Source organism: Thunnus thynnus, chromosome 1 (assembly GCF_963924715.1).
Source record: "Thunnus thynnus chromosome 1, fThuThy2.1, whole genome shotgun sequence".
In the NCBI taxonomy this organism is placed as follows: Eukaryota; Metazoa; Chordata; class Actinopteri; order Scombriformes; family Scombridae; genus Thunnus; species Thunnus thynnus.
The window spans coordinates 7,970,069-8,114,247 of record NC_089517.1 but is presented as its reverse complement, the minus strand read 5'-3'; the positions used below and the strand labels follow the sequence as shown (position 1 = coordinate 8,114,247).

The following is a 144,179-nucleotide window of genomic DNA, read 5'->3' as shown; positions in this document are numbered from 1 at the left end:
TTTTATTCAGTATGTCTCTATAAAAACAGAGAACTGAGGCTCTTCAATGCCACTCTGTGAGAGAACAAGTGCACTTTACACAGTGGCTAGCCAGGTGTGCTGAGGTGGGAAGTATGCAGGATTTAGACTTATCTCTCAAGCTGTTTTTTTATCATTCTTCACCTTACTATCTCTGTCACCTGTCATGTGTTCGACAGAGAGCAACACAATGAATGCCTTTGAGGAGAGACTGTCCGAAAGTGTGCGCTGTTATCCCCATTTATCACATTTTTCCCAAGGCTTTTCAACTCCTTTGAGATACTTTTGTACAAAGTACTTTGTTTGAAGCATACTGAACTCTTTGCTGTTTGGAGCAGATAAATGAAGCTTAGCGAAAGTCCAATCAGGAAGATTATCTTCATGCTTCCTCTGTATTATATCCTGTTCCCACTTCCAATTCAATCAGCTGACAGAGGGCATATACTCTTTCAGTTAAACCAATCATCTTGTTGCTGTCTCGTTGCTGTCAAACACTCTGCTGCTGCTGTCAGCTGTCATTTCAGTGTCAGATCGATGCAACCCTCCTGCACCTCCAGTTTTCATCATATCCAGCACCCACGGGTCCTTCCGCTGAGCTCATCACATTTCTACTCACTATCCAAATCTTCAGCCTTTGCTCTCACCTCTTCACCACCACTACCAGTGTCGAGACTCCATCGGGGGGATATTCCTGCACAGTGCATGACATGACTACCCTCTTAAATTGATAATTGACAACTGTGCACACGGTGTCAAATAAATTTAACTCAGTTACTCTGTGAGACTCTCTTTTAATTGAGTCTCTCCTGACTGAACTGACTTCAGCTGTTGTGTCTGAATCATACTGCACCACGAGATGGACAGCGGGGAAGGGCATTATGCTGTGGGAGTTCTTTGATAAGTTTCTGTGGAAATCGCTGTCAAGACTTTTTTTTTTTTGTAAATGACAAGAACCCAAGCTATATCTCACTCCTCTGTGCAGAAGCAAACAAGAAACTTTTCACCGCCAACTTTTAAGTCTAGACAGGGTTATTCAAGAGCATGGCTGGAGCACTTCGAGGTTTGTATTGTTATGATAAAATAATAGAGTGCAAGAGGAAAAAGAAAAAATGAAACAAAATTCCCTGTAGTTAATTTAAATATTAGCATGCTGCATTGCTGGAGTGTGCATTATTGTAATTTTTAATGAAATGTAGACTTTACATCATCTTTCAACACCATGCAGCATCGTTGGTTTTCTCATTGCAATTGCATAAGCTGGTTTATATAGTTAATATAGGATAAGGTTAAACATGTTTTGAATACCATGGCGCAAATGCATTTTTTTTCAAATATACATATAATTGATATTGTACTGTATATACATGAACAATATATGTCCATGCATGGATCTCTGTAGGAACCACACACAAAGAAAGCAGGTGTAAGGCAGCCAGAAAGTTGTCTGGAGAGTTGTAAATAGAAACTCATGAAATATGGATGGTCTGGATTGTAGATGAGGAACAAGCAACACCAGGTGCCATTAATTTGTTCTGACGAAACTATCAATAGTAATAACAGCAGCTGCATAAACTACTCCCCTCAGCTGCCTGCAGTATCCCTGTGATCTCAGAGAAGAGATTAATCTGTTTAAAAAAAAAAAAGTAGGACAGGAAACATGATTTTTGATTTTTGTCCCTTAAAAAAGAGAAAGTGTATTCAGGGTATATACTGCAAGAAAAGAAAAGACATTTTTTCCTATTGTAAATGTATTTGACAAATTATATGTACGGTAGAAATAATGTGGATATGGGACATAGGAGACAGTGGGGTGAAATAAGAATTTGTAAAGTGACGTGATGACATAAATATCTCCATATAACATCTTTTATATTTCAGGATGCGGTGTACAAGCATCAGATTATATCAAAAATAAATTATTTTGGAAATAGGACTTGTCAAAAAAGTGCTTTATTAGTGCAACCTGCCTCAGAGAAGTTGGTAGATTGTTTGTTTTCTTACCCATTTTCTTTTAATATTTGAACCACTTTCTAACAGTGTTTTGTCCATATTGTAAATTTAATTGATTGCCACTTCATCCTCACAATCATGTTTAATAAATCCTGTTTTTTCTGTCCAATAACATCTGCTGACATTTCAGACCAAGCCATTCCACTTCCCATCAGTTGTCTTCATTGTGTTCCCACCTTTGCCAATCACCTGATCCTCCACCTGCCTACACACCTGCCCCTCATTACCCCACTATCACCAGAGTGTGAAATCCTCCCTTGTAGTCAGTCATTTGCCAGGTTTTCTATTGTGACTCTAACAGTAATGTTCCACCTCTTTGTTTTGTGCATCTGCCTCTCTGCGCAATTGATTTTGACCTCTCTTTTTTTTTTGTCTGGCCGCTTGCCTGCCTAATCCTGTTTGGTATTGTTTGACTCTGTTGACCTACCTGTTGCCAAACTGTTCTGCCTACTGACAAATTACACTCTGTTTTTACTTACCTACTTGTTGAGTCTGTTTGTGGGTTACAGTCCATTTTATCTCAAAAACTGAGTTTTGGCTTTGCAAAATTGATGGCTTTACTGAAGACAAACATGTTTTGATACATGACAAAGATTACAATGGATGATAAGTACAATGCAAATAGTGAGCCAATAATTGATTATGATAACAAATTGTGTGTGTTATTTCTAAGTCCTGACATTTATGTTGTTTTCCTTATTTCTTTTTTTCTTAGATTTTAAGTATTCTTCTCTTTCGCAGAAGAAGACAAAATGGTGGCACCTGTGCAAAGTGAGATCCTTTGTGCAATTAAAAATGAATGCAACACAGACTTGTTATGTGGGGGAGGGTTTCAATAGTCAAAGCATCTCAAACCAAACAATAACAAAAAGATAAATATAGTATAATTAGGCTATTATTCCCTGTACTTATTGATGCATCCAATGAGCCACAGTTTTATAACCTTGCAGTTTTGCATAGTTTTAAAATAGCATGTGCAATCAAAAGATAATTGTGAGCCTCTGGTGTTAATAAATCACCATCAATTTCCATATTTACCCCCCCTCAACTTTATGTCCCAGCCTTGAAACATACATATATGCATACACATTATTACAGCATGGATGTGATACACAAGAAGGCAATGGAAAAAAAAAAAAAAAAAAGGCTTCTTTTTTTTTTTTTTTTTCCTTTTTAGAAACTCAGTTCTGGATAGAAATTGTGCATGTGTTATGATCAGTAAAAGTGGACCCAAACGCAGACACAGACAATGGAATTAAGTAAAAAAGGGGGTTTATTGTAGGAATAAAGGGGAATAAGGACGGCAGACAAGGCAGCAGGTAGAGAGGTGATGGCAGATGGCAGAGTTGAGGGAGTGAGTGTGGTTGGCTGAGGATTAGCTCGGGGTTTAGTAAGCAAATAGGCGAGGCAGAGTACAGGTAATGCAAACAACATAAGGAATAACTCTGAATATGCTATTGCAGAGCAGCTGAGAGCGAGAAACTACCACTGTAGTCGAAACAACAACCTGGCGATGAGTGGATGGAGGACCAGAGTAGATATACTGTTGAGTTGTTGAATGAACAGCAATCAGGAGAGAGCCGGAGAGTGCCAAGGAAGGAAGCCATGCCCACACCACACACACACGGGAAAACAGGAGACACAGGGGAAAAGGGAAACACATGGCTATATCCCAAGCCATTCTGAGGGCCATCTCAAGTCTCTTATTTCTGCTCCGAGGAGCAAGGATCAAGGAGCGAGGAGGGATCTCTGAGGAGCCATAAGCAAGGATAGACGAGAGCAGCCTTCACGAAGTCTTTTATTCCCTAGTGGATATCAGCTACTGACTGGACGCTGCAGCTTATCAGACTGATCTGATACTTCACAACATCACCGCAGTTTCATACCGAAGTGGAGACAGATTACAGATTAAACTCAAGCGTATCACTCCCAAGTTTTAATATTTTGTTTTCTGATTCACCATCTAATTAAAAATCTGTGTTAATTGTCAATCTGATCAACAAAAGTACCATAAACTTTCTTCATTTATCAGAAAGATTTTTCCTTTCATGATCTGTTTTTTTCCCCTATTAACTGTTGTGGATAAAATTACAGTCAGGGAGAGTCTGTCAGCAAGAAACACAGTTTTAACATTTATATTTTACATAATTTGTCATCATACCCATTCAGTCACAACTGAGGCTGAAAATTCCAGTTTAATATGAGTCACATAATTTCAATTTTCCCTGAAACATTCAGCCAAATAAATAATTTCCAGTGTTCAAAAGACACTAATCATATTCTGGGTTATTAAATAATGAATTCACAATCAAAATATCAATAAATACAGACTCAAATATTAATAAATAATATGAACGCATTCTGCCAGTAGAAATGGTTCCTGTGGCTGAGCAGGACACAGTACACAGTATAAATACAGAATGCAGGTTTTTTATTTATGTGCAGGTGTTTGTTGAACAGGTAATAGGCTACAGAGAGAAAACGCTGCTGCTCTGGCAGTGATAACTGTGCACCTTTATTAGTATTAGCACAGTGCACATGTGTGCAGACACAAACTCCATCGAAAGTAGCTACAGCTGTTAAAGCCGACTGATAGCTGATCCAGTGAGCAGCTGCCGTCGTCATCAGAAACAGACGTCACGTCACATGACGCTTCAGAGGAAACAAGGTCTCATTTCTCTAAAAAACATTTCTTCATTTCTGCTCTCTTTGCATCTCTCCGTGCATCCGCAGTGGGAGGGACTAAGACATAAGGAAAAGACGCAAGTGAAGGAAACATGGATACAATTTAAGAGACTTGAGATGTACTCATGGAAACACAAGGGAAGTAACTGGAGGCACGGTCAGGGCCGTGACAGCATGGTTCTTATCCTACTTTGAAATGTCACTTTCAGTTGAAACAAGACACATAGATGAATATAGCCAGAATTACACACAAGGAGTTGTTGCACAATAAGGTTCATAAACACTCAATATATCTGCTGTTGACACACACATTAACAGGAAGCAGCTTATTTTTCACACCTGCAAATTAACATAGAAAGCATAACATCATTCTTCGGCTGATCTCATTAACACCCTCACAGGCACGTACTTCCCAGAATTCACTCTGAGGAAACAGAGTATCGCTTGCACAAGGGTTCGTCAAGGTTATGAAGCCATCTTGAGCATGTACTATATCTCTGATCAGTTACTGTACTGGCTTTGTATAAATTTTGTAACAGTTTAGTAAGCAAATAGGCGAGGCAGAGTACAGGTAATGCAAACAACATAAGGAATAACTCTGAATATGCTATTGCAGAGCAGCTGAGAGCGAGAAACTACCACTGTAGTCGAAACAACAACCTGGCGATGAGTGGATGGAGGACCAGAGTAGATATACTGTTGAGTTGTTGAATGAACAGCAATCAGGAGAGAGCCGGAGAGTGCCAAGGAAGGAAGCCATGCCCACACCACACACACACGGGAAAACAGGAGACACAGGGGAAAAGGGAAACACATGGCTATATCCCAAGCCATTCTGAGGGCCATCTCAAGTCTCTTATTTCTGCTCCGAGGAGCAAGGATCAAGGAGCGAGGAGGGATCTCTGAGGAGCCATAAGCAAGGATAGACGAGAGCAGCCTTCACGAAGTCTTTTATTCCCTAGTGGATATCAGCTACTGACTGGACGCTGCAGCTTATCAGACTGATCTGATACTTCACAACATCACCGCAGTTTCATACCGAAGTGGAGACAGATTACAGATTAAACTCAAGCGTATCACTCCCAAGTTTTAATATTTTGTTTTCTGATTCACCATCTAATTAAAAATCTGTGTTAATTGTCAATCTGATCAACAAAAGTACCATAAACTTTCTTCATTTATCAGAAAGATTTTTCCTTTCATGATCTGTTTTTTTCCCCTATTAACTGTTGTGGATAAAATTACAGTCAGGGAGAGTCTGTCAGCAAGAAACACAGTTTTAACATTTATATTTTACATAATTTGTCATCATACCCATTCAGTCACAACTGAGGCTGAAAATTCCAGTTTAATATGAGTCACATAATTTCAATTTTCCCTGAAACATTCAGCCAAATAAATAATTTCCAGTGTTCAAAAGACACTAATCATATTCTGGGTTATTAAATAATGAATTCACAATCAAAATATCAATAAATACAGACTCAAATATTAATAAATAATATGAACGCATTCTGCCAGTAGAAATGGTTCCTGTGGCTGAGCAGGACACAGTACACAGTATAAATACAGAATGCAGGTTTTTTATTTATGTGCAGGTGTTTGTTGAACAGGTAATAGGCTACAGAGAGAAAACGCTGCTGCTCTGGCAGTGATAACTGTGCACCTTTATTAGTATTAGCACAGTGCACATGTGTGCAGACACAAACTCCATCGAAAGTAGCTACAGCTGTTAAAGCCGACTGATAGCTGATCCAGTGAGCAGCTGCCGTCGTCATCAGAAACAGACGTCACGTCACATGACGCTTCAGAGGAAACAAGGTCTCATTTCTCTAAAAAACATTTCTTCATTTCTGCTCTCTTTGCATCTCTCCGTGCATCCGCAGTGGGAGGGACTAAGACATAAGGAAAAGACGCAAGTGAAGGAAACATGGATACAATTTAAGAGACTTGAGATGTACTCATGGAAACACAAGGGAAGTAACTGGAGGCACGGTCAGGGCCGTGACAGCATGGTTCTTATCCTACTTTGAAATGTCACTTTCAGTTGAAACAAGACACATAGATGAATATAGCCAGAATTACACACAAGGAGTTGTTGCACAATAAGGTTCATAAACACTCAATATATCTGCTGTTGACACACACATTAACAGGAAGCAGCTTATTTTTCACACCTGCAAATTAACATAGAAAGCATAACATCATTCTTCGGCTGATCTCATTAACACCCTCACAGGCACGTACTTCCCAGAATTCACTCTGAGGAAACAGAGTATCGCTTGCACAAGGGTTCGTCAAGGTTATGAAGCCATCTTGAGCATGTACTATATCTCTGATCAGTTACTGTACTGGCTTTGTATAAATTTTGTAACAGCCCTGTCTTGTCTCAGCAGTTGCACACACTCCACTACAATCCATCTTCATGCTTCTGTCACACCGACAAGACTGCCTGTGCCTCATTTTGCATTATAATTTATCTTTCACCCTCTCTGCTATTCACAAATCTATACAACTCTTTTCGAAACCCATGGATATCACTGACACTGTATTTAATAAAAGTCAATTCCAATATCAAGAAGAAAACACTAAAAGCAGAGTAATACTCGCTAGGGTCTAATAAACTGAATATTAAAATAAAATGGCAATCTTCAATCTACCTCCAATCTTGATGTCATGGTTTACAATATGGACTTGACAGCCTAAGTCACTATAAATTCCCCATCTGTTTCCAGTATAAGGCTTAGTGGGGTGTTCCACAAAGCTACAGTACCCTAGCAAATTGGCAGAAGCTGACAGTTCACTTCTCCACTTTCCCTCATTGTTCCCCTCAAATCCCGGTTTGGATTTGAAAATGTGTGCTTGTGTGTGTGTGGCATGGCCACGCTCAGCAGGCACTAGATGGTGAGAAAGATGACATCGCGGGTGGAAATCAAAACCAATTACAGGTTTGGAGCATTGGTTTAAAGGGGTTTTACAGGTGGCAGGAGCAAGTAGGGGAAAAAGACGGCAGAAAAGGAGGCTGGATTGAGGGAGCGAGAGAGGATGTAGATGGCAGAGGAAGGAGTGAGCTCCTAGAAGCGCCTGTGAAAATCAGTGGCCCCCTGGGAGACCAGCTGAGCTCAATTACCAGGAGAATACAGTTGCAAAGGGAAGCTGAAAGGATACAGCATCGATCTGTCACACATTGACAGCAGGGGAGAGAGCACAGGCAGAGAGGGTGGGGTGGGCGGCAGACGAGAAACAGAGTGAGAAAAAGAGATGAAACTGGAAGAGGGAGCAAGCTAGAATAAATAGTGAGGTAAAGAAAGGTAGGCATGAGTGAGAAAAACAAATTCTGCTGTTAAAGGTGGATTATACCACCTTTTGTATGTGTGTAGTACAGTACAGTTTGTCTTTGCCAACATTTCTCTGTAAAGTGAATCATCATCATTATGGATAAGTATGTACAGTCTAGAGTAACAACTAAAAAGCAGGTTTCTTATGCTCCATTTCAAACAAGACCTGGGATAGCACTCAGGGAGAACACATCGGAGGATTACATTGTGTTGATAGGGTTTATCTGAAGAAGGTACCAGCTGCAATCTCCTGATTTTGATTTGATCTCTTTGTCTTTTCTTTGACTCACATAACATGTGTTATGGGAGTAGCAGGAGGTGGACCCAAATGCAGAACACAGCAGGTACTCGAGAATAACTCTTTACTCCAAAAAAAAAAAAAAAAATACAGCTTGCGAAGCAGAACAAAACTGAACAAGACTGAGCAGGCAGAACAAAGGATCCCACAATGATTGAACTGAAAAACCAGGGCTTAAAAACTAACTGAACTAACGACGAGATGAGGTGCAGGTGGAGAGATGGGCGGAGAAGCTCAGGAGAGGGGAGTGAGGTGACGAAACAGGAGAACAGACAGAGAGCCGGTGCACACAGGGAGCAGGGCAAGGGCTTACGAGACTGATACGGGGCAGGGCTAACGAGGTTAGATGCAGGGCAGGTGTAGAGGGATAAACGAGCTGAAGAGGAGTGCAGGAACACAGAAGGGAAACATAGACCAAACAGAAAACAAAAACCCAGAAAACACAATCCTCTTAAGACTGAGTAAGCTGTGTGAGAACAGACTGAAATAAAAACAAAGTCAGACTAATAAAGGCGACTTAATATCATGCCAGATAGTCTTTTAGAGAAACGGCTTGAATCAGCCTTTTGCAACACAGTCTTAACATAACAGGGAGAAAAGGCTGAGGTCTCTGGTGGAACAGAGGAGAAAAGCAACCAAGGGACACATACTGTGACAGAAAACTTAACGGGCTCAATAACCATAAAGAAGAACTGGAATAAAACAAACACACTGAGTGAACACAGGAACCCAGAGGAACAAAAACACAAAGAGTCTAAAATCCATGAGTCCATGACAACATGTTTGGGTGCCCGGGTGAAACCTTTTAGGCTCAACTCAAGCAGTTCTTTAAACCGTCAGTTAAACAGTTATTAAAACCAATTTACAAACTTCTGATTCCCACATTCTTACTTTTCATTGATAGCCAAGTTTGTAATTGACACTGGGAAATTGTAATATCAATAGTTTAATTGTTTTTTTAACATTTTTCAAGGTTTTCTTTTTATGTGTTTCAAAACTAAAGGTAATTATCATTACTCCTGTCTATTAAAAGTAATACAGAATTTCAATTGATGCCAGCAAAACTGTCCTACAGCACAGCAATAACACACTTCAAAGCAAAAAGCTTGTGGTTTTTTTTCCCTTTGAGCATCTTATGTAAATTATTTATTAAAGCATAACACTGCTAATTATGAAATGTACAGCCTATTTTCCTATTTATCATGCCAATTAATCTTACCATCTCACATGCTCCCACACTGCTCTGTGGGCTTGCATCTCTCCACAATCCTGCAGCACCAAATGGGCGAGTGACAGAAAAACATAAATGTAAATCATCTTTCTCATGAACTTGTAACATCGTTCAAGCACAGTAGATGCTTGAACGATGGCGAGAACAGCCACTAACAAACCTACGCCCCCTTACATTTTGTCAAAGGCTACATGTCACCGCCCCCAATATGAAGGACCTCCCTAAAGACTTTGGATTGATTCTGCAGGATGTAATTCTCTAATTGTTTCCACCTAGTTTTAACAACGATTTTAACAGTCTCTATGAGCAAAGTGTTTAGAGACTGACCTGTGAGTCTACTTTGGAGCTGCTTCTGCAGAGTCCTCAGACTTGCTGATGTGGCTGTGGAAGCAAGGATGCAGCACTGTAGAATTCCTGGACTTACCCACCCTTGAAGGATTATTAGAGCATTCTTAATTATTGAATCGGACATTTGAGTAGAATTTGCCATATTCAGAGTAAAGTGGGGTAACCTTTTAGATAAAACAGTGGGATGCTGGGGGGAAACACAACACATGACATTTACACAATAGTCCTCTCTTTGTAACATTTTACTTCTTACCCTTATTATACATCATTTATGACCCTTTCTGTTGCTGAATTACTGTTGCTTTAAGGTAGAAAACCTGCATAACTCACTGTGTGTGTGTGTGTGTGTGTGTGTGTGTGTGTGTGTGTGTGTGTGTGTGTGTGTGGGTTTACTCACCGTGCAAATAAACACATCCTAATAAAACTGGCTCTTGAAAAAATATCTGCTGTTGAAATAGTTTGGTGAGATGGAGCTGTACAGTATGTGTATATGTATATATTTATATAAATAAAAAGATAAATGTACTGTAAAAGCTATATGCAACCTCTATAACTGAATAGTGTGTTGATAATATTTTTAAACATAGGAAGAGGAGAAAATAGAGATCAATGTAATGTAAGTGCAGGCAAAAATATGAAACAGAGATTTTTTTATGAATTATGTAAAAGTTAAGCTAGATCTGAGCCAATCCATTAAAATACAAAAAGGATGGAGCGGCAAGGCATGAGGACACCGCAGGCAACAGATCTGAAAACACAAATGCAGGTAAGGATTGCAAGAAACATTGGAATAAACATCAACTACATGCAAGCCTGTTAGTCATGACTACTGTGCACCACTTGAATCCATGCAGCACTGAGTAGAAACAAGACCCAGTAATAGACTGATTATGCAACATCAGAGTCTTAGCTTGGATCACAGGAGTTACGATGATTACATCACTTTGGTTTAAAATCTATTTTGCTTAACTGAGCTGTGCTAAACAGGAATTCTGTCTTTACTCATCAATACTTTCATTCCAGAGAGTTTTAAAACAAATCTTAATAAGCCCTGAAAAGTGTTTTTGAATTCTCTATCATGGGTCAAAATAAACAAAATCTTCCTGTATGGCGAACAAATCAGTTTCTTCTATGCAGATTTGATGAAAATATCCTGAATATCTCTGTTCAGCCTATGCTGGACTCTTGCTGATGAATCAGAATGTCATGAGTTTACTTCAAGCCCCGAGCGAGAAAACGGCTGCTCGCCAATACTGATCTACAGCTGCCTGATTCACTGCTGCTTTGCTTCTCCACAATGGCCTCCGAGATGTTGGATGCATGTGACTTGCATCCTGCATTCACCTGAGCGTGAATAATCTTTTTAAAGAAAGCCTTATTTTTTTTTGTCTGAATTGACTCCTGCTAATGGAGACAGTGTCAAGGACATGTGAATGTTACGTGTTGACAATAACAAGAACCCAAAGACATCTCCCAACGTGCTCAGCTGTCTTTTCTGTTCTTGAGCATTAGAGAGGCCATAGAAATTACACAATGTGCAAAAGAAATTAATTTTTGCTATTTTAAAATGAATAGAGGCATTGTAGCTGCAGGTGTTGGCTCAGGCTCATTTTCAGATGCAATTATTAGATTGGATCAGGAGGGTACGTGAGTAATCAGTTGTGGATAATCAGTTTTCATAGGGTTATGATAGCACCCACTGTCTCAGCGGGCTAAAGCAGCAGACATCCAAATGACTGGTGTGTTTGAGGAGGAGACAGTCACACTTGATTGGTGACTGATCCCCTGCAGCACATTTTTCTGGCTCTAATGGAGTTGTCTTTTATGCAGGAAATTGTGAAAATCATGTTTTTCAAGGCTTTTAAAGTTATAGAAATTCAGTCGAAGGATCAGTACTATATGATACAATATTCAAAACAGAGAACTGCTCTGAGTTTAAACAACCAAGATTAATGCTCAGAGTGCTGTGATGGTCAGGTCATTTTTGGAGCACAGTTGTTGGGTCACTGTTGGCTCCAGGAAATAAAAACCTCACTTGCTGCTAATATTGCTGTTCACTTAGTATTACATAAGCCCCTACTCCACCTGAGCAGCGGCCTGTAGGTTCTGACTCTAAATCCCTCTAGAGGGGAAGGTATCAACGTCACTCCCCAATCTCTGCTGTGCTAAGCTCAGTGTTGTGGACAGTGTCAGGTACAGAAGGTATGCCGTATGCCAGTACTTTCAAAATATGTATTTTAGAAGAATCATGTCCACTACCCAAACATGATTATCTACAAAATATACAATGTACTGGACTTCAACACTAGTCTCCTTATACTTATGAATACCATGAATTCTCTTACATGACCGATGACCACAATTTTTACCCACATTAACTAAGTACTTTTAGTTGCCTGAACTTAACCATATAGGTTGCTGATCAGATGCCTGATTTATTTACCACTTCCAGTGTGGTGCAGCTATTGGATATCAAAAAAAATAACTATAAATCCTCATCCATATCACCTATGTGATAATGTTAGTGTATGGATAGTTGTTGGCTAGCTAGCTAACCTGCCCTTGTTTTAAACTTTAAACATCTAAAGTGCACAAGATATTTTCAGACTGGCATTTTTTTTTTTTTTTTGGCCATCATTGGCAGTGCTCTACATAGGCACCAGTTTGATCAGGTAATACTAATTCTCAACAACTATGTGATTATTTTAAGTTTGACATCTTAGTGTTACCTTTGATTCTACCCTGTTTTGATCAGATCACATCAAAGAAATCACCAAGACATCCGTGTTCCACTTACCAAACATACTGTAGCTAAAATCTGGTCTTTTCTGTCCTTGGCTGACACAAATCAATGCCTTTGTTGTAACATTTTGTTTTCAGACCTGCCACATGCCAGGGCTAAAATTCTTCAAGTGGTTCAGGATGCTGCAGCTAGAATTTTAACTAAAACTAGAAAGAAAAGAAAAGAAAACTTTGATCATATTACACCAATTTTCCCTTCTTAGCTCACTATCCACATTAGCTCAGACTTTAAGGTGCTTCTGATGACATACATGTCATCTCCTTCATATCTGTCTGATCTCCTTCGACTAATATTCCATCCTGTGTTCTCCACTGTCAGAATACAAAGTTCCTGTCTGTTCTCAGAGTTAAAAAGAGGTCACCAGGCCCCCCTTTCTCTGGAATAATCTCCCTGACAGTCAGACAGTCTCTTCAGTCCTTTTAAATCTAAGCTTATAACTCTTCTTTTCTCTTTAAGTATCAATTATTTGTTTATTATTTGATAACTTCAGGCCCTTGCACCTGTTACCATTATCCATCTGGTGAGCTGGTCTCAGTCCAAGCCTGTCCCACCAACAAAAATACTGTTAACTTCCTGATAACAACTGCATCTCTCTAACCCTCTGTTTCTTGTCCCACAAGCATATGGACATCCAAACTACGTCTCTCTCTTTCTCTCGTCTTCTCCCTTTTCCATTGTAGATTTTTGTATAAAGGAGAGCCAAAAAGCAGTTGTATTTGGTTAAAGGGGATGTATCATGCACATTTACAGGTCTATATTTTAATTCTGGGGCTCTACTGGAATATCTTTACATGATTTACAGTTCTAATAACTCTATTTACCTTATACAGGCTCTTTATGCAGCCCCTCAGTTCAGCCTCTGTCTGAAACAGGCTGTTTATGTCTATCAAAGCCCTCCTCTCCTGATGAGTCCACTCTGTTTTGATTGGTTAGCCATAAGCTGTTAAATAAATAGTTCTAATCACTTCTTTCTCTCATTCTTTACTCAAAACTGAAACTTCTCAAATACATCCTTACATGTTTGAGCCCGAATCCGATCTGAAATATACAAGTGGACAACATGAACAACCCGTTGACCAACCTTAGCAACAAAGGCTACGGAAGGAACGGCCATTTGCAGGCATGCACAAACAATCTAATGTCATCATTAGAAGCATTTGGAGCAGGCTGAAGCCCTGGCTTTTGACTTTCAGGGGGCATTTTTACATATGTTCACCTCAAGGTTTGAACTTTTGAGCATGTTAAACATTAACATTATTTTAACAGTATGAAAATAACTAAATCACAAAAAGCACGATATGTCCCCTTTAGTCCCCTTTTAGTCCCCTTGTATGTACAGTACTGTGCAAAAGTTTTAGGCACTAAAAGTAAAATGAGGATGCTTTCAAAAATAATGCCATGAATGGTTTTTATTTGTCAATTAACCTCATGAAAAGTTCAGTAAACAGAAGAAACCTAAATTAAATCAATATTTGGTGTGAGCACACTTTGCTTTTAAAACAGCACCGGTTCTCCTCGGTACACTTTAACACAGTTTTTCACGGTAACTTGCAGGTAGGTTGTTGTAACCATCTTGGAGGGAGAGATGTTCTTCTGTGGATTTATTATTTAGGCCATCTCAGGTGCTTTTTCATGTAATCCCAAATTGACTCCATGATGTTGAGATCTGTGGGGGCCCTACCATACCATCTGTTGCAGGACTCATCACTCTTCTTGTTGCTGAAAATAGCTCTTTATGACTCTAGCTGTATGCTTGGGGTCATTGTTATGTCATGAATAAATTTGGGACCAATCAGACACTTCCCTGATGGTATTGCATTACGGATAAAAATCTAAACATCTAAAGTGCCTAAAACTTTTCCACAGTACTGTATGTCTCTTGCCAGTTTGCTATTTCCTGTAAAATATAATACAGCAGCCTACAAAATATACCCATTTTGTGAAGCTTATGATCAGTATGACTCAGACTTCATCAGAGAGGTGTCTCTTGTTCATTTTACGAGCCTCATTACAAACCTTATTACTCTCATACATATACAATCTTCTTCTCTGAGTACTCAGAGCTAATTCTTTCTCTTTTTACTTTTATCAGTAAAAATACAAAAGAAGCCCGTAAAAATTGCCTTTTTGATTTGAGAAGAGAAGTACCATCCACACAGGGTAAGATGCTCCCAGGTGTGTAAACGTATTGACTCTTGTGGCTTCTGCAGCTCTCTGCTCTTCATCAGAAACTGCTTGGTATCTCGCAATGAGTCATGAAGATTAACTGGCCTCTCACGGACATTGATTCACACTGGTATTCATTTGCCTTCCGTGTGGTGATGATGAGCCGCGAGCTTGAAATATTGTGTGGATATTCATTTACTGATATGCCTTGAGGGAAACTTTGAATGTGTGGACTTCACTTTTGTTGTGGGCTCTGTATTCAGTTCAGCACTTTGTTAGGATCGGGATGTGCTTGTTTTTATTCTGCTGACTTATCAGAGTTTGACAATGACCCTGACTGGCTATGAAAACAGGCAGGTCAGATTCAAAGATACTGTGATTTTCTACGTACAATTTATTTCAGTGTCACAAGGTTGACATCCCTCTCACTCCACCATTTTTCTGGAGAACATCCAGCGTGCTTGTTATTTTTCATACCTCTGCTGAAGCAACTGCGGCACTTCAAGCAAAGATGTGTATATTTTTATGTTAATTTTCTAAGGTGCATGTATATTTCATAACCAAATGTTTCAATATTAACAAAAATAGTCAAAAAGATTATTTAAAAATGTCCCCTACTGACAGCAGCAGCTGGGCACTAATTAAGAGGACAAATAGGGCTTTTAACTTCATTGCTCATTAAAGGGCTAATCTATGCTTATTAAAATTACATTTTAGTTGTAGAACATATTTGTGCATATTTGTAATTTATGCACATCCACACACAGCCACACACTAGAAAATATATCTTTCCACAACTACACTACTCAATATCTCATCTAGATACAGATATTACAGGGAATTTGGCCTTCAACTTTCAAATCTGACATCATGACACGCCCATCTCCAAGCACAGACATCCTCAATAGTTCTGATCATCTTGAAGTTTAATATAGCAAAAGCATAAGTGCCAGTGACAATCCAGTCTGGCTTTCATTATCATGTCCCCAGGACAGAAGTGATTATGCGTGGAAGTAATATGACATCCTCAAAAAGGCTGTAAGACTTTGAGGAACAGCATGTGTTCATGCATGAATGGAACAGATGAAATGTAAAATACTACAATAGAATCCAAGCTTTTGTTGACGATGAAGCCAGCAATAAATGGGAGGAAGTACAGTACATTTATCACAATACTTAAATATCCTGAATACTGCAGGAAAATTATTTTGATTGCAACAGAGGAAGTCTGCCTGTGCAGTGCACAAAGTGTGATCTTATGAGTGCACAAGCCAGCACTTATGCTTATAATGAGTGTGCATATTTTCATGTGTGCAATGCTTAGTCACAAAGTGTGTCTGTGTGTGTCACATCTCTGTGGGCCCCCGGAGACATCAGGTGATGTTTCGGGTGTGTGGAGCGCTAGATGATACAGCTGCTAGCTACGTGTCTTGTCCCCGGATAGACTCCTGAATAATTTAATGTACCAATCACTCAAACCCAGAATACTTCATCAACAATTCATCTAATGTCTGAAGAACTGCCCAGCTGCATTGTTCTCTCCCTATTCAAAAACAGAAACATGCTGGGTTCAGAAAAATGCAAGGGATTGTATGTTGCTGAATATCATACATGGATTTATTCCAGAAAAATATCTCCAACCTCAATCTTAAACATACAATTTTGACTTTAGATTTTTGATTAATTAATCCAACATTTACATATCCTCATTCTTACTTGGACTGATCAAAAAAGTCAAAACATATAGTCTTTTTAATTCTTTAGTGATTTTCCTACAGTTGACACTAACTTTACTTATCAAAAGACATCTGTTCAAAGTCACAATACAGCTATAAATAATTTAGTATTTATGACTTCTACACTCTGCTGACACACTGCTCAGACTATGCCTCCTGTGAAGACAATATGTAATGTCACATCCATGTATCTCCCCACACCTCTTTGGTCAGTGCTACCAAGCACAATTACTAATCAGCTAATTCATTGCAGTTCCCCTACACACTTATTTTGTGGTGCACACACAACTTGTCTGGTTCTATTGGACATACAGGCAGGTTCCAAAGGGTTAAATTTGATCTTCTTCACTACAACCTTCCTTTAATATATCTGCACAAATTTGCACATGAATTATGTTTTATTAATGTACCTGCATTAAAATCACCCTCACCGTTTGCATGAACTGTGATTGAACCAGTGTACAATCAGCCACATAGCATATCATATCTCCTCCTGTTGATTGTGCATCCATACACATACAGTAAGGTAAAGTGCACCTCATTGACTATGTTTACATGCACACTAATATTCCAATATTATGATGACAATATTCCGAATTTTGATATGGGCATATTCCATTTGGATATTCTGAATCAGGCCTTATTCTGAATGTAGCATTTTCTGATTAAGAAGTGGGAAATGTTGATATTATTCAGGTTTTAGGAGCATTCTTTGGACATGAATACAGCGCATTCAGAATATGCATCTCAATTGGGGTATTTATCACAATTTGAGACATACAGACTCTTGCTTGTTTACCGTAAGCTCTGTGTGTTGCAAACAAACCAACTAACCAACAATTTGCGAGGCTGGGATAGAGATGTATGACGGGCTGGTTGTGTAACGCACCCCTGCACAGGCAAAATGACATATGATGGAGCAGGAAAGCAGACAGAGAAGAGGAATGAGAGGAGAGTAGAGAGCTGTTCAGTGTGGGCTGGAAAAACAGAGCGTGCCTTCTTCACGACGGGGACGGAGGATACTGGTTATTATCCTGACATGCAGCTATGGACTGACGGTGACGACTTGGTGTGATGCACCAAAAACACTCAGTAGTGTGTAAACATCATGGGACAGCCTAGGTACTGGATGTGCCTATAACTATAAATTTATAATATCATTCATATTAATATCACTTATAAATATCAGGCAGCAGCTCACTAATGTTTTTCACCTCACTGGTTTACTTCACTGCCTACGGAGATCTTGTGATTCCCGTTCCCACTGGAGCAGAGGGAAACCCTGAAAACCCACTGCATGTAAATGGGAATATTAGTGGAATATTCATTTTCATTAGCCATGTAAACAGCTTAGTAGGAGTATTGTCTTTTTTGGAATAAGGGCAAAATCTGGAATATTTAGTGGAAGCAAGGTGCACCTCAGATGACAGGCAAAATGTGCTTCCAGGCCAGACATCTGTAAATATGGATTACTTTCACACGATTATGAGTATCACTTGAAAGTCAGTAGACAGCTTTTCAGACACATTTTTAGTCAACTGATACAGTGAGGCTGACAGACAACTATCTATATACTGTGTCTCACAGCCTTTTACTATAGGTCACTGAGCAGCTCCACACTGGTAATGAGTTAATACAGTGTAAACAATTGCCTGTGGAAGTGGGGTTGGGTGAAAAAATGGATTCACATAAGAATCTTGATTCATATTTCCTATGATTCTGAATCGATTCAAAAATGTCAAAAATCAGTTTTATAAATGTTGATAACGTGTTGTTGATGGAATAAAAAAGGCAGAACTCAACTGTGAGGGCACTGTAGCACCCAAACAGTCTACAACATGTACATACTAGAGTTATCTTGCAGTTCATCTTCAAAAAAGGCAGCGGTTGCAAGCATTTATTGATTTACTGACCAATAATTACCTTTGCGAGATGAACACGAAGCATATTGTGAACTTTCTACGCCGTCACTCAGAGACTAACGTTAGCAGAGCAGAGCAGCAAAGTCCAAGACCGGTTGACCAACACACACTGCAGCAACGTAAACAACTTAAACCAACTCTGAGGTGAAGAAAATAACTTGGTGCTCAGTCTGTTTCACATCAAAAGCCCCACGCCCACTCCATGTCTTGCAAAACAATGGCTTTCCTCAGAGCTAACGGTGCAGCAGAGAGGCTGCTCTCCACTGCTGGAGACATGACATTAATAACAACACAGCAGAGCACTCTGCCTCCCCCTCATCTTGCTATTCGCATACAGGCAGAAGACTGTAAGATTCTTTCAAATTAATTAATCCGTTAATTAATGCAGTTCATTTTTTAAAATAAAAAGGCTGTGGACCATTAATCTTAATTGCTAGTCATATTTCATATTGTATTTCAGTGAACTAAGGACACCGCTGAATGGTTTGACACAGTACACTGGAGCAAGAGACTGAAAATAGTTCCCCCTTTTCTATTCATTCACTCCATTCATTCGGACACCCAAGAATCAGAATCAAATTGTGGTATTCCCAAAGATTCACACCCCTATGTGGAAGTTTGGTTTTTAGCCACATCAGTAGTTCTATGAAGGGAAATGTTGGTCTGTCAGTCCACCACTTTGGTCCATACTGAAATATCTCAACAGCTGCTGGATGGATTGCCACGATATTTTGTACAGACTTTTTTGTAATCCCCCGAATTTTCCTCCAGCACCATGAGGTTCACATTTCTGGTTTTAAATGAAATGTCTCAGAAACTATTGGATGGATTGCCATAAAACGTGGATGAACTGTATGATCCCTTAGGTGTTTCTAGCACTATAATCAAGTAAAAAAAGTTTGGTTTATGATCAAATACCTGTGTGCTTTAGTTCAGTGCTAACTAGCAGATGTTTGCATACTAACGATGCTTAACATTGTATCCATTATACTTTCCATCAGCACGTTGGCATGGACATTGTGATTATGTTAGCATGCTGATGTTTGCATTTAGCTCAAGGTCCACTGTGCCTATACAGCCTCACAATGCTGCTAGCATGGCTGTAGACTCTTAGTCTTGATTTCTCTCGAGATTTTGAACTGAAGCTCTTCTCCATAAATGTTTGTCAGTCTTATAGTTAATGATTTTTTAAAAATTTATAATGCAAAAATTAAGATGCAGCTGATGACCCTATTTTCAATTATGAATGGGGGGACTAACACAATGAAGAAAAAGGTTAAATTTACAAATTTACACTATCATATAGCATTGAAGTTAGTAAAAAAGGGCCATGGATCATTAATGTGATGATTTATCAAAGCCATTCTGTAATGACTCCAAAGAGAACATTTTTTAAAAGATATTTCACAATCATTTAAAATGAACGATTTTGATATGTCATGTTTTTCTTCATTTATCTCCCTTTCCAATTGTTGAACTGTACCACAGTTAGACACACAACACATACTGTATATTCCACAGTAGTAAGAGATAAGATCTGTATCAGTTATTGTTTAGGTTTAGGTTTTCCAAAGTCAAAAGCAGGTGCAATGAAAAAGCCATTTTCATCTTTGTATGTGATAACACAAGCCCTCTAGCCTCTCTACTCCTTGTTACCTTTTTATCCTCCTTACCGTAGTTCCTTCTGGTCCAATTTCACATGGCAGTAATTACAAAAACAGAATGCTTTTGGAGGCTTTAAGCTTCTGGACAGTGACAGATAAGAGAGAGTTCTGGGCTGCATAATGGTCAGGATTAACCTCCCTTACACCCTAACTTTCCCTTAAATAAAGCAAGGCAGCTGACAGGAATATAATGACTTCCATTGAACAGAAGATCACAAAAATCACTCAGTATGGATATTAAATCACACAAATAGTCTTTTTTCAAACCTAAATGACCCAAAGTCAGATTTCATTTACTCTGCTTGGTAAATAAAATGCAGTTTATGAACAGTCCTACAGTCCACAAGAGAGAAGCCAACATAGCCTAGGGAGATTATTATTGAGTCTCACCAGGTACAAAATAGTAGTTTCTCATTCTTTACTCAAAATGGCTACTTCTAAAATATGTTCAAGCCTGAATCTGATCTGAAATATGTGAGTGGACAAAGCAAACAACCCATTTAACAATGTTAGCAACAACCTTAGCAAGAAAGACTAAGGAGCGGATAGCCGTTTGTGGGCAAAAAATCTGACGTCAGTTCGATGGGTAAGTAGAGATAAAATTACAAACACAGCATTCACTGCAGGATGAAGTCCTTGATTTTGACTTGCAGGCAGCATTTTCACATAACTGCACCTCATGTTTCGGAACTTTGACAATACTTAACATAGACATCTGACATCATAACAGTATATAAATGACAGAAAACCACAACAAGCATGTTATGTCCCCTATTTTTCCATTGTGAAATAAAATGTGTCTTTTTTGGTAGACTACTGTATGTGGTAACAAACTTCATGAAAATTGCTAAAACCTCCATGTAACATGTGCAACTGTTGTGGGGGACATAATAAAACAAAAAAAATCTGACCCGGTGGAAACCACTGAGGAAGTGCAGTTGAGAGTGAAATCAATAAATCAATGTTCACACATGCACACAGGTCACTGCTGATAATAATACTGGAAAGACACTAACCATTCGTCCCTATTTCCCCCAGGCTTTTTAAGTGGATTTCACTGTGGAGTCGAATGGTCAGTATTTCCAGGGAACAGAAGCAGGACTGTGTCTGTGACCTTGATCATTAACCCAGACTGCTTCTAGAGACACAGGACATGATTTATAGATAACCACCATGAGTACACACACACACAAACACACACATACTGTACATACACATATACACACACAAGTGCCCTTCCTGTCTGCTTAGCCATGTGGTCGATATTCACTGGTGCATGTCATTGTGTCTGGGGAAGGTGGGGTAAAGGGCAAAACCTCCCTCCCTTGTGTGTAGTTTGTGCCCATTTTAACTGCGGATGAAAACAGGCAACACACCACAGAGGGTTTAACGGGGACAATAACTGATGTACAGTGTGTGACTTTGTGTGTGTTCATAGCTTTCCCCAAAATGCCTGTGATAAACTTTAGCTTGGACCATATAATTTCCCACTAGGCTAACAGTATCTTGTTTGTCTTGACATGGTTGTCTTGTCTCGGGTTAAACTGGCAATGCCTAACCCAATTTAAAACCCATTCATAACCACTATTTGAAAAAAGTTACTTATTCTAGATCATTGAGTATGCATTGTTTTTAGAAAAACTATCAGTAATTTAAATACAGTCCTTGTTGAATGTAGTCTGCTAAAGTCAGTCAGCCAGTAGTCTTATTTGGTAGTTTTCCCCATCATCCCCATCAGTACTAATACTGTAACAATGTACTTACCAAGATAATAGCTGAGCTATTAACACGAGCATCCATTATTTTGGGTTGTAATTTATTGCACTGAACAAGTAAGAAATAATAAGAAGAAGATTGGCAGAGCAACAGACTGCGAGATGTACCACATTTTTTGGTTTGCATTATTCAAACATTTATTGGAATAAAGGCTGGAATAAATTGCTTGCTGATGAAATGTTACGTGATTTTGAAAATGGCTACCCAACACAACTGGGAAATTTAGATTAACTACCAACGTCCACACATATAGCGATGCTAGCAGTCAGCTCATCATACAGGTTTTTAGCTTGCTTGACAGCAGCTAGTCACATCAGTTACAAACAATTCCAATGGTGACCAAGAGTCAGGGCTAAAAAGTAAATAAATAAAACATTTATTCATAAATACATTTTCAAAATGTAGTTAGCTAGTTAGCTAACAAGCAATCCCAAACTAATAAAATCTAATAAAAATGATGCAACAATTCTTCAAACATAATTTTGAGAAATTTATTCCTGCAGTCTTTTTGAGCTGAGTTGCTAATCATGGGTCACGGGCTAGTCATACCAATCATAGGTGCTAGATAGGTATTAAAGAAAGAGCTACGTTGTCTATGATATCTTTGTTCTACATTACTGACTCCAGGGCTTCAGTGAAAGCAGACTCCAGTCGGATGCCGCAATGCCTTTAATCCTCTTTAACTGCACCCTGCTTCTCTCACCAAAGAGAAACTAGCAGCAGAAAATATTTTTCTCTACTCCGCAGCCCATCAACAAAGGCTTACATTTGGATCACAGCTTTGTGCAATTTACTCATGGAGAGCGTGAATTAGCGAGATAGAGAGACAGAGAGTAAGAGAAAAAATAACACATCAACAGCTGGTCACAAAAAAACAGGGCCGTATGGCGACACTTAATGTTGTAGTATTTTTAAATCCAAACAAGGGAAAATCCTCTTTAAGAAGCCTTTGCTAACCCAAGTGACCAACTGCTGACAGATCTCACCACAGGCTGAAAAACAGTAGATTCATGCCATTCACATTACACAGTGATCTACCATAAAGTTGCACTAAATGTATTGTATTTGCTGCTAGATATTGTTGCATTGTGTTGTCGCAAAAGTTGAGCTACGTTCAGTGTTTTTGCTGAATGACCTTGTTTGGTTTTTTGGGGGGGGTTTTTGCCAGTTAGCATCCCTGCTGCATCAACAAAGTGGCTTTATTGAAATTCATTTTTTCACATAGCACTATAGTAATATAGTCTAACCATGGCCTAACGGAATTAAAGAGTCCGGCTTGCTCTCACAACTAACTGAACCTTATCTCAAATGGGATACATCAGCTGATGCCCATGTCTTGTGACATTGTTGTGCGTGAAGAACTCAAAAATGCATTTCCAGTGGATGCAACAAAATTAGTACTGGATCGCTGATGAGATGATGGAAAAAAGTTGCATGACAGAAAAACACATCTGAAATGCCAACAGTACGGACAGTGTATAAATGGGTTGTATGTGACTGCCACAAGATTTAAGAGTTACTTTCCCTTCACAATTCTTGTAAAAACACATGGCCCTACATTTTCACGTACTGATCTTGATTTTTTTTTGTTGTTGTTGTTGTTTCCAGCAAACTCTCAGAGAATCATTTTGAAGGTTTGAGCTCACTGCTACATTTTCAGATCTAAGATTTACCTCAAGGAGTCAAGGAGGTTATGTTTCTACCCTTTTAATTAGTCTCCATCTGTCAATATGATATCTTCAAAACATTTGAATGTTTTTCATTGACATTTGGCAGATATGTAAGATTTGGAGTAAGAAACAATTCATTAAAGATTGGCGTTAATCAAGGATTTCTGCTATTAGATAAAAAATATATACCACTATGACTGACTAACACAGATAAAGACATGTCTTAATCCTGAGGGGCTGTTTCAGAGGAAGAAATCAATTTAAGTGAAATATAAGAAATGGAAATGCTGTCTTCAAGTATAACAGCATGTTGGGTATTGTTCAGCACTGGCCGATGTTTCTGCTCCAGTGCTTTTTAGTTTGATTTGTCTCTCTGTAGCCTCCTCCACGTTACCTATGGGTGTTCTTCCTGCTTTAGCTCAGCAGTGCTGCTGGGATCAAACTCTATAAATGATTCAGTATTTCCTATAGCTCTCAACCCAAACCTTGCCTTTTATCCCCACCTGGTACAAAAACAAGCACATGAACACACACCAACACACTCAGCAACACTCCAAAATAACTCCAGTAGCCAGAAATATTAATTTAGGTGGGCCTGTAGAATACAATATGTGCAAGAACCAAAGTGATCTGTAGATCATCAGTTTTTTTACTCTTATTCTAAGATCTCATTAAACATTATTCAGAGTATTAGCAGACTATACATTGTATCAATAGCAGGCTACTGGTTTTGTTTACTGTTGCTGATACTTTCAAGAGATAAGGTGGCAGAGGTGAGCTGCAACATCATGTCTTTATTTAATGCTGCAATGATTTCCTTCATAACATTATAGCACAACCAGTGCATAAAAGCAATGTTAAACCTGAAGTTGTTGCGACTACAATTGTTTTACTAACTCATTGAACATCTGCAGCACTGAACATGCAACTACAGCACCTCAGAAAGTCTAAGCTACTTTCACAGTGCCACTACATGGCAAAAAAACTGACAGCATGCCACTCACATAAATCAAGTAAGCATCATGTATCAAACAATAAAGCAAAGTGTGACATTAACAAAGTTCAGCTTCATTTATAAGCTATCATTACATTCATAATCCCTCAGCCGAAAAAAACACCAGCAGGTCCCAATTCAAAAATAATCACATTAGTAAGACTTACATGTGTCAGCAAACTAGAGGCAATGTAAGCCTCATACTTGGGGCATCTTAAACCTGAAACATTTGCACACAATTAAAATGCTGATGGTAATAATCTGAAAAAGGAAAAAAGGAAAAAACATCACACATCAGTCTGCTTATATCAAACGTATCATCAAATATTTTAGTAAAGTTTAATCAAACATTTGGTGAAGAAGAAATTTGTAGTACAAATTAGCCTACAGTAAGATGTTTAATATACTTCAGGTCTGTTCCTTTGCCTCCTCTGCCTCCCTCCATCTTTGTCCTGAGCTTTTATAAGCTTTCCCCCCTCTTCATCTATCTATCTAGGTAGTTTATGTAGGCCTTTAGGTTTTTAAAATATAAATGAAAATTGGTTCAGGGATGGTTGTAACAAGGTGTTATAACCGTCCCAGTATCATCAGCCATGTTTTCACCTCATGTGAAGTAGCTTGACTGCTAGTTTAACACATGTCAGTCATTTCTATTTTTAGCTTACAAAACTGTGATTCAAGACAGTATCCAAAAAATACATCTGATAGAAAAGTTAAATTTTTGCCTCAAAAAAACACTGTTGCTGATAACTTTCTCTGGGAGTTTCAAATGTGGCTCCTTTTTTGTAAGCAAGAAGACAAATCTAACTGAGCCCATGCAAAGTGAGTGTAATCACTGTAGGTTGTTTCTGATTGGAGGAATTCAAGGTGTTACAACTGTCCGTGGTCTCCCCTACCCAGAAGTCCTACTTGAGTAAAAGTAAAGATAGTTAGATAAAGATAGATAGATAGATAGATAGATAGATGCAACTAAACTCAGGAAGAATAAAATCTTAACTCATCCATGATGGCTTTGACTTTTAAGTCACAAAGTCCAGTTCGGCGTTGCTCCCCTTTTGCAACTTTTGATTCACCTCCTGAGAGAGTGGGACTTTATGAGATTTACTTAAGAATTAATGAACATGCTTTACAAGTTTTAAACTTTCTTGGCCTGACTGGTCAGGTGCCGCACACACTAGTGACCCTCAAGTTGCTCTGGATCTGTGTTTCTATGTCGAACATGCCCAGCAGCAGAACCCTGCCGGGTGGCAGCCTTGTTGGCTGCCCTCCACACATTTAATAGTTTTCAGACACCAACAGAGGTCTATGGCACAGAGGAATAAGATACATCAGACTTACGCACACAGTATCTGTAAGTAGGATGCATTCATTGTTGTTTTTTTCACATAGAAAGTTATGTGTTGATAATAATGCTGGTCTAAATGTCAGGACTAGATGCCACCAGGAACACGAGTCACCCAACCAACCTTAGGGTAAACCATTGATAAACTAGGCATAGTTAACAACAAGCAAAAAGCAGTAGGAACATAAGCTGGAATGTTAAGAGAACTAGCCAGCACTCAAGTACAATATTAATTTAAAGATTTTACATTACTTTTGGATAAATTCCAAGTGCATGACATCTTTGGCATAGTGCAGTTTGAAATTGTAGTAGCTTGCAAAGAATGCAGCCAAACCATAGGTGAAGTCCTGAGGTCCCATGAACACTTGACTTTCAATAGACGTCATCCAAGTAGAGGTCTGCAAGCCCGTCAGGTCCCAGTGGGTCCAGACGAGGAGAGTCGATTCAGGCTGGGCTTGGGCCAATTTTTTTTTATAGATTTGGCTCGGGTTGGACTTGGGCTCATTTAACTTCTCTCCTTTCATTGTGCCCATATACATGCAGAGCACACATAGGACACTGCATGAAATATTGTTATATTGATTACATTATAAATATTATACATAATCTACGCACGTAGGCATGTGTGCATTACACGTGACCATGCAGAGCATCAGGGTGAAGTTGGAGCATTGTTCTTCAGTTTCTGTGAATCTTCTCTGTAATGGACAGTCGGTATTAATATTTGTGGGCATAATTGTTGGTGGTGGCACTAGTAGTTATGTTTGAGGCATATAATAAGTTTACTTCAAAAGTTTGATTCAATAAAGATGCTATGATTTATGCTGGGTGTGCCAGCTTGAGATTTAGATGGCACAGGCACACCCGTGGCTACACAGGCACTCCATTCACTATTTAGAAGGTATCAACAGTGCTCAGGCGATTGTTAAAAAAAGAAAAAGAAAACTGTCCTAAAATGAAAGTGGCTGTAAAGCAAAAATGTGCAGTCAATTTTATAATCTTGGATTTTTGGGACATTTTAAACAGTAATTTCACCCAAATGCTTTCAGTGCCTAAACATAATCATAAAAAAAGTTTAATAATGCTGTTGTTATTACCAGCTGATATTGTACTGCAAGATTGGATATTTTGACAGAAAAAAAAATGTAATTTCAGTCAAATGTTCTGTATCATCATTTTTGGAAGTTGCCAAATATTGTCTCTTAATTTTGTCAAGACAACATTTTGTCATTATTGTTGAGAGAAAAGGTAATTTGGACAACATTATGTTTGCTGCCAAATGTATTTTTCATTGCAATTAAGCAGTAAATAAATGTAATTTCTAGGAGGCAGGGTTGCAAAGTCTGTTGGCCACTCTGAGTACCCGTGATATTGCTTTTTTTGTAATTGAAGAACAGAGATGAAAATGGGGAACACAAAGGGTAAAATATACCAAAGTTAGAGTATTTTTAAAATTTATCTGCTAAAATTCCTAAACAAAATCTAGAAAATATATAACAATGGAGAAAAGGAAAAAAATGATTTTGGTGACACCATGACCCTTCCTCCTCTGCCTTTTTTTATTTTTTAATTGAACATGTCTCCCTGATCAATTACTCATATGGAAACAAACCATTCTGTGCACATTTATTCTCCCTTGAGGAAGAAACTCATTGATTTCTGAGACCTCATGACCTTTCTCCTACCATCGGGCCAGAATTTGACTATCCTGATATAACTATTCTGTCATATACCCAGACAATATTGACAGTGAATCTAATGACTAATGGGGGAGATTATTAGGCCATGACGAATGTCTACACTCTACCGAGTGCTTTTATGTATAAGCCTATAATTTATACAGTCAAATATTCTGTTTTTTTAAACAAGAAAAGGTAGAAAATGTCATATTTGTATGTTGAATTACACAAGCTATCTCAAGAGAACATAAGTCTCCATAAAGTCTGCAGTTTATTAAGTAAATTGTTCAATGTCACCCATTCTGACGGCTGTTCATTGCGCATGAGAAATGGGGATGTGATAGAATGAGGGAAGGACCAAGGGACCTCTGTTGTGAAACCAGCAAGAAAATTCATCTGTCCTGTCCTTGGGATACTTTAGCTTGATGTGTGTGTGTGGTGTGTGTGTATGTCACTAAGAAATGAATAAGGAAGCAATAGGACCATATGTTGACAGCGCTGGTCGGAGAGAAATTAAAAATCAATGTGTCCTCCTATCACCCCCAAGCTATTCTTCTCTTTCATCACAACCAGTGCTGACCATTGACCTCCACAGACTTTTCATCATTAGATGGGGGAAGAAAAAAGTCCCACGAAACACTGTATCGACCTTGATGTTTTTTTTCACTAGTGTAGTGACGGTTCAAAACATTCCTGTTCGGAATTATTTCTCAAGAACCGCATATTTATGTATCAGCTGACAAATGTATCGACTGAAATGATAAGGAATTAATAAATTAAATAGTTTTAATCCAGACAGAAACTTCACCAGTGAGACTAAACTATGGTTGAACCATAGAAGCAGTTTACAGCCTTCCATTGGTTGATTCTGCTGTCAATCAAACGTGTCTTCGCTCCTATTGGCTAGTTAAACTGCTTCTGCCTTATTTTCTCCTGTGTATGCATGCTCTTTTTCAGGCAGTTTAACTGAGTGGGGTGCATGCCTTCGTCCCACTTAGCAAGTTAGAGCCCAGAAGCACTGATGATGATTGACATTGATGTCTGTCAATTAAGAAAAACCTCTGCCACAATACTTTGCTTTTGTTGTTTCATAGAAAAGCTTTTCTCTCTCATTTCATTGCCTCTGTTTCTCTGTAACAAAACTAATTTCCATACTTTCTGTTGTTGATGTACGTACTTTATGTTCACACTCTGAATTCTCTCACCTCTCTATAACACCGACAAACAGGAACTTGCCAAGGATGTTAGAGGAGCAGGGGCTCAAATTCATAAAAAGGTGATTTTTGCAATTATTTAACCTTTAAGTGATGTTCAGGTCAAACTGACCCATTTCAAATTTTTACTAAAAGGAAAATGATACAAGGACACAGTTTTTCAACCTGAAACGTCATGGCCTTGGCTTTCTGTGAAGAATATTCAAAAATTCTAAATTTTGAGTACACATGCTACAATCCCCCACACATTTAAGTCCTTCATACGATGTTCGGGTCAATTAGACCTGCATACACACAGTGACACACAGATACACAGAAACATGCACACACACACACACCCTTTCTCTCGCTCACTCACTCACACACACACACGCATACACAGAGATAGAGAGAGAGATGTACATACACATACACCTGCTACATTGTTACGATCCAAGCACAGACAAGCCGTCTGCTCCCGCTTTCCCATCTCTTTACCCTCTGTAGAGTGGGAACCTGCACAATGTTATTCCAAAACATTCTACTACTCTACCCCTCACATCTGCACATCATGGGAGAGACAAGACAGATAAATAACTCTACATCAAAGTGTAAAGGTCACTTCAACTACAATCCTCCACCAGCAATGTGTCCTCTTCTCTGTAGAGGACCTTGGAGCTAATATTTGAAGAAAGTGAGACACATAGCGAAGTGGAAGAGAAGGATGTTTCAGAATATGAGGGTAATGTAGAAATATGTTCTGCACATGAATGTGAGTTTGAAGATGAAGCATCAGAAGGAGCCCTACAGCCAGCAGCTGGAGGAGCCCCACACCACACACGTGTCCAAGAATGGCCAGATTGAATGGTCTTCATCCCCATTGAAAGAGCCCCCCCACACAGCTGCTAACATAATAAGGATGATATCGAGGCCTACATGCCTATTTTGGGATCCTTATCCTTGCATGTCAAGAAGGGAGTCGACTGAGAGTCAGTGGGATGCTGAAACAGAGAGAGCGATTTTTAGAACCACAATGTCTCTGGAGAGCTTCCATATATTCTCAAGGGTCATCAGGTTCGATGACCAGGAATCAAGACCTGCTAGACAACAAAGGGACAAGTTGGCAGCAATTGGCACTGTGTGGGAAAAGTGGGTGGAGTGGCTTCCACTTCTTTACAACCCTGGGCCCAATGTGACTGTGGATGAACAAACCACCCTCCAAACCGGCAAGATACATAATCAAAATCTGGACTGTATGTGAGGTATGTTTCATCTTATGCATGGAACTTGCAAATCTATACAGGGAAGTCAGAGGGAGGAGCCCCTGAGAGAAACTAAAGGACACGGGTGGTGCTGGAAATGTTGCAGGGGGAAATGTCAGTGGCCTCAACATCACCTGTGATAATTTTTTCACATCGTACAGCCAGGGACAGGAACTTCTCAAAAGAAAGCTGACAATGGTTGGAACAATCAGAAAAAATAAGATGTCAGCTCCCACGTCAGCTTCTAACTGTAAAGAACAGGTCAGTCCACTCCTCTGACCTTGTGTTTATGGCCAACACTGTCTCATGTTGATGGAGCCAATAAAGAAAATGAAGTGACTGAAACAATCAAAGTTTGGTCCCTGGGTTGGTTCAAACGCTGCTACATGACAGTTAATTAATGATACATGCAAAGACATGAAGTGTATTTTTGTAAATTCTCCTCGAATGTTAACCAGCTCAACTCTTACCTAGTCCTCTGATTGACATCCGCACTTACAGAAGCTCTGCTTAATACTGCTGACAAAGATGCACTTCCTCTGATTGCCTCTGTCACCTCCATATTCGTCTCTTACCACCTCTCCATAGAAGGCATAATGGCTTCAATAATAATAAGTAGATGCTGATACTATATTGCTATGATACTATTACTATGTGACAACAAATTAGTTTAATATAATACACATAGATATGGCAAAAAATATGATCATGATCATTTTTTCCATATTGATCAATATCAACATTTATCACGATATATATAATTTGATAATGCTGCCAGTTTGAAGAGCATTCTGATAATGACTGAAGCCTGAAGAAACCAATAGTTTAACATAAAAAATAGAATAACAAAATTAAACATTTAAAACAATTAAACAACAACAACAACTTTGCAAACATGCTTTATCGGCCTAGCAAAACAATACAAGTTAATTTGCCTTGTAACTTTAAATAATGTAAATAAAACTGAAAGCTGTGACTACTATCTCTCGCCTCCAACTAGTCCAGAAGGCAGCAGCTACACTTGTAACTGGTTTTAACAGACAACATCACATCACCCCAATCCTGGCTTCTCTCCATTGGCTCCCTGTTCGTTTTAGAATTAATTTTAAGATTTTACTGATCACTTTTAAAGCACGTCTGGGTCTGGCCCCAAGCTACATAACAGATATGTTGACCCCGTACGAGCCAGCCCGCAGCCTTAGATCCTCAGTCGGGGCCCTTCTGGCTGTTCCAAAGTCGAGGCTTAAATCTAAAGGTAGGTGACCGTGCTTTTGCCATCAGGGCCCCTCGGCTTTGGAACGACCTGCCTGAGGAGGCTCGCAGAATCAGTGACTTCTTTTAAATCACTTCTTAAAACCCATTTTTGTAGACTTGCTTTTATTTAATGTTGTCTTTCGAGCATCTTTGTACTGTCTTTTAATCTTTTTTATCATCTCTCTATTGTTTTTCTATTGTTTGTTTGTTTATTTGTTTTTTGTGTTGTGTCTTTGCTTTGCATTGTACTACTTTTGCTTTGTCTGCCAAAACACTTTGTAAACTGTGTTTTTAAAGGTGCTATATAAATAAAAATTATTATTATTATTATTATTATTATCACATCAATTTCCTTTGGCTATCTCTCGGTTTTAGAGGTAAAATCTGAGTAAAAAGTGCAACATTGTAAACCAATCATTTTGCTACATCTTTATTTATACAGTAGGGTCCAAAAGTCTGAGACCACTTTCCCATTCACTTGAATGAGACTCTACTGTATATATTTATATATATATATATATATATACACACATCTTCATTTATCTTACTATGTTACTTTCTGTGCTAAGTTCACATATCACTAGATTCGCTCGTTTTCTTTATGAAACCACGCTAGTGTTATGGGTAACTAGCCTTTCATTGCTACTCTGTTTACTTAGCTTTGTGCTTAGCCTAGCTTAGTAGTTAGCTTTGTGAATCCACAGTCAAAGCAGCCTCGTTAAAACGATGATGTATGATGACTGTTCTGCAGTTGCGGACAGAATGTATCTACTAGCAAGACGTGTCTGTGAGTGAGAGTAGCTTTTTTGGCTAGGGTTACTTTGGAGGTGAGGGGCCCTCCAGCTGTAATCCTGCTAATGTTAGCAATAGAGTAGCCTCATCAGCAGAGTTTGTCCCTCTTCGCCAGCCTGGGTTCACTGTTTACCCGGGGACAGACTCTGACATAGAGGCTAATCCGAGGGTGCTGCAGTGTCATCATATCGCTTTCTTGCCCCTTGATTCCTCTTATTTTTTTCCTCTATTCCAGACAACATCCACATTCTTCACCGGTAGCTCAAACAATGCTTTGTGGTAGGAAATGGGTGTGTACTTTGATATGTAAGCCAAAAACTGCAGACTGACTGGCTGTTGTTGCATTTATTTCTGCTTTAGATCTATCTATACCAAGTAAAAAATGTCCTAAGTTTATCATCAATAATAGTCGCCCTGAACATTGGTTCTGTGCTATTGAGTTCCGTCAACTAAAGTCATTTTACCTTGTTATAAATTATTAACACTAACATGAACTAATATAAATTCTCTGTCAGCTACACTCAGAAACAAGATGAGGTAATGTTGTGTCACGCTGGATATAGCAGGAATAACAGGAATTTATTTATTAAAAAAACACCCTAGTAAAGGGGCACTTTCTCTCTAGGAGGCCAAACGTGCAGGTGCTCAAGCCCCCTTTGAGGTCTCTCTATGCATGTGCCTACTGAAAAACACTAATATACAAACAGTTATCTATGTTTTCTCAGTTTTCCGAGAAAAACAGAATGAATGACAGATAGTAGTGAGGTTGTTGAAGGTGTTCTAAATGGGTGAGTGTTTAAATGCTGTATATAGTACCTTAATGGCTGAATACAAATTTTATACAAATGCAAGGCTTTTAGAAATAAAGGATTTCAGTATGTGGTTGGAGAACATCCGAGGATAATACTTCCATTCTGTGGATGTCAGCTCTCAGAGTGAAGCATATACGCTTCATATGAAAAGCCTCTCAAAATTTACGAATACACCTCCCAAACAGCAGTGACCCTGACCAAATTCAAACTTACCTTCGCTGCCCCTTGAAATGAAAGGAGGGCAAAAAGGAGAGTGCAAGATCCTTCTTCACCAAATAAAGATATGAATCAGATGCTCCAGGTTAGAGGTGTATAAAAGGTGGCTGAAAGACATACACTTTACAACAGTACAGCATATCTGCTGCGTTGTCTCTGCTTACTCTTTTAGACCCAAACCTTAAAACATAATTCATCTCACAATCTAATGATATGAAGTTATGAAACTCAAGAAAAGAAGTTATGATTGACTCATGAACATTACATAGTGCTGTTATCATATTTAAAAGATAAGGTTGGCAATTTTCTATATTATATCTCACATGCAGACCCAAACCAACTGACAAGTAATGTATGTATATCCAAAGCCTGATATATCTTATTCCTCTGTGCCATAGACCTCCATTGTTGTCCACATACTATTAAAACCACATCAGTGAGTTTACCTTTGTACTGGGTGACATGTTCCTTGTCCCAGAAGTGTTTGGGCAATTAGTTTGTTTAGAAACAGCACCAAAGAATAATAACGGTAATCACGTTTTCAGTCTCTGGAGAGAAGTTCCATGTTAGGCAGAAATTATGTTCATATACAACTAAATTCTGACAGAAAATTAATTTTGCTAGAAACATAATGCTTGCTGAATTACGTTTTCACTCAAAGTAATGAGAAAATGTTGTTAATTAACGTATTTAGCACATATTTGTATAAATACTTAACATACCTGTATGAGTAAAATGTTCAGAGACAACATAGTTTTTGTTTTGTTTTTTCCACTGAAATATTCAACCTTGCAGTACGATATCCACAATTTTATGGTTAAGTTTAGGCACTGGCAGCACTTGGCTAAGGTTAGATAAAGATCATGGTCTTGGTTTAATACAGAAAAAAGTCTGCAGTGAATTGAAGCATAACATGTTTGTTAACATTTAAATGAAATAATGATTTTTCACTAACCTTAACCAAAGTGCTTTTGTTGCCTAAACCTAACCACACGCCTTCCACCTTGACCTCCTCCCTCCTAATTCAGAGTGATATATAAATGAAGCGGTTCAGTCATGGACAAAATGTTGCTAACACAACGTAATTGGGAAAAAAATTATCACTGTCATTAGAAATTCTTCTAGGCCAAAGAACATGTCACCCAGTGCAGCACTGTGGCTCACTGACATGTTTTTAATAGCTTTTGGACAACAATGGAGGTCTATGGCACAGCGGAATAAGATATATATGGCCTTGGATACGTACACAGCACTTTACATTTCACAATGCATTGTTGGTTTGGCTCTGCGCATGAGATTTGTTGACAATAACCAGGACCATGAGCAAGGGTGAAATAAGCATAATAGGTCCTCTTTAAGACACCAACCCCCTGGTTCTAATAGTTCATTTATGTCTGAACTCAGTGATTTTTTATTCTCTATCATTAGGTTGGACAGAGTTATTATGGTCAGTGATTTTAATATTCATGTAGATAACGTTTCTTATAGTTCTGCTGCTGATTTTCTTAATGTCACTGAGTCTTTTAAATTTATTCAACATGTTTCTGGTCCTACACACATTAGGTTACTCTTGGTTTAAATATTGATTCTATTTGCTGCAAGGAGCTGTATGTTACTGACCATGAATTTGTTTTGTTCAACCTGTGTTTTAAATCAGGTTCTCTGCACAGTAAACATGTAAATTGCTATCGCATCTTAAATCGCCTCTCAGCTGAGAAGTGTTCTGCAGCTTTTGACCCAAACACAGCATTGTCTTCTCAAGCTGTTGTTGTTTGTCTCTTCCACTCCTTTAATACACATTTCTCACACGTCCCTCTGTCAATTCATTTCCCTGGTTAAATGACAATATCCGTTGTTTCCAGTGTAAATGTCAGGGGGTAGAGCGACTGTAGAAGCTCCATGTTCACCGTCTCTATTACAAAGACCTTTCAACTGATTTTAACAACATGGTTAAGGATGCGAGGGCTTCTCACTTTGCTAATTTCCTCCAGTAAATGTAGCTCTGAAGTCCTGTTTGACACCATCATCAACATTGTCACTCCTGCACCTCCTGATGCGCCTGTCTTTTCAAATAAGTATTGCAGTAATTTTCTCTCTTTTTTGTGGATAAGATTAGAGATGTCAGGGCTAGCATTATCCCCTCTTCTACTCCCTTTTCTGCTTATCCAACTTGGCCGTCAATTTTGGACTGCTTCTCTCCTATTTCCACCTCATTGATCTGGTGGGCAGTATGAAAACTTCCTCCAGGCCTGTTGATATTTTACCAACTTCCGTGCTTAAAAATGTACTTTGGTCTATTGGCCCATGCCTGGTCTCTATTATAAATAGCTCGCTGCAATCTGGTTGTGTCCCAGTTTGTTTTAAACATGCAGTTGTTCAGCCTCTTCTGAAAAAAAAAATCCTTGATCCATCCCTTCCCAAAAAAAATATAGGCATATATCTAAGCTGCCTTTTATCTCAAACATTTTAGAGAAAGTTGTTGCCAAACAGCTCGACTGCACACAACATTTTAGATAAATTCCAATCTGGTTTCCATCAGAAATATTCCACTGAAACAACTGTTTTCAGAGTCTCCAGTGACATAATGATGTGGATGAATGCTCTGTTTTGGTGCTGCTGGATCTTAGCACAGCTTTTGATACTGTAGATCACATCATCCTAACTGAAAGGCTTAGGCAGTGGGTGGGTGTCTCTGGGAGTGCCTTAGACTGGTTCTCCTCCTATCTCTCGGATAGGAGTTTTTCTGTGTCGCTTGGTCCCTACATATCTGAAACTGCTGCTCTTTCCTGTGGTATGCCTCAGGTTTCTGTCTTGGGTCCTATATTATTTGCTTTGCATATGCTCCCCTTAAGTCATATTATCAGCAAATTTAAAGGTTTTTCATATCATTGTTACACTGATGATATTCAGCTGTTTGTCTCTTTTAAGCCTGATGAGAGTGACAAACTGTCTGTTTTACACAATTGTCTGACTGCCATTAAGGACTGGATGGCCAACAACTTTTTACAGCTAAATGCAAATGTGACTGAGGTCCTTATCACTGCTTCAGATAGCGTAGCTTCCAAGATGCTCATTGTTTTGAGTCCCTTTCTTCACTTCTTCACTACTGCAATTTCCTTTTTACCTGCCTCAGCATGTCATCCCTGGACGTCTACAAATGGTCTAGATTACTGCTGCAAGGCTGTTGACCAGGTGCAGCAGGATGACTCACATCATACCCATCTTATCTTCTTTATATTGGCTTCCCTTCAAGTTCAGAATTAATGCTAAGGTTCTTGTTTTCTGCTTCATCTTTATATCACCAGTAGGTCACTTAGATGTTCTGACCAGGGCTTACTGGTTGTCTCTTGCTTTCAACTGAAAACAAAAGGTGATTGTGCCTTTGAAGTTGTGGCTCTGGCACTGTTGAAAGCTATTCCCATAGACATACAATCTGCAGTCTCTCTTGACGCCTTTAAAAAGCAGCTGGAAACTCAATTATTCAAATTGGCCTTTGCCTTGCCTTGTACTGTCTAGTGTTTGTAATTTTGTGTGTTTTTTAAGGTCTTTTGTTGCTTATGTTTTATTGTTTTTTTCTCTTTTTTTACTGTTTTCATGGCCTTATTTTTAGCAATTTTACAACTGTGAAGCACTTTGTGACCTTGCTCTGTGAAAGGTGCTATACTAAATAAACTTTACTTAATTACTTACTTTCAAAAAGAAAAATCACAAACCTTATCTATCCACCTTATCCTTATCCAGCCTTTAAGTATTATTTTAGCTCAAACATGGTTTCATGTATATGATACATATAGGGAATAATGAGAGTGAATTGCTCAACATGACATATTGAAGGATAATTACAGCACACTATTTATCATCTGAGACTCAGGAAGAGAAAGAAAGGAGTTTCTTCCTATATTGACCGAAGGTAACAGATGGAGGAGGTAACACAAGCAAGTACAGAAGCTGTTATAAAATATGAGTAATAGATGCATAAGGCGTGATTTATGGTGTGTTGGTGTTGCTTTTGATGTGATCTTTTGTCCCCACCCAGTGGACATTGATGCTCGATGCAGACGAAAAAGCACGAAGATATTGGACAGCATATTGATTTAGATTTGTGATCACAGCCAAGAATAACATTATGCAAAAAGTCATTTACACGTTTAACTGAGTCTTTGGAAATCACTGTTTATCATGGACATGCTGCATGCTTTCAGCATTTTAATTTTGTCAAAATGTTTGTATTTGTTTGTTTGTGTTTGCAAGAAATTATTTTCCAGCACATTACCAGCATACAAAAAAACAATCATATTCGAGATGTTTGTGATGTAATCACATTTACTCATACAGCGGTGCATTTGGAAAGCGCATGTTCTGCTGAAAAAATAAATGTTTTGGTTACAGTTAATTTTAGATTTCCATTTCCATTTGGTGCATAGGATTTTCTGATGTTCTGAAAAGGAAGGAAACAAAATGTCAACCTTTTTTGTTAGTGAAATGTCTCCAATTTCATAATAAACACGATCGCAGTTAATTATAACATGTGACATAGATTTGGTATTGTGTGTGATATGCATAGGCTGATCAATTTGGTGCAAGTGGAAGGAGGATGTGAATAATAGACTAATATCTACTTTCATGGTTTAATATGCAGACAAAATGGCACCTTCTGTATTTTTCTGAAAAACAGCATATCAGCACTGGTAACTAAAAGCAGTAACTGGCACATAAGCAGTGTGTGTTGCCACAATGCAGTGAGCCAGCACTGGTATGTCTTACTGTATACCTCAGCAGGTGTAACTTGTAAACTAAATCTGTCATGACAGATTGCGCTACAGAATATGAAAATGAATTTGTTACTGATTGAACCTTAAGATGCTTCTGTTACACATCTGTTTGGCTTTATGATAATAGGCCCTACTAGAGAACAGCAATTTATAAAGCAATATGTCTCAAAATTAATGACAGTTGACTCTAGTAATTTGTTGTTAAATCACCTGAGAATAATGAAAAACTGAATTGCCCTGATTTAATGTAAGTTGAACTTTATGTGAGAAGCAAACAAATGCATATACTTTTATGAGGGAATGCTACTGATGCTGATGAGTATTTCACAGAATGACCATCCACTCCAATGCAATTTAAATTATACATTTCAATATTTAAATTGGTGACTCCCTGGACTCTTGTGTTATGAAGAAATGGATATGGTGTGTTAATTTATGGATACAGGTAGTTATCCTAATAGCCTGCATACCTTATTACACATACAGTCGACTGTCCAAAACAAAAGCTCCAACAGTGAATCAATGCTACCATCTAGTGCATATGATCTGACATGACATGGTCAAATGTACACTATTTCTGAAGAGATTTAATATTGTGAAATATAAAGTTTTTAATCATCCAGTGATATTTATGACCCTCACATTAGAATAGAATAAACTCTCAGTTGGCATTTAAGCACACACAATAAATGAAGGCTAAACAGGCAAAAACATTCAAATTTTGAAGTGACTTTTATGAACATTACATAGATAATTTGGGTTTGTGTATATAATGAGAAGCATAATTGATGTAAGAAATGATAAAAAATAAATGAAAAAAGGAGCTTTAAATACATAGTCCATCTGGTGCTTGTCCTTATTATAGACAACACATTGCTTTTAATGCTGTAGCTTAGCTTGTACACCTGTACAGCAGCATCATTAAATGTAAACTGATTAAGTTAATTTTAAAAATGATGTATCAATGAATATCTCCCAAATTTTAGAGCAATACTGGCTTTAGTAACTGTAATATAATTCCTACATTTGAAATGTAAACTTACACTGGTCATTACAGAAAAAAATGATCACATAGTTGTAGTTATATAACCACCAAATGCTCATAATATGAAGATTAGTAAAAGGAAGGCTGATGTCTAAAATTAGGATTCTGACAATCAGTCTTTCAGGCCCTAAATGTTATACTCCAGTGTACCTAAATCAAAATATATACCATATGCTGTATATTTAAAAAATGAAAACACAGTCAAAGTAGAGTAGACGTGAAGATGAAGTGCGCACAAGCTTTTACAGTAAAGACAGTCCCTCATTTTGTATCTTGGCATTTTCAGTCTTTTTTTTCATTTTCTTACAGCACATGTTCATAAAAATCAATACAAAGAATAGGACCCAATTGCATAGCAGTTAATCTCCTTGTAATGAACTTAGGAGAAGTTATTGCAACTATGTTGGTGTTTGTCTAAAGAACTTGTGCAGCAAAAGGACATTAAGATAAAGTTTACATGTCATGTAATGGTTAAATGTGACTATATGCTATCTCTCAATGGACAGACATATGAGACTAGCAGAAGAAGTTGAGGTCAAGCCCCTGTGAGGAGAATCTATCCTCGAGAGACTAATCTCATTAGGCTTGTTTGACTCCTTCAGGTTACGACCCCCAACAAACCATAAACCTCAAGAACCATATAATTGACCTTAATGGTTGTGACTTTTTTACTCTGAAGATTTTAATCTTTCTTTTCTTTCATATTTTAGAAAACAGTTTTACACTAATTGAAGACATCACATTTTCATTTGTCCAAAATCAGGTTCATTTCAATAAGCACTGTATTTTCGTATTTGTAAATGAATTAACAGCACTATCAAATCCACACATTTCTACATTTTAATTGTTGTTCCATAATAAATTCTGGTGTAATGTAATAGTGTTATGCAATTCTGTTGAATCTGGGACATACATTTCCTGCCTGTTTTATTCTAAGATTGTCTCCGCAATTTAACTGAATCTAAATCAAAATTTGTGGAAATATGCATGCATTATTACACAATATAACACTGTTATTAAATACCAATCTTGTTTTATTTCATCAAGATGTCTTTTTTTATTTCTTGGCTACATTGAAATAGAATAACCCATGATCCCTGTCATTAAATCCTCTTAGAGACGCACTGATTAAAACCTTCTCTAAACTTGGCCATGATGAAGTTGCTAATTTTAGAGCCATCCTTGTATCAATTTAAGACCACAGGTAGTTTGTCCTGCTTTTTGCTGTGTTTGCTGAAAGGCTGTCATGTAATTTCTTTCAGTAAAACTAATTTCAAATTTGAAAGAATAAGACCTTATACAAAGTAATACATACTGTATAGAATGAGTATTTCTGGTGACTGTAAAACTCAATGACAAGTCATTACTCAACACATAATACTATAATAAACACTGAAAAACAGAAGTAAGGAAGTGTTGTCGTTGACTTGCATGTCTGACTGGGATGACTCAGGCAGAATATGAAGAGTTTTCTCCAGTCATTTTGAATGCAGTTATACATATCATATACTGTATCATATAAATCTTTGCCCAGACTGAGAATGGGAGCAGTCTAAATTGGAAGAAGAAAAATGTAGAACACAAATTTTCTCAATATAGCCTAGTACCGAAACTATTGTTGCTGGCTACACTCGGAGTATACAGTGGATTCAGAAATTATTCAGACCCTTTCATGTCCTCCTCACTTTATTGTGTTGTTGTAAATTTAATTTTAGATGGATAACATTGCAATTTTTGCCCAACAATCCACACTCAATAACCCATAATGATAAAATGAAAACATGTTTTTAGATTTTTTTTTTGTAAATTTATGAAAAAAAAATAAAAACTGAAAACTCTCAGAAGTGTTCAGACCCTTAATTCACTACTTTGTAGAGGTAGAAATTACAATTGTAAATAATGCAGTTTTATCCATTTAAATCTACAACACAAAGTGTGCAAAAAGTAAAAGGGTCTGAATATTTTCTGAAACCTCTGTATATTTGGGTATCTGTATTTGTGTATGTTAATGGATTTAATCATTCTTATTCTCCAAAGATGTTGAAACTATCATGTCTGTGACATGAGTCAGTTGAGATACAGAGGGTGTTCTCAGGTAGTTTGTAGTTATATCACTGCCAAACGTTCATAATATGAAGATTAGTTTGGTACATAATGCCTGAAATTAGGATCATAACAATCTATATGTCAGAATATAAATGTTATACTCCAGTGTACCTCAATCAAAATATATACTGTATATTTTAAAAAATGAAAACACAGAAAAAGTAGAGTAGACGTGTCAACCTGATTAAACTTTGTCAGATTATTACGTTAATCAATCTATCAATCATTCGATCAATTAAACTTTATTTGTATAGCACCTTTTCATACAGGTTAGTGCCATTCGAAGTGCTTCATAGATGACTGACAAGCCGATAATAAGACAGAGCAAATGTAAACATTAAAACAATTTGTGACTAATGCACATGAGAAGTGAAAGTTACAAAGAATGTAATAAAACCAATAAAATAGATTAAGAATAATAAACATGATCTATTCTAGATCCTCATTTTTACACTGTCTATTTACATGGAATAAACTTTAATAGGGATACAATGTTTCAGTCCTTAAACCTAATGAAGTTTAATGCAAGTAAAAGAACAGTGTGTAGGAATCCTCTCTTCTCTTGCCTATGGACATTTCCTCCTACACACCTGTCTACAAGAAACTGAAGGTGTGCACAAGCCTTTACAGTAAAGATAGTCCCTCATTTTGTATCTTGGCATTTTCCGTTTGTTTTTTTTCTTCTCTCACAGCATAAAACTCAATACAAATAATAGGAAGCAATTGCATAGCAGTTAATCTCCTTGTAATGAACTTCGGAGAAGTTATTGCAACTATGTTGGTGTTTGTCTAAAGAACTTGTGCAGCAGAAGGACATCAAGATAAAGTTTACATGTCATATAATGGTTAAATGTGACTATGTGCTATCTCTCAATGGACAGACATATGAAAGTAGCAGAAGAAGAAGTGGATGTCAGGGCCTTGTAAGGACAATCTCTCCATCGAGAGACTAATCTCATTAGGCTTGTTTGACTCCTTCAGGTTAAACATAATGTAGAACGACCCCCAACAAACCATAAAGCCTAAGAACCATATAATGGACCTTAATGGTTGTGACTTTTTTACCCTGAAGATTTTAATCTTTCTTTTCTTTCATATTTTAGAAAACAGTTTTATACTAATTAAAGACATCACATTTTCATTTGTCCAAAATCAGGTTCATTTCAATAAGCACTGTATTTTTGTATTTGCAAATGAATAACACTTTGTTATCAGCCCTTTATCCAAATCCATACATTTCCACATTTTGATTGTTGTTCCATAATAAATTCTGGTGTAATGTAATGGTGTTATGCAATTCTGTTGAATCTGGGACATACATTTCCAGCCTGTTATATTCCGCAATTTAACTGAATCTAAATCAAAATTTATGGAAATATGCATGCATTATTACACCATATAACACTGTTAATTCCAATCTTGTTTTATTTCATCAAGATGTCTTTTTTTTATTCCTTGGCTACATTGAAATAGAATAACCCATGACCCCTGTCATTAAATCCTCTTAGAGACTCACTGATTAAAACCTTCTCTAAACTTGGCCATGATGAAGTTGCTAGTTTTAGTTCCATCCTTGTATCAATTTAAGACCACAGGTAGTTTGTCCTGCTTTTTGCTGTGTTTGCTGAAAGGCTGTATTTATGATAACTGTAAAACTTAATGACAAGTCCTTACTCAACACATAATACTATAAGAAACACTAAAAAACAGAAGTGAGGAAGTGTTGCCATTGGCTTGCATGTCCTACTGGGATGATCAAGCAGGATATGAAAAGTCTTCTCCACTCATTTTGAATATATTTTCATGTCATCATACATGTAGGATTAATAAACTTGGTAGCAGTAAAGGTCTTGCAAAAACTGCAAATAGGCAACAGGATGCATCAGCATGGAGGAAAGCCACAAATTAACCCTCTAGGATTAAAGAGCAGGCCTCTGCTTATTTATACTGTACAAGTTCACTTGCCAAATTCATTACCAGATCTTAAGTGATTCCTGACGTCAACGGCAGCGTCAAAGCGTAAAAGTCGTGGCCCTTTGGCAGATAGAACTCAGCCAGAGCAGAATAAATGATGCCATCTTCAGTGAAAGTGTATCATCAGTGGAGACTTTCATATATTTTTAAATTCTCAAATTTTACCACTAATCAGACAACCTTTAAAAAGTCAGTAGGAAAAGAAAGCAGCAGTCAGGATTGGGTAGGGGAAAGATGCACCAATATGCATGTGTTGTGAGCCACACAATTCAGAAGTCAACCAGAAGGAGAAAGCACTGTTTCGGCATACAGTGCGTGCTGAGTGAGCAAATGTCAGTGGAATGAATGGGTGCCTAAGGAACATATATGCATTTATACATATAAAATACTGTATTGTATAATTCCTTGTTAATCAATAATAATTTTCTCAATATGACCTTTTGCCATTGCAATTTTTGCCCATTAGTCTACACGCAATAACCCATAATGACAAAGTGAAAACATGGGGGGGGGGGTTTATAAATTTTTGTAAATTTTAAAAATCAGAAACTGAAAACTCTCATTCAAATAAGTATTCAGACCCCTAATTCTATTTAGAAGTAGAAGACATTTTATTCTTCAAAAATTGCAATTGTAAATAGTGCAATTTTATCCATTTAAACCTACAACACAAAGTGTGCAAAAAATGAAGGAGTCTGAATACTTTCTAAATCCGCTGTATATTTGGCTATCTATATTTGCGCATGTTAACAGATTTAATCTTTCTTATTCTCCAAAGATGTTGTAACTATTATGTCTGAGACAAGAGTCAGTTGAGGTTCAGAGGGTATTCTCAGGTAGGTGCAGATCCTTAAATGTACTTACACCCAGCCGCTAAAGTCTGTTTCTGCTCCACTTTGATAAGCAGTCTGTAGCCGACCAATGACATTGCAAAAAGCTCTGCAGATCAAGCCTGACAGAGCGAGCCACTTAATGAGATTAACAAAAGGAAAAGTAACCAGGTTCTTTAAGGTTAAAGTACTGCAGAATGCACTGAACAATCAAATGCAAAAAGGAGCAGTAGGGTGTTGCCACAGTACAAGCTATTGTTTATTTGCCTAAAATTGTACATAGGTAGCTGGCTACCTACCATCATCAGCCTTATTCTGCATGGCCGTACTACCAAAGAAGAACAAAGCAACAAAATGTTTACAAATACAGTTTTATACAATATGATGCAATTTTAAATATGCTACAAACAGCATTCTGCAGCAGTGGACCTTCTTTCTTGCAATAATCTTAGTAACCTCTAATCGCCACTGAGGAATTTCAATGTGGATCACACTGTTAATGCAGAGCTGACTAACCAATGAAAGGAATTCCAAATTTTAGATCTGGGATTATTGAATAGATGATTGGCAGGGCACATCTGTCCTGTGGGCAAGAAGTCAACAGTTTAACAGTATTTCCCAATGTAAAAGAACTACTCATTTATGTCATTTGATTGGTTCGAGGGCTTGTTCTTTATCCTTTGTGTAACTACATAAGGTAGCACAGAACATATGGAGTACAACAAATTTCTGGGAGAACACTTTAACACTTTTCTATATGTATATATGAGTATGTATCCATATATGTGAAGTCCTCTCATTGCTTTGAATACATGGCCATTAAACCAGATCACAGACCCAAACAACCTTTGACCCTTCAAAATCTCCAAAGCCAGTCACCCACAGAGACTGGCTGGCACCAACTTTAATCCTACATTGAACTCTGATGCCGTTTGCAGTCAGACCAAAGAGAATAAAGGACTGACAACCCATGAACATTTTGTCCAAGGACATTTAATGTAGTTTATTATTATGTGTGTGTATATAACAATATGTGTTTGCTTTAGTCAGATTTTTATTCACTGCCTTTAAGCTACAAAGTGTACCCGTAAAATAATTCCATTATCTTTGATAACACTAATATTTAGTACCACTCTGCTTGTTTCACTCCCAATACGATAAAGCTATTATCAAAAATGCAAAATTAAAATAATGCAATTGTTTTAAGACTAACAAATCTGATTAAAAGAGTGACAGTTTACAGGAGCTGAAACCACCTGTCCCAGAACTCCACAGTCCCTGTGATTGGCCAGCATGCATCTTCTGGGCAGGCAGACTAAAACTTTAAAATAATCTTGTATCCAAGAAACCAGGCTTTTGCGTTTTCCCTGCTTTTTTCATTGGCTTTTTGTCAAGCCGGTGGAATGCTTGCTCTTTGCTAGTCTGAAGATCTGATTCAAAATAACAGGAAGTAAAACCTCAAAATCTAGTCATGAGTTAAGAATTAAAACTAGAAGAGAAACCAGGATCTGTCTTCCAATGGGAACTTTTCAAATCTGGACCAGACAACTTACTCATCATTACAAGATCCTTACTCCAGCTTCTCATCCCAATACATGTGCTGAGCAAAACGTCTTACCGTGTGATATACGGGCATACATTGATACATTACTTCCTGCCCCCACTGTTGTTTTGTTTTTTTTGTTTTTCTTTAATGTGAGTAAAACCAATTTAGTTCATTTTTGGGTATCAGCACCCACATTCACCAAAAAACAAAACAGTAATTTAAAGTATTAAGGCTGTTAGCCATACTTAGTCGGTCAATGGACACTACAGTTATAAACTGAAAGTGTCTGCTCTTTGACTGTCTGCAGCAGCAGAGTCACAGCACAGAGTAGCTGAGTGAGATGTCTGTCCTCCCTCCTGCTCTCTGCTGTAAACACACATAGCTGTTAGCGAGCAGCTGCTCTCATGTCTCTTCGGGTCTCTGTGCTTGTTTTCGGTAGAAACAAGCAAGACATGGGAACTTGACTTGGGTCTTCAGGAGTTGTAGCATATAGCTAAAATAATAGCCTAAACTGTACACACAGCACTGCTCACAGCTATACTGCTTCATACTTCATACTCTCTGCTCTGGTCGCTGCAGCCTCACCGTCACACACGCTCTGAGCTATTTCTTAAAGGAGCTATACTACAGTTCAGAAAACATCTTAAAATACATTTTCTTTAAAAGTCCCCAATGCTTAGGCCTGGCGGGGGGTCAAGTCAGGCCTGGTGGGCCGCCGGTCTTGCTATACACTGGCAGAAACCCTGTACATCTATATAGACCTCTTAGTCGAATACAATACCATACGTATCCTGAGATCCTCAGGCAGAGGTCTTTTATCTGTTCCCAAGGCACGGCTGAAAACTAGAGGTGACATAGCACTCACAGTTAGAGCCCCGAAGCTATGGAAGGAGCTGCCTGAGGAAATCAGGTCAACAGAATCAGTGACCTCTTTTATATCTCTTCTTAAAACATACTTTTATCGGAGAGCTTTTCCTGATTTTATTTGATATTTATTGACTGCCCTTTTGCTGGTGACACTGTTATTGGTTTTATTTGTTTTATTTTCTTATTTGTCTATCGGAAATTGTTTTTTATGATCTGCTTGTTTTGAAGTTGTTGCACTTTGTAATGCAGGTTTAGAAAAGTGATCTATAAATAAAGATGATGATAATGATTGCATCTTCATAGCTTTGGATAGTAAAATTATGCAGCAACCAACAAGTAATTATCAACTATTCTCAAAAAGTTCTTGGATACTCTCATGGTTAATTTGATACACTGAGGGATCCCCTCAATCCATGCCTCCAACAGGATTTGTCTCCCCAGCCTATCCGCGTAGCTAATGCAATCTAATTAAAAGAGATTGATATACCAATTTCAAATTAGCATGACTTAGAGCTTAGGCTCTTAGCTTCTTTTTTTTCTGTGCAGAAAAACAACACTGAGACTGATTAAGAACAACAATAGACTTGGACAACACCTATGTGGCCGATAAATGTACGGACAAGAGGTTGTGTCTGTAATGGAGCTCCAAAACTAAACTAAACTTTCTGGTAAAAATTCTTTTAGGGAAAGCTGTATTACCCTGTACCAAAATGTGTTGATCAAATAACAGCACTTATAGTAAAGTATACAGCAAAAAAATGCAACAAAAAAGCATATTTTCATAATTTTCATCTCTTTTGTACAAAATCAGATCATTGATGCAGCAGGTTTGTCAAACCTCAGTTTGCTGATCAATAAATAAATGATTATATATGCTGCATTAGAAAACAGCATGACATACTTATGACTAATTAATGTTTTTTTTTCATTTTAGTAATGGATCAGATGATTATATGTAATGTGAAAGGGATTGAGGGTGACGAATCATCACCCAGCTCTGCCATTTTTCAGAGCTTTTAAGCCTCTTGTGTCTCCTTGTTTTGGTTTTCTGGCATGCAAACTCAACTCACACCAACCCTGTTTTCAGCAGCAGCAGGCAGCTGTTTTCAACAAAAAGCTCAGATTAAACCTCTTATCACTACCTAAAGGCAGACATAGAGAACATAGAGAAGCATTTAGCAGCTAAAGAGCAAAATGGTTTTTTCAGGTGTTGATGAAGACCACAACAGCTAAATAAATGTTGCACTTACATTCATCATTTAGACTGAAACACGACTCTCAACCAATGCTTATGTTGCTCCATGCATGATGAATGTACTGTTTGCTAACTTTAAAAACTTTAAGGTGATAATATACAGATGTATTTTCAGCCTGCTGCCCCCAAGCTCCTAAAAATGTCAATGAATGCAGCTTTAATACTCAACAAATCAACAGAACCACTCATATATTTAAACATTTTACCGATGTGTTGAACATTTGAGTTCAAACTCAAGTTTATTTGTATTGCACGATATCATACAAAAGCAATTAAAAGTGCTTTACAGAACAATAGAAAAGCAGAAATAAGTTATAGCATAAATAAAGACAGCATGCATGCATACATGCACCCACACACACACACACACGAACACCCACACATGCACAAAACTAATAAAAATGTATTCAGTTTATTTTCAAAAGAAAATAGTGTTGGTGCAAACCTCAGTTCAACAGGCAAGATGTTCCAAGCTTTAGTTTCATAGACACTGTTGACATACATCACATTCAAGTCACCCCCTGCCCAAATTGGGCATTGAGGGCCCTATTTTAACAATATAAGCACACGGTCTGAAGCACATGGCGCCAGTGCAGTTAGGGTGTCTCCAAATCCACTTTTGCTAGTTTAACAGCGGAAAAAATGGTTGCAGCACCAGGCGCATGGTTCAAAGGGGTTGTTCAAGTCTCTTAATTAATAATGGGTGTGTTTTGGGCATAACATGCAATAAACCAATCAGAGCATCATCTTCCATTCCCTTTAAAAGCCTGGTGTGCTTGCACCTTGGTGGATTGCTATCATAGTGGCGTATTTGCCAAGTAGTAAGAAGGAACGCTTCTATGCAGAGGAAACGGATCTGGTCGTGCACAAAGTGAAAGCGCACGATCCAATACGAGCACACTGGCCCCTGCTGCTCCTGGACCCTCCTGTGGCCAGTCCCAGACCATTAGTTTAAGATCCTGTTCATTAATTTGTTGCAAAGGTTTATTTTTTAATTATAGCTTTGGTTTCTTTAAAATCGTTTTGTTCAGTCATGGAGTAACAGGTAAAATCAGCAGGGTTTTAATTGCTGAAAATATGGAAACCTGATCACTGTAATCTCAAAAATGTTAAAGAGCATTTGTTAAATACAGCAATGCGCCAGCAATGAGCCTGACCACACCTCATTTTAAGACCAACACGCCCATGGGTGCTCAGATGGGCATTCAGATGGGCATTCAGATGGGCATTCAGATGAGCGCTCAGATGGGCATTCAGATGGGCGCAAGTGCATCTGCTATTTAAACAACATGGGCACTGGATGGGAAAATGACAACTGCATCAGTCTAAAACTAGCAAGGACACTCGCATTGTGCTTGGTGCCACTTTGCACCGGGTGTAAGATAGGGCCCATAGTCTTACGTATGTATCGTCTTTCATAACTTCATAATTCATCACTATAGTGCTTTTTTATCATCAGTGTCAATATGCTGTATGCCACACTATTGGAATTCACCTACATTTACAGTTAGTATGTTGGAATCATGTCTCCTTCTCCCACCTATGAGTCTGGCCTAGACCTACATATAGCTGCAAATCTAATTAACTCAGAGAGAGGAAACCCCACTAACGTAATACCATAGTAATCCTGAGGCCGCACTAATCACCTGTCTCATACGTAAACTGCAGCTCTGGAATTCCACAGAGTTATAAAACACACCTAAGATCTTGAGATGCCTATTTCAAGTCTGGCCACTCCATCGTGGACCATACACCCAAAGGCTGCAGGACTATGAACTGCTAAATTAAAAGCCAGCCATGGGACAGGCACAGCAAACAGAGAACACGGAGGAGATTGATATCAAAGCGCTTCAGGATATGTATAAAAAATTTGTCATTGAGTGCCCGAGTGGACTACTTTTTCTGCATGAGTTCAAGCGCTTCTTTGGTGTAGACCCAACAGGCGAAGCATCTGATTATGCAGAAAACATGTTTCGAGCTTTCGACAAAAATGGGGTGAGAGAATTGAAGTTGTTACAGTCTTGGATATTGTGTGTCTTTACGAAAATGTGAAAATGTGACCTAATTGTTCTCATTCAACCTACCTTTCAGGACAATACAATTGATTTCCTTGAGTTTGTGGCAGCATTGAATCTTGTTTTTCGGGGAGACCTGGAACATAAACTGCGCTGGTCGTTCAAGGTGTACGACAAAGACAATAATGGCTATGTGGACAAGAATGAGCTACGGTCAATAATTGATGTAAGTCTGTGATCTATATGTCAATTGCAAAGAAATGTCTTGTGTGTATTGGATGCAACTAAAATATTGCACTTGACAAGGGAAATTTCTTAAGTTCCCCGTTTATAGAACAACATATTTTCAGGTCCAAACATAAGCCTCAAGTGACAGCAGCGAAATGTGTCTTTATGATAACAACGTCATGTCCTTCCTTTGTCTCGCTCCTATATTTCCTGTCACTTTCTAAAATGCAAATAAAATAATCCTTACAAATCCAACAAACAAAGGTAGAGAGTTTACAGTAGCCGAGTAAATTGTTGAGTTTCGGTGAAAAATAAAAATGGGCCTTTCTCACATCAAACATTTGTATGTGTCATACTAGGAAAAACACTGCTATTACTAATAACAGAACATAACAATGGCTCTGTTCTTGTCAAGAGTCTCAGTAAGCCGTGACAGTGTGAAAGTGTGTCAGCACAAATGCTTTAACCCTGAAACCAAGGGTTAGGATTAAATGGAATTCATCCATCATTAATTTTATTATTGACACCTGTGCTCTTTTCTGAAAAATCCGATAGGTCTGATATGAATCTAGTTTAATCAAATCAAACTGATGCAGTTGTTATTCAGTCTTGAATAAATGCATCCTAATCTTACAGTGTTTTATTCACACCCTTATAAACCACATATATTTTTTGAGTTCTCAGGCTAAAGACCATCTATGAAAAATAATTCTCTATAAGGATGAAATGTCCATAAAAGCTGTGGGCTAGTCTGTGATCCTCAATGCGTCCAACAATAAGTACAACCAAAGAATTAAAGACAACTTCGGTTTCAATGGACAGCGATTATACAGAATTTATTCACTGGTTGCTACATCAATGAAAGCTAGTTACAGTACAGGTGTGACAGCAAATTTGAAACGTGTGTATTATGGTAGAGTATGGTATTTATTTAAACCATGATATCTCAGATTCAAGTCGAACCAAAATTATCTGACTGAGATAAAAGCGATGTATTCAAACATGGGCCTCAGGAAAGAATGAGCTGTATTCATTTTCCCAGTACCCATTCATTTTAGTGTATGTTGATTATTGGCACAATAAAACAAGTATATTCCAGGTTCATATTTGAAATGGATAAATCCATATATGAGACACAGATATTAATCCAAAGTGATCATAATAAAGGAAAAATGTTCTGTTGTCCATTTAATTATTAAATGTATCACCACTGAATCTAACAGTTTTTTATGTATTATTTGAAGAGGTGGTTGATACAGTATGCAGTATGCAAGATCTTTTTATTTTATTTTATTTTTTTGTTTGATGGACATTTATTTATTTTTGACTTGAATAACTACAAAGACGCTGGACTCCTGAGTTTAATGTTTTGAAACCAAATGTCAAATGATGTATCACAGAAGTTTATTATCATTTTCATTTATTATCATTTTCATTTTTGTGAACGTTGTTTTGTTGTTGTCTTTGTTTTGCAACTGTTTTTGCATGTGGTGCTTGTATCTATTGTATATATCCCTGCGTGTGTGTGTGTGTTACATGTGTATTTAAGTGTAATTAAAAAGAAGGGGTGATATGACATAACTGGATTATTAATATTAAATACAACTTTTCTTCCTTTGTCTCCATTTAGAGCATCTATCGGATAAAGAAAGGCTCGAAGACAGATATGAGTGATTCAGAGCTTACAGTAGATGAGGCTGTGGAGCGATTATTGCAGGCTGTTGATAGTGATGGAGATGGTAAGTGTTTAGTCACATGTCACATTTACAATGCACTGAAACAGTAGACAGAAGGAATAATACGTTACTGCTGCAGAGAATATTAATCCTACTTTCACTTTTTTTTCGTTCCACAGGTCAGATTAGCATGGAGGAGTTCCTCAGAGGGGCTCAGCAGGACCCCTGGGTGCTCAGCATGTTGAAGTTGGACATGAATCCTGCTGCATGGGTGATAGAGCAGAGGAGAAGAAGTGCACACTTCTGAAATGAAAGCACTGTAGGCCTTTCACATGTGAACAAAGGAAGAACAATCACAGATAAAATACACCCTTTAAAGTGTACATTTTACAGCTAAAATGAGGATTCATTCTGAACAACAAGTCAACACGCATTGCTGTATTCAGAAACTGTGAAAATTTTTGTTTAATCAAAAGTGGCTGTCATTTGGCTTTTAGCAAAGGCACAATACCGTAGCACTTTGAATTTAAATTTCTAGAGTGCTTTTCTGGGTTCTTAAAGATATGATTCATAAGTTAAATTGATCATAGAAAAACAACACATTGAAAGCAGCATATGTCACTATATATAACATATAAAAAACATATAGCATAGAAAACAAGACACTTAAAACATACATCATTAATCACAAATTAAAAGCAGCTCTGAAAAGGTGAGTTTTGATCGGTGATTTGAACATGGACAGATCGGTGCAGTCTCGGGTGTGTTTAGGGAGTGAGATCTAGAGGGAGGGGGCAGCTATGGATAAGACTCTGTCGCCTGAGGTCCAGTGCTTGTTCCTGAGTGATGGAGACAGGAGATTGGCATCAGAGGAGCGAAGGCTGTGAGAGGGAATGTGGTGGTGGAGCAGATTGGTAATGTAGGAGGGGGCCTGACTATGGAGGGCTTTACGAGTGAGGACTTTGAATTGGATCCGTTGTAGGACAGGGAGCCATTGGTGGTTCGGGAGGACAGGGGTGTGATGTGGTCACAGGAGCGGGAGCGGGTGAGCAGCCGATCAGCAGAGTTCTGGATGTACTGGAGTTTATTTAGTACTTTGGATGATGTGCCATAAAGAATTGCAGTAGTCAATTCTGGATGTGATGAAGGTATGGATCAAAGTTTCGGGAGCAGAGAAGGAGCTCTAACAAACAATATAAATGCACAGACAAACAAGTGCATATACAGTATTTTGCTTGTCAATTCAAGTAAAAGCCTTCTTGTTATTAAGTGCTAATATGTAAGTGAATTATTATAATGTCACTTTCTCTGTTATTTTGCTTTTTTTACTGTTTAAAATTGTGCTTTGTTTGCTTTATTTTTATGTAAATAATAACATTACTCTGAGACAATCGTATCCTTATAGCGCATACAGAACAGACAGAAGTAAAGCCTATAATGTGATGTAATATTGTTTTACCTGATCACATTACTGTTATCAAAGGAAGTTTCAACACCATTGAATTCATGTTCAATAAAAAAACATCACTCATTGTTTTGCACAGCTTCCCAGCTGTACGTGTGTTCTCTGACATTGACCTAAAATGAACCTTTTTATTAGAGGTGTTCCACATCATGTTCCCATTGAACCACGTGAGGTAGAGAGACTATCTTCTACTTTATCACAATTAACTTGTTGTCAGTCAGTAACATAATCCCCATCAGTCACACCCATAAACCCTTCAGATTTACAGAGTTAATCTCTGCACAGTTACCTGAGCATTACTACAGTACAGTCATACTGTGGAGTCCTTAGCCAGGCTCTCTGACTCCATCTAAAGGCAAACTTACCGTCAAGTCATAGTTGAGTCAGCATTTAAATATCCCTTCAAGACATGTATTAAGATATATATGAATACTCTGCTTAGGAGAACAATGTGTGTCTTATATGGTTTTAGAACACAAAAAAGTATAATAACCATTTTAATATCCTTAAAATGGCTTCTACTCCTTCTCCCTCATTAAAAATTGAGAATCTGTGAATATGGACATTTAATTCATTTCAAAAGTTTAACTGCTGAACACAAAATTTCTCCTACTTCATTGAAAAGTTCATTCTTAGTGTATGTGCAGTGGAGGCTTCAAGTTGCCACATCACACTTGTATAAGTTGAATACTGGACCACGGTTGGCTTCCAAACTAGTTGTGATGTCACAAATACCCCTAAAAATATGATTTCCTATGAGGACAGAGAAACTCTCCACTTTCAGCAGAGTAATGTGGGAACAGCCTTCAAGTGTCAAACTCTGCACATACAGTACAACATTCTTCACAGTGAAGCTCAGACAAAGGAACAAGAAGAACTAAACATAAATAGATCCAAATATACATGGAGCCAAGGTATTACATAGATTTACTGAAAATAGACTAATTCATTATGAATTGGGTTGCAGAGTGATTATATTCTGAGCTAGAAAGAAAAAAAGAAACAAGTTAAGGTTAAGCACTTAATAAAACATACCATTGTGATACCAAAGACCTGACCTATGCAGGCTTAGTGAACATCTGATCAAATTTGAAGAAAGTTGTTAAAATATTTATCCAGGGATGAAGGTGAATTAAATCAATATCCATTAGACTAGTGACCTGACATCTTAAACAGCTTTGGAATAATTTACCTATTTGGATCTATGTTTTACTGTTTGTGCATCCACATACAGGAAAAAGATGTTATATTCCTTGTAGTCACTCTAATGAGTTATCGCTTTACAAAGTAATAGTTTAAAGTGCACTATTAACCCTAGGTCACTAAAGGGATACTTTAAAGTGGACTATCGACCCCAGGTCACTAAAGGTTCAAGATGGGATGATGCATGTGGATTATGGCTTTAAAGTCAGCTTGCTGAAGCCCTTCAGTTAAAAATAAGCCTCTTGGTTGAAGTCAGGCATCACATGAATCAGTTATTACCCTCGACACAGTTCTTAACATCTGAGCTGATGAAGACACCTTCAGCGGCAGCCATGAAGTGGACACTGAACTATTCATTACAGGCGGTGCAGGCAGCCTCATGTTTATTTATTTACTGAAGGATCTTTATGTACTTATTTATCATAAAAATAAAAAGTTTGAGTTTTTTCTATCACTGAAGAGGTGGAGTCAAGTCAGTCTATATGTGTATGTTACATGCGTGTGTAAGTATAATAAAAGAAAGTGGGCTTATATGACACCATTTACTGGATTATTAATATGAAATACAACATTTCTTCCTTTGTCTCCATTCAGAGCCACACATTTACAATGTACTGAAATCATTTTGAGTGCCACAGTAGACAGAAGGAATAATGTGTTACTGCTGCAGAGAATATTAATCTTACCTTGACTATTTTTGTTCCACAGGTCATATTAGCATGGAGGAGTTCCTTAGAGGGGCTCAGCAGGACCCCTGGGTGCTCAGCATGTTGAATTTGGACATGAATCCTGCTGCATGTGTGCTGGAGCAGAAGAGAAGAAGTGCACACTTCTGAAGTGAAAGCACTGTAGGCCTTTCACATGTGAACAAAGTAATAACAATCATGGCTAAAATATACCCTTTTAAGTGTACATTTTACAGCTAAAATCAGGATTCATTTTGGATACTTTGTCAACATGCATTGCTATATTCAGAGACTGTGAAAAATTTTGTTTAATCAAAAGTGGCCATCATTTGGCTTTTAGCAAAGGCACAATATCGTAGCACTTTAAATCTCAGCAAGAACTCTAACAAACAGTATTAATGCACAGAAAATATATGATTATTATAACTTCTTTTTATATGGGGTTTAATTATATTCTCTTTAGAGCAGTTATTTTAAATTTTTATCTATTGTTATTTGAAACAAGTGCATATACAGTATATTGCCTGTTAACTCAAGTCAAAGCCTTCTTGATATTAAGTGTCAATTTGTAAGTGAATGGTTATGTTTTCTTTTCTATTGTTTTGCTTTTCTTTTTTTTTACTATTTTAAATTTTTATTTGTTTGCTTTGTTTTTATGTAAATAATAGCATTACTCTGACACTATTGTAACCTTTTGACGCATACTGAACAGAGAGAAATAAAGCGAAAAATGTGATGTAATATTGTTTTACCTGATTACATTACTGTTATCAAAGGAAGTTTCATTTCAACACCAGTAAATTCAGATTCAATAAAAAAGCATGAGTCATTGTTTTGCACAGCTTCCCAGCTGCACACGTGTTCTAATATCTTTTTCTTCTACTGACATGGACCTAAAATGCACTTCTTTGTTATTATTAAGTGTTCTGCATCATGTTCCCATAGAACCACGTGAGGTAGAGAGACTATCTTCTACTGTATCACAATTAACTTGTTGTCAGTTAGTAACACAATCCCCATCAGTCACACCCATAAACCCTTCAGATTTACAGAGTTAATCTCTGCACAGTTACCTGAGCATTACTACAGTACAGTCATACTGTGGAGTCCTTAGCAAGGCTCACTGACTCCATCTAAAGGCAAACTTACCGTCAAGTCATACTTGAGTCAGCATTTAAATATCCCTTCAAGACATGTATTAAGATATATATGGATACTCTGCTTAGGAGAACAATGTGTGTCTTATATGGTTTTAGCACACAAAAAAGTATAATAACCACTCTAAAATCCTTAAAATGCCTTCTACTCTCTAATGTCTCCTACTTCATTGAAAAGTTCATTCTTAGTGTATGTGTAGTAGAGGCTTCAAGTTTCCACATCACACTTGTATAAGTTGAATTCTGGACCACGACTGGCTTCCAAACTAGTTATGATGTCACAAATACTGCTCATAGGCCCACCCCTAAAAATGCGATTTTCTATGAGGACAGAGAAACTTTCCACTTTCAGCAGAGTAATGTTGAAACAGTACAACATCCTGCACATTGCAGCTCAGACATAGGAACAAGAAGAAAAACATTTTTGAGTAGAGGGGGAATGTAGACTTTTGTGTGATCTGAACACAAATATCTCCAAATATACACAGAGCCAAGATATTACATAGAATTACTGAAATTTCATTATGAATTGAGTTGCATTAAGTAATTATATTCTGAGCTAGAAAGAAAGAAAGAAGTTAACGTTAAGCACTTAATAAAACATACCATTGCAATATGAAAGACCTGACCTTTAAAGGCTTAGTGAACATCTGATAAAATTTGAAGAAAAATGTTAAAATATTTATTCAGGGATGAAGGTGAATGAAATCAATATCCATTAGACTAGTGACCTGACATCTTTAACAGCTTTAACGAAAAATACGTCATAATCGCTGTAGTCACTCTAATGACATCTCTTTACAAAGTAATAGTTTAAAGTGTATTATTGACCCAAGGTCACTAAAGTAATAGTTAAAGGGAGACTATTGACCCTAGGTCACTAAAGGTTCAAGATGGGATGAAGCATGTGGATTATGGTTTTAAAGTCAGCTTGCTGAGACCTTCAGCTAAAAATAAGCCTCTTGGCTGAGGTCAGGCATCACATGAATCAGTTATTACACTTTCTGGACACCTGAGCTACTGACGACACCTTCAGTGGCAGCCATGAAGTGGATACTGAACTATTCATTACAAGCAGTGCAGGCAGCCTCATGTATATTTATTTACTGAAGTATCTTTATTTCTTTATTTATCATAAAAAGAAGAAGTTTAAGTTTTCTATCTTTGCAGAGGCGGAATTTAGATTCAGCATGGGTCAAGCACAGCACAGTCAGACACAGGAAGAAGAACTGGAGTTAAACAGCATCCAGGACCTCTACAAGTCATTCATCGTGGAGTGCCCAAGTGGGTCTTTGTACCTGCATGAGTTCAAGAGGATGTTCGGAGTGCAGAATGGTACACCTGAAGCACAGTACATGGACATCATCTTCCGAGCATTTGACATGAATCACGTGAGTCTCTAAGTAAAATGTTTCAGTCTTCATTCAGTGAAATATAAGCAACACTAATTTGATAGCTGATTTTGTGTTCTTGAAGATATTTAGAAACATCTGTCTTCACATGCATAGGTCTTAGTCATGATGTCTTACCTTATTTCAGGACAACACAATGGATTTTATGGAGTATGTGGCTGCGCTGCATCTTGTTCTGCGAGGAAAACTTGAGGATAAACTGCGGTGGTCTTTCAAGGTGTTTGACAATGACAACAACGGCCGGCTAGACAGAGAAGAACTAAGGAAGATTGTAAAGGTACAAAGTCTTGACTTCATAAAATCTCCCAGCCCTCTGTAATTAAAACAAATGTTTGCCTTGAGATTCTACTTTTTTATTATCTTGTCTATCCAACTGAAATAATAAATCTATAGAGAAAATCATAATGACAAATATAACACAAGGTTGCTAAAGGGAGCCACTAAACTACCAGTATGGACCACGTCTTATATAATCTGGACACAGTGGCCATCTGCTTCCAGTTCCCTGATGACCTTCAGCTCCACTCAATCAGTAACCTGCAACACTGAAAAACAACACAACAAATGCAAGCCCTCACAAAGGCCCTGGAGATGCCACATACTAAAAACCACACAATTTGTCAACAGCATTATTATCAGAACAAGATGAGAAACAGTCTAATTGCTGGATTTGTCCTTCAGATAATCTACAAGATAAAGAAAGGTTCTGAAGAAAGTGGCATAGGGAACCTCACTTCTGAGCAGGTGTGTGATCGTATCTTTCAAGAGGTCGATGTGAACAGTGATGGTGAGTTGCCTGCATATTTGAAATGAACTTGTCTCAAACACACAGATTCACTTGAGATCATTGATAATTCAACTGAAATCCATAACTTTTCTGTTTGGGCTGCAGGTCAGATTACCCTGGAAGAGTTTATTGAGGGGGTTCAAAGAAACGCCTGGTTGGAAAACTTCCTGCGTCTTGATGTCAATCCAAGTGGATGGGTCCATAAATACTTGTGTGACAGGAAACTCATAGTCCCCAAAGATTCCTGAAAGAGGTCAATATATTCAGACCCACTTGCCAAATGGAAAGGAACTTCAATTCCTTCAATACTTATGGGAAAAAACATAAATCCTCCCACCAGCAGTTTTTGAGGAGTCTCCTCTTGCCTTGGAATGTTTTCATTTCAGTACCATGTAAAGCCTACGTAATGGTGACTATAAGTTATTTTGTTTAAACCCTCTTGTAATACTGTAAATAGGCACACATAGAATTCTAATAACATGACCAAATCTTTTTAAATAATATTTATTAGGAAGTAGACATTACATTAAGAGAATATCACTTCATTTGTGGCCTCATATTGCTTTGAAATACATGTTGATATTGTTCTCAACCTTTTAAAATATATTTTAAATAAATGTGCAATGGTGCTGGATTGCTGTCTTATACAATGGAATATGGTATTTTCCTGAAGCTAAAATGGTAAACTAATATTCGATTAGTGTGTCTCACATGGAAGCAAGATGAAAAAAAAGCTGAACAAGCATCATCAACATACAGTATTAATATGTACTAAACTTAATAATCAGACTATTTGCAATATACACACCTTGTTTGAGGATATATGAAACACAAGGGGAGACAGTGGCTGATGACATGTGACAAAGATTCCTGACCGTATCCAACTAGGAACGTCAATATGTGTCTGTCTGAACAAGTGCTTTTAGCAGAAAGGCTGTTGTAGTAACATGACCATATTGAGAAGATACAACTGTAAAGATACAACTTTTGATTTAAATATCACCATATATCTGTAATTTTATCTAAACCCACACAAACAAAAAGAGCAAGGAAATCAGTGGCAAATTTAATGTACATCACAACATTATAGTTTTATTAGCAGCCCCAATGTGTAGAAAATGTAAAGAATGACTGTGGAAGAAGGAGTGAGTGGGCTGAAGGATTCAAGTCAAGTCAAGTCAATTTTATTTGTATAGCCCAGTATCACAAATCACAAATTTGCCTCAGGGGGCCTTACAATATGTACAGCAATACAACGCCATCTATCCTTAAAGCCTCGATTCGAAGACAAAACATGGAAGGACTGCAGCATTTGTTTTCCTACAAGCAATAAATAAAAATGAGCAAAAAATGGCTGAAATTATTTGAAAAGCTTTCTTTAATAAGGTTTGAAGAAAATGATGACATAGATTAAGATATAGGAAATTTGGTATGAAACAATGAATGATTAAGATACTGAAAAAAAAGATGCCACAAGGTTACATTTACAATGTGTTTAGAAGTAAAAGCTGTGAAGAAATTTAAACATAGGTGAAGAGAAGGGGGAGATGAAGTAATCACATCAAGCCACTAGATGGAGCAACTGCTGTTTTCTGTTTTTTGGAAAGATTGTAAAGGACCACTGGACCAGTGTGTTTTGCAAGTTTTAGCTCCTTCACAACAATTCATATACCTTTTTCAAATTTTAAATATGTGTCTTCTTTAGACTTAAGTATTTTTGAACTGCCTGCTGCATGGGTGACACAGAGTTCCTCCCTCACAGGCCAAGGAAGCAGAACACACCCAAAACAGACAAATAGGAACATCCTCATTTCAAACTTGCAGCATGCAGAGCCAGTCATTTAATCCTGTAGTAAATTTAAAAACATGTGTTAGTGCTACTGACTGTATTACCAGTAAGATCAATATTGCACACCACTGGCATGCAGACTGTCTGAGGTGAGGTAGTAAAAATGCAAAATGACCCACTGTGTAAACAGAGGGGTATTTGGGTCACTGAATTAGGGCAAATAAAAGCGTAAGGCATATCCAGGGTGAATCAAGAGAAAGATGAAGAATTCACATCAAAAAGAAAGTACCATTACCTGCAATGACCTCATTGCATAAATAGTTCCTTTCTATGTTGCAAAGTTAATAAGACAGGTACACATGCCCCAAGCCTTCATTCAGGGCTGAAGAGGTGACAACTTTTATCACCACCTTTTACAAGTGGAGGTTCTATTTGTTTGCTTTCAGCCATTATGACCCAGTGGCAAACAGTGATACAGCAAAAAAAAAATCTCTTGCAGACTTAAAAGCAATTTCCCTGTAGGCCACCATCATCCATTATAAAAGAATCAACTATGAAATTGTTGACAAGATACCTCGAACTGCATACATTTTTTAGATAGTTTATTTCAGCAACACTCTCAGTCATAAAATGCAGCACTGGTGTCAATACACGATGTTGAGGAGTGTTGTGTTTGATGTTTGAAAGCACATTTAGAGTACAATTTTGGTAAATTCAGTCTGAAAGCAGCTGAGTGAGTGGAGAGCTAATCTGATGGATGGATCCGTGGGTGGTTGGATGAAATAAATAATCTGATGAATGACAGTAAGATGGTAATTTCACTTCCCTATGCCTATGAGGATAACTAGTTGTGTGTACAGCCCTCTCTGCTCACTTCCTGAGGAAATCACCCACAAGAAAGCTGGTTCAAAAACAGCTGAAGAAAATATCTGAAGAAATGGCCTCTGTAGATAGTAAGCAACCCATCATTTTCTTTAAATATTGTTAGCAGTCTGTGATTACTGTTGAGAATGTTGACTTAGCTGTCTGTGGTACAGAAATATTAAGATGAGAGATTTCTTAATGGGGGCACTGTTCCATATTTTTTGCATAACATTATCTTGCTCAAGGTGAGGAACGCCCAGTGAAGTGTTATATCTTGAAAACATTATTTCCTGAAAACAATACTAAAGCTTAACAAGTAACAGATAGACTTACTTCAAATACCAAAACAAATACCATTTGTGTTGTTGTAAATAAGAGGTGGTGTCCCACCAAAATGCTCTCTGCCTCTCTTCAATATTCTGTTTTAATTTGCAAGACACGTTTATTTCTCCTCAAGATTATGTGTTCGGAATGAACATGTGGAAATTATAAATCACTTTGATGATTCAAATTGTTTTGTTCAAATCGTAATCTCTGACTATATTATTTGCTAAACTAAGAGATTGCATCACCACCCTGATAACACCCTGATGTTACTGTTGCTTCTGTTCAGTAGTAAGTTCAGCCTGTTGCTGGTGCAACATAGTTATCACAACAAGATTGTTTCTATGACTTTTGGGTCTTTCAGTAAGCTTTTAACCAGGAAGTTACAACGCACCGTACGTAGCAACTGGGCTAACGTTGGTGCTTTTACTGCTGATTTTATCTGAGACAGTGATGATTCAGAATAGTCAATTAAATTTCAAGATCATTATAACATTCTCCAGGTTTATCGTCTTTGTTTTCTGTGCACATGTTTTCAACCCATTGACCTCCCCAACAGTCTTTGTTATTTCTGAGTTTTTTTTTATTTTGTTTTGGGTTTTTGGGGGGTAAGCAAAAAATGCTTCACTAGATTGTAGATTACTGAAAAGGAAAACACAATTATAGCCCAAGCTGACCAATTGCGGAGTGTAGGAGAATTTCTTAAGCATTGAAGTTCTCTGAAAAATTAAAACACAGAGTGATGAATCTCTCTCTCCTTACTCTTACATGCCAGCATTGAGAAGGGCACACAGCCGTTCTCCAGAACAATCAAACAGTCTCAGCTTAAATACAGTATGTCCTAGTAGGAATTTGACAGAGAGAGGGTAATAAAGTAATAAAAAATTAAAGAAACACAGTCGTAAAATAATAAAACACCTAGCCATACCAATGAACACTGCTAAACTCCTGATGACCTCCTAACAAGAGTCCTTCAGCTGTCTACCAAAATTAAGGCACATGCTTTGACACACTAAATACCTTACAGGAGTTACATTTTTGAGGGGGCAAACGTAATCTCCAGCTCAACCTCAATCCTGGAGAATGGACTGATGTAGAAAGAGTTGGTACTGGGGTTAATCTGCAAAGTTTATCCAGACAACTCGGTAAACTTGCTTTTTTGAAACAGTGCTGCAGATGTTAAATGTGATATTACTGTGCCTGTAAACATTCTCATTTGTAACACAGGAAACAGTTGGCAGGAATGGGACCTGTCAGGACAGAAACTGAAGTCCATTCCTAAGGATTGTCTAACATATGCAACAAAAGTGGACCTACAGAGGAACAAACTGAAACGGGTCATTGGCATCTCTAGACTCACCCACCTTACTGAGCTTAATCTCTCCAGGAACAAGATAATGGAGTTTTCTCAGGAAATGCAAAACCTGCATAAATTAGAGAGACTTTACATGAACCAGAACAATATCAGATCTATTCCAGAGGGAATCTTTCCTCATCTAAGGAGGCTAAAGTTCCTAAAACTCAGCACCAATCGCTTGGCCAAGCTTCCCTCAGATATTAACCAGTGCACCAGTATCACTTCCCTGGACCTTTCCAAGAACTGCCTGCAAAATATCCAACCACTAGTTGGTCTCCAAAAATTGAAGGAGCTTTTGGTTAAAAAAAACCAATTGACCGAGCTTCCGTCCCAGCTCTTCCAGAACAGGAGCTGTGAGCTGACAGTGTTCAAGGCCACAGGCAACCCGCTGAGGTACCCCCCAGAGGAGGTCTGTGATGGAGGGGTCATGGACATCCAGAGCTACTTCCTTCAAATGGAGGAGAACCCAAACACACACAGTGCCTGGACAGTCAAGACCATGTTTCTGGGTTCCTCCATGGCAGGGAAGTCCACACTCTGCCGCAGCCTGAGGGAGGGGAAGCCCGTTGCAGTAGCAGTGGAGGACCGAACTGAGGGAATCGAGATCAGTCAACTGTACACCCAGGAAGTCCGTTTCCTTTTCTGGGACTTCGCAGGGCAGGAGGAGTACTACCTGACACACCATGTCTTCATCACACCGCGAGCCCTTGTCATCCTTACTATTGATTTAGCCAGGTGAGAAAGTGTAATAGTCTTGATTAATCACCTTTTAAGGCAGTAGTTCCTAAAATGTTTGGTTTTTATAATAATTATAATTATAAGTATTACTATGAGAGATGGAATGTTTACATCGACAGAATTAAATATTTGCAAAAATACAAATATTTACCTCAACCACTTGCAGAGACAGGGCGCTCACTGGACATCCTGGATGTTGTAGTGCCATAGGGCAATTTCTTCTTGTATTAAAAACTTATCAGTTTTTTAAAAGATCTCATTGTTAATGAGAGGGATGTGTTGTACTATATGCAACAGCTTCAGTTTGAAAGCTATTCTGCAGCTTTTAGAACTGATTTGGTCAGACAGCAGTGGTTCAAAAGGTTATACAGAATGATGCATTTTTTATATCACTTTACTGTAAGAAACCACTGAGTTGTCAAAACTAATAATGGGGACTGTCAGGACACCAGGAAATTTTGATACAGGAATAATGGACACAGGTTTAGCTTACGGTTAAAACTCTACTCCACCTATTCTCCGCTATGCCATACTGTTCTCTTGACATGGTCACCGTATAATTGCCTAAATTGGCACCTATGTCAGCATGTTTCCATTCACATACAGTATTCAGAACATGCTAACATTAGCATTTAGCTCAAAGCACTGTTGTGACAAGCACAGCCTCACAGAGCCACTTGCATGGCTGTAGCTAACAAAAACAAAGACTACTGGGTACGATTTTGAAATGAGCCCATGATAAAAAATGTTTTGATTTTCAATCAGCTACAACATTGAAGACCCGCATTCCTTCAAAGACCAACTGTGGTTCTGGATAAACAACATACAGTTGCGTGTGCCTGATTCAATGGTCCTGCTGGTGGGAACACACTGCGACCAGTGCCGCGACCAGGAGGAGGTGATGGAGAAAAAGAAAGACATTGAGGAGAAGGTCAAAAACATGCTGGCAAACAGGAAGATTGTTTTAAAATACCAGAAGAAAAATCTGGAGGAAAACACAGACTCTTCTCTCTTTACAGACCAGATGGATGAGCTGGATTGCCTACTGGGATACAATTTAAAGGTACTGATAGTTGATGGGAGGATGTTACTATTTTAATGGTCTTATTTTGGTTTAATATTATTTTTTGTCCTTATGAGGCTTTCCTCTAAATTTGTCTTTTAAGCATCTGTACAGTTCGACTCATGTATTTACTTGAAAGTTTCTGTTTTTTTATATGAAGCACAAGTTTCTACAGTTTTTACATGTACAATATCCTGTGTAAATACAATGTTAATTTTTTAAAATTAATTACAACCTTTCACAGCTGCCCTAATCTTTTGTTCAGGTTCTGGATCTCGTAACTCTCGACTGCCAAAGGACTGAGGATATTGCCAAACTCAGAAGTCATATTCTGATGTGCATTCAATCAGAGAGTGTGCTTCTCTGTGCTGAGAGCATCTTACCGAAAAGTTATGAAGAAGTGGAGCAAGCCATCCTTACACTTGTTGCACAACAAGAAATTCCCCAACACGGTAAGTCAATTTTAAAGTCCAAGTACTGTACACTTTATCATTAGTATTATAGAAAATTTATGTGAAAAATATTTTATGTCTCTCTATGTAAAGCAAGGAATATCTGTCTGTCTGTCTATGTATGTTTGTATGTTTGTCCTTCGCATATATCAAGAACCGTTCATCCGATCTACTTCACACGCAACACGTTTAATCACAGCAGGGCGGGGCTTCTGGGCTCTGACTTGAGTTCACACTAGGTGGGTGTACTGCTGAGGACCAAGGAAGTGCAGTGTCGAGTGTGAAGTTGTTTGGACACGTTTAATAAACTTTGATTAAACAAGCAAACAGTGAGCTGCTCAGCTCTGTGTCTGAGTGCAGCAGGGGATGTTGGTTATAAACACATCACAGCAGGGCAGGGCTCTGGGCTCTGACTTTTTGAGCAGGACAAAGGCATGCTGCCCGTTTAGTTAAGCTGCCCAAGAGTGAAGAACAAGTGCACACAGGAGAAAAAAGGCAGAGGAAGTAAAACTAGCCAATAGGAGCTCAGACACATTTGATTGGCAGCAGAATCAACCACTGGAAGGCCATAAACTGCTTCTACAGTTCAACCTCAGTTTAGTCTCACTGGTGAAGTTTCTGTCTGGATTAAAACCATTTAATTTATTAATTCCCTGTTATTTTAATTGATATGTTTGTCAATTGATGAGAAATAATAAGTTATCGGCCTGTTCTGATCAGGTACGTTTTGAACGGGTACTAAACAAGTTTTTTAAATTTAAATTTCTTAATTGAAATTTGTTCCTTTTTTGATATCAGGTATTATTCTACTTGAAGAACTGAGTGATTTAATTCTGAACCATGTTAAAATGAGCCAAGAGAGTCTCCACTCCATCTTGCGATCCCTCTTGCGATATCTGCACCGGATTGGGGTGATCATTTGGTATGAAGACATCGATGTACTAAGAGACAGAGTCTTTATCCAGCCTTCTTTTCTCATCTCAATGTTCAAGGTTAGTAGTTGCGTTTCATTTCTAACAGGGAAATTATCTCTCTATATAAAGCAAGGAATCTCTCTGTATGTATGTATGTATGTTTGTCCATATCACTTTGTATGTATGTTAAAGACATGGTGCAGGATGTCCCAGGTTTTGAATGGGCACTAAAGTTCATCCGATCAACTTCAGCTCAACTCAAAATTGTCGTCTACTGATAGCCTGCATGTGAGGCATTTAGGGAGCATCCGTAAATTATAGCATCTACCTATAGTCTGCGTGAGAGGCGTTTAGGGGACGGGCACTGTTCTCTGTAGGTATTGAGAAATCAGCCTGTTCTAAACAGGCATGTTTTGAACGGGCACTGCACTGGTACCCACATAATTTATGGACCCTTAAGATACACCACTTCTTGTAAATTAACCTGTAACTAAAGGAAAAAATTCTAACCAGCTTCCTTGGAAATATATGAAGCCATCTGGGACACATGATTATCAGTGCTTCCCTTAATTCCTGATCAGTTTTGTTTCTGCTGATTGGAAAATGTTAAACATTACCACAATTGATTATTTTCTCAACTTTTCCTCCCAGCTCAACAAGATGAAAGGAAATATGAGAATTGACAAATTTACAAAGAAAATTAACATTAAATTAATGGCTTGGGTTATCTGAACTGTGCCACTGATCCAGGTCATAATCACTACTGCTACTAGATGGCCCCTGTCGCTCAAACATGACTATATGCTGTTTTTTGGCGACCCACATTGCGACTCATCTTGTCATTTGCCCTCCACATGGCCAACAGTAGAATTAGTAGAGAAAAGGACTGCAGTGCAGTGTTGGTGGTCAATATTTTTTATTCCTTGCATGTTTACATTGAAATTGTATCTGCCTCAGATAACCAATACCCCCTGCAAATGTGGATAAGGCACTGACAGGTGACTGTTCTACAACCTCTGACCTAGGTGTTGAATGGGTTTTCCAGAGTCTATATGCAAAACCACCTTAGCTTGCTTGGGAAAACCAAAAATCAGCCTGGCTTCTTTAATCACCACCTGCCGTTGTATCAACGTATTTCAGGCCTATTATGTCAGGAATGCCTGACAGCCAGATAGGAATGGAAATGTGTATATGTAATAGGTGTTGGGAGAATGGAGCTACTCCAAGGTGACCCTTTAATGGACTATCTCTGGAGAAGGCCCACACATGACTCACAAACCTTTATATAACTCCCCCTGTCTCCTCCTGTTAACACAGAGCATTGTGAGACATGACTTGGTGCAGCAGCTGGAGGGGGTCTCCAGAGACCTCCTCATGCAGGAGGGGGCTCTGGTGAAACAGAAGTTCACCTGGGTGCATGACTTGAGGTACAGAGGCATCCTGCAGAATGCAGCCATGCGGATCTTGGTGCGCAGAGAGATAGAGAAACTGGTTGTGGATGATGATGACCTGGTCAGAGAGGTGGTGGGAACCAAGAAGGAGGAAGGCATAATACTCACCCTACTGCAGCATTTTGAGGTGTGCCTCCCCACTCTTGTCGGAAGCCCCCTGAACCCCCAAGCATCAGATTTCATCCCTGGTGAGAAGCAGTGGGAGTCAGCCTGGGAAGAAAAGAGAGACCCAGATGGAGCCTGTCTCTTCCCCATCTACCTCAAGGACAACATTACAGTGTGCCATAAGTGGGGTGAGGACAAGCAAGATGACCTCAGTGTCCACGTGTACTTCCTTCCTGAGATTCCTCATGGCTTCTTCCACAGGTAGCATAGCTTGGAACATGTTTCATCATTTTAAATTTGTCTATGAAATACAGTAGTTTCTGATCCAAATGAAACATTTAAGTTCATCACTTCATGAATAATATATTCATAACCAAACATTGATTTTTTTGTAAAAATCTGCCTTTTTTTGTATTTTGTTGTATTGTTGCATTTGCTAGCTAGCAGTTTTCTTCTTCTCTGCATTTTGCTGCCACATTGCTACATTTCTTGGTACTTTTTTCACTACTAACTGACAATCAGTTGCGGTTTGCAAGAATGTGAATCCTTGTGCGTGTACGTTTACCTTGTGAGGTTACTGGTTTCTCAAGTTCACAAGATCACAAGATCATGTGAGAATCCACCCTCTCAGGTTTTAGTTATGTGCTTGTGGCCAAACCACCATTGGTTCAGACTAATCAGCATCCTAGAACTACTGGCAGCTATGGGCGTGGTTTAGGTGTGACACAGTGAGAAGTGATAGACAACAACATGTTTCCTACATCTCAGATGGTTCTGTGTAACAAACCATCTGGTGCGTTTTTACAAAATAAACTGACTTGTTCTGCACTTACCATGTTATCCCTGTACACTCTAAAATCTGGACATACAGCCTGAAAATGTCTCAATTTTTGTTTTGACAAACAATTGAAATTAGTTTTTGAATACTTTTGTCACAAATAAACTTCCATAAGTTACCTTTATGTACTGTGTCTAACCACCAGAGTAATCATCAAGACGTGCTTCCTGTACCCGACTCACTGGGTGGGGAGAGAGCAGTGTGTCCTCTGCTGCGGAAACAGACTGGCTCTGGTGCGACAGAAGATTGAAGATGGAGATCCGTTCATAGAGATACGCTGCAGGAGACCTGACAAGCATAATGGTAAAATCTATAATCACCCTTTCATAACAAGACTGCACTGCAACAACACAGACAGCTGTTTTCTTTCCTCAGAGTTTCGGCAGTTGTGGGATCTGATCTTGGCAGTGATGTCCAAGCTGTTTGTGTTGTCCAGGCAGTGGCCAGGACTGACCCAGCAGGTGCACACACCCTGTCCAGAAAAAGGCTGTCCACACTACTTCACCTGGAGAGACTGGCAGGAGCTCAGCAACGCTGACTTCTATAACCTGTAAGTGATGCATGGGTTAGGGAGGGCCCTGTTTGTGCTTCTAATGTATTATTATTACTTCTACATCACAAAATATTCTGTCCACTGATCTCAGTAATTAGAACAATATTTGTAACTATTTACATTCAGTTACTTTGATTTTCTTTCTCATGCTTTTTCATATCTATATAGATTTTTTTTCATCCTTATAAATACTTTACATTATTACTGATGTTTTATTCACCTACATTTGTGAGAAATATATTATTCACAGCACCCACCCAGTTACAGTATCAATCAGCAGTGGAGCAATCAGCCCCACACTGAGCTGATTACTCCACTCCAGTAGAATTGCTTGTCTGAATCAAAAGTGGTTTGGCTGACTTAATGGTAATACTCAGCACCGGACTGACTTGTGCCTCAAGCAAAGATGACATGATCCCACCTTTCATATTTTGTCTTTTTTTGTCTTTTTTAAACAGTGTGAAGGAAGAGAAATTAGTTTGCCAGGGAGGCCACACACGACGGACGGAGCTGATTTTTCCAAAAGGTAAAATTAATGTCTACATATAATGAAAGATAAAGGGCAAAATAACAATTATGTTTACATTGAGTTTAATTTCTAATCAATCAAAAATGTGTTTTGCTTCCAGTTCCTCTTTTGTAATTAGGAGTTTGATGAAAATTACATCAAAAGAGAGAAACACAGCATCGACCACGTGAAAGTGACTGACTTCATATGTTCACCGTTGACCACTGAGATGTCACATCAACAACCAGACCATTCTGGAAATGCAACTGATTAAAATCTAGTTCTTCAAAGGAATATTATAGTTTTATCATGGTGTTAATTTTGTGATTTTGGCTGTCATTGGCTATGACAACATTATGACAAGTTTGAAAAGTTAACATTTGGTAAAGATGCTTATTTACTTTCTTGCAGAGAGATGAGAAGATTGATACTTCTTTATGCAACTGTAAATATAAAGAAAGATTGGAAACAGGGAGAAACAGCTATCCTGGCTCTTTCCAAAAAGTAACACAATACACCTGCCACCACCTCTAAATCTCACTAAGTAACACATTGTATGTCGTCTGATGAATCTGTACAAAAACTGAAGTGTAAAAATGTCAAATCCCCATTTTAGACTCCAGGAAGTTACTGGTCCCAACCGTACAGCTTAAGCATACAGATATGAGAGTGGTATCAATCAACTCATCTAACTCACAGCAAGAAAGTGAAAAAACATATTGCACTTTAAATTGCTGAGATCTGAGCATATGGCAACATCACTACATCAGAGTCCAATGGTCAGCATCATGAGGTGTCAGATGGTCATACAGCCTGTGTAAAAACACCACAAAAAAAAACATGTATGCATGACTGTAAGTCAGACAGTTTAAAGTTAAATCAGAATGTATCTCTGCAAAATCCAATGGGTGTTTACAGGAGGCAGTTTGGGTAACAAATAGCATTTGTGTTTATTTTCTAAATATACTTCATTCAGTTCATATAATTGGGTTAAACAGAGTCCACTGATCTGATCACTGGACTCTGTTAGCGATGTGGCTGCAATCCAAGATCTCAGTAATTAAGTGTTTGAGCAATATGTCAACATAACTGGTTATGTACATAATGAAAATGAGACCCAGATGGTAAAAAAACAAGACTGTTCTCTTAACATCAGCTTTTTGTCAATATGCTTGTGTTGTCATAACATACAGATGAACATTAGTGTAGTGTGTAGTGATTTTCAGCACAGCAAACTGGTACTGGAACAGTAATTACACTATATATGCAAACAACAAAGATGAATTGCAGACACGAATCAACTCAGTTGCAGTTAAATTTGATTTAGTTAATTGATTTTGTTGGCTCACAAGTTTTTCTAATGTATATTATATTATGGCATTGGTTGACTTGGTCTTTTAATTGTACATTGGTTACTATTTGTTTATCTGTACAGTCACAAGCAACACATTTAGCAGCACTGCTGATAAATGCAGAAGTTAAAATGCTTCTCTCTTTCAGTTCTGCTTTATGACATTTACTGTACACCTTCTTGCGTCAACACTATAAAAATATACTGCAAAGCCATGTTGCTTTTTTAAATCATTGCTGTATTTTTTATAATTTGCCAATCTTTCAAACGCTTAAAATTATGTTGGTGGTAAGATAAAACAAATCAACTGTATTAAAAGTTCATGTGACAGTTTTTTTGTTTTGCTTAGTTTTGTGTTTTTTAGGTGTCACAGAAAATGCTGCTTATATTTTATTGCACTGATTATCATTAAAATTGTATTATGATGACTGTTTGTACCAAGTTTTGTCCCAATACATCTAATCCATGTTGAGATATTCCAATGGATAACTGAAAACTTTGCGGGTGGTGTTGCAGAAAGTCAGGGGATTGACAGTCATTTGAATTCATGAATGCCAAAATGTCTTGGCAGTTCATCCAATATTTGGACCAATTGACATTGCCATCCCTAAGCATAGCTAAAAATCATTAGCCATTTGCTGAGAATCTCTTTCATTGGTCTGCAGATCACAAATCTTATCAATACTTCAAAAGTTTTTTCTGAAATTCTAACTGTCCACTGAAACTGTCTTACAAAGTTTACTGTCAAAAACATTGTCCTGAAAGGCCTAAAGTTGGCACTGAAAATATGTGAAGCAGTAGTGTGTTTGTACCTATTCGTTTTTGAGTTACACTTTTCTACATGAATGTGTAAGTTATAGATACCTGGATATATTTACAGTTTACATGTTGCAGTGCAGGTTTTGAATGTGATGCTTTAGGAAGTTTGGGAGTGAATCCATAAGAAAAAAATGTAAGAAAGAAAGGGAACCGATGGAGTCAAAAAGGGGGAACTGAGGAAAAGAAAGGTGGAAGGACAGGGGAGGTGTAGAATAGAGGAAAAAAGGAGAGATTAGAAGGTATACATATGCAGGCGTTCTCTGTACATCATTGCCCTCTGCTGGCTTCTCTGTGACATGACCTCTTAGTGGTCAGTTTTGGGGTATGTCAACACACTGTCTCTGATGTGACTGTTTTTTTGCTTGTTTTATTTTATCATGTAAAGACAAATCTAATATCTTTCATTCTCAACACTACAAGGGATTAATAGGCTACAGTTGGTATATAGACCTGCAGGAGAAATCTCAGCAGAACCAGATTTCATAAATATAGCCTACTGAATTAGCTATTTCAAGTGAGTCCAGACCAGAAGAGAAATAAGGTGATGTACAGCAGCTTGTATCTACCACCGTGTTTTTCATCCTCTGCCTCTAGTTCTCAGCCCTCTCCTCTCTGTGGGAGCTCCTGCTGCCTTCAAGGTCTTCTCGTAAACTTCAAACTCAGAAACTATACAGTACAATGTGTTAGTATGTGTTTTCAAGTTGTTTTAGTCACAATAAATGACAAGATGGATGCAGTAACAAAGCAGTTTTCATGATGGAGGATGCCTTTTGATTGTTCTTTGGTTTGTCAAATGAAGCGGTGACTGCAATAGTTGAATGTTTAATGATGAAATAAAGACTTAAAACTACCAACTAGGCCAACAACAGGTTTCCTACAAAATGAAAAATAAAAAAAAAACATACAACTGTAGGCCTAGGAAAGACCTTCTTTTAGAGCCTAATGCCATGTTAAATTTGTACTAACTGTATAAACATTTTTGTCTGATACACAAATTACGGCAGAAAAGTGGCACAGTCTGTGTGTTATCTGTTTGACACCCCCAAAATCATATTGCTAATGTCAATGTCATTATTTGACATCAGATTTGTGACTTCTCATTGGATATGGTACATGATATGTGTTTTTTACATATTGTAAAATAGAAGTTAAAGAAAAATATTTTGTGATTCTGATTTTACGACTTGCATCTAATAGCTTCTCTTACTTGTATAGCTGGTTATCATTTCTACTTGTTGATTTTTATTACCAATTTAGAAATTGCTGAAATCCGTTGCTACAAAATGAGTCCATTAGGGTTGCAAAACCCTAGAGTGATGGTCAGCTCAATTCAATTCAAACAACTTTATTCATCCCCAGTGGGGCAATTTAAAAGTATTCACAGCAGAGCACACACAAGTACACACATCTCAACAAAACACACAGGATAGAATGACACAGTGAATAGTTAAAATACTAAAAACAGTCAAAGAAAAAGTATATAGGTCAGTCATCGACCAAGAAATGTGAAGGAATATTTATTGGAAGGCTATGTATAATATTTTCAGGCACCATAAACATTGGTCCTGCTGCTACATCAGTGGTCATCAGTTGGCTCAGCACCACACACATTTAGATCTAGATGTCTGGCCCCTACAGTACCCATGAATCCTACTAACTCATTAGACAACGACATAATTAACCTTAAAAAAGAGAGAGACAGAGAGAATACTACAATATAAAATGTATCAAGAAAAACTACAACATATTCAGCATTGATATGAGATAGATACTCTACACATCTAAACTCTTAGTCAGGCTGAAAAAGGGTCAGCTATAGCACCCAACACCTGGGGGTCTTTGGTGGTGGAAATTATGGCTTGGAATTAAAATGTCAGGCATACCTGGCTACTCCCTGTGATTTTAATGTCAGGACTATTTAAATATTATACATACAGTATAAGTGAAAACACAACTGAACAACCAAGCGGGTAGTTCCGAGTCTGAACAAGGAACCTATAAATAGTTTCCTATAAATAGGTTCCTATTGGTTCCCATTGGTATCATCACAGTAAACCATAAACTGTAAATGCACCGTGCTAACAAAGCTACCAGTTAGCTTTCCACCCTCTTGTCCAAATATGGTCACTTCTCATCACTTCTGGCTCTAAAAATCCAAGATGGCGATGGTCAAAATGCCAAATTCGAGGCTTTAAAACACGAGTCAACGTCCATTATTTTTATACAGTCAATGGTAAGAACACATTTTTTTACATAACTTCAAAGTTACCAATATTCATTGAACAGTTTAGCTGAGTTTCCATTTTTCCCACAGCCCGCGAAGGCAGCACCCTATCGCAGCATCGCCGGACCTCTCAGGTGTCTGCCGGGCTGCTGCACAGGAGCCAATGGAGGAATGAAAACGGAGCTGCATGGCGGACCGAGAGAAGAGGAAAACCAGCCCACCGCCTGGCCGCAATATACAGGTGAACTCCCCGGCCAGCTTCAGGTAAGAGTCCCGGTGGAGGAAGCCTGGGGAGGGGGGTCCGAGCTGCCTGCCTGCCTGTCTGCGGGACTGGAAGCTGTCAATGAGCGATGAGCCAGCGCGGCTCTGCAGAGCTGAAGGTGCTGATGCTGGCTGTGTCGGAGCTGCTGCCGCTGCGTTTGGCCCCGCTCAGCTTTGCGGATTAAAGTCGGAATGTGTTGTTGAGTCCTATGTTTTTTGTTTGGGCGTGTCTCTGCTCCCAGAGGACCGAGGAAAGCTGTGTGCTCCATGCACCCACTAGAACCATACACTTAAAATATGTCGTCAACCAAATCTGCTCCAGCCAAAAATCTATGCAAAAACTCAGCAGCTTTATTATTCCCAGTTTCAGATAATGAGCTTTTATTGGCCTTTTAGGCTATCTGGCATTTTTTCTGCTTTGCTTTTACTGAAGTCTTTGGTAGGTTTCCCCCCACAACAGCTTCATGATAAGTTTGTTTTATTGCTGTGTGTCCCTCTAGTGACTTACTGCGTGTTTTGATTTTTAATAGTTGGCTGGCGTGTCCTATCACTGTATTATCTATTACTATTCTAATGTGTATGCAGGATTAATTAGTGAGTTTTCAGCAACCTTATGACAGCTGCTTCATTATTGTCACCGTTTTGCTTTCTCTCTCATATTTTGTTTGGATTTTGGAGTTTAGCAGGAGTATTTTTAATTAGTTTGAAACATATCATAGCCAAACCCACAGGCTTGTAAACAAACGAAAATAAATGGGGATAAGCTTTCTATAGCTATTTCTATTTTATGTTAATGTTGTTAGTTTTAAGAATAATGATTGCATATCTTTGTAAAAATGGAATGGTTTTGATTGTATTAATTAGTAGCTAAAGCCTCAAATATAATTAATCACAATAACAAAGGTAATTTCAAATAATTACCAGTTGAGTATTTACTCTTTTTGTCTGTTTCATCTTTGTAATTTGAATCTCTTGGTTGTTGAGCTGTTGGCCAGACTGAAGAGGCAGTACAAAGAATCACATCTTGGTTTGTAGGAACAGGACGTTTTATTGTACAGAAACAATTGATTTGGTTAATCGATAATGAAAATCATGTTGCAGAGCTACAGAAAACTCAAGGTGATCAGAGGTTATTCAACCTGCAACACAGTTCAAATCAACATGTTGGAGGGATCAGCTGGATGGTTTTGTCATGCTTTTATACTGTCAGTGTGTCACACACACACACACACACACACACACACACACACACACACACAAACAAACAGACATACATACACTCAGAGGTCCTTACAATGTTGCCTGAGGAGAAGCTGTGATTCTTCAGTGGCATTGCTGAATGAATGGAGGCCTATGATCGATATTCCCCAGTGAGACAGTGCCATCTCACACACACACACACACACAGACACACACACACACACACACATACACACACACACACACACACACACACACACACACACACACACAGACACAAACAGTCTGTCCCTGTCTCATTAGCTGAGCCTGCAAACAGGCAGATCCACAGCCATCTTTCTTCAGAATTTCATCATAGTGACACTGGAGTTCTTTCACTGGTATTTGATCTGTCTGACAGAGAAACATATAAATGAAGCGCCTCATACGGGGGAGGGAAGAGTATTGATTAATATTTCAGATTTGTAGTACACCAGAGAAGGGAAACCACATAACCGGCAGCCCTGAAGTTGGCCCGGTCCCAGTGCAGCCATATGTTGGCATGTTTTCCTCTGTCACCTTCCCTGCCTCCACACACGGTGGTCGAATTCTGTGTCTCTCTCCAATCTGCTGCCGTTAAAGTCGATCTGCTGCCATAATGTGCAGCTCTCGCGTGCATATATTCAGTTACTGAGATAACATACAGGAGGAGCAGTTCACGCTCAAATTTAGATTCAGTCCACAGTTTCCGCAGCATTTCACTGTGACCTCATTTTGAGGTCACTAAAATTTTCATGACTCTTGTGAAGAGTTACCAAGTTGTCATTTGAGTTTGGGTACAAGATATCATTGCTTTCAACAGTCTGGATGTTACTGCAAGTAGATTTTACAGAAAGGATCATAGATTTCAAATAGTTAAATCTAGTTCAATCATAGACTTCTAATATATTTTTACAACCAAGAAATGTATTAATATTTAATATTTCTGCTTATCAAGCAACCCCTGGTGATGTTCCATGGTTGGAAACTCTGATTTAGTCTTCTTCTTGATCTTCTTACACAGTGAGTTTGCTCTTGTAGCTCCATACTCCGTTCTCAATATACAACCTTAAAAGGCAGAAAATAAATAGAGGCAAGAGCTCTGATGGTTCAAAAATAAAAATGAAAAATCAACATGGCTGCTGATTTTCTCTGCCCTCTTTTCTCTGATCTGTCTGGGCTCCGTTTTTTATATCTTGCCCTAAAAAAAATGACATACCATAGCCCAAATATGACACTGTTCAGTGATTAAAACACTTGAATCATGTTGCTGAAATGTGCATATTTTAGCAGTGATGTTCTGAGCTAAATTAAGTGTCTTTAAAGCTCAGTCATCTCTGATCACTTGGTCGCTGAATCCTTTACTCCCTGTTAAAACACTGAAACCTTTCAGTATTGATCAGGACACCCTTTCTGTATGATTTTCCGTATAAGTGTTTTAGTTCAGTACTGTAATTTTAGTCACTGTTTGTTTAGTGGCTCTACTGATCTTCACTGGAGCTGAGCATGACAGATAAAGACTTACTTTTCATATTTGGGTGAACTGTACCTTTAAATGCTCCCACACTGCATTAATCATCTATAGCACAAGAGGGCGTAGCAGGAGATTCTTTCACATTAGGACAGTATATCTGTGTGTGTGTGTGTGTGTGTGTGTGTGTGTGTGTGTGTGTGTGTGTGTGTGTGTGTGTGTATGTATATCTGTAATGCAGCATCTATGGAAAACCTGACTCTAAGCTTCAAAATGTCCTTTTTATTCAAGGTCAAAGACACTAAATCCTTGTTTTTGAGCTTTTTGAGCTACCAACATGCAGCCATATGGTCATACAACACAGACTCGGCAACTGGCCAGAACCTATGTATGTTATTGTTGTTGTTTTTAAGAATAAGTATTGCATATTTGTGTAAAAATTTAATTGTTTTGATTATATTAATTAGTAGCTAAAGCCACAAATATAATTAATCACAGTAATCTGTCCATTACATCTAATAATTACCAGTTGAGTATTTACTCTTTTTGTCCGTTTCATGTTTATAATTTGAATCTCTTGGTTGTTGAACTGTTGGCCAGACTGAAGAGGCAGTATAAAGAATCACATCAGGGTTTGTACGAACAGGACGTTTTATTGTACAGAAACAATTAATAATCAGTTGCATAAAAACATAATTAATCGGTTAATCTATAATGAAAGTCATGTTGCAGAGCTATAGATAACCCAAGTTCATCAGTTAGGTGATCAGTCAGAGGTTATTCAACCTGCAGCACAGTTCAAATGAACATGTTGGAGGGATTAGCTGGATGAGGTATTAGCTGCATGGTTTTGTCATGCTTTTATGCTCTCAGTGTGACACAAACACACACACACACACCAGAGGAGCTTCACACATTTCCCCCATGTGACATCACACATCAGGACAAAATGCTATCAACTATCAAGACACTGGCTAAGTGTTCTGTATTTTTAAGAGAAATGGTTTTAATCTTGAGAGCAAAAAGTAAAGACCAGAGGCGGGAGGATGACAGAGAGAGGGAGATGTAGGAATCCCAGGATTGTTTGTGTGTGTGTGTGTGTGTGTGTGTATGTGTGTAATGCAGCATGTATGGAGCAACAAGACAGTGTAGGATTGCAGTCCATGCTGTGGTGCATTATGGGAAGAAATAGAGAACTCATGTCTGATGGCATCAGGGATATGAAACCGGAGATCCCTCTTGAGGTAAAACCAATCTCTCTCGTATGCAGTTCAATATTTTTCTTTTTAAAATTACAGTTATGGTTAAGCTTGAGAGCCTTTTACAGATAAATGCAAAGAGCAAATGAATAGATGGATGAATTCTGTTGTTTGTTTGTGTGTTCAGTTTCTTCTTTTGTTTTGTTCATATTACTTTAAGTGATTTGATCACCGCATGCCAAGACATCATTGATTTTCTGAATTGATTTGATTGTACAATAGCAGCTGATTAAACTGAAATGTAACGTTTACATCAGCAGCAAATGGTGTAACTCATTTAACAGAGTGATTTTTTCGATGATGGTAGGCATATTTATTGTGTTAGTTTGTCACATCCTCATGCATCTTTGCTATCTTAACATCAAGCACTGCAAAGGAAATAAGACTTGAGACTTTATTGTGTCATCCTCGCTGTTTATTGTAGGTGTGTGTGATTTACTGCCCTCTTTCTCATAACCTATAGCTAAAAGCTAAAACACTAATACTGCCCACATGAGAAGCAGGGAGTATGTTTAATTGTCCCTCAATATTTTTTAAATGGTCTCCTGACAAAAGCCAATAATTGCCCCTTGAGTTATTACATTATCCTGCAGTCTCGAGGTGGGAGGAGAGTGAAATGTTAGAGAGATGTGAGAGATGATATTTTGAATATAGACTGCAATTAGAATTATGAACGAATTATGTCATTATGTTCGGATAATGAATCAGAAATATTAAGCAAATGTTTAAAAATGTATAGATCACTAAATTATCAAACTAAAAGCACGTAAATGTCCATGATCCCCCCCTCCCTCTCTCCCTCCCTTGCTCCTTTGCTCCCTCGCTCATTAATTCATTGACATACCTCTTTTCCTCTTTTCTTTTATCCTTTTACTGTAGCTTCCAAACTGATGTTACACTGCTGACAAGATCTGCTCAGGCAGATGGATTCACAGGGTGTGGGATGTGAAAGGGATGCGTGTGTGTGTGTGTGTGAGAGAGAGAGAGAGAGAGAGAGAGAGAGAGAGAGAGAGAGAGAGAGAGAGGAGACAAGGGAGGTTAAGCACATTTTGAAGTGTCAGTTTCTCCTTTCCTTGATTCACTGCATCTGTCTTTCATGGACTTTGATGTTTTCTCGGAAAAAAATAAATGATTTCAGGTGTTTTCAACAGGATTATGTCTTTTATCCTCAGAGAGAGAGAGAGGGAGAGAGGGGGGAATTTAAATTGAGCTGATTTGAATTTCACTCACAGTAGAAGCTGACAGAGTGGACTGAGTGCAATTGCTCTGGTTGCAGTTCGCCTCCCACTGATCATTTACTGCTGTCGTTCAATTTTGCTGAATTGGCAATCTCTCTCTCTCTCTCCTCTCTCGCTCTCTCTCTCTCTCTCTCTGCCTCTCAGTTAATTAATTCTCAAACAGTGGCCTCATTTACCAGGTCTGCATCTGAAACAGATAGAGACAACTCCTTTATTACAAATTTTCCATTTTTAGTAAGATGTTCTCCTGTTTTCTGATCCGCTCTTGTTTTAATGTGCTGTTGATGCTAAGACGAGCTGAAATTTGAATTCTCCTCGCATTTTTTGCAAGGAAATTATGATGACATTATTTATTTTCCCAATTTTTCAAAGACAATAAAATTGTTGGACATATTTTTGGAAAGGGCACTTGAGCCCTCAAAGTGGGCGTTTCCCATGGCTGACAACAGAGAGCTGGCGATGTTAGATGTGCCGTCAATTTCATGGATTGTTTTTTCAATCAGTGTGAAGCTCCTGTCACCCTTCCTGCAGATGTTTCACATTAAAAGCCCACCAGGAAAAAGAGGAATTATACCTTTTGAGCTGCTAGAAGTCTTTTAATGTGAAACACCTGCACAGGAAGTGTTGAGTTGCTTAACATACATAGCTTAACATCAAATCCAAAAAAAAAAAAAAAACTGGAAATATTTGTGGGATAAGAACAGTGTTTCTGTCAAGAGAAACCAAAAGCTGTACGATGTGGAGTTTGACATTACTGATGGAATTAACGCTGTGGAAAACTACATTATCCTGAATTTATAAAAGACAATATGTACATAGGAAGTGTTTCATTTGCATTAACAGAAAACAGAGCAGAAATTAAAAGAGGAACTGATCAGACAGTATGAATAAAGGCTTGATTAGTCAAGAGTCAAATATCTCACTTTCCAATTGTATATTTCATTAGAACAACATTTTAAAAACACAATGGGATTTGTGATTCATATTTTTTTTTCTAACTAAAAGATGAATGAACTCATTACTTCAGCTCATATATGTTGAACCGCCTGATGCCATGAATTCATCTTGTTGCCTCGACCCACATGGCTGTTACGGGGTTAATTGGCCTCTGCTGACGAGCTGAACAGGGATTAAATGTCTCACACGCATGCACACACATGCACGCACACACAGTCCTGGGATTCCTATATCTTCCTCTCCTCTCATCCCCTCCTGCCTCTCTTGCAGACCTGCCAACTCTCCTGTTTTTACTGAGCTTCTCCCGTATTCCCCCCCACACCTCTCCCGCTGTGCTCCTGTTTTGTTGTTTCTCCCGGGAAACTCCTTTAATTTGCATGCCCCTCAACCTTATTATGAATAATCGTCATACACATGGATCCATAAGTTTTGTATGCTTGTCTGACGTTACCGGAGTCGCCAGATTGTCTATGAAACACACAATCGCACACACAATTTCAAAACCATCTGTCACCACAGGGGCGTGTGCACAGCTGCTCCGCGTAGGCAGTCTTTCCTCCTGTCTTCTGTCCTCCCTCCCTCTGCTGCCGGTGTGATTCACTGCCTGCAGGTACTGCTGGTAGAGAGGAGGGGCTGGTTTGTCTCAGCCAGCAGCTGAGTTTACAAGAATTTGGCAAATTTTAAGATATGTGGCAAATAAACAGTTAGCCTACATACAAACAACTCGCGGGTTATTAGCATAACCAGTGTGCTGTGGTTGCGTAAAACATACCGGCGGTGGATGGGACACTGTGGGCAAAGCAGCTGAAAATATTGCTTTTCTACATGTTTATGCTTGTAGAATAGACACACACACACTCAGACACACACACACCGAAACACTAAAGAAAAACCCAAATGTTGGCAGGTTTGCTCATGTCTTTATTTTTTGCTCTCAAGATTAAAACCCATTCTCTCAACATACAGAACACTTAACCATTGTCTTGATAGTTGATAGCATTTTGCTCTGATGTGTGATGTCATGTGGGGGAAATGTGTGTGTGTGTGTGTGTGTGTGTGTGTGCGAGCTCCATAGGTTCTGGCCAGTTGCCGAGGCGTGCTGTATGGCCATATGGCTGCGTGTTGGTAGCTCAGAGTGTAGAAAAACAAGGATATAGTGACTTTGACCTTTGATAAAAAAAGGATATTTTGAAGCTTGGAGTGAGGTTTTCCAAAGCACAACTACAGCAGTGTTAAGTTGTGATGGATGCTAATACTGCATGGCTGAGGGAAATGCTTTTTACTTTTCAGCTGTAGTAAGTGATTTCCTGCCACTAGGGGGCTGAGAAACATCAAAACAAGTAGAAAGGCACATACCCTGATATATGATCACGGTTGCCTATTACACATCCAGCAGACACAGAGCAACATTATCATCACATTACAGTCATGTTTCACAAGTTTCACTCTTTTGTTAGCTTTTTTTTTTGGTTTCCACCAAATATTGAAAATAATATCGTGCTCTTTAGCTGATAGATATTCTACAACCAGCTAGTTGCTAACATTGTTTGCCCGCCATTTTGTAGTGTACATTGGGTTTATCAGAACTCGTTTGCAGAAAACAACTGTCTGCTGCTGGAAGACAAATACCTAAAAGATGTTAAAATGCTTCAAAGAACTGAGGGGAACACCATGCTGAGTTCGGTGATAATTCTCTATGGGTTCATCATCACAAGCAACCTCTTTTACACTTTGTAGTTTTATCCGTTTTTAATTTACAGAAGCAAAGTTGCAGTGAGATACACCACTTTGCTTCTTGTTTATTGAAGACTTTGGTGGCTAAAAATAGCCAGTCACTCTGCTTTACAATATTACTGCGTATGTACAGTACACATGCTCGGGCCTAAGGTTCTGGCAGGAGGTTATAAGGTCAGTGGCATTTACAGGGTTAATGGGCTGCACACTTCACTGCGCGTCTGCTCTTTTCCACTCACACATTGATTTTGGGAGGAAGCTTAACCACCTGCCAAAACAAGAAAAAACCAGCACAGGTTATAGAACAATTCTGGTTTTCATAGGTTTGGCCATCATTTCTTTTGATAATAGTTCTCAGCTACTGAAGTCAGTTGCAGTGTGTGACAGTGAGGAAACATGACGCTCAGAGTCAGACAATCATACAGGTTGTAAACCCCGTGGTTAGGCATATGTATTTGCTAGATAAAAAGAAGGTGAATGGTCAAATTATTGGCCAAATTGGCCGTCGCAAAAATCTGTCACAATTTACAGGCTCCTGCTGATCATCTTTGACCCGCTGCAATTACCGTAGCTGTGCACATATAATTTTCCTTCATAATAACTGAGTATTACCAACATTTTTCAAATAAACTGATTTAGATAATCTGGATTGTTGCCATGATTACAACCTGTCTGATGTCTGACTGTTTTTTGCTCCGTCAGACATGTTTTTATCAGTGTCGCCTTGCTCCCAAATCCTTCTCGGTAGTGTAATTTGGTAAATACAGTGTTATCATAACTGATAGGAATGATGGTCCAAACTACAAACATAACACCCAAGTTGTAATAAACCAGAAATCTCCTTGAAGAGGATAGATGGACACAGAGACAAAGAGAAGTGAAAAATTAGAGGGAGTCTTACATGATCAATGGGCCTCATGAATAATTGAGCACAACTGTGTTTTGCAGAGAGAGAGAGTGAGAGAGAGTGAGGAGTGTCCTCTTGTGCTGATGTTTCTCTTGTTTGAGCTTTCTGTGGCATTGGATGTTATGCTAACAGCAGCATTTTTCCTGCAGTGGCATAGTAAACCTGATAGAGTAAACATCTAAGGGAGAGAGAGAAAGAGGAGTAGATTATATAACGCTACTCTTCTCTGGCAGCCTCAGCTTCTCTGCTTTAAATAATTCCCCCTCTGTCTCTCTCCTCTCCGGATGAGCGGTAGCAGCAGGGCTCTGAATCGGACGCCTCTCCCATCGACCCGGACGAGCTGCACCCCTCCTCCCTCTCCTCCGGCTCCCTTCTTGCTCGCTCCTCCCTCTCTTCCTCCCTCCCTCCTTCACTTTCTAACCTCCTTGCTCCTGCTCCTCCTCCATCGGCTTTGGATGCCCTCCTCACTTACAGTATGGACTCGGGAGGGGAAGGAGGAGAGGGTTGGATGGAGGACCAGTGGGAGAAATGGTAGGGCATCTCTCTCATTCTTCTCTGTGTGTGTTTTTTACCGGCATGCAGCAACATGGCTGTGTGTGTGACCTTGTGTGTAATAACTGCTAACATGCTTTCTTCCTTGCGATATGTCGTCTTCTTGCATCTTAAAGCTCAAGGCAGGCATGTCCTTGAAGGAGAGAGGATGCATGTGGTTTTGTGTGGGTTTGCATCTAAGAAGAGAGGTAGAGCGTGCAGCAGAGGATGCTGGTTTATGTTGACCAAAAATGGGACCAGAGAAGCCACAGAGGAGAATACACATCACACTTATGTTGGTGTATGTGTATGCTATAACACCAATGCCATTACAGGAAAAGCACTGTAGGGATGGATTTGTGTTTCCAGAGTTTGTTTTCACACAGCGACTGATGAAGGGGGGGGTTATCTGGATGGAAAGCATCGGACAGGACCGTCCTGGTCCAGGACAGGTCCTGTCCTTGCAAGAGGGCGAAGCTGATGAATGACCCTCACTGTGCAGCCTTGTAGTCCCTCAGCAGGAGCATAAACGTGTGAAATACTGGGGAAAGATGGGGGAAGAAGACAGGCAAGGGTATATGTGTCTGCTATGAAGACTAGCCTAAATGCTGGGTTTAAATGTCTATGTTGTGTGAGGTGATTGATTAGTAACAGCACAACACTGTAACATGGGAAGAGGTGAGTGTAAATATCCATAGTTGGTTGGATAACATGCCTGTCCTGCTTCCACTGATACGTCAGCAGATATTGCAATAAATAAAATAAATCAGATTTGTAGCATTAGTTTTTTTTCATGATATTTTATTGTTGTTTATTTTACTAATTGGGGATTTGGACACGTAATCAGCAGCTCATTTGCATTTTTTCCACATTTTTCACTTCACTTTCTATCACTGGAAGCATTTTTCTGATCTTTCCTCATCACGACACGACCTTTTTTCCACTGTAAATTGCAAGGAAAAGTTGTTTTTGTTTTTGCTGCAAGAAATATAAAAACTTTAGGGACATAAAATCCTGGTGAAAATCTGGTTAAGCTCATCTGCTTTTGGTAATATTGGTATTTTCACTGAATATAGTATCTGTAAAAAAAAAAGGAAAACGATGACCGTTATCTATATGTGACCTTGCATGCTACTTGTGAACTACAGTCAGCTTTGCATGCAAGAAATAGGTAAATACAGTGCTGTTGGTATCAGGGTTATAGCTCGAGCCAGATAAAGACTAATGAGCAGGTCGGGCCCATCATGGCCTGCACGGGAGGTCATGCTGTCCTTCATTAACACAAGCAGAGATGCATGGTGAGGTGGCACAAACACACACTCATCCCCCATTGTCAGAGTAATGCAGGCGTTTATCCCAAATCCTCATTGAGACAAATTGGAACATCCGCCCTGCAGTGTCATTGCCCTCTGATGTCATTTCACAACACGAACTATGGACGTAGTGTCTGTGATCTCAGATTTCTGAAGGTATGTTGTCCAGCTATAAAATCTGAATTTAGGCAGCAGAGTGTAGCTGAGAAAAAATGACAATGACCCAAGACACCTGTCAGTCGAGGCAAATAGTCAACTCTCAGACTTACCCTTCTTTAAGCCTTTATACCATCATTGTATCAGAGTTTAATCAGCGATGCCTCTTTAAAACACACAGTGTCTACCTGAACAGGACTTTACATAATCACAGAATCACAGAGCCCAATTTAAAATCTGACTTATTGTAATTAATACTGGGGTAGTGGGAGAAAGATCATACATTCAGAGAATGGGATTAAAATCACTGAATAGCACATAAAATATTAAAATCACCCCTGTAGAGAACTCAAGGCTTAAGACACATTAGAAGTGAAGTGAGCTAATGGTACTTCAACATCTTTTGGAAAAGAATTTTTGAGAGACATTGGGGATTTCTCTAGATGACTTAGATTTAGTCTGGGGTTTTATTTTGGAGCTGGCACTGAACAGAGAAACTAAATCCCAAGTTGCATCTGTAGTGGCCTCAACATTCAGCTATCATAGTCTCCTCCTGCTCCTCCTAATGCATGCTGCGTTATGAGTCACTTAGAAGAGCGTAAACCTTTGCCAAACTGTAATCTATAGTAGTGGTTTATGTTGTCTTACTTACATATCGTATGTGTGTAAATAGAAAATGAGACATTAGTTTCCATGTTGGACCTATTTACTGAGCAACAACAGCTGAGCAGAGTAGCAGAGTCATGTCTTCTTAAGTTGCCAGTTTGTACTCTGCTGATTCAAGGATGTTATGGACTTTTGGAGACCAAAGCTTGCTTTAATTTTTTATGGTTATCTTTGGGCAACTTCAAAACACTTGTTAAGGATCATGATCTAGGTTAATTATTGAAAAAGTCAACACTGACTTCAAATGAGGAGGGATGCTTTGAGTTTTTCATTATAGACTAAAACCATATTTCCCTAACCTTAGCCAAGTGTTTAATAGCCGAAACCTAACAACACATGGCACACAGGATGCAAATCTTTGTCAAACCTTCTCCCTATGGCTTTTGTGCTGTGTAAGAACATCACACTTGGATCACAATGGATTTGAAGAAAAAGTCGTCAGTGAACTTAATCTAAGCAGCGACTAAGCTTCCTCCAAATTTGATGAAGAAATATAGAAATATGTTTTCAGACTTCTTGACGTCTGAAAACATAATCTGCTCTGAACTTGTCCAGCAGAGTCAAAAACAATATTAGGAGTCATTATGCTGATGTGACAACAACCTGTTAGCTGAACCGTCCAGGTACCCAGATGGTCTTTAGGTTCCTGTGAGGTAACTGTGCCAAAGTGATGATGTCAGTGTCAGCCTGTTGTTACTACGGTCTCATACGGTCACATATGATACGTCTCATTTTCAGTGATGACACAGTAGATGTGTCACAGGGATCTCTGACCCGGACAGCGCAGCCAGTCTGCTGAGTCAGCCTGCATTGATTGCTGAGTGTGTTGTGAGAGTGTGTTGTGAGATGATGGGTATATGTAGTACACGAATACAATCCCAGAGGAAACTAATATGGATATTTATGGTTCTGGGTGTTCCAGTTTATTGATAGGCCATGTAATGTTTATTCAGCAAAATCAGGACGTGATCAAATCTCAAATTATATTTTGGAGGTCTTCACACTTCAGCTGATTTCAGACCTGAGGATGTTTTCCATCAGCGTTTGGAACTTTTGGGGAGGTACGGACACTGTTGACACTTTCAAACTCGGTTGTGGTCCACAAAATCATCTGTGCCACCTCAAAATGTAGGTCTGGTGCTTTTTACCCCTGAGTCAAAATCAGATGTGAAAATCAAATCACTCCATACACTTGAAACTGGAATAATGTGATTATTTTAAGTGTTACATACAGTATGAATACAACATGTATCAGTGAAGCAACAGCATTCTGATATTGAGAGAAATATCTAAAGTTCTCAGATATATTGCATTTCACAGGTGTGATGAAGATTGATACTGTGTTGCCATTGATACATGATACACAATAGATCCATGATTTTTATGGATTCTCATGTGTGAAAACAAACGCAGTAATAAACCCCTCTGTAAAACAGTCAAAAAAAAAAATTAACCTAAGGTGTTTTGACATTTACACAGAAGGTATTAGAACGATTTAACACAGCGTGGGACTGCTAAAAAATGTTTAAAACCTGCATTTGATCCACAGCTATAGTGTAGGCTTAGTAGCTCAGTCGAGTGTTGCAGGCGGGAAGCAGGCCAGGTGACATGTCCTTTGTCCTGTCGTCTCCTACAGGCCAGCAGGTGTCTGTATGGATGAGAGTGAGATCTGAAGGATGGGACACAAAAAAAAAAAAAAAAAAGATTTGTTCATGATATTGAGTTTGCATGTTTCAGATTCTTACAAATTAACATGTCTTTTGAGACTGTATGGGGGCTTGTTCTATAGTAATGGCATTTTCCCCATTAAAAATGAATTAAATAAACATCATTTTTAATAGCAATTAATATTAAACAGGTGTTTGCTATGTTATGGACATTAGCTAAGTAAGTCATCTTTCATTTTGTGCACATATTGCTATGTCATTAACATTTAATGCTCTGTTATGGTGCTGTCAAGAACTAAATGTGTCTACCTTTGTGGGAACTAAAAGAAAACTTAAAACAAATAACTTCTGGTATCATGAGCCTGTAATCATTTACATAAATTGAAAACAAATTATCACATACACAGGAAATATGTGATTGGAGCTTTTCACACAGCAACTGTGATGTAACTGTGCAGCTTATTTGATGTGAGCATGCTCGACACCATGTGCCCCGCATGCTACCCCGAGCCTTGATGTGTGACAATGTAATTTACTCTGTATCCTACACTCTGTTGGTTTTCTCTAGTGTCTGCCTCCCTCCTTACCCACAATTCACTGCAGCAAAGGGGTCACCCTGTCCTGTCCCTGTTCAGGTGGTTTATCTCCTGGCACATAATTTTCTCCTCCCACACCCTCCCTCCATTCATTTTTTTTTCCCGATGACTCCCTCCATCCTCTCACTGTCCACTGCCCCTATTCGCCCTTTCCTCAGGGTTTGATCTATAGTCACGACACCATTTCCTCTCCTCTCCTCTCCTTCATATTTCTCCTCTTTCCCTGTAAGTAATTCTGATAAGATCCTTTATCAAGCATCCATCTTTGCTGTAATAAATTGCATTTGTTGTGTACTAGTATAAGCTTGCAGTTTTTGTTATTCAGAAGCAGGGCAGTGTCGCCAGACCAAAACCTGTCGATGCAAGACATTTGGGACAAAAAAAAAAAAAAGTTTCGATGGCACTTTAGCCACATGTTGTTCTGTGCTGGCCTTATCTGGTGGGCAAAGACAAGAGGAGTTGGAGACACACTGGCAGAACAAAAGTTGGAAGATGTTATTTTTAAATTTGTTTGGCCTTGTAACAGGATATGTAGAATTTCTTGCCTCCTGCTATCTGGCAAAAATTCTATGATAAACTACAAATGCAATATGTTGGAAAAGTATCACATCTCTTTGTACTAGAAGGCACTTCTGAATTCACATTTTTTCCCCTCTAAGTACCGTGAATATATATATTTTATATTTAAAAAATGGGAATAACAGAACTCTTATAACTTACTGACTGTTAATATATAGAGCAAAGTAATCTATTTGACCTGCTTAAACATGCATTAGGCAAAATTTTTGGATGTTAACACTCGTTAACAAAGGATCAAAATGAGAAAAATTAACACCAACTCAAACAAACTTTTTATGCTACCAGCCCGCTGAAAAAAGTGCAACATCTAGCAGTGAAAGAGCCAGATATTTCTCTCAGGAGTTGGAGAGCCAAACAGAAACCAAACTAAAAGTAGTTAATATCAGACTTACATTCATAAGATGGACAGGAGCAAAACTCCCATTAGATGATCATATATCAAGTAAATGTTTGCTAACATGTTTGCCATAATCTTTTGTTTAGATGACGGCATGTCAGGTTTCTACCTATTGCAGCTTTAAATGAAAAACAACATTACAGAATTCCAAGAAAAAGGGTTAGAGTTGGCACTCAGCCCATCGGTTTCTACAACATAAATCTTTTACAAAAGGGTCACAAATATGCAGTTACATTTTTTTAAGGTACCTTTTAGCAAACCTTACTCAGAGTGCATTTGCTGGACTATTTTCAGCCACATGTTAATAAATACACAGTATTTATTAATATACAGCAGGACCGTGTATGTGGGATTGACTCAACTACAGTGTTCATATTCATGGTGATGGAGAAAATAATTACCTTGTGTCATTTTAATAGTTGTTTTTATAACAATTACAGCAATTACACTATAGCACAGATAATTAAGCGTTACCAGGTTTTGACTAAAGTGGCAGTACTTGTTAGTAGGATCATTCATTTGGTTTTGATCCTTTTAAGTGATTCATTGACAACAAGAAAAAAAAAACAATATTGTCAGCCTTTAATGAAACTCTACAAAGCGACCTTGCACATCAGTCACTACACATCTTTGCATTTAGGTTCCATTTTTAGAAAATCAGCCTATATGCTAAACTGCAGCTTTGCCAGTTGCAGGATTGTTCAGTGAAGGTGGTTGACTGAATTCATCTGTGTTGCTGTCTTTCTATCAGGTGTACATACCGTATATTCTCTTCTGAGATAATTTGACTCCTTATAGATCGCTGGGTTCATACTCTTGGTCTGCTCTTTCTTTCTCTCTCTCCCCATTTCCATCCCACGACTCTTCTCTCCCGCCTCCTTCAGGGCCTCATTATAGAGGTAAACAGATGCTTCTGCCTGGGCTATTTAACTCCCATACCCATCCTCTGACACGTGACAGCTAAAGATGGTTCGCAGCTGTGCGTACATTCGCGGAGGAGACAGCTGCAGTGTGGATGTAGCCAGAAATGACATTAGCATCATCCAGCAACAGGATGATTGTAGCTCTCCAGGTTCACCAGGTCTCTGACAGCTCACTGTTATGTTCCTTGTGATCGCTGTCAACTTCTCTTTCCTCCCTCTAATAACATTTCCCTGCTCTCTGTCTCTGTCCGCCCAGGAGGCTGCAGGGTAAAGAGATAACAGGCAGACATAATTACAGATCGGGAAAACTGAAGCATTGTTTACTGGAAGCTAATTGAATCCTGCCACAGACAGCAGGACGGTACATTGCCCTACTTGACACTTGAGGGACGCTGCAAGACTTAACGAGACCTTGTGTTTTTCCCTAAAAATATATAAATGTTTTCCTCCTGATCCTGTAGTTTTTTATGTCAATGGACATTAGGATGTATGGATGGACAAAACAATCACAGTTACAGGCCAGTAAAATAAATGATTATGTTTCATGGTGTGTTACTGCCACCAACTGACAATCGGTGATAAAGTGAATCAGTTAGCAGGCATGTGTACCACATACTGTATCTCTTCTGTGTCTGAGTGCACTTGACAGCCAAAACCGTTACACTGTGTTGACATGTTGACAGAAAACTGATGAAGAGGCACACGCTTTGTAAAAAGAGGCTTGTACCTTGTAGTTGTATGATTTGCTGTTATGTTGACTTAAAAGTTGTTCAAATACGGTCTGTCAGTTGGTCAGATATGTCGGCAACAACAGGCCTGATTGGCGTTACGTTCACAGTGGATATTTGTGGTCCCCAGATGATGAATTAAAGTGGTTTTGGTCACCCTGGCCCACAGTTTTTTGAGTAGTTAAGTACTTAAGTAGTGTCTTAAGTCATTGCACTTCAAAATTACAGTAAGTTCATAGACCGAGCTGACATCTGTGATGATGCATTTTCCTTCCACTCCAGCAGTCTTCTCATCACTGTTTGTGTGTAGCTTTATCCAGGCTGCTAATGCTTATCCAGCAGCCAAATGGACAGTAGGTCAATCATACCAACTGAAAGAGCATGAGCTTCTTCTCACACGCCATTCATCTGTCTGTGACTGTCACTGAACAAGAATACAACCCTGGTTCTTGCTTGTGATGAGAAGGAGCAGCCGGTCATCCCCTTCCATCCTCCCTATAGAAAGAACAAGAGTCTATAACCATGTTAGTGGCTCTGTGAGGCTCAGGTACAATAAGGCTTTGAGCTAAATGCTAACGTCAGAATGCTGGCATGCTGATGCTATGCAGGTATAATGATTACTATGTTCACCATCTTAGTTTAGCGTGTTTGCATGCTAACATTTGCTAATCAACATAACACACAGTTCGATGTCAGTTTTGCCGGTATTTGGTCATAAACCAAAAGTATTGAAGAAATTGAAATCAAAACCATAAATGTGAAACTCATGGAGGCACTAGAGGAAAATTCAGATCTTTAGGCTGCATCTTCTGGAGACCATGAGAACATAAAATTATTTATCATTTTATTTACATCAAATCTTCCAAAGGGTCACATATATAGGGAGCATTAACTTATATTTTATTTAAGAGAAGATTCTACTTGAATATATAGTCTGTATTTTTACTGAACCCCTCTGCAACAATGCGGAGAGGTAACGATTTAGTAATGTTGAAAGTTAAGAGCAAAGCATGTGACCCGAGAAGATGCCATGTTTTGGCTCGGAGTTGCCACCCTTTCAGACTGATTATTCGGTCAACAAGAGATTTGGTGATGTACTGTGACTGCGGATGAGTGTTGAAGGATTAACTGAATTTTTTTTTTTTTTTTTTCCCCACATCTCCTCCTTTTCCTCTTCCTCCCCCTTCTCACCCTAATCCTCCCCTTCCACCAGGTTGACCCATGACATCAGCCTGGATGAGTTTGAAGATGATGACCTGTCAGAGATTACGGAGATCACAGACGAGTGCGGGATGAGCCTCAACTGCAATGGCCCCGATATAAAGGTAAGCTGTCCCCACAAAGAGCTCGCTCTCACCGTTTCATGAAATAAGCTAAGATATTCTTACAAGAAAGTCTTCCACTTTTAAAGCAGTCTGACGTAACTAATGACCCGGCGTCTATCTGTGAAGGTTCTTTCAAACAACAGTTCCTAGCTATAGATTTAGTGGTTGGCTGCCTGAAATGTACCCACAGCTTCAATTGGGAATTATACTAGGGGAGAGTTCAGTTAGAGCTGATTGGTACAATGTCTGCATAGCCACTGAGATTAAAGCAGTTTTAACAGTTTCCCTTTTCCATGTTCATACAGAAGTGTAGCATAAATTAAAATCACTGAGGTGCTTTTAGAAGTTGCTTTCAGGTTAAATCTCGGACAGCTGCTTCTCATTGCTTGCAGGTCAGTGACAAAAAAGGTTAAAATTGATACTGACTAAACATCGAGCAGAGTGAGGAGGTGTAAGATCCGAGGCGCACAATATTCAAGTCTATCGCTGTCGCAGGGTTAGGTATCTTTGCCCTTTTCTGTAGGAAAATGATGTCTCATGCTGTTGCAAAGGGATTGTGCTGCTGATCATGTGTTTGGGGACATGATGTCCTTCTCTGGCTCTGCTGGGCCGACCGCTGGCCCACATGAATGAAAAGGAAATATATAATACTGTATCTTGATCTGGCTCTTAGGGGGGGATTTAAAATATAAACACAAATGGTTACAATTAACGTAATTAGAGTCATGCTATAATGCCACACAATTCCTCCAAGTCAAAGGAATTCCTGTCCATCACTCTATTTTTACTGATTTTCTCTGTAAAACTGTTGGATTTTTTTAAAGGAATAGATTAGGCTGATTTTCACATATAATTTATGTCCCCACATTTACTGTTTTGTTTTCCATCTGCAAGAGGACACCATCTACTGCCGGTCAGAATTAATGAGGCCCTCTTGCGACATTGACGGTTTAGAAAATGCTTTGGTTGTAGAAATTGAGAGAATAGGGAGAAAACAAAGACAAGCTGCTGATTACGCACCATATATTTAAAAAATTAGTGTTGCTGCTGAAGGTACTATAATACAGTTTTCACTGATTTTATACAGTAAAATCTTATTTCATCCCATTCAGTAATACTCAAAATATATACCAATAAATTCCCAGATTTATTCATTTATTTTTTAAGAACATTTTTAAAAAGTAATGAGCTGTGTGAGCCGTAATCTCCATTCTTAACGCTCATGCTCATTTCATCAATTTTTATGAAACTGTGCTGCCTCCATTCAGCAACATTTAGTCCAAGTTTAAGCTCAACAAGGGGTTGGACTCTTCTCTCTGTGGCGTTTTGTCCTCAACAGCTGCTGCATTCAGTTTCCTGCCAGCAGAGGAAAGAGGCCAGAGGCAGCAAGGACTGACAGACAGCACCAGGGACGCTCCATACATCTTGAGCCTGATTGCATATGATTGCCTCACTGCATCCTGGGCATCTAAATTATTCATTCTGAGCTGTTTACTTATGTTTCAAGTCCTCTAAAACTTCACTAAAGTGGAGAATGTTATTTCGCAAAAAAAAAAAAGTTTTGAGCACCACAGGCCCATCAGCACCCTGGTTTTCCCAAATATTATTGGCATAGAAATGAGTGGATCATTAATGAAAACTGGAGCGAGTGTGAAGTGCAACTATGAGAGATGATGAGAGATAGATGTGGAGTGGTACAGAGGGAGGGGAATAAGCAGACGTAAATTTATTATTCTGTCAGATCTCTCCGGCTCTGTTCCCACTGAAACCATCATCACCTCCTCCTCCGCTCCCGTAACCAAGGCAACAGCAGGGTCGAGGGTTTTTTTTTTTGTTTTTTGTTCAGTGTCATTTATCCGAGCAGATGAGAGATTCACATTTCATTGTTTTAGTGAGCCGGTGACCCGACAGATGAGGAAAATTGTTCCGATGTTACGGAAAGTTAGGAATATTTTAGGTTGAAAAGCCAATTCACCCTCTCTCTGCTTTTTCATGTCTTCCTATCCAGGGAGCTAATTATAGCGCACATTATTGAATGTGAGACATCTCTGTGTGTATGTGTGTACGTGTGTGTGTGTGTGTTTTGGGTCAGTGGTTATGGTTAGGGTTAGGCAATTAGCGGTTACGGTTAGATTTATGTAAAGTCGCCAGGAAATGAATGTAAGTCTATGTAATGTCCCCAAAAGTGACCCAGAACAACATGAGTGTGTGTGTGTGTGTGTGTGTGTGTGGACATTGATGACTCATCCTGTTGCAGGGGCTTCACAGAGATCAGACTCCAAAATGGCTCCTTGACTGGTAAAGATGAGGCAGGTCTGACAGCAGCAGCAACAACAACAACAACAAAACACACGTGTCACTGAGCGTCATCACTATCAGTGTTTGGCTTCTGTGTATGTAGAGCGTGTAGGCAGTATGTCAGTTCAGCGTTTTTTGTCACATTCTTTTTGCAGGGAAAGAGCAGGCTCTGTTGGTCAGTCGCAATAATTTGAATACCCTCAATCGCACAGTCTCATTCTCGTTTTTGTTTTATTTTATTTTTTACTCTACATCGTCTCCCTCAGCTTGTTTAATTGTCCATTGAACACAGGCAGTATCTCTGTCTTCTGCCCTCATTATGCGTGTGGGTGCACAGCTACAGTATGCAGCAAGCTAAACACACTTACAATAAAGGTTGAAGACAGAGAGTTGGCCTTTAAAGTTTTTTTACTGGAGGCAGTTTTGAAACTGTGAATACAAAGTGGAATAATGGAACAATTTCAATAAAAGTGATTCAGGGCTGCAACGATTAGTGGATTAATTGATTAGTCAGTTGACTAATTGTTGAATTAAATTGGCAACTATTTTAATGATTGGATAATTGTTTCAAATCGTTTGCTGTTGGGTGGACAAAACAAGACATTTGAAGGCGTCACCTTGGGCTTTAAGATAACAGGCATTTCCACCATTATCTGACATTTTATAGACTTTTCAAGACTAATCAATCAATCAAGAAAATAATCTGCCAATTAATTGATAATGAAAATAATTATTACTTGCATCACTATAGGGATTACTAATCAGGAAAGGATGACCATATCAAGAACAATAGATAAAGGACCATAAGGAGTTGGACCAACAATATTGTAAAAAAGGGATTGATACAAAAACAGTATTCATAAAATATCTTCCTAGTCAGATAATAAATATATTTTGACAGATTTTCTATAATTATATTTAGAGGTTACTGTGCATATAATCTGGTGAGAACAGTCAGCACAACAGTAAGCAACAATTATATTATGCCACTTTCATGCCATATCATTTTGAGAGTGTAATCATGAGCAGTCGGAGATATGAGGTATTCTGACAGCTGCAATATATCCACTACACTAGACTGTCAAGAAACCACTGGCAATTAAATACAATCAAATATTAATACTGATACAGTTGATTAAGCTGATTTGATTGTGTCGATCTGGTTTCACTTGCTAACTAACTGCTACAAATACGTAATGCTATTTATCTGATGTGACTACGACGCTAGCAGTGGGGGTAACTATTTTGAAATAATCCATGAACGCTCCTAAATTGGAATAATGTGAGCTTTTCCTGTCCTTCCCATTCTGTATTCCCATGCTGGATTTTACATTGCATGAATGCAGCATTAGCAATTAGCCATTTTGTTTTTTCTTTGAAAAGGTTTTGTGACGGGAATTTCACCTCCTCCGATTTGAGAGTCTAAGCATAGAGGGTGTTGTACTGTATGTTGTACAGATTGTAAAGTCCCTTGAGGCCAATTTGACATGTGTGATAGTGGATTATATTAATAAAACTGACTTTACATGACATTAGCCTCAGACAGCTAGTATAATGGCTAGCTTGGTTACTACTCAAGTGATCGAATCAGATTAATACTTCAAAATAACAGACAGCAGTCAAAAAGTAGCTATATGAAACTGACTACCTACAGATAATGATCTAACAGGGGCACTTAGAGGATGGATGTGAAAATTTGGCATAGGCAAAGATTTGACAAAATAGTGAGTGTAAATGTCAAATTGCAACTGCTGGTTTCTACCAGCAATATAATGTTCAACTGAAACCAACTGCTGGTGGCAGAACACTCTGTAGACATGTAGGCCAATGACGATAGGAGAGAGGACTGATTCTCCTCGCCGTCTAGACACTGGTGGCGCTGGTGGAATAAAGCCAGCTGGTGGAAGATGGGTCCTCTCAAGTGAATCTCCTGGAACATCCTGAAGGTCAAAGCGTCAATGAGGGATGTGAAAAAACAGAAAGCTGCAGTATTTTTAAGAGCAGCATCCAATAAACCATTAGTTTAAGGAATGCGGGCAGAAAGATTATCGGTATAGATAATGACAGGAACTCCAATAGAGAGTGACAGAGACTCCAACAGAGTGGCAGAAAATAGCAGATATTCATCAATAGACGAATGAAGGCAGAATGTGGCAAGAGAGAAAAGGTTTATTGAACTTTTGCCATTTAGAGTTTGTAAGTGGAGGTCTGTAGGTGGAATCTGAAAAGAAAGAAAGAGTGTTATTAGGGATGGTTTTGTAGGAGGTCATTGATGTTTTTTGTTTAGCTTTTTTTTTTCTTCTACTCAGCTTTGAGTGAATATTTGACTTATTCATCAGGTGAGCACAAACAAAACTCCAATGTGATGTTAATCTGAAAAACTCTGTCTGCTGGATATGTAAATAGACAGATGTTTCCTAAAATATTAGCTATAACAAGTTAATAAGCCTAGGTCTGTGTTTCTAAGTTCCTTCTTCTTAGTTTTTCTGAGTTTGTCTTGCAAATCCAAGATGTGCAAACAGGTTGCATGATGTGTCAAACTGTCTTGACATGGAAAACAAAGTTGAGGACCAGTGAATGAATCAGCTGGGTCAGACAGACTGCTTCTTTTACTCATATGTCAGCTGTCATCACAGAAACGCAGCTTTATCTCCTCTATGCTTTCTATTTAAAAGTGCAAAGTGTTCGATGGAGACCCGGCCTGTTCAAAAATGTATGAGGGGGTGGTACGGCTTCAGAACGTCAGGGGGGTTGTTAACTGTGGGCACTGTAGCCCAGAGCCCCCACTGTATGTACACACACATACATGCACAAGGGTGGACCAGCGGGTAACCTCATCAGTGAGCTCATCGTCCCGGGGGAGTTCAGGATGCATCTTGTCTTATCAATAATGGACGGTCACATGGAAGGAGCATCATACAGTCCAGACAGGCGTGGTGTCTGCCTCAGTGGGAAGGCAATGACTGTGTAAGTGTGTGTGTGTGTCAGCAGAAAGAGGGTGTGTCCCAATAATGCAGATAAATTGAAAACACTGTTACAGGTCAAACTTGGTTCCAATCACATTAACATTTTCAGATTTTTTCTAAAATTTTTGTTGTCCAAACTATAACGCTGCAGTAGTATAAAGAGCATTTATTTCTCTTCTTCCCCTCCTCTTTTCGGTGCACGAAATGTGCAACTCTCATAGATTTTAGTTTAAAATGTATTGACTCTGGAGAGAGTTACCCAGAATTACTCACTAGCTTGTGGCCCTTTCAGTCACAAAAATGTCTCCAGGAACATGTTGCAGGAGCTCGAGAAGTTTCTCAGTTTCAACTGCAGCAACCTGGTTCTATTGTAGTTTTTAGCTCTTGTCCCACATAGGACACAAGATCCTGCATACTGACCAAGGCTCACCAAGCACAACACTTTATTTATCAGTAGGACAACTTGTGATTTTTTTCAACAAAGATCTTTGTGATGACTGCACCAGTATTGGAAATATATAATGTACCACTTACCCTTTTCACTTTTACCTTTTTTCTCATTAAAGATATATTCATTAACATGCATAGAAAAGCAAATAGCCAACACAGTTTGATTTTGCATTTAAGTTTATTAGCATTTGTATATACATTATTTTCAAAATGTAGCATGCAAATCACCAAAAAATAAAGTCCCTGCTCTTTAGGTAGTACCTCCCAGAAGCCCAGGAATTGTCAAGTCAGGAGTTTGCAGAACTAAACATTGTTTACTAATATTCTTTTTCGACCACAGCCACTTTTTGAGGATCATTTTTGGGACCTAAAGAACTTAACTCACATCTCAACTGACTAAATTTTGTCCCTGGAGACTGCAAAAAGTCCCTGCTCTGGGGGTAATACACTCATGTATCCCAGAAACTATTGGGGTGGAGTTAATAGCACTGAATGTCACTGGCTGGTCTTGCCAGTAGTGTCAATATAAGGACTATGAATGGGAATGTCTTGCAGTGTTTACTGACATTTTAACAAAGTTAGGTGTAGTCGACCTCCCAACTAGGTGTAAAAAAGAACAATATAAAGAGAGAGCGAGCAAATGTGTGCCTCAGGAAAGCAAAACTTAATTCTCTTTACTGATTGTTTTGATGCGGTTATGCTCTAAAACCGAAAAATGATCTAAAATCACTTAACAAATCGTCACTACTTTTGCACAAGTCTATCTCCCCTTCCATCTCTATATATCTCCTTTATAACATCTGTTAAAATATCACAGTATCACAGCATTAAATTACTAAGAACAAGGAGAACAACACATTAATCCTGTGTTATTCTCAGAATAACACAGGAACTTGCTTCTCAAACAAAGCTGCTGATTCTCAGTCTGTTTTCACACTAATTTAGCCTACCTCACTCTTCGGGTTTCCTCAGATGTGGTGGAATCACAGACATGAATGTTCTAAATGAACCTTAGGTTGCTGAATTTAGTAGATCCTGTAGAAAAGGCCATATTTTGGTAGACAAAGGCCCTAAAACAAAGAGAGAGAAAATGGATTTCCATCTGTGTCCACATGGCTGTAGCCCTGAGGGGTTAATGTGGAGCAGCTCAAGTCCAGAGTGAAACATAAAGAGATTTGATGTTCCTCAGAGACATGAAATGACAACATGAATTATCATGTCCACTTTCTGTGTGTGCATGAGAGAGAGAGAGAGGAGAGAGTGCTTCCATGCATGTGTGCAGGGGTGAATGGATTTGATTAGCAGTCATTTGTCGTGTGTGGATGGTTGAGAAAGTCAAGCGTCGGGGTGCGGTCAGATAGATTAGGCAATTACATTAAGTGGCCGTAGAAACACACACATAATACAGTCGGTATCTAGACACACAGATATAGAAGAAGTCGAGGCTTGTTATACTGTCTAGGCTGCCCTCTATTGTCACTTTGTGCAAGACTGAGAGACATAGAGAAAGCAATGCAAAATCAAATGTTAGATCCACTTAAACAAATAGAAATATTAAACCAAAGTTACAAATACAGCATGGCTTTTTGTTGACAGTGCAGTCAGGCATCAAAATTAAATGCGTCACATAACTTTTCTCCAATCTATCATGCTATTTTCCCCAAAACATCTGAGCTGTCTTGCCTTTATCAAGGTGCTGTCTAAGGTTGTTTCTAGATTTAGACAAAGTTTGTCATTTTATGGTTATAAATCACCATAAATACAAGCTATTCACAGCAACATTGCAGTCATCTTGTGCCGTCTGAACGTTGTCCAAAATTTGAAAACTAAAGTTTCTGATTCTGAAAAACTTTTGAGACCTGCAGAGAAGAATTACGTCTTTATAGCTGGTCAGTATATATGAGCTTTATTACAAATAAAACATTGTGATTTACAAGACCAGAACTAATGTGTGCAACAGTCATGCTATCAAATCTGAATATTTTAATTCAGATTTACATTAAAGACAAGGGATGTTGTGTGCTTGAGTGTGTAAATCCTTCAGATATTTTTAATTGTTGCTTGTTTTTTTTATCTCTGCTGTACAACCTGGTTTTGGCAATATTGTTCTGAAAACATAATGTTAACAAATCCTATTCAAATAGATTGGAAGAGGTTTTTAAGTCTTTAAAATGCTATATTGAAAGTGCTCGTCTACATCAATAAAAACAGATCTTATTATCCAGAGAGGCAGAGGGAGGTAGAGATACAGAGAGATTGAGGGAGAGAGCAAAGAAAAAAGAAAAAAAGAGAGGCGTAGAGGGGGGGAGAGAGACAGAGAGAGGGTCCAGCAAAACACAGTGCGAGAGTAGAAGGAGACCTATTTCCATGGCAACAGTGTTTCTCTCACCTACTGCACGTGTTAGAGCTGAAAATAAATGCAGTGTTGGGCCACACACACACACACACATACACACTGCCTCCATGGATACTGCTCACGTCATCTCGTCCACATACGGTAACAGCAGAGAGGAAGCTGCTTCATCAACGCAAACAAAACAGAGAAGCCCTGTTCGTCTCTGATCCTGTTTAAAACATCATCACCTGTCATCTATGTTGTTGTTTACTGACAGTCAAGCGTTCACTGATATTCATGCATTTCCATGCACACCAGCACTGTTTGATCAGTAGTGATATTACACACAATTGACATGGTATAAAGTAAAGGGATTTTTACTGGTTTTTTGTCCTAGTTTGCATGGATTCATTTCATTTTTGCCACATTGGGTGATTGGAACAAGTTGAATAAACGACACATACCCCCTTATATAGTTGCTATGGTTATATGGTAGCAAACAATTACAATGACAAAACAATTGCAGGTCAAGCAGACACAAAGCAACATTAGTATTCATATTCTGAGTCATGTTTTGCCCACCTGATGAATAAAAGTGCAATGTTCATGCTCCTTTTATCTCTGGTTTAGTCTCCACCACCTATCGGGCTCTCTGGTTGCTAGATGTTCCCTTTCTTCACCAGCGTGTTGCTAACTTTCTGTCCGCCATTGTTGTTATGGAAATACTGATGTGAAGTGCAGCTTTAAGACTCAGTCCTGTGTGTACATGTTGTTTGTGCTCTACAAAGCTGATTGGTTGGGGATTCTCAACAAAAATGTCCATATGGACTTTATATTTTTATGTAATTAGTAAATATTGGCATACTGGTGCTGCACAAGATATATTTTTTAAATCATTTTCACCTGGATTTTTTTAATATTTCAGATATTTAAAGTAAAAACAGTCCCAGAGTTTTTATAATTAAAAAGCAGACAAGAAGACAAGACAAGAATCTTTATTTTTTTTAGTAATGTCTCATATTTTTGAGCAACAAATCAAATGATTAGTTCTTCAGCAGAGTAAAACCATGAGTTCAAATGATGGAAATATGAGTTTAACATAGAATCCTTCAACGTTTTAAAGAATTTATGATTCACACATTTAATATCCGATTAAAGGAATATGATATCAGTCAAATCCACATTTGCACTGAATTTACACCTGATCTTGCCTTTTTTTGTTGATTGCATTGGTTCTTAATTACATCTTCTTAACCACCAGATAGCTCTTAGCAGCAGGTGTTTGGTGATTTAGCATTTTTAGCTTTTTTTGCACCGACTCTTGTGTTGTTGTATTTGACTTGTTGGCTGTGTGATTCCCCTGCTTGGGCTGCTCTGGTTGGACAAGAGCCGAGCATCACAGCATCTTCAGGGCAGCGGCATCTCGTCGGCCTCCTCATCGTCACTGAGCCCCTTGTCTCCTAGCAACAGAGCCAGGGCTCTCTTAAAGGGGCCGGTCATAAATTGAGGTCATAAAACATGAGAGTACGAGGAGAAACCCGTTGCATTAGCAGGTATCGATCTTAGATGGGTGAAGAGGTGGATGAAAGGAGAGTGGGGAGAAAAAAGGAATGAAATGGAGGTGTAGACACAGAGACAGACAGTTGTTTGATGTGACTGAGCTGAAAATATGGGAGGAAGAGAAAGAGGGATGACAGGAGCATCTCCTGACAGCTCATCAGATAGAGGAGTGATTTATGCATATTTAATGGATTAGTAGATAGATGGACAGACAGCATGGCAGGATAGGTGGATCAATATATTGAAAGATGAGGATGGTGAAGCAATTAATAACATAATAATTTAATAGAGGGTGTGTTACTCTGTATCTCTCAAAGGCTCGCAACATAGTAAAATGCTCCCTTAAAGATATTTTTCTTTGTTACATATCAAAAAGAGTACAACATTTAAAGCCCAGATAGGCTCTCAGGTACAGAAGCATCAAATCAATCAAAACACAAACTGGTTTCCAAGTCAACTATGTTACTTAAAAAGCAGATTACTTCCTGTATTGGTGCAGCGTATTGACATTTGACATAAACTCTTCTGCCCTGCAGAATCATCCAGTATGAATGTAATTCATGGACTGTTGGCTCGGTCCTTCAGAGCAACAACAAAGGCCTTAAAATCCTCTTCACAAGAGCTGAGCCAAAACAAGCATTAGGGACCTTCAAGTCTAAAGTGAGAAAATATGCCAAACAGCAGTAGCTATAAACTCTATGTGCACATCATTTCTGGAGCCTGGCAATTATGGACTCTTGCTCTTCTGCTGCATTTGTTCTACCGTTTCATTCAAAACAAACTCTTGGGTTTATACATAGATTCACTCTGCAGTGGGCTTTTCATTAATGCATATCATGGGATTTATTTAACAATGGCCTGAGCATGAACATCTCGAGCGTGAACAAGCGGTAACATGGTCATGTGATTTGACTGCCTGAGTGCATCATTAAACAGGAAGTTGCTTACTGAGATAAACCTGTTGTGCCTTCCCAATTCAGGTCAAATCAGGCAGCATTTCTGGGTTACATCTGAGGAAACTTTTGACACGGGGCAGTTTAGAGCTGCAATAATTAGTTGATAATTAATTGATTAGTCGATGAACTTAAAATTTATCTTGGTAATCAATTAATCATTTGAGGCAATTTCCAAGCAAAAATGCCAAATATGATACTTTTAGGTTCTCAAATGTGAGAATTTGCATCATAGCAGATTCAGTCATCACCTTGAGCTCTAGGAAATTGTGATACTGTTCACTGTTTTCTGGTGTTTTACAGACCAAACAATTAATTGAATAATCAAGAAAATGATCAAGTTAATTAAATTAAAAAAGTTGCAGCCCTTGGACAGTTCTTGTCTGCCTGTTATGATGTATTCGGTCTAGAAATGTGGACTTTTAAGGAGGCAGTCTCTGAAATGGAATGCTGCTGCATACAACACCGCTTTCCATTTTAGTCCCAATTCAAAGGTTTCTGGCTGTTTAGAAACCAATTACAGCAGCTCTCTCTCTGTCTCTCTCTCTCTCTCTCTCTCTCTCTCTCTCTCTCTCTCTCTCTCTCTCTCTCTCTCTCTCTCTCTCTCAAATGCACACAGGCCTCTTTCTTTCTTGACAGAGAGACCTCTGGATATCTGTGATTGGTGTTTTGCTGCATACAAATGTGCTTGAAGGCAACACTCAGCCGATGGAATTGGATTAACCTCCATTCCATTCACCCACTGTGAGTTAGCTTACTGTCTACAGCTGCGCACATATGTTAATACCCGCTCTGCTTCATTTATGAAGAAAAAACACTGATACTTATCTTTATAATACAGTCATTCAGCAACAAAAAAGGTATGTGCATGTCCAAATGAACACATATGCTGTCTTTTAATACCAAAGCTTTAGATACTGTGCTCATTATTTTGGCTTCAGCTTCAATTCTTGAAACGATTATTACTCACAATATCAAGGCTGTTCAGTGAATCGCTGTATAATGTGGGTTCATGTGAAAGGAGGTTTTTTTTCACCTCACAATTCCCTTCTGAAATTGTCCGGAGTGATGAATGGTTTTATTATGGCAGCTGTTCCTGTTTCGCTGTTGTCCTCTGCTCTCTGAATCTGCTCTGGTGCAGCTCTCAAAGAGGCTTACTCTTGTCGGAATATGCTTTTCTATTGTCCTACAATTTTATTTTCCCACATTGATCAATCACTGTGTTCATGGGTTTCACTGTGCATTAATTTCCCAATTAGGATAATATACAGATATAACATATTATAATTTATTTTAGCATTTATCACCTCACTTTATATTTGTATACTGACAAAAACAGATATTGTGGTTCACATGATAACAAGATAAATTTGACTAGAATATGTCCAGGTTTGAAATTTAACATGACTTTATATGCATGTGAATGTATGTGTGTTTGTGTGTCTGTTTATACACGTGGAGCAGAGCTGAAGACTGTAATAGCCTTAACAGTGACTCTGGTGTCCATGTCAAAGCATCTACAGCAACGAACAGGAGGAATTACCACGTGTGTGTGTGTGTGTGTGTGTGTGTGTGTGTGTGTGTGTGTGTGTGTGTGTGTGTGTGTGCGTAGCTGCAGGGATAGTGATGGTAAGTGAAGCAGACTGTACTGCCCCAGTGACCTCTGACTTTTGCTGTCTCCCAGACGACACTCGTGCTTGTCAGTTGCTTTGATTTCAGCAGTACCGTTAAAGACAATTAAAGTGAATCTCATCACAAGATTAAACAACCGCTCAGTTTAGCACATTGTAGCATTGTGTTAAGTAGCATTAATGAAAGCAGCTCAAGCAGGTTTAATGAACTGATGACACAAACAAAAAAATTTGGAAAAGAATAATGTACTCTCTTCTAGAATTTATATTGGACAACAATAGAACTAAGACAATGTTTCAAAATGTAGTATTTCAGCAATGCTTACATTTGAACAGTCCACTCTGAACCATGCAGTTATCAAAAAATAAGGCACAATGCGGATGCTTTATACCATGCACTGCAAAGTTTAAGTTAAGAATTCAAAAACATTAGATATTTAAATGTTTAATTGTTACAGATCTACACTGGTATGTGCTGTTTTCTTCTCTACTAATAATTTAGGTGGATATTTTTTTTATTTTAATGAAAAAACAAGCCCAACCTGCCAAGGCAATGAAAATCAAGAAATTCTAAATATCAAAAACATTTTTGTGTCTCATAATTATAACATAGTATTTTAATTGCGACATCATTTATTCATTCATAATTATGATTTTACCTAACTATGGCTGAATTATGTCTAATATTTTAAATTAGAATTATGAGATAGTCATTGTGATTTTAATTTTCATCATACCTCACTTTCTGCACAATGAGAATGAGAATGAACTCCCCTTTCTTTCCTTTTTTGCAGGATTTACCTCCAATATTTCCCCCAGTTCAAAATATCCAGATCCCTTTGTGCTGCTTGTCTTGTTTAACTCTAATATTAACCTGTGGAGGGATGACAGACATCGACTACCTGTGTTAACCTGCCGTAAGGTCCAAGTTATGTCTCCTAGTTCCACACCCAAGGTGCAAGCACCCTGCCCAACCAGTAGGAGTCGCTAGTGCAGCAAAGAGACTATGATCCCTCAACGGCTTTCCACTTTCGAATACGGCCAGTTGTGTTAAACTGTGTGTTACAATCCACAACCAAACCGCCACCGACTTCTGTATTTTATTTTGTCATGTGCACCCACGATTACATACCTACCTATGTACCAATGATTATGATTTTTGTTCACAGCCACTGCCCGGTAACACTACAGAGCTGAGCATCTATAGAGCAGCTCACACTAAAGTCAGCCTACTCTCACATTTACGTTACGCTTTAAGATTAGTGTTTTCGTATCTTTGGTCATTATCTGTAATGTGAAAACATCACATTTACAGAAAGAATAAATAAAAAGTGTGCATCCAACGAGTTTCTATCCTGCATGGCTGCTGACAGCCCTGTTAGCCAAATCACTAGTTCAAAAGTCGACTTTGCTAGCTTTCACCAACAGAGCTGAGAGCATCATGTAAACAAACAGAAACAATTTGAGCTGCTCTGCCTGGCACTGCCCTCCATTTCCATCACCCTTTTATATTTCCATTACAGTTAGTTATGTAGTTATTTTGAGATAAGACTAGCTTTGTGAAATTTTGTCTGTCAGGCTGCAACGACATGGCTAAAGAAATTACACTGAATCAACTGACAAAATGAGGCTTCACTTGTGGGATTCTCGACTCATAATTCAGATCATCAATGCCCTAAAAGTGACGCGGATGGGACGGATACATCAGTCACTACTTAATAGCTACCATGAACACAACATCAGACTGAATAATGAAGTGGAAGTGAAGTGGCAATTCAGTTAGGATTATCAAGCAAGGTCAGGACTTCATCCCTCTACCATCTGTGCATGTCAAACTAGATTTAACAGCAGCCCTTGTCAAAAGATTACAATGGGAAAAAAAAAGCTGTGAAACTGAACAATTACTAACAGAACAAAGGGAGTTTTCATTCATCCACTTTATTACTGTAGGTAAATGCTGTCATGGAGAAGCTGATGCTTTGAATAGCCTCTGCTCTCTCTCTCTGCTGTAAGCAGCTAAGTGCTGGCAGTGAGAGTGTTACAGGCTGAAGACAGAGCAGCTTCTAATTGGCCGGCTCAATCTCCTCATCCCATCCACACACTCTCCGTCTCTTTCTCTCTCTGTCTGTTTCTGTTCCTCTGCTACGACTGACGGGATGTATCCTCCAATCCCTGCAGGGCCATGTGAGGCGAGGAACCAATAGCATGTCGGGGAGGGCCGAACTGGGTGCCGTTGGCCAGCTCCAGGCAGAGATGCTGCATTTGGACCTCATTGACGGTGCTGACGGTTACCGCGGTGACAAAGAGTCCTTGAAGGCGTCCGCCATCGCACCCCCGCCAGTCACCAAGGACCTTGCAGCACCTGTTACCATGGATACCTACCGGCCCAAGAGACCCACGACCCTTAACCTCTTCCCGATTGTGCCACGCACACAGGTAGAGCCTGAATTAACCTTATCTGCACACACACACACACACACACACACAATTTGTGACAGCTGAGTGAATATTGATCAAAGAGCAGAAGGAGGAGAGAAATGATTTTTCAGTGAATATTTGCATGCCTGCCTGTCTGGATTGTTCCTCACATGCAGATATGACATTAAATGATGTACAATCTGTATGGCATCACCACTGGATTCACTATAATTGTTTTTCTGACAGGATGTGTTCACTGGACTGAACAATAGCCTCAATTGTCAAGACAGATTTTTTTTCCCTTGGTGCCCATCTCTGTTTGTCTTGGACTGCTGCTAGAGCTCGTGACTGTGTGTGTGTGTTGTTGTACTTCTAGATTTGTGAGGACAAATTTGGGTTTCGAACCTCGAGAGGGAGAATATTTTGTCTTTTAAAGGGCTGTTTGAGGGTTAAGACTTGGTTTTATGATTAAGGGTTAGGGTTAGAGGCTAGGGAATGCATTATGTCAATGAGGGTCCTCGTAAGTATACACCCATGAGTGTGTGTGTTTGGGTGAGGCTGTGTGTGTGTGTGTGTGACAATGTAGGCATGTGTGAGTGTTCATCACTGTCTGTTGATCTCATGTGTGTCAGTCTGCCTCCTGTACAGACAGAGCTCAAGTCTATATTTTTCTTCACTAAATAGCAAATGTGTGTATCTGTATTCAATGCAGACTGCAAGTTCATGTGGAATACACTTCACGCACACAAAATAACAAAACAAAATCAATCTGTTGTCCTGTAAAATCAGAAGAATCACACCTTCTTTTCTATCAGTTATGATAACATCATACTTATCAAAGTGATTGCTGTTGAGACGTGCCCAGTATAGTACCAAACCTCTATGAGAAACAGTGCTGAAAGGAAAAGGACAAATGGAATCATTGCAATAACCTAAAGATGCGTTAATTAATTAGAACTCCACAACAACCTGACAGAGACAGCACTAATATATTAACACCTTAGAACTTTGTTATAGCTAACATACTAGCAAAACATGCCCTCTGTTTTTGTCCACCTGGTTAATATAAGTCAAATATTCACTTTTAGTTCTGGTTTGGTCTCCACCGACTCTTGAGAAAAATATCTCGCTCTCTCTTTCCTCATCAGCTAAAAGCTAATTCTTTAATCCAATGGTTGCTGCTGGACAGGTAGTGTACCGTATGTTTATTAGAGCTTGTTTGCTGAGAATGGCTGTCTGCTGGTGGTGGAAGATGTGCTAGTGAAAGCAGTGAAACTGAATCAGGAAGTAAATGTGCTGCAAAACCAAAAGTTTGTGGTAGAAATGCCTAAAAAACTCCATAGAGCTGCAGAGTTGGTGATAATTCTCTGTGACTGCTTTCACATCACATGTAGCCATTTGATCTCTTAATTGACGGAAATAATTTCCATGAGACACATCACGACCAAAAACAGAGCTGCTAGCCTTCTCACTAACTGACCCAACTAGCCACACCAACCTGACTTCAGCTATTAGTATAGTTGAGTCTTAATTTGAAGGAATTAAGTAATTTGAGGGCACAGTCATTTATGGACATGAATAATTATATTCAAGGTAACTAAATGATTCATGGTGTGTATTGTACATTTGATACTCATATGTTCACTTTAAATTTTCTTAACATGTTACTCTGATACCTGCCAGGCTCCATAGATATGCCTGTATGATGATACTTGTTACGCAACATATACAGCAGTGTATATGCACACACTCCCCCAGAGTGCAGGCTGTCAACATGATCAACCAAGCAGCGCTATATTTGTCTACGCTTTATTCTTTGCCTAGTTTCTACGAGGTGGAAGAAAGACTACTGTAGACGCTGCTGCGCCTTTGTTCTCGTGAGCTTGTATGTGTGTGTGTTTGAGCTGTCAGGACGGGAAAGTATAAAGGAAATAATTGCTCTGAAATGTTTTGTTCTTGGGAAGTCTTCTTGTCTCTCGGGATGTTGTTCGTTTTCTTCAGCAACTAGAAAAAAACTAGGACATAAAAAAACGTGAAGAACTTCAAAATTGTTGTAAAACAGTTTTTCTGGAGATGGACTCCGCCGTGAAGTGTGAAGACATGACGCAACAAATCAGATCTCGTTATGATAATAACCATCTGCAGCAGCACATCTTGGGGTCATTTCTGGACTTTAATGCCTCTGGTGTAGTGTGGCCATATTTACAGATGATGTTATAGTGTTTTAATGTGAGGCTTTAGCTTTGTGTAATGTACTATGACTTTCATCCCCTCGTTCATCAGTCTGAATGTCTGAATTTCAAATTATTTTGCTGCATAAGCTGCTGTAAAACATTATTCAGCAGAAAGTTAAAATCCAATCAGTATCCCACAATTGGAAGGAAGCATTTACCATAATGTGGGTAGTTGTAGAACTTCATACATATACATATTGTACGTTGAATTTCCCAATTTCAGTCATCTTAAATGGCTAAAAGTAAAGAAAAAAGGTCAACTGCAGTTTTGACACATACACATAACTTCAAGGTCACCTTAGAAAGATTTCTCAGTTGTTAGTTGCTCATTTTTTTATGCCATTTGAACATGTAAGCTCTAGCCACGTTTGCGTGTTCATCAGATATTTGTGTGACAGTAGTAGTAGTAGTAACAACTGTCAGCAGTGTCTGACATTCAACATGTTCCAGGAGATGTAGAGTTGTAGCGTGTTCTTTGTTGTTCTTTCAGCCTTCCTCGTCTATTTCAGTTCGTGTTACAGCCGGGGGTTTCCTTTATTTCTGGTCTGTTTCTTGCTCTTCTGGGTTGTAGAGATTGACCTCTGTTTACTCCTCTTCACTCGATTTTGTGATTTCTTTTCCAGCCTCACACATTCACTGTTTACCGGCTTTGTGCAAAAAAAAAAACACCACTCAATGTCTGAAATATACACACAAACTGTTCAGATTCTGAAGATATTACGGTGATATAAAATAACCAAATAACTGAAAGGATTTCTTTCATCTACGTCTTTCATCTAAATATAGAACACATCACCAAAATAGGTTTAAAGCAAAGTGTTTTTAAGGTGGATTTTTTTTCTGCATCACATCTATAATTGAGACACTACAGCTCTACCGTCTCCAACAGAGCTGACAGTGAAAACTGAGATTTAATCAGGCGGTGCAGACAAAACTGAGATGAGATGAGCTAGATGAGTGCTGATGATCTCTAGGCAGTCTTTCTCAGACAGACTACTGTAAGAGAAAAGCAGGGAGAGGGAGCTGGGTGACTGTTTCCAGGTCAGTGGATCGGTAAAAATGCAAAATATACATTTAACTCTGCATCATTTGGCAGCATGTAACAGACTTTTGTGGCTGAACAAATACAGCTCTGAATGCTGACAGTTAAGAGTAGTGAGGCTTTTATGAAAAGCAGTGTTTTGGATCTAAGTGCTTGCATTTTGTGCCAGTTTTCTGTGTATTCAAATGAAATTACTCTCATGACAGAAAAATGTTGCACTCAAACAAGTCCTCCGTTTCCCCCCAGAGTTAAAAAGTTGGGAAATCTTCCATCATGAGGGACTAAAACAGTGAACATCAGTTAGTTCCTTAAAGCAAGAGTGAGACCTTTTAGGGTTAGACCTCCTAAAGTAATAGATTAGTTTACACAGATTTTCATGCAGGCATCCAAACTGCATAAGTAAACATTACTATATTTAGAAAAAATAGACATATGTTGTATAATGAGCTCTTGGCAGAAAATAGTTTTGTTCAGAGACTTGTTTCCACTGAAGCTGCTTGAATGAAATTATCCAGACGGACGACCATATCAGGCAGGATTCCTCGGTCCTAATCCAAATCTGACTAATCGCTCATCTGGCCACGACACGGTCTGGCCTGGTCTATTTAAGTGCTTGTGTTTGTGTGTGTGAGTACGTGTTTACAAGGTGTATCCACACAGTAGACTACACTCCAGTACAGCAACAGACATGGACATTAAGGGTTTGAAGTGCCATGACATTTGGGCTGACAATTAGTATGTAATTATTACCGAAAAATGATTTCATGCCGTATTTGCTGGTCAAAACAGCATTAACACTGTCCATGTAACCTTTCCTAACCTCTTATAGGAGATACATAGAGAGGAGAGGGAGGTACCAGATGCAGCCCCAAAGTGGGTTTCGTCTAGCTTTAGCCAGCATTTATATCAGTAATAATAACATTTACATTTACGTTTTGCAGACACTTTTATCCTAATTGTACAAATTCTCAATTAGCAGCAATGAGAGACTGATAGTAAGAAACAACTGGAAGAAGTCAAGTGCATAAGAAATACCATAAACCACAAGAAAGTAGTGCAACAATCAACAAAATGCTAATTAGTTAAAGGGGTTGTGTTGTGGTGTTCACACTGTAGACACCAAGTCAATTATTGAGATCTGGAAACACTGACATTGCTAAAAACAAGTCGATGGGGAAAGAGACACGAGCAGTCAGATGATGAGACAGGTTGTAAACAAACCCCCCCGGGTTAGTCGAACTTATTTAAAACAGATAATGAAGCAGACAGTAAATTTATTACCCAAACTGTAATGTAAACATCCTCCACAGTACAAGCTAACAAATTCTAACTGTTTCTTCAACCATATTCCCAGATCTCAGTAATTACTTTGAGTACAATGTTATCATAACTGATTGAAGTGTTGGACAAAGCCATAAACTAGTGAACGTAAATCAAAAAAGGAGGAATTACTAAACCTCTAGATTACATTCGGTGCATGAAAGACAGAATGAACTCTTCTGCAAAGCGGTGCCATTGTGATTTTAAATTTTGCTGATGTAATTTCTGCTGCTATGTGTGGTGCGGTATGTCTGTGTGTTGACCAATGCCAAACCCTGTAGTTGACAAGGTCACGTTCTATTAGAGTCACTTCCGTGTAGACATGAGTCATTAATACTTGCACAAACACACACACACACCATCTGAGTCACTGCCCTGAGCGTTGATTTTTTTGTCACCATGGTAAAAACAAACCTTCGCTCCTCAGATCGATGCTGCCTTATCCCACCTGCTGATTCACTTGTTACCACAGCAACAGCTCTGTCTCCGCCTGGTACATGTAAATGGGAAGTGAGTCATGCACGTCGGTGGCTGGCGGGTGGACAGAGGAGGAGGAGGACATGGTCTTATTTTGGACGACACGTCATCGTCACAGGAGTTTCCAATCTTCTTCTTCTGTTTAAAAAAAATCCCCCTTCACCATCTCTGTATGCCTCTCCTCCTATCTAGGGCTGGGTATCAAACTTCAGTACTGTTTTTGTGGTACCACTGAAGTATCAAAGGCTGAAAATCACAACCTTTCCTGAACCTAACAAGCATTTTGTAGCCTGTACCTAACAACATGTGTGGATGTAAACCCATATCTCTGCTGTTAAAGTCCAGGCAACAATTACATTTTCCCCAAAACATACTAATATAGGAAGGCAAATAAGTAGCATATAAGTGTAGGAGAAAGAGTTGGCTGTGTTGTGCTAACATATGTTGTTGTCTTCTATGATACGGTGGCTCCCAGGTGACAAATGTTCCTAACTCACACAAATTTTAAATAAAATGTCTCCTCATTGGTTGAATACTAATGATATAAATAGATATGTATCATGAGGTATATATCAAAGAGTAACTTAATACTAGTCTGAAAGAATTGTTTCACTGCCCTCTCTGGTTGAAAGAATCAAGTCTGTTTCATGACCACAACAGTGATGTCACTGTGCACTGTGTACACACCCTAGGGTACACTTCTACATCACTAATGGAGATTGCTGCACATTCTACTCTTTTTATAATTTATGCTATTTGGCCACTTCCTTTTCTCAGAAACCATTTACAATTATTTTTCTTAATTGCCTGTATCTATAAAAATGAGAAGGGACATTCAGTTATGTACTGTTCTGTGTTTGACTTGGATGAACTTATCCTTTAGATTTGAAAGACACAAAAAGGCTCTTGAGAAGTATCATGGTTTCTAGAAAATGCTCCCTCCAATCCATCATCAACCCCCCCTAAAACAGCCTAAAGAGACCCCCACTGTTTTTGGGTGAGTGTGTGTGTTCCCAGTTGGGGGAAAAGGTCTGGTTCCCTTTAAATGCACACCACGGAGCGCAGACAAAAGAATCCCTGCTCATTCAACAGAATAAAAGCTTTGTGTGTGTGCGTGTGTGTGTATGTGTGTGTATGTGTGAGAGAGAGAGAGAGAGAGAGAGAGAGAGAGAGAGAGAGACAAAAAGTTTTGTACATTGAGTTTCAGGATCTAGAACTCAGTGACTCTGTGTATCTCTTCATCTGTTTTTCTTTCTCACGACTCCCTCCACCTCTTCTTCTTCTGTATTTTCACACAGGACACGTTAAATAACAACTCCTTCGGGAAGAAATACAGTTGGCAGGAGAAGGTTTCGGGCTCGTCCTCGCCTCTTAAAACAGGTGAGTTTTTACTTTCCCACAGTTCACACCATGAAGCTCAAATTTAAAGTTTAAATGTCTGAATTTCCTCATTTAGTCGATTCTAACTGGGATGCTTAAAGCAAAATTCTTCCTCTGACATGATTCGCCCTTGTACTACTAACAGACCGGCTGAAAGTGTGTGTGATTTGCATTGAGTCTGGCAGGCTGTCTCTCTCTTTCTGATCCTCGGGGGACAGTGTTAAGGCTTGGATTATGCTAAGCTAAGTGTAGCTAGCTGTAGTACTGTGTGTGTATGTGTGTGTGTGTGTGTGTATGTGTGTGTTTGTCAGTTTGAGGCTTAGCTAGCCGGCAGCTGTCACAAGTCATTGCTGCAGCTCCTTTCAGAGCATCATGTGAGGCGGGACTGGCCGAACTAGCTGCCAACAACTCACCACTGTTAGTAAAAGTAAAATATTACTTGTTACTCTTGAACATTTCAAAACAAACTTAAACAACCTTCAAAAATCAGGATAAATCCACTTGCCTGTGCTTTTATTCTGCACACACACAATGTTTGCTGAATGGGAGGAACAGAAATACATCCTTTAATTCTGAGCATTACTCTGACCTGCCCACTGATAGCCTTGTAAATAAATGGAAATAAAGCTGGACGTTTTTACTTTTAAGTAATGTTTCTAACACTTAGTTAGACCAGATACAAGCTGATTACAATTTCCTTTTTAATTAGCTAAATTTATTGTGTTAATATTGGATTTTATCTGGATGTAATTGCTAGGGATGGATATAGCTGTCAGACATATTGACCATTTGGCTGCTGATAATTATAGTCTGAACAATATGATCTGAAGGCTGTGTTAGAATGATTTGGGAAACTGAATAACACTGATGTCCAGTGTTGTTGCTCAATAAAATCAAACTAGCAGAAGCTTTTTCAGTCGGAGGAAAGAAATCTTTGGCCTTCTTTCTCAAGAAAGCTAGCTTACTGTTTGCTAGTGTCCGACTGAAACATGAGGGAAAAATAGAGATGGGAGAAGGTTTGATCCTTTGATCTTCATCAGATTCATCATTCTCATATCTAGCTTTGTTGACAATCCAACTACATGCAACTTCACAAAGTTGTTCTTGATGACGATAAAATGAAATACACATATTTTCTACTGATTTATCATTGATTATTAGGACGACATGGCAATAGCCTATGTCATTTAGCACATATTGCAACATGGATAAAATAGAGAAAAGCTGAGATGGACACTCTTTCCACCAAACTTGGACAGTTTTTCTTCATTTTCATATTCATCTTAGTTGTAAAATATTGAAAAATGTTTTTTTTTTTACACTTAACATTCTCAATACTTAATGTGATAAAACCTGCAGATGTGTTAGTGAACACAACGGATGCCATTCACATGCAAACGAGCAAATGACATCATTTTGCCTGACAAGACTCATTTTAAGCCACAAGAAGCTTGTTATAAGGAGTCATTTGAGACAATTCTGTTAAATTTTAAATTGCAGATTAAAAGGATTCAGTGCAGAACAAGTCTGTACAGTCCCACAAGGAATTTCTGGCTTTTCTTTTTGAATAAGATAAAAGGGTTAATTGTAGTAAATATGCATCAAATAGCATCCAAAATGATGCATTGCTGAGTAGGTCTCACACAAATACAGATTTAAACTCCTTTCAATGAGAGACAAAACTGACATGTCTCAGTATTGTCATGAATTGACCTCCCTATTTGAACACTCACTCAGACCTCACCTGTCGTTCGCTGTCCCGTGGCTTCAGTCTTCAGTGCTGCATCATCCACTATGAAATATCATGCCTGGATTTCCTGCCGATGGATTATGACATAACACGTCAATCACCTTCTCTCAGCTGCACTTGAATTTGATGAGTAATGGGGATTTAGCTGCGTAATCCTGACATCCATTACCTAACCATTTCTACTTTTCTCTCTTCCTGTTTGTGCTTTGTGCTTGTACTTTTTCTGTCTGTACATTTGCTGCCATATCTGCCTTCGTGCCTGTTTGTGCGTCTGTCGTCGTCGTCATGTCTCAATCATGTATATTTACCCTGTCTGTTTGTGTGGCCTTTGTGCGTGTGTGTGTGTCTGTGTTTGTGTTTTCCTGGCTGTGTGCGTGTTGTTTTGTTTGTCTCTAGGTGAGCTTACCCCTCCACGTGAGCACAGCTGTCTGAGTGACGAGGACAAGGTACAGGGCGGCGGGGCGCAGACCAAAGACCGCGGCACATCCACTGACGCCCCCTGCAGACACAGCCACACCTCTGGACACTCACACGGCTCGTCCGTAGGGGTGGTGACACGCTCCAAGCTTCAGGAGAAGCCGCCCGCGCCGCCACCACCACAGAACTACACACCAGCACCTCTGTACCCGACAGGGAAGGTGGATGGAGGCGGGCACCACCGGGAGAGGATCCGCTACCACACAGACGTTCATCTAGAGCCCACAGAGGAGATTTATCTGACTCCTGTGCAGCGCTCTGCTGACCCCCTGGAGCCACCCAGCGCACAGGATAGGCCTTTCCTCTCGCAGCAGACTGAGCAGGGCCGCATGTCCATCAGCTCCGACACAGAGGGCCCACCTCCTTACCAGCCCCTCCCAGACCGGACCAACCCCTCCATCTACGAGGAGGACGAGGTCTACATCCCCCCGCCTTCTTATGCTTCCTGTGTAGAGTCCCTCATCACGCCGCCCAGCATGGCTCTCTCAGCTCGCTCCTCCCTTGCACTGGACCTCAGTATGAAGGGGGCAGGAACGGGCGCCGGGGTCATGCTGAGAGCCGGCTCATCTGTGGAGTATGTGGACGCCACAGATGAAAGCTACTGTGGGGAGGATGAGGATGTGGACAGGGTAATAATGGATGGAAGGATGAGAAAGGGGGGAGGAAAGGGGGATGGCGGCGGAGGCGGCAGCAGCAGAGCCGTACCGCTAAGGACTTCCATGAGCTCGGACGCCAGCGGCCTTTCGTACGATTCGGTCAAATACACGCTGGTGGTGGACGAGCACGCTCAGCTAGAACTGGTCAGTCTCCGGCAGTGTTACCAAGGCTACAGCGACGACAGCGACTCAGCCACCGTCTACGACAACTGCGTCTCTTCTCCCTACGAGTCGGCAATTGGTGAGGAGTACGAGGAGGAAGATGAAGAGGAGGATGGCGCTCGGTTGGGAGGAGTGAGGAGAGAGGCCACAGCTTGTCTGTCTGAAGACTCCACTCCAGAAGCAGACATGCACTTCTCCAAGAAGTTCCTGAACGTCTTCATGAACGGTCGCTCTCGCTCCTCCAGTAAGTCACTGTCATGATACCAATCAGTTTAATTCAGTGTGTTGAGGCTTTATGTATGTATGTCCCAAAAAGGAATACACATACTGTATATTTTAAACCCTGTTAGTTTGTCAGCAGGAAGTCACACAACTTGTGTAAATATCCTTATCAAAATTGTGACATGTGAAATGTTAGGTGTTGGTTTGGCCTTTGTTCTGGAGCTAGAAAGATAAGACATGCAAACTAAGGCTCCATCTGGTTTGCTCATGGCGTAGCCTCATGATGCTAGGTGACATCACAGCTTCTTTTAACACCAGTATTTTCTTTTTCATCCGTTTATCAGATAGATTACAGTTACAATTCACTCCTCTGTCCATTTCTAAGACTTGATTTTACATTTTGAGAACATATTTCTTAACTTTAAATTCCCTCCAGAATTATGTGTGAAGCAGCCAGGAAGCACATCAGCACTGCAGGCTGTTGTTCTGGTGTAATTCCCTCTAAACATACAGTAACACAGCAGTGAATGCTGTCTAGCCGAATTGGCAGCATGGTGGAAAAGGCTTAAAGCGGTGTGGCTGTTGAGGCAGAGCCACAGAGAGATTCAGGGGCTGGAATATTCTCGTGTAGCACAGATCATCCACGTGACTGCTTTAACTGGATATTGTGATCTTCTGTAGGATAACGGCAGTGAGTCAGATTTAACCTCATTGTAATTCTAACAATGGGAGAATATATGATTATGACAAAAAATTTTGCAAGTGGTGTTCAGCAATATTGTACAGTTTTATTTTTTAGTAGCAGTGGTCTATCGTTTTGTGTTTTTAGCCATCAGTCGGTCTGTTGGTCGGTGCACCACTTCGATGACCTCCTGACTTTTCCTCTAGCGTCAACATGAGGTCAACATGTGTGGTTTTTAGCGAAATGTCTCAACAACTATTCGATGAATTGCTATGATATTTGGTATACCTATTCATGTCCCCCTCAGGATGAATTGTAATTACTTTGAAGCACCACCATCAGATCAAAATTGCAAATCATCCAATACTTTGTTTAATGACCAAATACCTGCAAAATGAATGACATTCCAGCAGCCTCAGCTGTACTTTGTATTAGCAAATGTTAGCATTCATGCTAAACTAAGGTGGTGAACATGGTAAACATTAAGCTTCATTGAAGGTATGTGACTTCTTAGGGTCGATTAGATGAAAGCACAAGGTTAATAGTTGTATGTGTGTATACGCAAAAAAAGAAAAGATACAATTGACACATGTTCAACATTTACAAAATGTGCCCTTCTAATCAGAAAGAAACCACATCAAAAATCAAGTTCAGATAACAAAAATTACACACACACACACACCTGTGTTGATCAGATTAAGCTCTTGGCACCATTTGAATACATCATTTAACAAAAATGCAACTCTGTGATTTCATAACTACACAAAAATGGCTCTTAAAGTGGTCTCCCAGGGGGGAAGAGTGGGCCAAGGGAGAGTCCTTTGATGGAGGATTGTAGAATTTGCCTTCATTAAGCTGAAGGGTTTTTTTTGGGAAAACAATGGGAAATATCAGCATACATCCACCCACATTAAGGTGTGTATGTATGTGTAAAGAAGCCAGCAGTAATGGGCAGAAGGGAGGATTCATGTGAAAGAGACTGACAGAGAACTAGATTTGTCCGTAATGTATACGTGGTGATTTGCTCTAATAGGCCTCGCTGTCCTCTTGGTTGCCGTCCATATGGTTTAGAGACTCATTAGAAACTCCACAGTAGTTTATCTGAGGAGTGCACGGTGGGGTAGAGGATATCTCAGGGGAATGTAGGTAGAAATACACAATGCTCATCTGTTTCATGCCTAATTAAAGTGTGATTTATAGCTTCTACAGCATGCATGTGTGCTTTGAAGCAACATACAATGTGTCTTAATGGTGTTTTCTATTTGCAAATAATAGACTTTTGTAGCAATTTGAAGTCAGTGTCATTAATCTTTTTGTCATCCTGATGCAGGGAATGACACTCAGCACTGTTGTCTTTCTTGTTTTATTTCCCTCATCTCTTTTCTTATTTCTTGATATTCAAGGTGCAGAATCTTTTGGCTTGTACTCTTGCATCATAAATGGAGAGGAGAAGGATCAGAGTCACAGAGCTGTCTACAGGTGAGGAAGAACCATCTTCATCACTAACATCATCCACAGGCCATGCTAGATGTTTCACCATGACTAAAACATTTGTAGTTTTGGCCATCATCCTCACTGAATATGACAACACAGCTCAGCCATACATGTACTGATAAGTGAAAATAAAGATTAGTGCACCTGAAATGTCCAATATAGCTACAGGATGTTGATACATTAACTTTCAAATATGTAGTTCAGACAAAATATCTTTGGAGTCTTAAAGGAAAATTCAGGTTTTATTACAACTTGCGTCTTATTCTTGTAGTTTTGGTCCTTATTTTTGTCACTAATAATGACATCAGATATCTTGGGACACAGCTACAATTACCTCCTCTTTTGGGGCAGGTTTTTCAGACAATCCGATTGCACAGGAAAACTGTGCGTACACAGTTACATCAAGTACAGTACGTCCAAGTTGAACCAGGAAGTTTGTTTGTTAATTTCACAGTCCACCTTTGTTTCCTCTGTCAGAAGCTAATCTGGGGGTTTGTTTACAACACACCTGATCGTCTGACTGTTTCTTGCTCCGTCAGACTTCTTTTTAGCCATATTGCTGCATTCCCAGATCTCAACAATTAACTGTGAATACAATGTTATCATAAAGGATAGCATAACCAAAATGGCCAAAACTGCTAAGATAAGATCCAAGTTGTAATAAACTGGAATTTTTCCACTGAGTTGAATTTTTACATTCTAACCATGACTGAATTTTGCCTTCGGTTACCAACTGAAAGCAGTTTTTACACTTAATGCAAACAAATATTTCTTCTTTGTATTTCAACTCAAAATTAGTGTAAGCTTAGCTTTTTTTTTCTTGCTGAAATCAACAATTTTTAGATTATTATATAAGTCAAATACTGCCAAAATTATAATCAAATTTCATTTTTGTCTCAGCTGGACACATGATTTTACACACAGCACTGATTTTTCACTGTGCAAATAATGTCTAATAATGCCTGTGCTTTGATGTGAAATTTCATGTGGAAATGTGGTTAAGGGTTTTGTTTTAATTTGTCATTAGAAATAATTCACTGATATAAATTCAAGAATATGTTGCTCCTTATTGCTGGCAATAACTGAGAGTTCAGTGGGTTAAACTGGCTTGTTCTGGCAAAATCATGGCCAGAAGAACTACAGTATCAACAGCCATATAGCCAAAAAATTGGACTTGTTCTTTAACATGCTCATCTACAATGTGTGGTTATGATCAGCAGTGCAGTTGTTAGAGCAGAAAAGTCTCCACTTCTGCATGTTTCCTCAGTAACAGTCACACTCCAGTTGGCAGTGTGGAGTTACAGCTGCTGTTGAAGACCTCAGGCTGATATATGCATAGGGGAGGGAGGCAAAAACAACAGCAATGCAGTCATGTGAACAGCAGCATCTCACTGACAGACCATGTGATGGTGCGGCACATTATGCACGGTTAGCAGAAAGCCGGGGCCTTAATACAGTGTTCCTACAGATTCCTATGCATATAATGTCACACAGTTTATCTCTGTAGTGCAATGTAGCTATTAACATCACATCTGACTAGCAAACATTGGGATAGTTAGGCGCTGTCCACACTAATACGTTTTCATTTTAAAACGTCCTCACCTGGCAAAGAAATCTCTGGTCTTACTTTTCGCCATTGCTGTTCTTCCTCCATTGTATTTTCTGCAACTAAGCAACCAACCGCATAGTAGACAATCTGTTTCCTGTTTATATCGGCATGCACATGGTCATGTTATATGCATTTTCAGGCATGTTCGTAAGGACGGAGATTTATTCTGAAACGGTGCTAAAATTCTCATGTGGATGGAGATCGTTCCTGATTTAAAACACTGTTTAAAAATGAAAACATATTAGTGTGGATGTAGCTTTAGTTAGGTTATATCATTGTTCAGTACTTTGTTCTACCTTAAGCTTAGTTACTTTTTTGAAGTTGAAGCTCTGACTCTTTGACTGATAAAACCATTTCAAACCTTGTTAGATAAAAAGACTTTTCTATGCTAACTGTGAATCAGCAAATTTTTCAGAGCCACATTTCAAGCCTACAGGGCTTGGGCTTGATACTCAAAATATAGGCTTCTTTTCAAATAAGTAGTCCTTTAAAGGGGACAAATAATACATATATTTATCTTAAGCTGGCTCTTTATGCAGCCCCTCAGCTCAGCCTCTGTCTGAAACAGGCCTTTTCAGCTCCTGTCTCTTTAAGGCCCGCCTCCCATTGAGCCCACTCCATTCTGATAGGCCAGCTTCTTGCAGCTGCTCCTCAGCAGACTTCCAGTTGCACTGGAGGCCACATAAACAAACAGTAGGATATCAAATCTGACCCAAAATATGCAAGTGGACAATGCAAACAGCTCACGGAACAACCTTTGCAACAACAACAAAGGCTACGCAACGGACAGTCATTTGTGGGCATGTGCAAAACAATCTGATGTCATGATGAGGAGGAAATAGAGGTAACATTGCAAACAAAGTGTTCAGAGCAGGCTGAAGCCTGGGTTTTTGACTTGGAGGCAGCATTTTTACATATATTCATTTCAAGCTTTGTACTTTTGCCCATGTTTAACATGGACATCCAACATCATAATAGTATAAAAATAACAAAAAGCATGATATGTCCCCTTTAAAAAAAAAGTCATATGTCTAGACAGACAGACCTCTCCAATTGAGACATGTTGGTAATGCAGATACTCTGTAACATTGTCATCCAGCTCATAAAACACCTGTGAGATCCCTCAGATCCTCAGCATAACTACATCTGTTTCTACAGGTTTGTCCCCCGACACGACGATGAGTTGGAGCTTGAAGTGGATGATCCGTTGCTGGTGGAGGTCCAGGCGGAGGATTACTGGTACGAGGGCTACAACATGCGAACTGGTGCCCGTGGGATCTTCCCAGCTTATTACGCTATAGAGGTGACAAAGGAGACAGAGGAGAGCTACAAAGGTACTAACACCATGAGGAGTATTAATTATAGAAGGCCGACTGCATACTGAATGTACACTGACTGAAACTGCACAAGTGCCAACTTCGTAAAATAAATTTTATAACGTTTTTGTGCAGTTCCTTATCAAATTGTAGTAATGAATTAAGCTTATTAAGAGAGTTCTATCCTCTTGAGTTACAGTGGCATAAAACTGACAAAACATCACATAAACATCTCAGAATAGACACAAGTAAACTACCACATCACACTAGCTTAGAAGCATCTTGTTAAGAAGTAATTTATCACCATTCTAAATGCTAACTTCTCCACAAAAGGCCTTTTTCACAGCAGACATTTTGACTTGTCATAGTAGTAAAAAGTGTTAATAATAACATTACAGATGGCTCTGTTGTATTTAAGTGCCCCAGTAAGCTATGACAGTGTGATAGTGAGTCAACATGCACAATGCCAGGACTCTGAAACTGAAGCAGCTACATGGAATTCAGCCATCATTAAATTAATTACTAACACCTGCAGTACAGTGACGCTTCATTAAGTGACATCATGTCAGTGTTGCTGCAAGCAATCTAAATTTAGAACTTATTTATATGCATGTTGTTTTTTTCTTAAAGAGGCAGAAGTCATGCTGGAGTGAAAGATATAACATTTCAGAAGCAGCAGCAAATAAGCTACAGGGAGCCAGTTGAGGGAGGCTCTGGTGAAGATCTGTTTGCTCATTAAAATATGTTTAGATGCATCTGCTAAAATGAGTAAACAGGGAACAGGGGAAGGGAAATGCTTCCAAATGAACCTGGTGCTCAGGTTCTTCCCCTGGCTTTGTTGTGTGCTTCAACAAAGAAATGTGGCCTTGTTCGTGGGTGGGAAGCCAGTGAGGGATAAAATACAAAGAGGGCTGTGATGCTGGGGGATAATGTAAACTCCAGGTGGAATTACATCCTCCTGGTGAAACTGCTCTCTGTCTAGTTTAGGCAGTTGGTCACAGTGGTAAAAATACTAACAAATGCACGGTTAGATTGCTTGTGTAGATAAAGTCATCTTGGGGAGGTAAAAACTGATCAAGTACTGAGTCACTGGTGTTGATCAACCCAATCAACCCCCAACAGATGTATTATTGTCCTTTTTTTGTAGTGGAAATCAAAAATTATTTTTGTCTGTTTAGGGAAGCTACTAAAATCTCACCCAGATTTGAGTGCTCCTGATAAATTACTGCCACCTTTTCTATGTTTTGTTTTTTGTTGCTTTTGATTATCATTTCTTGCGTGGGTTAATGGCTCTTATATGCTTTTTTTTCATCCCAATGCAGTGAAGAGCAGTGAATGGATGGACAGATACCGTCTGAAGTTCCTGGGCTCAGTCCAAGTGCCCTACCACAAAGGAAACGACGTTCTGTGTGCAGCTATGCAGAAGGTATGGGATCTGTGTTATGCATATTTGTGTATGTTCGCATGTGTAAAGCATTTTGACTACTGCAGTAAAACAACATTAAATGTAGAGTTGCAATGACTGATTAGTCCTTCAACAGAAAATGAATCGGCAACTATTTTGATAATCAGATAATCGTGTCAGTGATTTTTCAAGCAAAAATGTTTTCTGGTTCCAGCTTCTCATATATGATGATTTGCTGTTTTTCTTTGTCTTATATGACAATGAATTTAACATCTTAAGGTTTTGGACAGTCAGCCAGACAAAACAAGCAAATTGAAGACATCACCATGGCCTTTAAGAAATAGTCATTTTTTCACCATTTTCACCAGTAATTGAGAAAATTATTGTTAGTTGCAGCCCTAATTAAATGCCACATCATACATCAGCTATTGTCCCAGAAACAGCTGGTAGAATACAGATGAAAGATGCTGCATCATGTAAAAATAACACAGAGGTGCAAATGGACTAAGATTATAAATCATGAGATAAAGAGTATAAAACTACCTTTATGTTACGTTTTCAAACTTTAAATTGACAAGAGCTTTACAAAATTGTTGTTTGACTGTTGCAGTTACGCAGTTAATTTTGCATTATCATCTTATAAATGTAGAATTGGGTTGCAGGTTAAAAGTCTCCTTTTGAGAGTATTTTTACTTTTGTTTTCCAGATTGCCACCAACAGAAGGATGACAGTCAAGTACAACCCGCCGTCTTCGTGCATCCTGGAGATCAGTGTGAAAGGCATCAAGCTCGCAGTTCAGGAGGATTACTACGCCTGTGACAGAGTAAGACTGGCTTGCTGTCTCTTTGTCTTTCATTTTTTGCAACGTCATGGATTCTTGACACATAAAGGCTCATCCTGAAACTAGAATCACATCAACAACAGTTGAGACATGTTGCCCCCATGTGGCTGAAGACAGATACTGCAGGCAAACATGTCAAAAGTGTTTTCTTACAGGAAAGAGATTTTAAACAGACATGGAAAGTCTTAACATACTTTTACTGTAGTATTTCTAAATTTTGCAACTTTATTAAAGATTTAAAATTTTTCTCCACTACATTTATTTGACAACTGTAGTTGACTAGTTACTTTACAGATGAAGATTTTGCATTGAACATATGATAAACCTAAATATCCGACTCCACATGGGCATATAAAACACTAAATATACCACTGCAATGAAGCAATATTTGTAAGAATGAACTGTCTACATAGAACATTACATTGCAAACAATTTTTTTTAATCATCCAGCAGACATCCTACTAAAAGGAAAACCTATTAAATGATCATCTAAAGGCCAATAAAACTACAAATTGACTTATTTATGTCTGTGGTTAATGTTAACAGACCTGAACAAAACAGCAAACTGAGATATTTGACTTTTTTTGGGGGGGGGGTCTCAAATTCATAGAGATATATAGTGGGGCAAATAATAAATGTTTATTTTGTATAATTTTGATAAGAGTAACATTATCACCTCGAGTAACTGTAGAGCAAACAGCCACATCAATGTTAATGTAAGATATTTATTCTGCCTCTGTCTTTGTGTCTTTACCTATTTCTGTTCACAGAGTAACGAGTGCAGTCACTTCTTCCAGTTAAAGAACGTCTCCTTCTGTGGTTATCATCCCAAAAACAGCAAGTAAGTAAAGCCACTATGGTCAAAGCATTTTTTTTGATCAAGGATCTCTGAGTCAAAAAGATAAATACATCAAATTAGCCTGAGGTCAATTTTTTGTACTTTCTAACTAGAATAAAAGACATTCTGTCAAAAAACTCTCTGCTAGTGCAAAAACTAAGCAATAAATTACCACAAGATGTCATTAGAAATCGACAAATGTACCAGACTTCAAATGTAGACATGACCTCTTGCCTTTGCATGACTGCAAAGTGATTAAATGTAAAACAGCAGTTTGCTATTCAAACATAGCAGACAATCAGAACTAAGTATTCAACAAATAAATGTGATTCCCATACTGAATGTTCTTTTTTGAGACCCTTATCTGTCTTCTCTGCAGGTATTTTGGTTTCATTACAAAGCATCCGGCAGACCAGAGATTTGCCTGCCATGTATTTGTGTCTGAGAACTCCACCAAGCCTCTTGCGGAGTCAGTAGGGTGAGTTTGATTTTCTGCTTACTAGATATAAATTATTGTGTAATTTAAGGGCATTTGTGCATTTAGTTAATCAGATGCTTACTCTTGTTTAGGGATGCTCCAGTCAGGCTTTATAGGACATTGATGTACCAGACCAGCTGATTATAATTAATATAATCAGCTGGTCTGGTACATCCTGATCACTGATTTATTCTTGCTGTCAAACAAAAAGTACTTTCACTTTATTTTACAGGTCCTTTAATTTTGTGCTAATTTCCTATGTATTTGCAGGTATTTAATGCTTATTTTTTAGGACATTTGACAGAGAGGGTGGTGCAATTTACAGATTATAAGAAAAAACTGAAAACAGTGTTAAATTGGATTAGTTGATAAGTGTCAACTCATTATATTTGGGTTCATACGTAGTTCTTAATTTGCAAAAATTCTTATTTTGAAAAAACTTTATTTTATCCTCAACTATTGAGAGCCTCGGTTTCACAAGCCTCGTTTTCTTTCATGAGGTTTTGGTAGCGCGCCAATCATTAAGATGTATAGTTGGTGAATGCTAACAGAATTTTTGGTTGAAATGGTGAGCTGCTCAAGTGCTACTGTCCAGTGCAGCAGTAGAACTTGAACAGAAAATGCTAGTATCATGTTTCAGCTTTTTAATGAGACTGTGTGAGAAAATACATTGACAAATATGAGCTAGTGAGTTAGAGGATAACCTGGAAGATGTGTAGGACTTTGGCTCACAATTGGGCACTATAACAAAATCTGTGTTACGTCCTACTTTTAAGTAATGACTGATATACATGTATTTGTCTTACAGGAAAGCCTTCCAGTTGTACTATAAAGAGTTTGTGGAGTTCTCGTGTCCTACAGAAGACATCTACCTGGAATAGCCTAGCCCTGCCTTCAACCACAGCCCTGTACAGTACACTGTATCATAACATAATGTTGCATGAAGGACAGACATATCTAAAAAAAAAAGTAAATAAAAAATAACACATCTGACAAACAACCAGGAAAAGAAGCATCAAGAATTGGAACAGTGGACAGGGGAAGATATGAAAATGAGCCAAAGGAGGAGCGTTTTGAGAAAAGAAAATATGCAAAATGGCGTCGGTGATGAGGTGGTGATCACAGGCTGTCCATGGAAAGCACAAACCAGCTGTATCACCGCAGCCTTGGCAGCGCTAGTTAGCCTGTAGCATTGTCTCAGCAGGTGGACACTGAAAGCCCTGGAGCCGTACTGGACTGCACTACCTTGTACTCGCACTTGACAAAAGAGCGTGATAGTCAGCTCAGGTTTGGAAAAATTAACACATGGTGAGTTTGCTGTGACCTCAAATATTCAGGGTCTGAGCATGAGGGAGGTGTATATTTACAAAATAACATCCTCACATTGAAAATGTACACTAAATGAAACAACTCCATGTAGTAACAACAAATTTTATCCTTTTAGCACAAATGATATGAAGGTGAAATATCCACATCGTTCAGTGGTGATGAACCTAAAACACTGTTATAAAACCAGCTATAAGTGATGTTCTTTGCATTTTTGGGCCTTTTTTAGACTTTTGGTGTTCAAGGCCAAGCCTTTGTTGTCAAATCCAGCTGTAACAGTTTGACAGCAGAAAATGCCATAGTCATCTGGAACATCAATGGCCAAGCATCAGCTCATATTGCCATTGAAGCTCTCTACACATGATCAGCAGTATGAGCTGAGTGCACTGAAAAGTGCTGGGAAATTTGACAAACAAGTCAAGCAAATATTTATTTCAGTTAACACAAAAGAAGAAAAAACTGGTAATAAGCCAATGATCAAAAAGGGTTTGGATATATGAAACATTTTTTCTTCCCTTACTGGTCGCTTTCAAACAAGATCAAAGTTGAAACTGATGTCAAGGTGTCTAAGCAGTGCCCAAGGTAGCATAGCTGCAAGTTCCCAAAGTTTTTCTTTCTCCATTGGTAAACAGTAGTTAAGGCAGATACAAAGTGGTTCCATTGCCAATCATGTGTAGAGATCTTTAAAGTAATTGAGCGATGGCTTCTTTCTAGAGCCACCATTTTTGCACCAGCGTTCCACATTCAAACAGGGAGAAGAAGAAAAATGGAGACCAAAGCAACAACAAAACAGCTAGCATGCTAGCGGATCCATTGGTTTTCTCTGGGTTGAAGGGCATTCTGGGAAATATAGGTAATTAAGTGAGGTAGGAGTACACAAGGCAGGATCAACTAAAAAAATTCAACACTGAATTTTAGGAAGCTTTAAATTCCTAGAATGCACTGAGCATCACATGTTGATAAAAAAAATCAGTGTTCGGGTTTATGTGAGTGGATATTTTCCTTTCAAACCTTGTAGCGGCTTCTATCGGTACTGTAGTGCTAACAGCCCTCACCACTTGCCCAATAAAGCCTTAGTCCTTAATTCCTAGCCTGACTCCAGACACACTGCGCTTCTTTACTGTGTGTTCCAACTAGGTATGAAATCAATTACCAAGATGTTTAACACCAGGAAAAAAGAAAAAAAACATCTGTATTAGGCTGTTGCTTTGGTGGTAGAAGACAAGAAATTCCTCTGTGTGGCGTTCTAGAGACTTGCTCCTCATCAGAAATATGAAATGCTCAGTGGGGCGGTGAAAAGATAATAAGGGTGATCCTCGGTACAGTAGGTACAGGTGCTGACAAGGGAGCAAAAACAAAACTGGTGTCTTCAGATTTTTACTAGTAGTGCCTCTTTTTCATCAGATCATTGTGACCTTCCTCAGTGAACATTATCACAACATTTTAAGGGATTGCCATTGAGTGTGTGTTGAGTTTAAGGGTTTGAATGCAAATGATGTGATGTAGGAGTATCTTTGATGTGACTTGGGCTTTTTTTCCCACTGCATTAAATGTGCTGTACTGTACCTGTGCTGTTGCAATACAGTCCAGTATGACTTAAAATCCACCAAAAACAAAAACATTTAAGGACAGGATAAAAATACATAGGAGGTCATGTGCACATGTACTATTGCCCAAAAATATCCAGTTTTCTTACATCCTGGTTGTATGTGGTGAGCAAAGACCATTCTGGAAATGATGCATGTTGAATTTGAAGGCAAAGAAGCTCCAGCTAGTTAACAAGTCAGCCTTGCTAATGAGATTCAAGACTTCAGATTTGGACTCAATTCACATAAATGAGGTCCTGACCTACCAGAGACTTGACTCCCTAAAGACTTGACTTCACACTTGAAAGCAAAAACATTCAAGTTCCAAGTTTTGACTGGACAACAGTGACAGGCAGGCATAGAAACCAGTGTTGGGCAGTAATACATTACTTTGTAATGTGTCACAGTAATATAATTACTTTTTTCAGTAATGGGTAGTGTAAGGGATTACAATTTGAAATTCAGTAATGATGTTACAGTAACTAATCCCAGTAATGGTTCACTTACATTCAGGAGTCACCTGACACTAGTTAAGTTCAGAATTGGAGGGTGTATGAATTGTGTAGCTGAGGCTACACTAACGCTAGCCGTTGGATGGTCAGTAAATCCTTCCCAACTGTCCCCTGCCTGCTTGTGCCTACATGTGTTAAACATGAAAGATGCAGAATGTGGATGTGGAGGATTTTGAGTTGTTTAAAGGCAACTTAGTCAGACCTGACAGCTGATTAACGAAAGTAAAGTAACAAGTAATATAATGTGTTACCTTTGCTGCTGAGTAATAATAAGTGTGATAATGTGTAATCAGTAATTAATTACAGTTTTCAAGTAACTTGCCCAACAATGATAGCAACACGTAAATATCTAATCATTCAGCCAGTACATTGTAAGGAGTATGGACAACTATGTAAAAATACTATTAACGTAGTTTGAGAGGAAAATGTTTTCAAATACTGTGAGGCCTGAAAGACCATCTTGACTTGCAGTTTGTCGACAAACGTCTGACTTGACTTGTACAATTCACAAACTACTGACTTGGTAGCTGTTTTCTTGATGACTCCTGGTTTGACGATTTTGCTTCAGAGTACAGCTTTACAGAGAAGTTTCTCTTCCTCTAATGAGTTGTCAGTAGAGTACAAGCTGATGCTGTTGATGCTACACATGTTGTTTTAAATGGATCTCTGTGATTGTTAAAATGCACTTGATGTGACCACCAGATTGAAATAAGGTTGGTTCTGAACATGGGCCCTCTGATCATAACAGAAAACTGATGGATTGCTTTTTTAATATTCCAGTCCAGTACAGGCACAGCACAGTTCTGCAGTGGTAAAAAAGCTGACTTCCTACATCATTTATCGCTAACACTAATTTGTAACAGATAATTTTATGTGATCTATATTTAACAGAAGATAGAATGTTTGTAAGAGAAAGATTAATTAATGAAGGATGTGGAAATTCAGTTCAGCCACCTCATCAGTCCCCCCGTTTGTTCCTTTCCAAAAAAAGAAAAAACAACGACCGAGTTATCTGCTGATCAAAGCCATCGTGTTTGCATCAAGAGATCAACACTGACTTTTATGAGTTCCCTTGTCAAGAGCCAATCAGCCAGACAGGAGAACATGTACTGCAGTGGGGCCTATACATAGGGTGTACAGACATGCCATATATAAATAAATAAATAATTTAATATCTAATTGCAGATAATACATTGTATTGATTTAACATGTAGTATGTGAAATTTCTCTTTATTCTGGATTTTTTTAGTGTGAATTATTCTTTATTTAAAAACTTTAATGCAGATCCCATGGTGTCCTGTCATTATTATGTTGGAATCAAAGCATGAGCACACTTGCAGATATATACACACACACACATTTGTATCACTGTACTTGTGAGGACCTGGCATTGATTCCCTCACAAAGACCTATTTTCTAATCCCTCATTCAGTTTTCATAGTGTTGGGCAACATTCCCACCAGTTATATAAACAAATCTTTTGTGCCCAATAAGTGAGTTTATAATAACTTTTTTAATAACTGAGTTTGTTAACCCAGAGATGAGGGAAACTCTGTGTTTTCAGTTCCAGAAACCACTTTAACCCTGGGTCAGTTACTGCAGTAATTTACTCTATGAACCTGACCTGCTCACTAGCAGCCTTTCTTCAACAAACCCTGAGTTGCTGCTCTGTATTTCACTGAAACCTGGCTCGGTGAGTCCACCCCGACAATATTCTACATCTACCGGGCTTCAAACTCCAGCGAGTGGCCCATGTAATTAAGAGAGTTAAGAGTTAACAGGGCAGCAACTGCTTATACATAAATGTAGGTTGGTGTACAGATGTCACAGTGTTATGGAAAATATGCACTCCTCATATAGAGACTCCCCTTCTGCTTCAAATGTTCCACAATCATCCTGGTCCCAGAGAAAGCCTCCATCGCAAGACTGAATTACTACAGACCCGTCACCCTGACATCTGTGGTCATGAAGACCTTTGACAGACTGGTGCTGACCCACTTGAAGAACACCACAGACCCTCTACTGTCCCTCTGCAGTTTGCCTACCAGGCAAACAGGTAAGTGGTTGATGCAGTCAACATGGGACTGCGCTACATCCTGCAACACCTCAGCTCCCCAGGAATGTAGGCAAGGATCCTGTTTTTGGACTTTAGTTCGGTGTACAACACCATTGTCTCAGCAGTCCTCCTCTTTAAACTTACCCAACTCACTCTGTTAGTGGATCACAAACTTACTGACAGACAGGTAGCAGCAGGTCAGGCTGGGGAAAATCACATCCAGCACCTGAACAGTCTTCTCACCAACGACTGCACCCCATGACACCCATCTGTTCAACTCTTGAAATTTTCAGATGACACAACAGTTAATGGCCTCATTCAAGACAGTGATAAGTCTGCATACAGGTGGGAGATTGAACAGCTGGCCCTGTGGTGCAGTCACAACAACCTGGAGCTGAACACGCTCAAAACTGTGGAGGTGACACTGAATGTCAGGAGGAGCCTCCAACACTCCCCTCATCATACTCAATAGCATTGTTTCAACTGTGGAAACCTTCAGGTTTCTGGGATTTACAAACTCCCACTGGGAGACTCCCAGGACCTGAAGTGGGAGTCCAGTGTCAACACAGTCATCAAAAAGGCCAAGCAGAGGATGCACTTCCTGCACCAGCTCAACTTCAACCTGCCTCAGGAGCAGCTGATCCTTTAACCTCTTTTAATCCTCAGTGAAGGAAGCGGGAGCATCTTATTTTACTGATCTTATTGATGCCCCTACCGCAGCTCCCTCTTTTAGTATTGATGCTAAACAATTTTTAGATTTTTTTGTTGTTGTTGTTGTTGACAAGATCAAGATCCTCAGAACATCAATCACAGCTCCATCCACAGATTTTTACGTAGCCCCACCATGTAACCATTGAGTGACACTACATCAGTTTGCACCCGTCTCTATGAATAGCTTAATGGAGACAGCATCACATATGACCTTCTTCCAGTCCTTATGATTGCATCCCTGCCAAATTGACCATTTTTAATTCATCCCTCACCTCTGATATTTCAAAGATTTTAGAAAAAGTGGTTGCCACACAGTTAATTGAGAATCTGGAAGTCAACTGTATTTTTTTGAAGTTTCAGTCTGGCTTTCATCAAAATCACAGCACAAGACTGTTCTCTTGATGGTGCTAAATGACACTTTAATACAAGTTGACTGGAGACTTCTCAATTTTAGTGTTGTTAGATCTCAGTTCAGGTTTCAATACAGCAGATCATGGAGTCCTTATTGACAGGCTACAACAGTGGGTTGGCCTATCTGGTTCTGCTCTTAGCTGGTTTATATCATATTTATCAAATAGACAATTTTCTGCTATGGTTAGTAATAATATGTCTGATACTGATGTCTTGGAGTGCCTCAAGGGTCTGTTCTTGGCCCGGTTTTATACTCATGTCTCAAAACTTCTTTCATTTAAATGCAGCAGTCACAGGGACCTTTAACCTCTAATGTAAAGCGCTACTCTAAGAATTAATGTTTCACTTTTGACTTTTGACTCTGTTTCTTTGCTCTGTTCAGATTAAGAAACTTGTGCAGAGAAATTAATCCATGCTTTAGTGTCCTCACGACTAGACTATTGTAATACATTATCACCTCAGCCAAGGAGCTCTGGCTTGCCTACAGATTGTTCACAATGCAGCAGCCCGTCTTTTAATCAAGACGAAGCACAGGGAGCAAATTACTCCAATGTTGGCCTCTCTCCATTGGCTGCCAGTAGAGTTAGAATCAATGTAAATTTTGGTTATTGCTTATCAGACTCTACATGATGAAGCCCCTGATTACATTTCGGAATTGTTGTGTCCTTATTGTAATTTAAAGTCTCTCAGATTTGCTAACCAGTGTCTATTGGATAAACCAGTCTTTGCCCCTAAACTTTGGAATAGTTTACCTCTTACTATCAGATTATCCAGCTCAGTTGAGATTTTTAAAAGCTCCTCAAAACCCACTTATATTCCCTCGCTTTTCTAAAGTGCTGTTCTTCTGTTCAGTTTTTTAAGGTTTTTTTTTGTTGTTATTATTTCTGTATTGTAACTATGCTAAACATAAATATTGTTCTTACTTTCATGTTTGCTTGTTGCTTTTAACGTGAAGCACTTTGTAACTTTAGTTTTGAAAAGTGCTATATAAATAAATCTTAACTGACTTATACTATTTCATATTTTTTTATTATGACAACTTTTACTTCAATGAGTATGATTTACTTATAAAGTAACAAAGGGCCTTCTGTAAAGCATGTGGCTTGTTTAAGTTATGTTGCAGTGTATGCATTTTAAAGTATTTATTGGGCATTTCTGCCCTAATGTAGAAAGAGAAGAATGACTGGGGCAGCTGTGGATATTACAGTTACATGGTCAGTGCCTGAAACCCTAAAGCTATGACACCCTGCTGTGTGTGCATTACTGTGTTTCTATCACACAGGACTGGCATTTGCCAACCAGAGGGATGCAGGTTGATAGCTGCAGAAAAGAAAAGACAACATCTCTGTATAAAATTCTGCTCAGCTCAAGAGTCTTCTGTTCACAACCCCAACTCAGTGGTCCATTAGCACAAGCAACTACTGCTGTTTAAAAGTGTAAGAGACATCTTTTAAAATGAAGAAGCCAAGGAAGTTTGGCCTCATCTCAATCTCCCTCTGTAGCCATTGTTCTGGGCCTACAGTTTAACTTCTAAAGTGAAAGTTTACTGAAAGTAAAAAGCAATAAAAAAAAATATGTATGAGACAATAATAACAAAAGGTAAGGATTGTTCTTTCCTGTTTTAATTTTAACATGCTGTGCTCACTGGAGGTGATCCTCCATGCATTTGCAAATGTTTTGCACCAGAATCAGTTGTCTTTGTATTAGTAGTATTCATCCTCCAGGTTAGGTTTATAAGAATTTTCAGTGTTGGATAGTAGAGGAGGAGGACAGGGCTTCTCACCGTAATCTGCAGCAACACATTAACACAGTCAGGTGGATGGAACATATTCAACAAAGTTTCCTGTTTACTAGTAAAATACATTACAACCACAATACAGCAATAGAACATCCTTCTATCAGATTAAAATCTAATAAAATTACATTAAAACAACCAATGAACAAATATTGATTTACATAAAATTGAAAAAACTACACTGTATGATTGGAAAAGCACCATGTAATTTAACAATATGAGTTACTAAGCGGTCTCAATAAACTGATGTGTGGCTGTCTTACCATCAGTAAGGCTAACATGCTGTTTGAGGAGGCCGGGATCAAAGAGCAGTTCTAACTCTGCTGTACCATCATCAGCTCTGCTGCAAGAACACACAACACTAGATGAAAATAAATTTACAGTACCAAAACACTGCAAATCAATAATTGTTTCACTTTATTAAGATAACCAGGTTTCAACTTCTAATAACAAGTGCTGTAGCGGATATTCATTTACTTAGTAAATCACAGAAGACACAAATAACAACTCATGAATTATAATATTTGTTGTTAACTGTTGCTAAGATACAGATGTTTTTGTTTTGTTTTGCTCTGTTTTGCTTTCTTTTTGCTTATTTTGCATTCTTGGCAACACTAACACAACATTAGGACTTTGGTTTCCCCCCACATGCCCCACCATAAATGTCAATGCAAAACACACAGTCAGTCTTTTCCTGGAAAATGAACATACAAACATTCTTATGTGGCTCTGAATGACAGATGAATGGTTGAATATATTGCTGAAGGCCACAAAGTTCATGTCAAAACAGCAGTGATGACCAAGGCAACTTTAGGACGTTGCAATTACATGGTCAGTGACTAAAACCCCTAAACTACCATGACGCCCTGCAGTGTGAGAATTTCTGCGGTTCTAGACAGGATTGTTATTTGTAAACCAGAGGGGTACAGAAGTGAAAGGATGACACCCCTGTATAAAATGTCTGCTCAGCTAGCTGAAGAATGCTGCTAAACAGCATTCACACTAATAATAAACCACAAAGATGAGAGTGAAGGTAACAGGTGAATGCTGTTCAGCAGCAAGAGTCTGTTAAATCTGCTTCCCGGAACAGGCCCTTGGTAATAAATAAATCACAACACATCTGGTCATCTAACCGTTAGTCCTGATTCCAACTCTAGTTATATTGCCACATAGATCTCAGTAATCAAGTTTGCAAGCAGATTTTACACGTTTAAATAGAGTGAATTGTTTTTTTCAACCCCATGCCCAGCCAAAATGTCCATGCAAAACACTTAGTCAGTATTTTCTTAGAAAAAGAACATACATTCTTGTGTGGCTCCTCCAAATGACAGATGGATGGTTATGTTGCTGAAGGTCACAAAGTAAAAGTAACACCAATGGGCAGTACAATGAGTTGGCTAGCGGTAATGATGTAAAGAAGACCTACCTTCTCAGCACAGGTGCAGACAGACCTCCGCCAATAACAAAAGAGAGAAGGATCATGAGAGCTAACATTTGTTTACTGATCCCTGCAGAACCATTAGCAAACTAGTGCATCAGTTCAAAACAAAAGTCATCTGATTCTAGAATGAATTATTTTATGTGTTAAGGCCAATTCTGATCATTCTGCAACAAGACTGGATGCAACTTTCAAAAGAATCTCAAATTGTTTGATCATATTCATTCTGAAACTGGACACGGATGACCATGATGGTAAAAAATGATGTGACGGTTTTATTAGAACTTTTTGGCGGGGTAGTTGGGTATAAAATAGGTGAGTTTACATGAGCCATCAGATATCACCTCCGTCGCTGGGGTTTTTGGGTCCATCTCATCCTCCAGACTCACCATCAATGGGGACAATACCATTGGATGGTACAGGTCTTTATCTTTTGTATAGCAATTCACATTTTAATACAAGGAGATGGAGCCGGACAGTTGTAAGACGGGTTTATCATGCAACGATTCGGTGTGTCTGCATAGTCTCTGGCGAGGACGCATTGAGATGCACACAACCACTGAACGCTCCGGCCAGTGGGCAGTGTTGTGGGCAGTGCTGTGTGCTGTATGCAATTATGTCACATGTTGATTTTTTCCCAATTCTACTATATATCTTCTTGGTTTTAGTAGCCTACTACATGTCTTCCCAGTTTTATCAGCCTACTAAACTATTTGTTGGGGTAGTTGGTTATAAAATAGGTGAGTTTACATGAACAGCCTCTGTCATTATGGATCACAGGAGGAAGATCATTGCAATAGCGGTGCTTTACCGTCAGAGATATCACTGCTGTTGCCGGGGTTTTTGGGTCCATCCCACTAATTGTATCAAAAGTACAATTAGTCCTGCTATTTAGACAGTACACAATAACAGAATATGAACATTAACACAACACTGATATGTATTAAATATCTGTATACAGTTACAGTATCTTCTGTGCATGTATTTGGATGTGTGTGTGTGTGTGTGTGTGTGTGTGTGTGTGTGTGTGTGTGATAGGCCATTAAGCTCTTTGAAATATGAAATTGCTAAAAACTTGTTAAAGTAAATGTTCATTATTTCATTTTTTTTATTACATTGTAGGAGGAAAAATAACAGCTCCCTGTAACAATTAACCTAATACACAATCTATAGCTTATGCCCTTCTACAGCCTTTATCAATTATGGTTCTTTGAATATCATCATTACTATTTTTGATAGGCTACATACATAGCGACAAGTTACAGTGAATTTAAAAAAAAAAAAAAAAAAAGCATATATGCTTTATCATGAATTTTCAAGTATTTCATATCTGGTGATTCATTCCAGACCATTGCCTTCAATTACCATGTAGGTCTCAGCACAGTGGGCAAAATCATTAAAGAAGTTGCTCCAGCAATCTGGGAGTCCCTGGTGGTTGAGTTCATGCCCATTCTCATAGAGGACTGGAGGACCATCACAGACAGCTTCCATCAGTGCTGGGACTTTCCAAACTGTGTTGGCCCCATAGATGGGAAGCATGTAGTGATCCAAGGACTATCCAACTCAGGCTCACTGTACTTCAATTCACTGAACTGAGGAGCCACCATGACGTTCAGCAGTCATCCCTATAAAGGGATTTGCCTTGCCATTTTCACTGGGTACCGTGGAGTCTCCAAAAGGAGGCATGGTCCAAATGGCTCCTGACATCACCAGCTCTCTCAGCAGTCCAGCGCCAAAGAGTCTCCGCTAGTGCCACAGTCTCCGCTCCACAGAATCTCTGCTCCCCAGCGCCAAGGAGTCTCTGTTCCTCAGCGCCACAGAGTCTCCTCTGCCTAACGACACTACTGAGGTCCAGCCTGCTCCTGTGCTGCAGCTGACATCAGTTCTCAATCTGCAGCTGCTACCAGTTCCTGAGTTGCAGCTGTTGACAATGTCAACACCGGGCTTCTATGATGCCATGATTTTTGACCATGACAATGATGTTTCCCAAAACTTTTAGGTGCCTAACTGCAAACCTTACCTTAGAATTATTGTAGATTCAATGTGTAGATATTTTGAATTACAATTTTTGGAAAGGTTCAGTGGTGTACTGGGAAAGAAATTCAGCCATGGACCCTGACTTTATGGATTCTTTTTACAGCCCACTGATGCGGCAGACCACCGGGATTTGTCCCAGTATACCCAATAGCCGGTACACCACTGGAAACGTCCAGTATCAGTGTTCAGTTTGACAAGTGGGTTTTACTTTGTCTTGTCATTTTCCCAAATAAACGGTAACCTACACAACAGCGGCAGCAGTGATCAGAATAATATTAGTTGGCATGGCGACCGTTATTAGATTTTAAAAACTTATCCTTTGATGCTCACATTAACAAAAGTTACTTGAAAACAAAATCCTGGAGTTGAGAAAAGGCACATTCCCCCACCCCACCCCCTCCTGTAAATAGCGAATATTCTCTAACTAATTTGACAGCCAATTTCGACTGATCTACTTACTGTACTCATACATTTTTGCGCTACCTTTGGTCTAATTTTCTGATCTCATTGATTTTCTTGTCCAAATAAATTGCTTGCAGTAAAAACCTCAAAGGCCAACTGCAGTCTTCAGCCTTTAAGTGTGCATTGCTACATAGCTGAGCACTAGAGGTTAGAAGACACAGTTATTGTATGTGTTCAGATTGTGTCTGTGCTTTAGACTATAAAATACTTCAAATTCTGTTGTACCGTATCTGCAGTGTAGAGACAGACATGACAACTGCATGTTAAAGAGCTGGTCTGCCCAGTTCACCCCTGGGTAGTCCATCCCACTGCTCAGCATGAACCACCCTGCAGCCACCTGTGTCATTCAACTAACCTCAGATCAGCTTGGACCTGTCTGACTGAAGGCATTGATGCATTATTCATAGAATGCCACCATCTGGCACATCAGTGCACCCTGCCACCTTTGCACTCACCCTGTCAAAGACGTACAAGAAAGAAGAGGGCAGGATATCATCAGAGCAGTCCTGGCCTTAGTGTATATAGTGTTCAGGCTAAATAAATAAGAATCATGGTTTGCATGTTAATAAATAGACTTTTTTTTTTTAGGTTTTGAAGAAAATGTGAGATTGTGAGGGGATTATGTGCAACACATTCCAGTCTTAGTGTTTATATTCCCAATGCAGGTATGCACCTTCTCAGATTGAGTCACCAGACACCACTTTCTCAAAAGCTGAAAAAAGTAAAAGGCTATCTACACTCACTGAGCACTTTATTAGGAACACCTGTGCAATGTAATGCAGTCCAATACAACAGCTCTGCCATAAATTCTACATTTACAAAGTTTATACATTGTCAGTTTTTGTTGACATTGTCAGAAAGGTGATCTTTATCATTGAGGTTGTCATGGGTTCCTAATATTTTTCCACCCTCATGTATGCTACAAAATATTAGGAAAACTTTTCAATATAATTTATGGCATAACTTTTGTACTGGATTGCATTCTATTGCACATGTGTTCCTGATAAAGTGCTTGGTGAGAGTATAGTTGTGTACCATTGTGTGAAAAAGGGTAGTCAGCCTCGTGGCCACTTGAGGGCGATAGTGTCATGTCTGCCTTTGATACACAACTGTACCTTCACACCAAACCTTCCAACTCATGTTTAGTATGTGTGTGTGTGTGTGTGTGTGTGTGTATCTAGAGTAATGTAGTAACTAGGGATGTGCAGAGGGCTCAGTATTTGTATTTGTGTCTGTATTTGTTGAGGCAGCAAAATTATTTGTATTTGTATTTGTATTTGAATAAAAGTGGAAAGAGGCTTAAAAATCCTGTTTTGTTTTTATTACATTTTTAATTTTAGAAAATTAAAATGTTATTGTAAGTGTTCATGAATAAACTACCTTATGAAAGAGGTCTCCACACTTGGTCTCAAACTGAAGTCTCCCAGATCATAGATGACTGCGCTGAATACTGAGCAAAAACTTTACTCATCGCCTTATTGCAGACAGACCTCTACCTATTTATACACCCATAACATAGAGACAGCACATCGTGTAACATGTAGGGAAGAAGTTCAAAGGTGATTATTGCTGTGCAGTTTTCATTTATTGCCTGTTTTTTACAAAATAACTTTGTGGAAAGGAGAAGGGGAACAACAGGTTATGGAGAGTCCCTTGGGAGTACTTCGCTTGTGTCAGGAGCTCAGCTTTATCTCTGGGGAACACCCCCAACTCCGGGAGTGATGTCCAAATTAGGAAATGTGCGTCATGTAGCAGGTGGATGTGACTCCCCTCGTTTGAAACAAATATTCATAAAAAAAACCTCTATTTGTACTTTGCCGAATAAAGTATTTGTATTCAGGCATGCCTCTAGTTGTAACATATGTTTTCTAAATAACTCCTTTCTGTGACAGATCCCACTGCATGGCTTTAAATAATCTTTCTTTTCTTTTTCAACATCATAACTGATATTCTGCAGCCTCACCTGACTGCCCATCAGTCTCTTTCTATCACTTTTTGTTGAGGCAAAGAACTGGCAATGACCTATAGCATCTCTTATTTATGTCACTGATGACATTGACAGGCCAGCTCACAACACTGCAAACAAATCATCAAGTAATTTTGGTCCATTTTTGAGCCCTGAAAGCCTTGTTTCCTTAAAGAAATTTGACTTTTTAAATTTTTCTTTCTTGATTCTTGTGTGATCTGATTTATCCTCGTTTCTGTCAAGATACTGACACTCATTTCAAGAAAAATCACTGCACTTTTTTGAAGAAATTCTGACTTTTAAGGGTTCAATAATAGACAGAAATTACTTGATTAAATCCTGAATGGGACAGTCTGCACAAACTCACCACTGACTTACCATTTAATGCCACACGATGGCACTCAAAGCAAACAAAGCACACAATGAATAAGCTCAGGAACCTCAAAGTACCTTCCAGACAAAGGAAATACAATTACAGGAATACTGTGAAAACAACAGCAGAAAAGGACAAAAACAGCACAATTATTCAACAGAAAGAGTTTAATGTAACAAACTGATCTGCATAAATGAAGCAACATTTTAACTATGTTAATACTGGTTACACTTTTGTCAGATGTATGTTTAGAAATGGTGGTTTTATTCTCTTATCCTATGGCAAACAACACTCCAACATGTTCACTTAACACTCAATCAGTGTTGTAAAGCCACATCAATATAAAAGCTGGCCTTTAAAAACACTTCTAAAAAGGTTGAGTGGCCTTGATGACTAATGGAGCTTGAGATTATGTGGACAAAGAACTGTCCGTAACCTCAAAAATAGCATCATTCATGACTGCAGAGTGATGACATGTTTCTTTCTTATGAGAATCATCTTTGTATTTAGCTTGAGTTTCACCAACTAGCTAAAATAAACAATATTAACAGCATTTTACTATATTACCTTCTCACTATCAATATTGAAAGCTAGCTCAATGAGCCTGTGTATTTCTCCAGAGCAGCTCTGCCCTTACAAAATATAGAAAGCTCAAGACACACTAAACAATTGCAAAAGCCCCAAGATATCTGTTGTGGTCACATTAAACAGATTTTTTTGTCGTGTAGTAGTCTCCATGGTCTGGCTGTGCACCCTAAACCGTGTGTTACAGACACAACAGAAAGGGATTTGGCATGGTGGTTCTCAATATCTGATGTCTTAAATACAAAACATGACTTTGTTTTAGATGTCTGTGCCAAAATAGAGCTTAAGAAGGAGAAGCAGCTCACAACACAAATTGTTTGTGCCCTCATTTGTGCTGAAAATAGAAACAGTAGAAGGCTGGGTGAGGGCACACACAGACAGCATGTGTTGTCTGTTCTTCAGAACTATAAAATAAAAACCCTAATAATGAAGTCAAGTCAAATTATCAAGCTAGGAAGAGCATTATTAGATGCTACCACTGTTGAGGTGGTGTAGTGTGCGCAGGGGAAGCAACTCATTAAATTTACTCCATTTACTCAAGTGCTGTGCTTAAGTACCAATTAATCAACTGGTATGTCAGCATTTCCATTTAAGCTGACATTCTACTTTTTCTCCACTACATTTTAAAAAGGGAAACATTGTACATTTTACTCCACTGATGACTTGAGTTACTAGTTATTTTGCAGATTCAGATTTCATAAAATGAGATCATAAAGTATGGCTGGCTCAAAAATGTCAACTTTTCAGAAATTCGGCCTTATCTGAGCTTGATGACACAATGCATTTTTTAACATGAAAGCTTTCTCAACATTATATATTTAGAGCAGATTAAGTCAGTGTCAAAGATGTACCTTCAAAAGCAGTCTGTGACTGATTTCTGTATTTAAAGTATTTCATGACTTCCTCCATTCCTGTAAATGTGTGCTTTGCTTCGTATTCAAACCCACCCATGTCACCCTTTCTTCATCTGACACTGGATCCACGGGTAGTTCAAGTCTCAGAGGTTCACCTTGGCCCACCACCCTTCAAGTCACCTCCATCTGTATGTCAGGTCTCTCACACAGCTGCTGTGTCCATTTGAATGAGGCAGCAGTCTGGCCACGAATGCTGCTAACTGAACAAACACAGCTCTGTTTACACTTTGTGGTAAGTCTGCTGCAATATGCAGTCATCGGCTCTTCCTTGTGTTTCCACTTGTAGCTACTAAACAATTTGTCTATGAAATCTGCCATGTTTTAACACAAACTAGATGTCATTTATATTTCCATCTGTATTCTCTAGTTTTTGTAGAGCCATACTAGTGGTGCTGAGAGACAGAAAAGTGATTAATAACAATTTTAATAATCGATTAATCGTCATTTATCCAGCAAAACAGCCAAACATTCTCTAGTTCAAGCTATTCAAATGTGAGGATTGGCTACTTTCTCTGTTTCATGCCTTGTGTTGATTGGATATGCATATGTTAAATTGTTCGTCAGACGTCATATTGCGCTGTAGGAAACTCATGCATTCTCACTATTTTCTACCATGTCATAGACTAAACAATCAACTGTCTAATCATAAAAATAATTCACAGATTAATAGATAATGAAAATGTATGCATGTATCAAATATATGACTCACAATGTACACTCCACTTATCTGCAGTACATGTTTGACATAAAATAGCCTCTGCAGCCCAGATAACAAAAAAAAAAAAAAAAAGCTACAACCAGCAGATCCTCTGCACAGGCCACAAACGTCAGTAGGTGACTGAAAAAACAATAAATGCAAAGTGGGACCAGTCCATCCACAGTTCACCAGAAGTCAACATTCATCTTGCAGTCAAACAACGCACAGTGTATTTGAGTAATACAACCTCCATGACATCAACGACCATACACGGCAAATACACACATCTGGCGGGATGTTAAGCATCATTAAAGACGCCCAAAGAGCAAACAGAGACAGACATGATTAGAACAGAGATATAATGTTAAGAGGGGTGCTGTTTCCTGGTGTGAATTCATATTTCAAAGTTTACTTTTAACCATGTCCTGAATGGTAGACCTATACTGAACATGCAAACATGGTAGTCTACTGGATAATTCCGTGATAGGCTTATCTTTTGGTCATTTGTTTTAATTATTTCAACTGTGTCAAAAGTTTGGACACACCAGTACTGCATATGTGAAAACATGTCAGTTGCAAATGGTGAGCAAAAGAGAAGCTTGTCCCAATGTGTGCTGCTTTAAGTACATGACAAGCAGACTGAGTAATCACAGCTAAACACAGTATATGACTTTAGCTGCTGGTATGAGAATTATAGCAGGAGAGGGAGGGTGTGTCCTGAAGAATCCATGGATCACAGAGCTGACAGCATTTTCTTGTAAATTCTTCCAGCAGCACCAACATAATAAATCCTCAGCTTAATTCCTTTGTGAGGAATGTGTGTGTGTGTGTGTGTGTGTGTATGTGTTGGAGAGAGTTCAAACAGGGAAATGGAGCTGTTCCACAGGTGGCTTTTAAAAGCAACGCATCATGTTAAGACACATTCATACACATGCCTACAAAAAACTTTGTGCTACAAATTATGTTCATATTATGCATTTACAAATGTAATTTTGGAGCATATAAATCTTTGCTTCCATCGACTGTGTCCAAGGTTTGTGTCACGTCTCACTAGTAGTCAGTTGTTTTTCTTATTTTTTAAATTTAACAGTAATTATGATCTTTTCTTAACCTTTTTGATTAGAAACTAAAAATTTGTCAACTACTCACCTGACTGAAAGAGAACTTGGTGCTGGAAGGATAATTAGACAAAATACAAAAGAATTAGCTCCTGCTTACTGGGATCTATACACACACTATTTTACTACACACAGACTTGCTATGATAGACACTGTAAAGGCACAAAATGAGAAAGAGCATATACTGTATGTGTAAATAGACATTTCTATGATAAACCCTATTCCAACAGCCCGTTTATCCACACACCATACCTTACACTGAAGGGTATTGTAGTCATATCAGATGTATGGACTACAAGCATGGAAGCTAAGGGATACAATGTATAAGACAAAGAACCAGGAAACACATTTTTTAAGGTTGAGGGGAGAAACAGTTGAGGAACAATTAGTAAGTAAACATTTTTATGCTTTGGTACTAAAAATATATATTAGAAGTGACAATACATTTCCTCCAAAGTTGTATTTGGTAAATTCAAAGCCAGTATACATATTAACAGAATTTGTACAAGATATGGTTGCATGCAAACAGACACTCAAAATGACACAACATGATATAAAAATCACTATACATGTGGTCTCCAACGCTTTACACCGCGTCCAACGTGTTAGAAACCCAACAAAAGCGTATTTTCAGCAGCAGCAAAACAGCAACCTGATGGAGAGGTCACTCACAGGTGAAAGATCTGTCACCTGTTTCTCTAAGCTATGCAGTTACCAGGCTCTTCCACAGAATCAATGGCATGAAGTGTTCTTTCCCAGAAAGGCCGTTAATTTCTTCAACAGGCAGTGTTTTTGGAAGCAGCAATTTTAAGCTGGGACGTGCTGACGTCGTCTTACTCTTGTGTTTTATGAGAGGTGACATCTAAGTTGAAACCCAGCTATGAAAATATGGAGGTGAACTGGAATCACAAACCACTGGCACATAAACATCATGGTGAACATAAAGTCAGCTGTAAGTGTACACACCTGTATGCGTCTCTGGCAGTTAGCATACCTGCATGTACACTTTATGTTTGCAGATCTGCCAGGCCTCCTTGTGCCCTTTCCACCCTGCGAAAGCTGCATTCTTAAAAGCACTTCACTCGAACAAAGAAGCAAACATGAATGAAGGTGTGAACCAAACCTTCTTAAAGTACTGCGGGCCTTCCAAAGACTGCAAGAGAGTTGGCTGAATGAGCTGCTGGTGAATATCAATATGTTGGTGGAATAAAAATAAGGCGTTATTTCTTTGCTCCTTTTCTCTTACTTCAGTTCCAACTTGGTAAAGTACCAGAGACCATTAAGGTCAGTGAGTTACAGACCTCAAATAGAATCTCCTTGTTTACTCTCTTTTTTAGCCATGCTGGCAGCGTGATCGGTAAGTCCACCACTTCTGTTCAGACTGAAATATCTTCAGTGGATGAATTGCCATGAAACTTTGTACAGACATTTTTTGTCTCCAGAGGATGAAGTCTACCACCAACTTTACCTCTAGCATTACCAACAGGTTGACATCTTTGGCTTTTAGTGAAATATCTAGCTATTGGATGGATTGCCATGAACTGTGGTAGATATATTCAGGGTACCCAAAGGATGAATCCTATTGACTTTAGTGATCCCTTGACTAATGATCCTCTAAGCCACCAGCAGATCAAAAGTTTTCACTTATACCATGAAATATCTACATGATAAATTGGCACAAAATTTGGT

At 38.8% G+C, this 144,179-nt stretch overlaps 4 protein-coding genes and 1 long non-coding RNA gene across 7 annotated transcripts; 4 read left to right on the top strand and 1 right to left on the bottom strand.

Moving 5' to 3' along the window:
- The first annotated feature begins 49,329 nt into the window (after positions 1-49,329).
- Positions 49,330-52,239, top strand: LOC137189202 (guanylyl cyclase-activating protein 2-like). Its single transcript, XM_067598937.1, has 4 exons — positions 49,330-49,599; positions 49,696-49,845; positions 51,478-51,586; positions 51,703-52,239. The coding sequence occupies exons 1-4, from the start codon at positions 49,402-49,404 to the stop codon at positions 51,828-51,830; spliced, it is 585 nt and encodes a 194-aa protein (XP_067455038.1). The 5' UTR covers positions 49,330-49,401; the 3' UTR covers positions 51,831-52,239.
- Positions 52,240-57,090: 4,851 nt separating this feature from the next.
- LOC137169789 (guanylyl cyclase-activating protein 2-like) lies at positions 57,091-59,536 on the top strand. Its single transcript, XM_067573189.1, has 4 exons — positions 57,091-57,425; positions 57,574-57,723; positions 58,128-58,233; positions 58,339-59,536. Exons 1-4 carry the CDS (start codon positions 57,126-57,128, stop codon positions 58,479-58,481), a joined length of 699 nt encoding a protein of 232 aa, XP_067429290.1. The 5' UTR covers positions 57,091-57,125; the 3' UTR covers positions 58,482-59,536.
- Positions 59,537-60,908: 1,372 nt separating this feature from the next.
- si:ch211-210p4.6 (malignant fibrous histiocytoma-amplified sequence 1 homolog) lies at positions 60,909-70,755 on the top strand. 2 transcript variants are annotated; one of them, XM_067573071.1, is made up of 10 exons: positions 60,909-60,975; positions 62,438-63,302; positions 64,071-64,368; positions 64,634-64,820; positions 65,619-65,812; positions 67,052-67,551; positions 68,274-68,431; positions 68,504-68,678; positions 69,140-69,207; positions 69,311-70,755. In XM_067573071.1, the coding sequence occupies exons 1-10, from the start codon at positions 60,960-60,962 to the stop codon at positions 69,322-69,324; spliced, it is 2,475 nt and encodes an 824-aa protein (XP_067429172.1). In that variant the 5' UTR covers positions 60,909-60,959; the 3' UTR covers positions 69,325-70,755. The 2 variants fall into 2 exon arrangements, with proteins under 2 accessions (XP_067429172.1, XP_067429098.1); XM_067572997.1 differs by having other exon boundaries at positions 68,274-68,678.
- A 2,926-nt stretch (positions 70,756-73,681) lies between these two features.
- Positions 73,682-129,212, top strand: LOC137169533 (C-Jun-amino-terminal kinase-interacting protein 1-like). 2 transcript variants are annotated; one of them, XM_067572817.1, is made up of 12 exons: positions 73,682-73,847; positions 91,398-91,509; positions 105,881-106,138; positions 112,492-112,573; positions 114,720-115,862; positions 117,926-118,001; positions 120,784-120,959; positions 122,264-122,367; positions 123,053-123,169; positions 123,958-124,028; positions 124,405-124,503; positions 125,312-129,212. In XM_067572817.1, the coding sequence occupies exons 1-12, from the start codon at positions 73,771-73,773 to the stop codon at positions 125,382-125,384; spliced, it is 2,388 nt and encodes a 795-aa protein (XP_067428918.1). In that variant the 5' UTR covers positions 73,682-73,770; the 3' UTR covers positions 125,385-129,212. The 2 variants fall into 2 exon arrangements, with proteins under 2 accessions (XP_067428918.1, XP_067428985.1); XM_067572884.1 differs by lacking the exon at positions 73,682-73,847 and adding an exon at positions 82,895-83,159.
- A 3,493-nt stretch (positions 129,213-132,705) lies between these two features.
- LOC137189195 (uncharacterized) lies at positions 132,706-134,425 on the bottom strand. The gene is made up of 3 exons (XR_010929602.1): positions 134,327-134,425; positions 133,164-133,243; positions 132,706-132,894 (listed from the first exon to the last, which is right to left on the bottom strand). It is a non-coding gene; the product is annotated as an uncharacterized lncRNA (long non-coding RNA).
- Between the last annotated feature and the right edge of the window lie 9,754 nt (positions 134,426-144,179).

Bases quoted from the DNA above. Each gene is read 5' to 3' on its own strand.
- si:ch211-210p4.6 (XM_067572997.1), top strand. The intron at 63,303-64,070 runs GTGAGAAAGTGT...ATTTTCAATCAG, and splicing joins CTTACTATTGATTTAGCCAG to CTACAACATTGAAGACCCGC. The intron at 64,369-64,633 runs GTACTGATAGTT...TCTTTTGTTCAG, and splicing joins TACTGGGATACAATTTAAAG to GTTCTGGATCTCGTAACTCT.
- LOC137169789 (XM_067573189.1), top strand. From the start codon at position 57,126: ATGTATATTTATTTACTGAAGTATCTTTATTTCTTTATTTATCATAAA. The intron at 57,724-58,127 runs GTACAAAGTCTT...TTTGTCCTTCAG, and splicing joins AACTAAGGAAGATTGTAAAG to ATAATCTACAAGATAAAGAA. The intron at 58,234-58,338 runs GTGAGTTGCCTG...TTTGGGCTGCAG, and splicing joins GGTCGATGTGAACAGTGATG to GTCAGATTACCCTGGAAGAG.
- LOC137169533 (XM_067572817.1), top strand. From the start codon at position 73,771: ATGGCGGACCGAGAGAAGAGGAAAACCAGCCCACCGCCTGGCCGCAAT. The intron at 106,139-112,491 runs GTAGAGCCTGAA...ATTTTCACACAG, and splicing joins CGATTGTGCCACGCACACAG to GACACGTTAAATAACAACTC. The intron at 115,863-117,925 runs GTAAGTCACTGT...TTGATATTCAAG, and splicing joins CGGTCGCTCTCGCTCCTCCA to GTGCAGAATCTTTTGGCTTG.
- LOC137189202 (XM_067598937.1), top strand. From the start codon at position 49,402: ATGGGACAGGCACAGCAAACAGAGAACACGGAGGAGATTGATATCAAA. The intron at 49,600-49,695 runs GTGAGAGAATTG...CCTACCTTTCAG, and splicing joins GAGCTTTCGACAAAAATGGG to GACAATACAATTGATTTCCT. The intron at 49,846-51,477 runs GTAAGTCTGTGA...GTCTCCATTTAG, and splicing joins AGCTACGGTCAATAATTGAT to AGCATCTATCGGATAAAGAA.